Below are 144,179 nucleotides of genomic sequence, written 5' to 3'. Positions count from 1 at the left end.
TATATTACAAAGTACTGAGATGAAATTTTGTTTCTGACCAAATACTTATTTTCCACCATAATATGCAAATAAATTGTTAAAAAAACAGACAATGTGATTTTCTGGATTTTTTTTTCTCAGTTTGTCTCCCATAGTTGAGGTCTAGCTATGATGTAAATTACAGACGCCTCTCATCTTTTTAAGTGGTGGAACTTGCACTATTGCTGACTGACTAAATACTTTTTTGCCCCACTGTACATGTTTGTCATCTCCCTTATATATAGTATACACCTGTATGTCATCTCCTGTATATAGTATATACCTGTATGTCATCTCCCCTGTATATAGTATATACCTGCTGTGTGTCATCTCCCCTGTATATAGTATATACCTGTATGTCATCTCCTCCTATATATAGTATATACCTGTATGTCATCTCCTTCTATATATAGTATATACCTGTATGTCATCTCCTCCTATACATAGTATATACCTGTGTGTCATCTCCCCTGTATATAGTATATATCTGTGTGTCATCTCCTCCTGTATATAGTATATACCTGTATGTCATCTTCTATATATAGCATATACCTGTATGTCATCTCCTCCTGTATATAGTATATACCTGTAGGTCATCTGCTCCTGTATATAGTATATACCTGTGTGTCATCTCCTCCTGTATATAGTATATACCTGTATGTCATCTCAAATGAAGACAAAAAGAGAAATGATCCAGCTGGAGGTGGAGGCAGTTCAGACTTTGTGAGACTTTATTAGACAACTAAAGCGATAAAAAGTTCTTCAACAAGAAAAATCTTTACATAGCAAACACCTGGCACACCAGTGAGGAGGATCAACGCGTTTCAACTATGAAGTCTTACTCAGATCATGAGTAAGACTTCATAGTTGAAACGCGTTGATCCTCCTCACTGGTGTGCCAGGTGTTTGCTATGTAAAGATTTTTCTTGTTGAAGAACTTTTTATCGCTTTAGTTGTCTAATAAAGTCTCACAAAGTCTGAACTGCCTCCACCTCCAGCTGGATCATTTCTCTTTTTGTCTTCATTTGCTGTGGGCGCTCACCCAGAACCGTGCTGGGCGTTGGTAGGTCTGGGGATTTCGTCTAAGACCGGTAAGCTGACTACATTCCTTTTATCTTTTGTATGTCATCTCCTCCTGTATATAGTATGTACATGTATGTCATCTCCTCCTCTATATAGTATATACCTGTGTCATCTCTCCTGTATATAGAATATCTCTGTGTGTCATCTCCCCTGTATATAGTATATACCTGTGTGTCATCTCCTCCTGTATTAGACCTCGTTCACACGTTATTTGCTCAGTATTTTTACCTCAGTATTTGTAAGCTAAATTGCCAGCCTGATAAATCCCCAGCCAACAGGAAGCCCTCCCGCTGGCAGTATATATTAGCTCATACATACACATAATAGACAGGTCATGTGACTGACAGCTGCCGTATTTCCTATATGGTACATTTGTTGCTCTTGTAGTTTGTCTGCTTATTAATCAGATTTTTATTTTTGAAGGATAATACCAGACTTGTTTGTGTTTTAGGGCGAGTTTCGTTTGTCAAGTTGTGTGTGTTGAGTTCCCAATCACATCATTCATTTTCCCCCTCACATCTCTCATTTTCTCCCTCACACCTCTCATTTTCTCCCTCACTCCTCTCATTCCCCCCAAACACTTGCCATTTCAACCTCACATCTGTCATTTTCTGATCACTCCACTATTTTTCCTCACTCCTCTCATTTTGCACTCACACCTTTTCATTTTCACCTCATCACCTCAGTATATACATGTTTGTCATCTCCCTTATATATAGTATACATCTGTATGTCATCTCCTGTATATAGTATATACCTGTATGTCATCTCCCCTGTATATAGTATATACCTGCTGTGTGTCATCTCCCCTATATATAGTATATACCTGAATGTCATCTCCTTCTATATATAGTATATACCTGTATGTCATCTCCTCCTGTATATAGTATATACCTGTGTGTCATCTCTCCTGTATATAGTATATATCTGTGTGTCATCTCCTCCTGTATCTAGTATATACCTGCATGTCATCTTCTATATATATCATATACCTGTATGTCATCTCCTCCTGTATATAGTATATACCTGTAAGTCATCTGATCCTGTATATAGTATATACCTGTGTGTCATCTCCTCCTGTATATAGTATACACCTGTATGTCATCTCCTCCTGTATATATATGTACCTGTAAGTCATCTGCTCCTCTATATAGCATATACCTGTGTCATCTCTCCTGTATATACCTGTGTGTCATCTCTCCTGTATATAGTATATACCCGTGTGTCATCTCCTCCTGTATTAGACCTCGTTCACACGTTATTTGCTCAGTATTTTTACCTCAGTATTTGTAAGCTAAATTGGCAGCCTGATAAATCCCCAGCCAACAGGAAGCCCTCCCCTGGCAGTATATATTAGCTCACACATACACATAATAGACAGGTCATGTGACTGACAGCTGCCGTATTTCCTATATGGTACATTTGTTGTAGTTTGTCTGCTTAATAATCAGATTTTTATTTTTGAAGGATAATACCAGACTTGTGTGTGTTTTAGGGCGAGTTTCGTTTGTCAAGTTGTGTGTGTTGATTTGCGTGTGGCGACATGCATGTAGCGATTTTTGTGAGATGAGTTTTGTGTGGCAACATGCGTGTAGCAACTTTTTGTGTGTCGAGTTGCATGTGACAGGTTAGTGTAGCAAGTTGTGTGCAAGTTTTGCGCATGGCGAGTTTTGCGCGTGGCGAGTTTTATGTGTGGTGCCTTTTGAGTATGTGAAAGTTTTGTGTGAGGCAACTTTTGCATGTGTTGCAACTTTTGTGCATGTGGCAATTTTTCCGCGTGTGCAAGTTTTGCGTGTGGCGAGTTTTCCATGAGGTGAGTTTTGCACTTGTGGCGAGTTTTGCAAGAGCCTAGTTTTTGCATGTGGCGAGTTCTGCGCTTGGCGAATTTTGAGTGGCGACTTTTGTGTTTCGACTTTTATGTGGCGATGTTGGTGTATTTGTGGTGAAATGTGTGCTGACGGTAATATGTGTTCAAGCATGTGGTAGTGTGTGGCGCATTTTGTGTGTGTGTTTATATCCCCGTGTGTGGTGAGTATCCCATGTCGGGTCCCCACCTTAGCAACTGTACGGTATATACTCTTTGGCGCCATCGCTCTCATTCTTTAAGTCCCCCTTGTTCACATCTGGCAGCTGTCAATTTGCCTCCTACACTTTTCCTTTCATTTTTTCGCATTATGTTTAAAGGAGCAAAATTATTTGGTGAATTGGAAAGCGCGGGGTTAAAATTTCACCTCACAACATAGCCTATGACGCTCTCGGGGTCCAGACGTGTGACTGTGCAAAATTTTGTGGCTGTAGCTGTGACGCCTCCAACACTTTTCCTTTCACTTTTTCCCCATTATGTAGATAAGGGCAAAATTGTTTGGTGAATTGGAAAGCACGGGGTTAAAATTTCACCTCACAATATAGCTTATGACGCTCTCAGGGTCCAGACGTGTGACTGTGCAAAATTTTGTAGCTGTAGCTGCGACGCCTCCAACACTTTTCCTTTCACTTTTTTCCCCATTATGTAGATAGGGGCAAAATTGTTTGGTGAATTGGAACGCGTGGGGTTAAAATTTTGCCTCACAACATAGCCTATGACGCTCTCGGGGTCCAGACGTGTGACTGTGCAAAATTTTGTGGCTGTAGCTGCGACGGTGCAGATGCCAATCCCGGACATACATACACACACACACACACACATTCAGCTTTTTATATTAGACTAGCTATTGAACCCGTTCTACGCCCGGGTGGCGAGCATTTATATTGGTATATGGTCTCCATCCTGGTATGTGCTGCTCCATCCTGCGTCCCCATCCTGTCATGCGCTGCTCCATCCTGCGTCCCCATCCTGTCATGCGCTGCTCCATCCTGCGTCCCCATCCTGTCATGCGCTGCTCCATCCTGCGTCCCCATCCTGTCATGCGCTGCTCCATCCTGCGTCCCCATCCTGTCATGCGCTGCTTCATCCTGCGTCCCCATCCTGTCATGCGCTGCTCCATCCTGCGTCCCCATCCTGTCATGCGCTGCTCCCATCCTGCGTCCCCATCCTGTCATGCGCTGCTCCCATCCTGCGTCCCCATCCTGTCATGCGCTGCTCCCATCCTGCGTCCCCATCCTGTCATGCGCTGCTCCCATCCTGCGTCCCCATCCTTATGTGCTGCTCCATCCTGCGTCCCCATCCTTATGTGCTGCTCCATCCTGCGTCCCCATCCTTATGTGCTGCTCCATCCTGCGTCCCCATCCTTATATGCTGCTCCATCCTGCGTCCCCATCCTTATGTGCTGCTTCTTCCTGCGTCCCCATCCTTATGTGCTGCTCCTTCCTGCACCCCCATCCTTATGTGCTGCTCCATCCTGCGTCCCCATCCTTATGTGCTGCTCCATCCTGCGTCCCCATCCTTATGTGCTGCTCCATCCTGCGTCCCCATCCTTATGTGCTGCTCCATCCTGCGTCCCCATCCTTATGTGCCGCTCCATCCTGCGTCCCCATCCTTATGTGCCGCTGCATCCTGCGTCCCCATCCTTATGTGCCGCTGCATCCTGCGTCCCCATCCTTATGTGCCGCTCCATCCTGCGTCCCCATCCTTATGTGCTGCTCCCATCCTGCGTCCCCATCCTTATGTGCTGCTCCCATCCTGCGTCCCCATCCTTATGTGCTGCTCCATCCTGCGTCCCCATCCTTATGTGCTGCTGCATCCTGCGTCCCCATCCTTATGTGCTGCTGCATCCTGCGTCCCCATCCTTATGTGCTGCTCCATCCTGCGTCCCCATCCTTATGTGCTGCTCCATCCTGCGTCCCCATCCTTATGTGCTGCTCCATCCTGCGTCCCCAATCCTTATGTGCTGCTGCATCCTGCGTCCCCATCCTTATGTGCTGCTGCATCCTGCGTCCCCATCCTTATGTGCTGCTCCATCCTGCGTCCCCATCCTTATGTGCTGCTCCATCCTGCGTCCCCATCCTTATGTGCTGCTCCATCCTGCGTCCCCAATCCTTATGTGCTGCTGCATCCTGCGTCCCCATCCTTATGTGCTGCTCCATCCTGCGTCCCCATCCTTATGTGCTGCTCCATCCTGCGTCCCCATACTGCCTCTGACCCACTCGGCGCCGAGTGCTGGGGGGCCTGAGCAGGCGGGGACACCGGCGCACTGTGGGGGTCAGGTGCCGGTATCGCCGCCAGCTCAGGCCCCCCAGCACTTACTATACTCACCTGTCTGTTCCGTTCCAGCGCTGGGCGCCGCCATCTTCCCGGTCTCCTGGCCGTGACTGTTCAGTCAGAGGGCGGCGCCGGCGCGCATTAAGCGCGTCATCGCGCCCTCTGAACTGAAGGTCACAGGCCGAAGACCGGGAAGATGGCGGCGCTCAGCGGTGGAACGGGGACAGGTGAATATGGCCGATACTCACCCTCCTGGCGCGTCCACGGTCCCTGCTTCTCTGTTGGAGATCGCGGTGTGCGTTCAGTGTGAACGCACACCGCGATCTCCCGGGAGCGCCACTCTGTGAGGCCCAGACTGCGCCGGCGCTTGCGCCTGCGCAGTCTATAAAGGCTTCGGACAGAATGATGCTCCCAGCGTTATATTATAGATTTCAGTTGTTTCACACTTTTTTGTTAAGCATATAATTCCACATGTGTTAATTCATAGTTTTGATGCCTTCACTGTGAATGTACAATTTTCATAGTCATGAAAATACAGAAAAATCTTTAAATGAGAAGGTGTGTCCAAACTTTTGTACTGTACTGTATATTAGAAAAGCGATAAGATTATTACATCAATTAGATAGGCATTATCTTCCGGTCACCCCTGTAAGTGAAAATAGTAGTTACAATATTGTACTGCATACCTTTCCTAATGCAATTACGCATAATACTAGTTATTTTCAAAGAATCCTTGGAGAATCAAAAATTGTCATGACTATGGACTACTTTCTGAGATAGCATTTACAGGAATGTACCTAAAAATAACTCTTTTAACAGTAATTAGTAATAGCGAAACAATAACATGTGGGGGAAGAGAGACACCAACGAGAGACTATTTATGTCACTGGTAATAACAGCACTTACGATTACGATATGTAACTTGGCTGAAATGAAATGGAAACAAACTGTTGGTAATAAGGGGAAGTCATGGGGTTTTACTGTGAGACTGGGGAGCTTCTGGGGAATCCTTTATTATGTGCAAAACAAATTATTGTGGTCAATGATGAACTGAACAATGCTCTACATTCTATAGAGATGACAGTAAAAATTGCAATATTTAGAGAGCAGTGAGCTAACTATAAAAATGCAGTAAAGGATGTTCGCCAGTTATATAAGGTTGATTGGTTTAGGCATCTATCAGACACCTCTGATGCTGTTTTCTTTCTAAGTCACCAAAGAATTGGGCAGGTGAAAATTAAAACTATGCACTACCTTGTTTCCCAGAGAGATCATAGGTAAGAGCTGTAATACATGAGAATTGTCAATTAAATATAACGGTCAGACTGAAGTATGTACATATCTTGCATACTACTGTATATTAAATAATTCTATACATAATCCTTCTCTAGTTAGCACTTGTTGTATCCTCCAATTACGGAGAGAAGCTAGTTACATCATATCACACTGATATCACCATTGAATCACTTCTTTTATTAACTTAATGGTTAAAACATATTCTGAAGGCTCATGCACATGGCTGTATTATAGAATTTTCTGGTACTGAAATTTAAAGGGAACCTGTCAACTGCCCTATGCCCCCCCCCCCCCAAAAAAAAAAAAAAAAAAAAAAAAATCACCATGTCTCTACTGTACACTACACTGTTTTACATTCTAACCTGTTCCTTCTTATAACTTGCTTTATAATAGCAAAATCAAGTTTTAATTTGCACTAATGCTAAGTTGCTCTGTATGGCAACTCGGACTTACTGTTCCCTATCTAAAGGTAACACTAAAATACCACATCCGTGATATCACTGAATGAAATATTCCAGTTGCATATCTTTATATCTTTATTCATTACATAGTGGAATGCTTTGGAACAATAAAACATGACAATAATCAATGATAATCAAAATTAATATCTCATGGAGGTCTGGATTTGGAATAAAACTCAAAATCAAATTGGAAAATCAAATTACAGGCTAATTAAACTTCAGTGGAAATGCCTCAATACAAGGAAATAATGCTTAGTAGTATGTATGGCCTCCACATGCCTGTATGACCTTCTTACAATGATTGGGCATGGTCCTGATGAGGCAATGCATGTTATCCTGAGGGATCTCCTCCCAAACCTAGATTAAAGCATCAGTCAACTCCTGGACAGTCTGGGCTGCAACGTGGCATTGGTGGATGGAATGAGACATGATGTCCCAGATGTCTCGATTGAATTCAGGTCAGGGGAACGGGCATGCCAGTCCATTGCATCAATGCCTTCATCATGCAGGTACTGCTGACACACTTCAGCCACAAGAGGCCTAGCATCAGAAGGAACCCAGGGCCCAGTGCACCTACATATGGTCTCACAATGGGACTGAGGATCTCATACCAGTACCTAATGGCAGTCAGGGTACCTCTGGCTAGCACATGGAGGGCTGTGTGGCCCTCCAAAGAAATGCCTCCCCACACCATTACTGACCCACTGCCAAACCGGTCATGGTGGAGGATGATGCAGGTCTTTCCAGACTCTGACACGTCTTTCACATGTGCTCAGTGTGCACCTGCTCTCACCCTCAAAGAGCACAGGGCGCCAGTGTTAAATCTGCCAATCTTATTTAGTGTTCTGTGGCAAATGCCAATCGCTTTGCATGGTGTTGAGCTGTAAGCATTTGTGGATTTCGGGCACTCATACCACCCTCATGGAGTCTGCTTTTGACAGTTTGAGCAGACACATGGATGTTAGTGGCCTGCTGGAGGTCATTGTGGCCTGCTGGAGGTCATTTTGCAGGGCTCTGGCACTGCTAATCCTGTTCCTCCTTGCACAAAGGAGGAGGTAGCGGTCCTGCTGCTGAGTTGTTGCCCTCCTACGGCACCCTCCACATCTCTTGGTGTACTGGCCTGTCTTCTGGTAGCGCCTCCAGCCTCTGGCCACTACGCTGACACACAGCAAACCTTCTTGCCACAGCTCGCATTGATGTGCCATCCTGGATGAGCTGCACTAGCTGAGCAACTTTTATGGGTTGCTGTTGTATATCTCTAGGGGTGGGAGCAATGACAAAATGTAAAAGTGACCAAAATAACAGCCAAAAATATCAGAACAGAGAAATGGTCTGTGGTCACCACATGCAGAACCACTCCTTTATAGGGACTGTATTGATAATTGCCTATAATTTCTACTTGTTGTCTGTTCCATTTGCACAACAGCAATATAAATTGTTTGACGATCATTGTTGCTTCATAACTGGATAGGTTTATTTCACAGAAGTGTGATTGACTTGGAGTTACCTTGTGTGGTTTAAGTATTCCTTTTATTTTATTTTAGCAGTGTATATATATTGATGAATCCACCAGGGCTGTGGAGTCGGAGTCAGAGTCGTAGAGACGGAGTTGGAGCCTGTTGTGAATTCTGTGGCTGAGTTCACTTCTGTGGTCACAAGTGGTATTGCAGTCTCTGGGCTTCCTCCCTCAGGTGTTTTGGTGAGCTCGTTGGCTGCCTTGCTATTTAGCTCCACCTGAGTCTGTCTTCCTTGCTCCTTGTCAATGTTCCAGTGTTGGATCTGAGCTACTGCATCTTTCCTTGGGCCTGCTGCTCTGCTAGATAAGTGCTTCTAGTTTGTTTTCTGTTTTTTCTGTCCAGCTTGCTATTAACTTTTGCTGGAAGCTCTGAGAAGCAAAGGGGTGCACCGCCGTGCTGTTAGTTCGGCACGGTGGGTCTTTTTGCCCCTTTGCGTGGTTTTCGTTTTAGGGTTTTTTGTAGACTGCATAGTTCTCTTTGCTATCCTCGCTCTGTCTAGAATATCGGGCCTCACTTTGCTGAATCTATTTCATTCCTACGTTTGTCTTTTCATCTTGCTAACAGTCATTATATGTGGGGGGCTGCCTATTCCTTTGGGGTATTTCTCTGAGGTAAGTCAGGCTTGTATTTCTATCTTCAGGCTAGTCAGCTCCTCAGGCAGTGCCGAGTTGCATAGGTAGTTGATAGGCGCAATCCACTGCTGCTTATAGTTGTGTGAGGATAGATCAGGTACTGCAGTCTACAGAGATTCCACGTCTCAGAGCTCGTCCTATTGTTTTTGGTTATTGCCAGATCTCTGTATGTGCGCTGATTACTGCACGCTGTGTTGCCTGATTGCCAGCCATAACAGTACAAGGAGCCCTTCAATGATTTCCAATAGAGGGAAAAAAGAAATCCTGACATCATTTTTTTTTCTTAGCTCTGTCTTCAGTCTTTTTTTTCCCCTAGACATTAGAGTGCTTCAGGACACAGCTGTGGACATGGATATTCAGGCTCTGTGCTCCTCAATGGATAATCTCGTTGTAAATGTACAAAAGATTCAAGATACTATTGATCAGAAATCGATGCTAGAACCAAGAATTCCGATTCCTGATTTGTTTTTTGGTGACAGAACTAAGTTCCTGAGCTTCAGAAATAATTGTAAGCTATTTTTGGCCTTGAAACCTCATTCTTCTGGTAATCCTATTCAACAGGTTTTGATTATTATTTCTTTTTTGCGCGGCGACCCACAGGACTGGGCGTTTTCTCTTGCACCAGGAGATTCTGCATTGAGTAATGTTGATGCATTTTTCCAGGCGCTGGGATTGCTTTACGATGAGCCTAATTCAGTGGATCAAGCTGAGAAAAATCTGCTGGCTTTATGCCAGGGTCAGGATGATGTAGAAGTATATTGTCAGAAATTTAGGAAATGGTCAGTACTCACTCTGTGGAATGAATCTGCACTAGCGGCTTTGTTCAGAAAGGGTCTCTCTGAAGCTCTTAAGGATGTAATGGTGGGATTTCCTATGCCTGCTGGTTTGAATGAGTCTATGTCCTTGGCCATTCAGATCGGTCGTCGCTTGCGCGAGCGTAAATCTGTGCACCATCTGGCGGTATTGTCTGAGAGTAAGCCTGAGCCTATGCAGTGCGACAGGACTATGACTAAAGTAGAACGGCACGAACACAGACGTCTGAACAGACTGTGTTTCTATTGTGGTGATTCTACTCATGCTATTTCTAATTGTCCTAAACGCACTAGGCGGTTCGATAGCTCTGCCGTTATTGGTACTGTACAGTCCAAATTCCTTTTGTCCATTACCTTAATGTGCTCTTTGTCATCATATTCTGTCATGGCGTTTGTGGATTCAGGCGCTGCCCTGAATCTGATAGATTTGGATTATGCTAAACGTTGTGGATTTTTCTTGGAGCCTTTGCGGTGTCCTATTCCGTTGAGAGGAATTGATGCTACACCTTTGGCCAAGAATAAGCCTCAGTACTGGGCCCAGCTGACCATGTGCATGGCTCCTGCACATCAGGAAGTTATTCGCTTTTTGGTACTGCATAATTTGCATGATGTGGTCGTGTTGGGGTTGCCATGGCTACAAACCCATAATCCAGTATTGGATTGGAACTCTATGTCGGTAACCAGCTGGGGTTGTCAGGGAGTACATGGTGATGTTCCATTTTTGTCTATTTCGTCATCCATTCTTTCTGACATCCCAGAGTTCTTGTCGGACTTTCAGGATGTATTTGAAGAGTCCAAGTCTGATGCCCTACCTCCGCATAGGAATTGTGATTGTGCTATCGATTTGATTCCTGGTAGTAAATTCCCTAAGGGTCGTTTATTTAATTTGTCCGTACCTGAACACACCGCTATGCGCAGTTATGTGAAGGAGTCCCTGGAGAAGGGACATATTCGCCCATCGTCGTCACCATTGGGAGCAGGGTTCTTTTTTGTAGCCAAGAAGGATGGTTCGCTAAGACCGTGTATTGATTACCGCCTTCTTAATAAGATCACTGTTAAGTTTCAGTATCCCTTGCCATTGATTTCTGACTTGTTTGCTCGGATTAAGGGGGCTAGTTGGTTTACTAAGATTGATCTTCGTGGTGCGTATAATCTGGTGAGAATCAGGCAGGGAGATGAATGGAAAACGGCATTTAATACGCCCGAGGGTCATTTTGAGTATCTGGTGATGCCGTTCGGACTTGCCAATGCTCCATCTGTTTTTCAGTCTTTTATGCATGACATTTTCCGTGAGTATCTGGATAAATTCTTGATTGTTTACTTGGATGACATTTTGATCTTCTCAGATGATTGGGAGTCTCATGTGAAGCAAGTCAGAATGGTTTTCCAGGTACTGCGTGCTAATTCCTTGTTCGTGAAGGGATCAAAGTGTCTCTTCGGTGTGCAGAAAGTTTCATTTTTGGGGTTCATCTTTTCCCCTTCTACTATCGAGATGGATCCGGTTAAGGTTCAGGCCATCCAGGATTGGACTCAGCCGACATCTCTAAAAAGTCTGCAGAAATTCCTGGGCTTTGCTAATTTTTATCGTCGCTTCATCTGTAATTTTTCTAGCATTGCCAGACCATTGACCGATTTGACCAAGAAGGGTGCTGATTTGATTAATTGGTCTTCTGCTGCCGTGGAAGCTTTTCAGGAGTTGAAGCGTCGTTTTTGCTGTGCCCCTGTGTTGTGTCAACCTGATGTTTCTCTTCCGTTCCAGGTCGAGGTTGATGCTTCTGAGATTGGTGCAGGGGCGGTTTTGTCACAGAGAGGTTCTGGTTGCTCAGTGTTCAAACCATGTGCTTTCTTTTCCAGGAAATTTTCTGCTGCTGAGCGTAATTATGATGTGGGCAACCGAGAGTTGCTGGCCATGAAGTGGGCATTCGAGGAGTGGCGTCATTGGCTTGAGGGTGCTAAGCATCGCGTGGTGGTTTTGACTGATCATAAGAACCTTACTTATCTTGAGTCTGCCAAGCGCTTGAATCCTAGACAGGCCCGTTGGTCGTTATTTTTTGCTCGTTTTGATTTTGTGATTTCATACCTTCCGGGCTCTAAAAATGTGAAGGCGGATGCTCTGTCTAGGAGTTTTGTGCCCGACTCTCCGGGGTTATCTGAGCCGGCGAGTATCCTCAAGGAAGGAGTCATTGTGTCTGCCATCTCCCCTGATTTGCGGAGAGTGTTGCAGAAATTTCAGGCTAATAAACCTGATCGTTGTCCGGCCGAGAAACTGTTCGTCCCTGATAGGTGGACTAGTAAAGTTATCTCTGAACTTCATTGTTCGGTGCTGGCCGGTCATCCAGGAATCTTTGGTACCAGGGAGTTGGTTGCTAGATCCTTCTGGTGGCCATCTCTGTCACGGGATGTGCGTGCTTTTGTGCAGTCCTGTGGAATTTGTGCTAGGGCTAAGCCCTGCTGTTCACGTGCCAGTGGGTTGCTTTTGCCCTTGCCGGTCCCGAAGAGGCCTTGGACACATATTTCGATGGATTTCATTTCTGACCTTCCCGTTTCTCAAAAAATGTCGGTCATTTGGGTGGTCTGTGATCGCTTTTCTAAAATGGTCCATCTGGTGCCCTTGGTTAAATTGCCTTCCTCCTCTGATTTGGTGCCTTTGTTCTTCCAGCATGTGGTTCGTTTACATGGCATTCCTGAGAATATTGTTTCTGACAGAGGTTCCCAGTTTGTCTCGAGGTTCTGGCGAGCCTTTTGTGGTAGGATGGGCATTGACCTATCTTTTTCCTCGGCCTTCCATCCTCAGACTAATGGCCAGACCGAACGAACCAATCAGACCTTGGAAACATATCTGAGATGTTTTGTTTCCGCTGACCAGGATGATTGGGTGTCATTTTTGCCGTTGGCTGAGTTCGCCCTTAATAATCGGGCCAGCTCGGCTACCTTGGTCTCTCCATTTTTCTGCAATTCTGGGTTCCATCCTCGTTTCTCTTCAGGACAGGTTGAGTCTTCGGACTGTCCTGGTGTGGATTATGTGGTGGACAGGTTGCAGCAGATCTGGACTCAGGTAGTGGACAATTTGACCTTGTCCCAGGAGAAGGCTCAGCTTTTCGCTAATCGCAGACGCCGTGTGGGACCCCGACTTCGTGTTGGGGATCTGGTTTGGTTATCTTCTCGTCATATACCTATGAAGGTTTCCTCTCCTAAATTTAAACCTCGTTTTATTGGTCCGTATAGGATTTCTGAGATTCTCAATCCGGTGTCTTTTCGTCTGACCCTCCCAGACTCCTTTTCCATACATAATGTATTCCATAGGTCGTTGTTGAGGAGATACGTGGCACCTATGGTTCCATCTGTGGAGCCTCCTGCCCCTGTTTTGGTGGAGGGGGAATTGGAGTATATTGTGGAGAAGATTTTGGATTCTCGTGTCTCTAGACGGAAACTCCAGTATCTGGTCAAATGGAAGGGTTATGCTCAGGAAGATAATTCCTGGGTTTTTGCCTCTGATGTCCATGCCCCAGATCTTGTTCGTGCCTTTCATGTGGCTCATCCTGGTCGGCCTGGGGGTTCTGGTGAGGGTTCGGTGACCCCTCCTCAAGGGGGGGGTACTGTTGTGAATTCTGTGGCTGAGTTCACTTCTGTGGTCACAAGTGGTATTGCAGTCTCTGGGCTTCCTCCCTCAGGTGTTTTGGTGAGCTCGTTGGCTGCCTTGCTATTTAGCTCCACCTGAGTCTGTCTTCCTTGCTCCTTGTCAATGTTCCAGTGTTGGATCTGAGCTACTGCATCTTTCCTTGGGCCTGCTGCTCTGCTAGATAAGTGCTTCTAGTTTGTTTTCTGTTTTTTCTGTCCAGCTTGCTATTAACTTTTGCTGGAAGCTCTGAGAAGCAAAGGGGTGCACCGCCGTGCTGTTAGTTCGGCACGGTGGGTCTTTTTGCCCCTTTGCGTGGTTTTCGTTTTAGGGTTTTTTGTAGACTGCATAGTTCTCTTTGCTATCCTCGCTCTGTCTAGAATATCGGGCCTCACTTTGCTGAATCTATTTCATTCCTACGTTTGTCTTTTAATCTTGCTAACAGTCATTATATGTGGGGGGCTGCCTATTCCTTTGGGGTATTTCTCTGAGGTAAGTCAGGCTTGTATTTCTATCTTCAGGCTAGTCAGCTCCTCAGGCAGTGCCGAGTTGCATAGGTAGTTGATAGGCGCAATCCACTGCTGCTTATAGTTGTGTGAGGATAGATCAGGTACTGCAGTCTACAGAGATTCCACGTCTCAGAGCTCGTCCTATTGTTTTTGGTTATTGCCAGATCTCTGTATGTGCGCTGATTACTGCACGCTGTGTTGCCTGATTGCCAGCCATAACAGGAGCCCATTTTGGTGGAGTCTGAGTTGGAGTCGGTATAAAATGGACAGACTCAGACTCCTAAAATACATAATAAATTGGGTACAGTACTTCAATACAGTTTGTGGGGAATATTTTTTTCATAAGAATTTGGGAAAGTTATGAAATGTCCTATAGATATCTGTCGTATTCCTGATCTAAGGTCTAGACATTTAGCTGAGATGAATCTGTGCTGCAGTTTATGTTCATGATAAGTAGTGAAGCTCCTCCTTTACAGATAAGGGTAAAAATAAACACAAAGGGAAGGAAAGCCTACATTCATCTCAGAATTTCTGGAGTGAACAGGAAAGCAGGATTAAAGAAGGTACCGTATAAGCCGAGATTTTCAGCCCAAATTCTTGGGCTGAAAGTGCCCCTCTCGGCTTATACTCGAGTCACGGTAGCGGTGGGGTCGGTGGGTGAGGGGGGAGAGGGCGCTGAGGTATACTCACCTAGTCCCAGCGATCCTGACGCTCCCCCTGCCGTCCCACGGTCTTCTGTGCTGCAGCTTCTTCCCCTCTTCAGCGGTCACGTGGGACCGCTCATTAGAGAAATGAATAGGTGGCTCCACCTCCCATAGGGGTGGAGCCGCCTATTCATTTCTCTAATCAGCGGTGCCGGTGACCGCTGATAGAGGAAGAGGCTGCAGCACAGAAGATCGTGGGACGGCAGGGGGAGCGCCAGGATCGCTGGGACTAGGTAAGTATGTCATATTTACCTGTCCCCGTTCCAGTCGCCGGGCGCCGCTCCATCTCCCCGGTGTCGCTCCATCTTCCCGGCGTCTATCTGCGCCCTGACTGTGCTGGTCAGAGGGCGCGATGACGCATATAGTGTGCGCGGCACCCTCTGCCTGATCAGTCAGAGCGGAGAGACGCCGGGACCGGACGCCGGAACGAGACGCTGGGAGCTGCAATCAAGAGAGGTGAGTATGGCTTTTTTTTTTTTTATTGCAGCAGCATCAGCAGCGGCACAGATTTATGTGGAGCATCTATAGGGAAATATGAACGGTGCAGAGCACTGTATGGGGCACAGCTAGGGGACAAAAATGAACGGTGCAGAGCATATATGGGGCACAGATATGGGGCAATATGAACGGTGCAGAGCATATAGGGCACAGATATGGGGCAATATGAACGGTGCAGAGCATATAGGGCACAGATATGGGGCAATATGAACGGTGCAGAGCACTATATGGGGCACAGATATGGGGAAATAATGAACGGTGCAGAGCATATATGGGGCACAGATATGGGGCAATATGAACGGTGCAGAGCACTATATGGGGCACAGATATGGGGAAATAATGAACGGTGCAGAGCACTATATGGCACAGCTATGGGGAAATAATGAACGGTGCAGAGCACTATATGGCACAGCTATGGGGAAATATGAATGGTGCAGAGCACTATATGGCACAGCTATGGGGAAATATGAACGGTGCAGAGCACTATATGGCACAGCTATGGGGAAATAATGGTCTATTTTTATTTTTGAAATTCACCGGTAAATGCTGCATTTCCACCCTAGGCTTATACTCGAGTCAATAAGTTTTCCCAGTTTTTTGTGGCAAAATTAGGGGGGTCGGCTTATACTCGGGTCGGCTTATACTCAAGTATATGCGGTAAGTACTTCCTAAAGCATAGCTAAACTTTCAATAAACTGTGCATAAATCAATAGTCCAGTATATGTTGTCTCTGTTTGCTTGATGTTTTAGTTTGTTTTTCCTCTTAGCTCATATTTAGAGAAATTAGCTGCTCTGATGACTTATATACACTATACATAAAATATAAGGGGAGAAAATGTTTTCTAACATCTCAAATTTGGAAATACAGTAACAGGATCGATGAGGACATATATATATGTGTGTGTGTGTGTGTTCTGGAATGTGAATCAGCACAAACATGCTCCCTCCTCCCCTCTTCACAGACTGTGAAGAAATATGATGTGAAGCATTTAGTGAGCTGTACCCTGCTGTGACAAGCCTTGATATTGAAAGTTCAGAGTAAAGCTATTTAACAACACATTTTACAAACTTTATACTTATCATCTGTCCTATTGATTTATGCAAAGATTGTTTTATTTCTATCTCAATTTATACAGTGCATGATTCCCTATTCTTGCAAGAATTACAATATACTTTTTTTTTTTTTTAACAGGACAAAATTATTTTGAGAGCAAATTTACATAATTACAAAATGCCTAAAAAGCATCTTATGAAGTCAACTGTATTTGAGCATTTCACAGTGACTCAAGATAATAAACATTTTGTGTGTCAGTGTATAAGTGACCCAAATTAAAACGAATGCTGTGATGCCAAAATCAGTGCATTCTCAGGCAGTGGTAAAAATGCTCCTTCAAGTGCTTCCAATCTAAAAATACATTTACAGCGCTGCCCACCCAGAAGTTTACAATGCTGTGACTGAAAAAGATCACAGCAGCACCAAGAAACCAGCACTTCGCGCCAGGCAAAGGTGGAGGAAAGAGCGTCTCAAACGTCAGTTACAACATACAGTATGTTGTAACCAACTAATCCAAGAAAAAGATATAGGCCATAAAGAGGGGATCCTCTGACCCCTGATGAAGCCACCGTGAGTGGCGACACGCTTCGGGTTCTTCCTGCCCTTCCTGACTCTATGTGTGCTGAATATACTGGCGTTATGGTTGCTCCATGATATTTTTCAGGGCCACCTCCTTAGTAATATTCTTCATGGGCACCCCTTCAGCATTTGCTCTGACCTAACCATTTTTTTACACTCTATATGACTCCCCACTCAATCTCCTTTCTTTTTTGGGTCCTGATTCTGGGCCATTAAGGATCTCTTGCCTGGAGCTTGTATTTGCTAAGCTGCCTATTGTTCTTGCATTCAAGTTGGGTGGGTCCGTTTCAGTGAGGGTCATTATGTATGTGTCCTTTACATTTCTATTGTGTGGGGGATTAGCCATGTATCAGTGATGGTATGCAGTTTATTAACCTTTATATATATTTGCACACATTTGAAGTCTGGTTTAAGGTTTAAAGCTTTATTATGAGCTTATGTCATGTTCGGGTATGTCACATGTGTGACTATTTTAATTTTTTTGTGTGTGTCCTTTCGTATCCAATAAAATATCTATTTAATATCCATGCCTCGTGGTGATCCCCACTTTATGGCCTATATCTTTTTCTTGGATTAGTCAGTGTCACTATTATTATAGGCTGAGGTTGGATCCCATAAAGACTCTCCTGTGGTGCCCCCTCAATTTGTGTTAAGATATGTTGTAAGTTACTGTAACAAGGACAGCAGATGTGTTTAAAAGACAGCTCATCGAGCTTGTTGTGAAGGACTGTGTACCATTATCATTATTTGCACAACCAGCTTTTACAGCTCTTAATGGAGAAATGGCTTGCAAACTTGATGTTTCTCTGGAAAGAAAAAGTATTAGAAAATTAGTGATTGAAAAAGCCCTTAACCAAAAGGAAGGTCTCAAATAGACTTTCAAGAGACGCTTTGTATTTCTTAAAATGGATGACTGCACACGTCACAGAGTGAACTATTTTGCTATCAACGTTCGATATGTTTGTGACAACAAAAAAATTGATACTAAGACACTGGAAGTAAAATATATTAAAGCTTATCACAGCAGCCAGTTTCTCCAGACCGTAGTAGAAAAAGTTCTGCAAGATTATGAACTCAAAAAAGAACAGGTTCTTGCTATTGTAACTGATAATGCTTCAAACATGATAAGTACAATTAAACTGATGAATGAGAATAATGAAGGTGATCAGCAGCTAGAAGAACATTTCACATTCAGTATGTTGGAGATGGAAGGCCACAGTCCTGTTCCCATAATGGAGGAACAAACAGATATTACTACAGAAGAATAGCAAAATGATTCTTTACAATTGTTTGCTTCACACCTCTTTCCTATTCATCACATGCACTGTGTTGTGCACATGCTGCAGCTGGCAATAAGAAATAGTCTGCAAGAGGGACATGCTGGAACTCTGATTAGCAAAGTGAGGAAATTGTCAATTGCTGCCAGAACCCCTAACATTAATTCCATCTTGAAGAGACATGCTGGAAAAAAGCAATTGTGGATCAAGCCACTCGGTGGGGCAGCACCTATTTAATGAATGAGCGATTGCTTGAGCTGAAACCCTTCCTTGTAGATATGGCCAACCCTCAGGTAACACTGCATGAAGGTTAATGGACACAGGTGACTGAATTGAAGGAACTGCTTCATCACCCATTTACAGTGATTAATAAGTTACAAGCTGAGGATTTAACTCCTGGCATTTTTATAAATGAGTGGAAGAACTTGTTGTTTTGCCTGTCCCAAAGAGGAGGTTTAAAGGGAACCTGTCACCCCCCCCCCAGGCGTTTGTAACTAAAAGAGCCACCTTGTGCAGCACTAATGCTGCATTCGGACAAGGTGGCTCTTTTAGTTATGTTCCTTGCACATGCTGAAATAAACACTTATAAAATGTGCCCCCTCAGACTGTGAAATCGCCAGGGAGGCGGGTCTTTCCCCTATAATTAGATGCAGCACAGCCGTCATTCATATCCCCTTGGCGCCGGGTGCTGCCTCCTCAGCATTGTTTGAAACGGTCCCGGAGCCTGCGCTGTTATGTTATCCCTTGGGCATGCGCAGTTAGCGCTGCCCGTCTTCTGACATCATTTGATGTCAGGCTGACTGCGCCTGTGCCACCGCGCTGCCCAAGATCCCACCCCACAATGTCTTCTGATTTATTCAAACTGCGGGGCTGGGATTCATGGGCATGCGCAGTGCATATCTTCGCCTCTCATCTCCCTCCGCTTTCTTTAGACTGTGTGGCGTCAACTGATCCCTAATCCCTTCCCCTGGATTTTTGTAGCTAAAACTCCCAAAAACTATGAAGCATCATAACTTGCCAACGTTAGGTCATAGGGCATTGGATCTGGCGTCATCTAATCCAGCTAGGCCCCCATTGAGCTTGGAGACCAAACACAGCTTTGCTACCTGGCTTCTATTAGCTATTCTGCTCAGCTCCCCACACTGGGGTGATAGAATGGATCAAGACCTAGGAAGGAGTTCAGCCCATTCCCGAGATCTCAAAAATGGAACCGGTTTACAGCTAGGATGTATGCTAATTCCATATTCTCTTTAAATCTCCTTATGAAAGCCTACCCTACTGGATTAAGTAGTTACACAGGATGACCCCCTGTGGATACTAGCTAGGCTGGTGGAGTTGGTGAGGCTGGACCACCTGCTGAGAAAGGTGTCCTGTTACAGCTACACATACTGAAGGACTGTAGTATGATACAGTTGATGGGCAGGTCTTCAGCACCCGGAATGCTATCTCATAATCGTTTTTCCAATTGTATGTCGAGGGCACCTCCTATAGTACCCGGCAGTGCCCAGAAAAGACATCACCTGTTTCTTGGTCCTAGGGGTGGGCTAGCACATGATGGCATCCGCCTTCCCATGCTCCGGTTTCGGAACCCCCTCACCTACCTGGTAGCCCAGGTAGTGGACATCACTCGTGCCCAGCTGGCACTTTTTTTTGCTTAATGGTCAAGTCTGCTCAGAAAATCCACCCGAGCATCTGCAGCAGATGCTCTAGGTGATACTTTCAGGTGGGACTGAAGATGGCAATATCAACTAGGTACACAGCCGTGCACCCTTCAAGTCTCTTGAGCAGCCTGTTGACATCTGCTAAAAAGCAGCAGGGGCATTCTTCATGCCGAATGTCAACACTGTGGACTCGTACAGTCCGAATGGGGTGATAAAGATAGAGCACTACTGCTCCTCGCTAGTCTGGAAAATCTGCCAATATCCCTGGCTCAGATCGATGATGGTCACGTACTTGGCCCAGATCAACTGATGGAGCAAGTCACCAATGCATGGCATGGGGTGGTCATCAATGACCATGACAGCGTTGAGCCCCCGGTAGTCAAAGCAGAACTGGGTTGTCTGGTTCTTCTTTGGGATAAGGACTGCAGGGAAGGTCCAAGCGCTGCTGAAGATTTGGATGACCCCCAGCTTCAGCATCTAGTCAATTTCCTGGCGCATGTGCTGTTGCACCTCCAGGAATACCCAACATGCTGAATGCTAGATAGGGGGCGATCAGCGGTGTTTACTTATTGGATAGCAGACTCTGTCCTTCCAGACTTGTTGCTGAACAAATCTCAAAAGGGATGGAGGGTTGCTCACAGCTGGGACCATTGGTCCAACAAGAGCTGGTTGCAAACCTCCACATCCTAGATGGTCACACCCATGCTAACCTGGATGAGCATATCCGGAGGGTCTCCATCTCTTTTCTTCTGGCAGGTTGCATATGGGGAGGTTGCAGGCTTCCCACTCATGTGCCTACCTTATGTTTACGTGGAAGACCTTACGCCTTCCCCAGGTGTGCTCTAAGGTGACTAGGTACTGTACGGTTTGAGATGCTGGTGCACAAGGTATAGGTCTTCCCATGCTGTCTGAAGCTTGTCCTGGGGTACGGGAACCAGTACCCACGCCTTTTGACCCACCTGGTAGGTCCACTCACAAACATTCTGATCATACCATCACTTATAATAGCCTTGGGCTCGCACCATATTATTGTGCACCAGCTGTGCCAAAGACTACATCTTGTCACAGAAGTGCATAACATACTCAATGACTGACACTCAAGGGGTGACAAAGTCTTCTTCCCAGACCTTTTTCACCAGAGCCAAGGGTCCCTGCACATGTCGCCCGTACAAGAGCTCAAAAGGGAGAACCCAGTTGATGCCTGTGGAAAATAGGCAAATAGCAAGTGTAGGAAGTTCCGCTCCTAGTTACACCAGTGAGAGTCAACCAACATCTTAAGCATCTGCTTCAGGGTGCCATTGAAATGTTCACACAGGCTGTTAGTCTGTGGATCGTATGGGCTGGTCACCAGATGTAGCACCTGTATCTGCTTATAGAGGGACTTCATCAGCTGCGATATGAACTGGGTCCCACAGTCGGTGATCATTTCCTGGGGAAAACCCACTTGGGAGTAAATCTCCCGAAAGAAGGTGGCCACCTTGTTGGCCCGAGTGGACAACAAAGCTACCACTTCTGGCTGCCAGTTGGCTTACTCTACTACCATCAGTATGAAGTGTTTCCCACAGCTGCTGGGAGTGGACAGCAGTCCATCTAGATCCAAAGCCACCCTTCTGAAAGCCTCTTCAATAACTTGCAGAGTAACCAGTGGGGCTTTAGGGCTCCTCCCCACCTTTCCCCATCCTCTGACAGGTGTCGCACAAAAGGCAGTAGGTAGCCATATCAGCCCCCATTTTTGACCAGTAGAAATGCTGAACTAGCCTGGTCTTTGTCTTATTGATACCTAGATGTCTGGACCTCAGAATCTTGTGGGCAATAAGCAACAACTCTGCCCTGAATGGAGAGGGTACCACTAGGCCACGCCTCCATGAACCCTGCTGGACCATTACTGGTACAGCCGCCCTTGGTCTCAGATCACCCACTCAAGGTCTGAGTCCAAGAGAGGCTGTGCGACCTGCTCCTTGAGAGCTTTCAGGCTCTCTTTGGTTTCCAGCGCCGCCTGAAATACAGGCAAGATCAGTAAAACTTGTCAGTTCCCCGAGACCTGTCTCTTGGTCTCAGTCCGACCTGGCAGCCACTTGGTCGGAAGGGGGGAAGCCGCTTCAGTTGTGTAGGAACCCTGCAATGACTTTTCTGGGAGCCCTACATCTCCTGGGACAGTCCCCCTCTCAATTGCATGATCCCTCTACTCAGCTGTCTGCCCCATTTGACCCCTCTGTGAAAACCCCACCAAACTCTTCTAGCATGCCTGCTGGCCATGCGCTAAGGTATTATTACAGCTTGCTTGATGGATCTCCTCCCCCGAGGAGAGAGGGACACAGTACATCACCCATCCCCATCAGTTGGCATGTTAATCATATTGACATCAATAGGGGTGGACATTACATTGCTGTCTTCAGGGTCAGGTGTTGGGGGTTCAGAGGCCACATACTGGGACACTAGCCACCCCAAGTCTGTCACAAGCAAAACACTTATGGAAATATTTAAGGATACCCCAACCTCCATCACTCCCTTTGCACCAACTCAGTTCAAATGCACATTGGCGATAGGCAGCGCCGGTTTTACTCCTCCAATCTCAGAGACAGCAAAGGTTTTTCCGGGCACCAAATCCTAGGGGGACACCAGCTCAGGCCGCACAAGAATCATCTTAGCGCTGCTGGAAAATGTGAGCTCTGGTCCCGTGGTCCACTGATCAACTGTTCTCAGTAGGGCCCACATGTGATCGACCCAGAAGTAGGCAGGACCCCCCAGATAATCCAGAGCTTCTTCCGGTATGTCTCACAGTTCAAATTGTACTGCCAAAACAGATTGCCTGCTTGATGTTCTTATAGCTCCTGATTGTCTCGCTGGACAGGTAAGCAAAGATTTCCAGGGCATTACCCCTGAGGCGAGGGGTTAAGAACCGGACCCACTAATCCTCACGCAAATGGTACTGATGACACGTCTTTTTAAGGGCCAGCAAAAAAGTATCCAAGTCCCCTCCTTTGTCCAGCAGGGAGTACTCTACCCGTAACTTTGGGACCCAGGTCTCAGGGGACCGCCGCTGTCATGAGGGTCTTGTAGGAGGCCTTTTCTCCAGCCTCGACTCAGGCCAGGGCAGCTAGTAGGAGGGTATATGAGCCTTCCTGGCTGGGGGGACGGGCAGGTGGTGAGTGGCCAACTGCGGGAATGGCCGCTGGTGACTAGCTCCTTGACTGGACACCCTCTCGCATTGAACAACATTGCTTTCCACCTCCTCCCCATCATCCGTAGCATTGCCCATCTCCCAGGCTCTGCTTCTGCTGCCACTGGCCATCCTTGCAACCTTTGATCACTGACATAGGGCTGTGACCTGATGCACCCACACAACTTACAGTATTTGCACTCAGACTGTCTAGTGCTGACTGAGCTAACCTTAAGACCACAGCTGCTAAAAGCTACTGCTGGTAGTCTTTAGTGTCTGGGAGTATAAGTTCCACACTCACACACTATTATCTGGATCCCACCGTGCTGCCACATGTGATGAACCAGCACCTTGCCAACCTGCCTAACGTCACTATTATTTCAGAGGGATCATGCGGTACGGTTTTTCCACTTGAACTAATGTACTTTCCGCACCCCTTACGCTAAACACCCCTTGGCACAGTTTTACACAGTACTCACGGCCAAGGGAGGCATGGGGAATGAGAGAATGTGGCCCACGAAGCCGCTAATATGGCACAGCACTTGCTCACAACCTTGACAGGCTGTGAGGCCCCTTTCACTAGCACTAGTGAAAAAGAGCCATATAAACCCAGTGGAAGCGCCACCAGTTCCTTGTTAGATATAAGCCAGGTCCCTTAACAGAATTATATTGAACCAGAAATCAGCCTTGAAAGCATGTGAAGTTAAAACCTAAAGAACGGACATGTGGATTAGTGGATCAAGAGAAAAGAGCAGCCCAAGGTTAAATTACATATAAATCGCCTTAAGGGCACACTAGACAAAACACTATATACACGATGGCTATACATATACAATGGTCAGATATGCAAATACAGGTGGAGTACAAAAGATATAAGCAGATGAAACATGTCACTTACCGGTTTGATGTTCGACCATGTGGACTGGCTTGCCTTGGGGTATGGGGGTACAAGCTGTCCCCATTTCCTTCCAGCACGTTACATGAAGTGACCCCCCCATGATGTGAACAGCAAACATAACAAAGAGAGAACATGGCCTTACACAAGCCTTTAACCCCTTGGTTGGTCACACCCTGTTCCACCCCCAGGATGGTCTTTATCCCCTTTCCCTGGGTGTTTGCAGCTAAAATTCTCAAAACCTATGAGGGATCATAACTTCCCAACGGAAGGTCATAGGGCAATGGTTCTGGTGTCATTGGATCCGGCCGGGCCCACTGTTAAACTTAGAGACCAAACACAGCTTTGCTACCTAGCTTCCACTAGTCATTCTGCTTAGCTCCCAATACTGGGGTGCAAGAATGGATCAAGACCTTGGAAGGCGTTCGGCCCGCTCCTAAGATTTAAAAAATGTAAAAGGTGTACAGCTAGGATATACGATCATTCCATATTTTCCTTAAATCTACTTATGAAATCCTACCTGACTGGATGAAGCAGTTACACAGGATGACCCCTGTGGATACTAGCTAGGTTGGTGGAGGTGTGAGCTTTCACTGTGGAGCTGGTGAGGCTGGACTGCCTGATGAGATAGGTGTTTTGTTATAGCTACACATGCTGAAGGAAGACTATAGAATGATATGATACAGTTGATGGACATGCCTTAAGTCCACTATATTCTTTCCACATATACAGTTGTTTGAAAAAATGTTTGCCACTTACCGATTTCCAATTTTTTTGCATGTTGCAAGTAAACACAAAACACATTTTTAAATGAAAGTCTTTATTATTAAGGGAAAAAGAAATCCAAACCTACAGGGCCCTGTGTGAAAAAGTGATTGCCCCCTAAACCTAATAACTTGTTGGGGCACTTTTAGCAGCAACAACTTAAATCAAGCGTTTTTGATAACTGGCAATGAGTTTTTTACACCACTCTGGAGGAATTTCAGCCTACTCACCTTAACTGAGGCAAGTGAGGTCTGCAGTTTTTGGATATTGTTGTGGGGTCTTTTGTGGCCTCTTGGATGAGTCATCGCTATGCTCTTTTGGTACTTTTTATTGGCAGGCCACTCCTGGGAAGGTTCACCACTGTTCCATGTATTTGCCATTTGTGGATAATGGTTCTCACTGTGGTTTGCTGGAGTCCCAAAGCTTGAGAAGTGGCTTTATAACCTTCTCCACATTGATAGACATCAATGACTTTTCTTCTCATTTGTTCCAGAATTTCTTTGGATCGCGGCATGATGTCTAGGTTTTGTGAATCTTCTGCTCTACTTCACTTTGTCAGGGAGATCCTATTTAAGGGATTTCTTGATTGAGAATAGGTATGGCAGTAATCAGACCTGCATGTGGCTAGTGACTTTGAACTCACCTTCCCAAAGATGTGATAAACCACAGTTAATGTATGTTTTAATTGGGGGGAGGAATCACTTTTTCACACAGGGCCCTGTATGTTTGGATTTCTTTTTCCCTTAATAATAAAGATGTCATGATTCTTCTACTCAGAATGTCTGCTGGGACTCAGTGATGTACTGCTCTGTCACCCTATCCTGTCCTAGGATGTACTGAGATGTCAGTGTTTTGATTGACAGCTCAGTTGACCTATTTGAGGCTGGGAAGTGCAGAGATTTTTCCAGATGATCCCTGTTTTAGTAATTGCCCTGCTATTTAGGAGAGCTTATGCTCTCTGGCTCTCTTTGTTGTTGCTGTGAGTTCTGATCTGTTGCTGCCTGATCTTTGGACTGTGTCTGACTACCCGTTTGTTATTGCCCCTTTGCTTATCCACTATTTCTCTGATATTCTGACTCTGGACTGTGACCAGACTTATGCCTTCATCTTTTCCCTTAGTTTTCTACGTGCTGCCTTGGTACCGACCCCTGAATGTCTGACTTCTCTGCCTCATGATCTGCTAGTGAGTTGTGACTAGCATCACAGTTTGTCTGGCCTAATACTCTTTTTCCTCACCAATGGATCTAGTTCATAAACTCTGTGATCAGGTGGTGAATCTGACTCAGGTGGCTCATGATCTGGCCAGGGAACACCAAAGTCTAGAATCTTCACAGTCTGCAGGGTCAGTTTTATAGTACTATGGATGCTTCCCAAAGCTGTCTCCACTATTGACTGTAGCAATGACTCCTGTACCTTCTGATGTGCAGTTGATCTTCCTGAAACAACAGTGGCACTTCCTGAGAATTTTTTGGGGGGAGAATGATCAGTGTAGGGTATTCAGGGAGAGTTGCAGACTAATTTTTACCTTACATCCTTGGTTTTAAGGGGATGAGTCCCAGCAGGTGGGAATAATCATGTTCCTATTGCAAGTGGTTCCTTAGACTTGAAAAATATTTAGAATTGAGAGTCCTCAGTGGTTGATACCTGTTAATGGCTAACTGAAAAGATGGTAACAAATTGCAAGCTTTCAAGACTACACAGGTTAGCCATTAAAAGGTATCAACCACTGAGGGCTCGCAATTCTAAATATTTTTCTATCTACTGGCTAACACGGTACCAAGATATATATCTTTCCTGTCCTTAGACTTGGGCATTCTCTTTGTCCCCACCAGCCCCAGAACGGTCTTCCATTGAAGCCTTTTTTGATGCCTTAGGGATGATCTATGATGAACCTGACAGGGTCCAGGTTGCAGAAGCAAAGATCATGAATCTGATTTAGGGAGCCGTCCGGAAGAGGTTTATATTTATGAGTTCTGGCAATGGTCCTCTGAGGTTCTGTGTAATGATGCAGGTGTCAGTTTCACCGTGGCCTTTTGGATACTCTTAAGGACGCTCTGGCTCTGCATACTTCACCCTATTACCTGGAGGAGGCCATGACTCAGTCCATTTGAATGGATTGCAAAATTTGAGAGAGACATGATGAATGGCAGGGGGTTTCAGTTAACCTGCCCGAGTCTGTTCACTCTCCAGAGACAGAACCAATAGAGCTTGGAGCAACCCACTCTAGGATCATGGAGAAGACACATGATCTCAGACTCTGCCTCAAGACAGCAAGCTATAGAGAAACCGTATAAGTGTGGGTGACATTCGAGGAGGTCACCCAGACTTCCAGCTACCCTTTTACGCCTCAGATAAAGTACTGCTGAACCTGGAACTTTGTTTTCAGAACCTGTGGTTATCTATTCTTGCTTTCATTGATTGTGGATATGCTGCCAATTTAATTGATTCTGGACTGGTTCTTAAATAAGGATTAGGGACAGTTAGATTGGATAGACCCATTCAAATTGTTGCCACTGACAGGACATCGTTACTTCAGAACTTTGTCCAGAGGGGAACTCTTCACTCTGAGTCCATCTGCTGCTACTCTATGTGTTGGATTATTTATCTGCTGGGTTGTTGTTGGGATTTTCATGGCTGCGTATCCTGTTATTGATAGGTGTCGGAAGTATATTGTTAAATGGAGTTCCTACTGTCATAAGAAATGTCTTAGTTTTGTACAAATTTGCTCCGTTAGTCTGGAGGGTTTGTTGCCGTACCTGAAAGATGTATGGAGATGTATTCTTGGAGAAAGAGGCAAAGATACTACCTCCTCATTGTCCTTACATAAATTGTGCTATAAATCTTTTTCCTAATGCCAAATTGCCTAAAGCTTGTCTGTGTAATTTGTCGGGACCAGAATGGACCGCTATAAAAAATATGTAAATGAAAATTTATGGAAGGGTCATATCCGTCCTTCCTCAACTGTAGCTGCGGGGAAAGATGGTGGCCCCCGTCCTTGGCTCGATTTCTGTGAACTAAACAAAATTATGTTTAAGAATACATACCCGCTTTCACTCATCCACAACCTACATAATCAGCTTGGGGGTGCTAAACGTGACCTTAGAGAGGCTTATAAATTGATACTTATCTAGAAGGGATTATGAGTGGAAAATAGCATTTTTAACGTTGTAAGATTTATTTGAAAATCTTGTCATGCCTTTTGGGTTAAAAATGCACACCCTGCAGTGTTTTGGAACTTTATGAGTGACATTTTTTCTGATATTGTTTGAAGATTTATTGTCGTATACCTTGGTGCATTTCTAATTTTTTTGCTTGAACTGGATTCACACTACGAGTACATTTGGTTTATTTTCCAGAAACTCAGGGAAAATTCTATGTTTGTTAAATTGAAAAAATGTACTTTTCATGTTCAGGAAATATCGTTCCTGGGTTTCATTGTATCAGTTGAAGGGTTTAAGATGGACCCTGGAAGGTGCAGGCTATAATTGACTGGGTTCAACCTTCTGACTTGAAAGCATTGCTAAGATTTTAGGATTCGCTAATTACTATAAAAAAATTAAGGGTTTTTAATACATCAGTAAACCCCTTACCGACCTCACACGTAAGGGGGCGGATCTTAAGGATTTGTCGTTGGATGCTGTTGGCTCCTTTGATAAATTAAAGGAGTGCTTCATGTCCAATCCAGCTGCGATTCAAAACATTCATCGTAAAGGTTGGTCTCTCAGAGGTTTGGATAGGAAATGTAACCATGCAACCATGTGCCTTTTTCTCTAGGAAATTTTTGTCTGCTGAGATAAAGTATGATGTTGGGAATCTTGAGCTGCTTACTGTCAAATTAGCTTTTGAAGAATGGAGACATTTTTTGGAAGGAGCTATTCATCCAGTTACAGATCATAAAAATTTAGCTTATATTGAATCTTGCATCACCCCTACTCTGGAACTCTCTACCCCAACACATCAGACTCTCGCCTACCATCGAAACCTTCAAAAAGAACCTCTTCCAACAAGCCTACAACCTGCAGTAACCACCGATCGACCAAACCACTGCACGACCAGCTCTACCCTCACCTACTGTATTCTCACCCATCCCTTGTAGATTGTGAGCCATCGAGGGCAGGGTCCTCTCTCCTCCTGTACCAGTTGTGACTTGTATTGTTCAAGATTATTGTACTTGCTTTTATTATGTATACCCCTCCCCACATGTAAAGCGCCATGGAATAAATGGCGCTATAATAATAAATAATAACAATAATATTACATCGTTTAAACCCTGGACAGGCCAAATGGTCGTTAATTTTTTCTAGATTCAATTTCTCCTCCACAACCCTCATCTTCCATCCTTCTTCTAGGAATTGTGATTTCTATGTTATCCTCAGAATTGGAAGCTGAAATTCGTGAGGTCCAGTTCTTCAGCCCTATCCGCTTGTGAGATTTGCTAAAGTCTGTCATAACCAGCCGGCCGGGGCACTGTCTCTATTGCCTATTCCAGAAAGACCTTGGACTAATTTGTCCATGGATTTCATTACTGATTTGCCTTGTCTGGTAGAAAAACTGTTATTTGGGTGGTAGCTAACCGATTTAGTAAACAAGCTCACTTTGTTCGTTATCTGGGCTACCTAATGCTGAAACTTTCCAGGTTATTTATCAATCATGTGGTGATATTGCACGCCATTCCTTTGAACATTGTATCTGATAAGAGAGTGCAATGTTCCTCAGCTTACCAACCTGAACCCTATGGTCAGAGAGAAAGGACGCAACAATCGTTAAAATTTGTTCTAAGATGTTTTGTTGCGGCTCGGCAGGACTGGTCCTCATCTTTGCCTCTTGCTGAGTTCACCTTTAAGGGTATGTTTCCATGGTCGGGAAGCTCTGCGCTTTGGATGCGGCGGTTACCCAGCTCTGCCCAAAGCGCCGCCCCCTGTTGTATGCTCGGTGATTCCGCATGTGTTAAACACATGCCGAATCACCGCATTCTATAGATAGACTATGTTATTTATCTAGCGGAGGTGGAGCGTCTCCACAAGATAAATAGATATGCTGCGGTCTGGAAAGATGCGCCACATGTCCGTTTACGCAGGGCTGCTGGCTGTACGCAGCATCCAATCCGCAGCAAATCCTGAACGTTTCCTGACCGTGGAAACATAGCCTAACAGTCGGTTCAAGCAATCCACTGGAACTTCTCCTTTCTTTTGTAATTATGGTTTTCATCCTCATTTTGAAGCATTTTCTAGGATGAGTTCTGGATGTCGTAGAGGTGACCATTCAGACCACTGTTTGGAGTGAGGTTCAGAGGAATATTGGGGTGGCTCAGTTTCATCTAAAACGTAAGGCCAATAGGAAACGTTTGGCGGGTTCCACTTTCAAAGTTGGTGATAAAGTTTGGTTATTGTCCAAGAATATTAGGCTAAAAGTAATGTCGGCAAAGTTGGGTCCTAAATTTATTTGCCTATACGAGATTCTGGAGGTACTCAATCTAGTTGCCTTTGGATTAAAGCTTCCACACGCTTTTCATGTCCCTAATCTCTTCCACAGATGCCGATTAAGGAAGTTTGTCCCTTTGGTATTGTCTATCTCATCCCCGCCTCCTGCAGTCTCTGCTGATGGAGGTTTGGAGTACGAGGTAAAGAGGATCGTGGAATCTCGGAAAGTACAAAAATTCTCTCCAATATCTTGTTCATTGGAGAGAATTGATCCAGGGTTCCGGCTCGTTTGGCGAAAGCTGAGTGTTTGCAGGGAGCTTTTTTATCATATATTTCCTGGGAAACCTGGGGTACCAGTGGCCCACCCAGAAGAGAAGGTACTGTCATGATTCCTCCAGAGTGTCTGGGACTCAGTGATGGACAGTTTTGTCACCCTATCCTGTGCTGAGATGTCGGTGCTTTGATTGACAGCTCATTTGACCTACCTATGACTGGGAGTTGCAGAGATTTCTCCAGGTGCTCCTTGTCCTTAAAAATTGCCCTCCTTTTTAGGTGAGCTGTCTGGCCCAGATCACTGCCAGTCAAAAACTTATGCTCTCTTGTGTTTGCCTGATTCTTGTGCTATAAGTTCTAATCTCCTGCTGCCTGACATTTGAACTGTGTTGTAACTACCCGTTTGTTATTGCCTCTTTGCTTATCTGTTACCTCTCTGATATTTTGACCCTGGACTGTGACCTGACTTACACCTTTGTCTTTTCCCTTAGTTTTCTATGTGCTTTTTTGGTACTGACCCTGGAACGTCTGATTTCTCTACCTCACCGACTGTCAATGAGTTGTGACTAGTGTCACAAAAAGATGTTAATTTAAAAACGGTATTTTGTGTTTACTTGTGTTATCCTTGTCTAATATTTAAACATGTTTGGTGATCTGAAACATTTAAATGTGACAAACATGCAAAAGAATAGGAAATCAGGAAGGGGCAAACACTTTTTCACACAACTGTATATACATACATACATATATATTAAAGCGCTGCGGAATATGTTGGCGTTATATAAAGATTATTATTATTATTATATACAGTGCCTTGCAAAACTATTCGGCTCCCTGGAACTTTTCAACCTTTTCCTACATATCATGCTTCAAACATAAAGATGCCAAATGTAAATTTTTGGTGAAGAATCAACAAGTGGGGCACAATTGTGAAGTTGAATAAAATTTATTGGTTATTTTAAATTTTTGTGGAAGTTCAAAAACAGAAAAGTGGGGCGTGCAATATTATTCGGACCCTTTACTTTCAGTGCAGCAAACTCACTCCAAAAGTTCATTGTGGATCTCTGAATGATCCAATGTTGTCCTAAATGCCTAATGATGATAAATATTATCCACCTGTGTGTAATCAAGTCTCCGTATAAATGCACCTGCTCTATGATAGTCTCAGGGTTCTGTTTGAAGCACAGAGAGCATCATGAAGACCAAGGAACACAACAGGCAGGTCCGTGATACTGTTGTGGAGAAGTTTAAGGCTGGATTTGGATACAAAATGATTTCCAAAACTTTAAACATCCCAAGGAGCACTGTGTAAGCGATCATATTGAAATGGAAGGAGTATCATACCACTGCAAATCTACCAAGACCTGGCCGTCACTCTAAACTTTCATCTCAAACAAGGAGAAGACTGATCAGAGAGATGCAGCTAAGAGGCCCATGATCACTCTGGATGAACTGCAGAGATCTACAGCTGAGGTGGAACAGTCTGTCCATAGGACAAGAATCAGATCCAACATTATTGTGTAGAAGCAAAGGACGTACAAAATATAAAACCAATTAAAACTTGATCCATAAGGATCAAACACAAACACACCATTCCCCCCATGTGATGTTAAGCCAGAGAAAGGCAAAAAATGGATACTAGTACAATAACAATATATATATATATCAGTACAGAGAAGTTAAATACAATACAAGGTGTACATTTTAAGCCTAAGAAAAAATAAATATATATATAACTGGTATTTAACCGTGTATAAACGTACACCCACCAGGAGTGACAACAAACAGGGCGTCCCCAGAGTTGTCACAAATCAACCACACTAGACCCCGTGCTATTCAATAGTCACTGGATATAAGCCAAAATGAAAGCCCAATATACAGCAGCACTGGGGGTGTTTGCAGGGGTGAGATAGCAAATGGTATCAAGCCAAAGGCTGAATATACCCGCTGTGAGAACACAGCCTGATGGCAAGCTATTGCTAAAGAGGCCAAGCTAAATGTAGAGATAGAAATTCTCCCACACCGTCTCCTCCATCACCCACTTACCAGCAGGGTTTTTTTTCTTCCGGTGGCTGCGCTGATCCATTTCTCTGGATTTCCACTCTCTGTGAGCATATTCTACATTTAGCACGGGGTCTAGTGTGGTTGATTTGTGACAACTCTGGGGACGCCCTGTTTGTTGTCACTCCTGGTGGGTGTACGTTTATACATGGTTAAATACCAGTTATATATATTTTTTTTCTTAGGCTTAAAATGTACACCTTGTATTGTATTTAACTTCTCTGTACTGATATTTATATGGTTATTGTACTAGTATCCATTTTTTGCCTTTCTCTGGCTTAACATCACATGGGGGGAATGGTGTGTTTGTGTTTGATCCTTATGGATCAGGTTTTAATTGGTTTTATATTTTGTACATCCTTTGCTTCTACACAATAAAGTTGGATTTTATTATCTATATATTGCAGGTGTGCACGCATTTATGTAGTGTCTTTCTCTCCTTGTTCAGTATCTGCAGTTTCATGCATTGCGTAGCACCCTGATTTACATTGTGTCTAGATCTGGTAGTGCTCCCGACAATTCGTTTTTGATTTGTAGGACAAGAATCAGTCATACACTGCACAAATCTTGCCTTTACGCAAGAGTGGCAAGAAGAAAGCCATTTCTCAAAAATATCCATAAAAAGTGTTGTTTAAAGTTTGCAACAAGCCACCTAAGAGACACACCAAACATGTGGAAGAAGGTGCTCTGGTCAGATGAAACCAAAATCGAACTTTTTGGCAACAATGGCAAATGATATGTTTGGCGTAAAGGCAACACAGCTCATCATCCTGAAAACACCATCCCCACTGTCAAACATCGTGGTGGCAGCATCAGGGTTTGGGCCTGCTTTTCTTCAGCAGTGACAGGGAAGATGGTTAAAATTGATGGGAAGATGGATGAAGCCAAATACAGGACCATTCTTGAAGAAAACCTGTTTGAGTCTGAAAAAGACCTGAGACTGGGACGAAGATTTGTCTTCCCAAACATGAAGCAAAATCTACAATGGAATAGTTCACAAATAAACGTATCCAGGTGTTAGAATGGCCAAGTCAAAGTCCAGACCTCACTCCCATAGAGAATCTGTGGAAAGAGCTGAAAACTGCTGTTCACAAACGATCTCCATCACACCTCACTGAGCTCGAGCTGTTTGCCAAGGAAGAATGAGCAAGAATTTCAGTCTCTCGATGTACAAAACTGATAGAGACATGCCCCAAGCGACTTGCAGCTGTAATCGCAGCAAAAGGTGGCACAACAAAGTATTAAGTTAAAGGGGCCGAATAATATACATGCCCCCTCTTCAGTTTTTGAATTTCCACAAAAATTTAAAATAACCAATAAATTTCGTTCAACTTCACAATTGTGTTCCACTTGTTGTTGATTCTTCACCAAAAATTGACATTTGGTATCTTTATGTTTGAAGCATGATATATGGGAAAAGGTTGAAAAGTTCCAGGGAGCCAAATACTTTTGAAAGGCACTGATATATATATATATATATATATACACCGTATATACTCGAGCATAAGCCGACCTGAGTATAAGCCTAGACCCCTAATTTTGCCACAAAAAACTGGGAAAACTTAATGACTCGAGTATAAGCCTAAGGTGGGAAATGCAGCAGCTACTGTTAAATTTCAAAAATAAAAATAGATACCAATAAAAGTAAAATTAATTGAGAAATCAGTAGGTTGTGTTTTTGAATATCCATATTGAATCAGGAGTCCTATAAGATGCTCCATACAAAATACATCCCATATAATGCTCCATAAAATTTATGATAGGCCCCATAAGATGCTCCATACAAAAATATGCCCCATATAATGCTGCACAAAGGTTGATTCTGGCCTCATAAGATGCTCCATAGAAACATTTGCCCCATAAGGTAAAGGTTAATTATGGCCCCATAAGATGCTCCATAGAAAAATTTGCCCCATATAATGCTGCACAAAGGTTGATTATGGCCCCATAAGATGCTCCATAGAAACATTTTCCCCATACAATGCTCCATAAAGGTTGATTATGGCCCATAAGATGCTCCATAGAAACATTTGCCCCATATGCTGGTGCTGAGATTTAAAAAAAAAAAAAATGACATACTCACTTCTTGTCCTGAGCAGGCGGGGACACTGGCACTTGCTATATTCACCTATCCACGTTCCACCACTGTGCGCCACTCCGTCTTCTGGCTCTCTGCAGTGACTGTTCAGGCAGAGGGCGCGCACTAAACACGTCATCGTGCCAGCTGACCTGAACGTCACAGCCAGAGGCTGCGGAAGGCGGAGCAGCACGTGGTGGTGGAATAGGTGAATATCGCAATGCTCACCCTCCCCGTCATACTCACCCTCCTGGCGTGGTCTGCATGTCCCTGCTTCTCTGATGCGATCGTCTCTCCGGCACCAGCAGCTTGTTCCTGTGTTCAGCGGTCACTGGAACCACTCATTAAAGTAATGAATATGCGCTCTACCCCTATGAGAGTGGAGTCGCGTCCATATTCAAAGTTTGGACACACCTTCTCATTTCAAGATTTTTCTGTATTTTCATGACTATGAAAATTGTACATTCACACTGAAGGCATCAAAACTATCAATTAACACATGTGGAATTATATACTTAACAAAAAAGTGTGAAACAACTGAAATTATGTCCTATATTCTAGGTTCTTCAAAGTAGCCACCTTTTGCTTTGATGACTGCTTTGCACACTCTTGGCATTCTCTTGATGAGCTTCAAGAGGTAGTCACCGGGAATTCAACTCCCTCCAAAGGTTTTCTATAGGGTTGAGATCTGGAGACTGGCTAGGCCACTCCAGGACCTTGAAATGCTTCTTACGAAGCCACTCCTTCGTTGCCCTGGCGGTGTGCTTTGGATCATTGTCATGTTGAAAGACCCAGCCATGTTTCATCTTCAATGCCCTTGCTGATGGAAGGAGATTTGCACTCAAAATCTCACGATACATGGCCCCATTCATTCTTTCATGTACCCGGATCAGTCGTCCTGGCCCCTTTGCAGAGAAACAGCCCCAAAGCATGATGTTTCCACCACCATGCTTTACAGTAGGTATGGTGTTTGATGGATGCAACTCAGTATTCTTTTTCCTCCAAACACGACAAGTTGTGTTTCTACCAAACAGTTCCAGTTTGGTTTCATCAGACCATAGGACATTCTCCCAAAACTCCTCTGGATCATCCAAATGCTCTCTAGCAAACTTCAGACGTGCCCGGACATGTACTGGCTTAAGCAGTGGGACACGTCTGGCACTGCAGGATCTGAGTCCATGGTGGCATAGTGTGTTACTTATGGTAGGCCTTGTTACATTGGTCCCAGCTCTCTGCAGTTCATTCACTAGGTCCCCCCGCGTGGTTCTGGGATTTTTGCTCACCGTTCTTGTGATCATTCTGACCCCACGGGGTGGGATTTTGCGTGGAGCCCCAGATCGAGGGAGATTATCAGTGGTCTTGTATGTCTTCCATTTTCTAATTATTGCTCCCACTGTTGATTTCTTCACTCCAAGCTGGTTGGCTATTGCAGATTCAGTCTTCCCAGCCTGGTGCAGGGCTACAATTTTGTTTCTGGTGTCCTTTGACAGCTCTTTGGTCTTCACCATAGTGGAGTTTGGAGTCAGACTGTTTGAGGGTGTGCACAGGTGTCTTTTTATACTGATAACAAGTTTAAACAGGTGCCATTACTACAGGTAATGAGTGGAGGAAAGAGGAGACTCTTAAAGAAGAAGTTACAGGTCTGTGAGAGCCAGAAATCTTGATTGTTTGTTTCTGACCAAATACTTATTTTCCACCATAATATACAAATAAAATGATAAAAAAAACAGACAATGTGATTTTCTGGATTTTTTTTCTCAGTTTGTCTCCCATAGTTGAGGTCTACCTATGATGTAAATTACAGACGCCTCTCATCTTTTTAAGTGATGGAACTTGCACTATTGCTGACTGACTAAATACTTTTTTGCCCCACTGTATATACACATATATATATATATATATATATATATATATATATATATATATATAGTGGTGCAGTGACCAATGTTACAGCCAGGGAGTGCTGTGTGTGCGCTTCAGGATGCGCTTGGAGGCATAATTATCATGTGAATTGGGGACTGGCATTATAGTAAATGTCCGGTATGTGCCGCTGTAAGCTCAAAATGATATGGTTATGCTGGGACTCTAGTTCCACAAGAGTTTGATGTGTTTACTTATAAGGGGGGCTTATAGGGCTAGTTTGAAGAGCTGGGCGGGTCGAACTAGCCACACACACACACACACACCTCCCACCTATGGGAGTGGTTGCAACTATGTAATGTGATCAGGGTGTAGGTCACAGGGGTCAGAGTGAGAGTTCCTGTATAGCCTGTGTGTTGGAACGTCCTGGGATGGACTGGATTCCTGGAAGCAGCTGCTGAGGCTATGGACTGAACGATCAGTGTGTTGGAATGTTCTGGGATGGACTGGATTCCTGGAAGCACACGTGAGACCATGGACTGAAGGCCTGTGTGTTGGAAGTGCCTGGGACTGGACTTCCTGAAAAGCGCACAGAGAGGCTGTGTCTGCAGAGCCTGGGATGACTACTGTTTTGGGGAAGCTACATGTCACGATCCATGTTTGGATCTGTGGCAGATCTGGTTTCCTTCAGATTAAAACCTTTTTTCTTTTCAGGTCATCGGGTGTTAATGCAGTTTTTCCCCGGTGGCCGCTGGTGTAATTGCATTGCAGCTTGTTCTGCTGTTGTGGGTGGTGACCACTCCCACCTTCCTTTAAAAGGTCACCTGGTTCATCAGCTGACTGTTGGTTATACAGGTCCTTTGGATACCAACCTTGCTGGAATAGGAGCTTGCTTAGTGCTGTTGTTATACAGCTGAATACTCATTCCTGGTGCCTTACTCTGCTGTGCGGTGCATTGCAGCAGAGAAAGCTAAACGTGGTGTTACTGTTTCTTTGTCCCTTTGTTGTTTGTAACTTTCCCAGTGTTGTATTAGTGCAGCGGTGGGACCAGTGCTCTCACCTGCCAGTTCCCTATATAGGGATTAGAGCAGGGCAAGTGAGGGACTAGGTATCCTGGTCGGCGACGGGTTGAAAGAACCCGTATAGGGACGGGAGCAAGATCAGGGCACAGCCTCAGGTGAGTTCAGGAGGTGCCCATTCCCCTTTTCCCTACCGACAGGGCCCACCGTTGTTAAAGTGTCCCCGGTGTACCCTTGTGTGTTTCGTAGTTTTGTGACCGACCATCTGCCAGGTTGTGTCACACCAGGACAGTCACAGCGTGACACTACAGTTCCTACTGCGGTTCTGGAAAATCTGAGGTGCCCTGGTCACCAGGACGGTGACCCCAGTGAGGCAGCTTTTCCCTGAGAACCAGCTATGACAGGAGTAAGTGTGTGGAGCTGGAGCTCCTGTAAGGTAACTCCAGATAAAGGGGGTTACGGGCAGAGACGTTGATATATTCTGAACTGTCCGTGACACGGTTTGAGTCTTAATAAACTGGTAAGACTGTTTATGTGGAGAAATCGTGCCTGAGTGCTTTAATTCCCGTTGCCAAGCGAGTTTCCCCCGACCCACTCAGGTAGCGGTATCTCACAATATATATATTATTTTATATATACAGTTGAGCTCAAAAGTTCACATACCACAGCAGAATTTTTGCTTTCTTGGCCTTTTTTCAGAGAATATGAATGATAACACCAAAACTTTTTCTCCACTCATGGTTATTGGTTGGGTGAAGCTATTTATTGTCAAGCTACCGTGTTTTCTCTTTTTCTCTTTTTAAATCATAATGGCAACCCAAAACATACAAATGACCCTGATCAAAAGTTCACATACCTTGGTAACTTTGGCCTGATAACATGCACAGGAGTTGACACAAATGGGTTTGAATAGCTACTAAAGGTAACATCCTCACCTGGGACCTGTTTGCTTGTAATCAGTGTGTGTGCAAAAAAGCTGAGTGAGTTTCTGGGATCCAGACAGACTCTTGTGTCTTTCATCCAGCCACTTAGGTTTCTGGATTGTGAGTCATGGGGAAAGCAAAAGAATTGTCAACGGATCTATGGGAAAAGGTAATTGAACTGTATAAAACAGGATACAAAAAGAGTATCCTGCCTTAACCACCAGCAGCTCTCTATAGCAATTCCGAGCCTCACATTCTTTTCCATCCACACGTGGAGTGCCGGTGTTTATCTACGTCTTTTCAGGATACAAAAAGATATCCAAGGAATTGATAATGCCAGTCAGCAGGGTTCAAACTGTGAATAACAAATGGAAATAATGAACTCTGCAAAAACAAAACCACAGACAGGTAGACAAACAAAAATTTCATCCAAAACTGCCAGGAAAATTGTTTAGGATGCAAAGAAAAACCCACAAATAACATCAGATGAAATACTGGACTCTCTGAAAACTAGCGGTGTGGCTGTTTCAAGATGCACAATAAGGAGGCACTTGAAGAAAAATGGGCTGCATGGTTGAGTTCCCAGAAGAAAGCCATTACTGCACAAATACCAAAAAGTATCTTGCCTACAATACGCAAAACAGCACAGAGACAAGCCTCAAAACTTCTGGAACAAAGTAATTTGGAGTGATGAGACCAAAATTTTACTTTTCGGCCACAACCATAAACATTGTGGCCAACGTAGACATTCTTAAGAGTGCTTTTTACCAAGACAGTAGTGAGTCACACTGTGTGCATCGCATTTCTAGACTTCCAACCCCGGGAACATCATGGCATAAGCAGCAGCAGTGTAAGTGGAATAAGCAATTTCTGTGAGTCATTTTAACACATTTTTCAGACCAGCCCACGCACCAGCAGAACAAGTCTGACATGTTGTGAACGACTGGAGAGGATGGTGCAGGAGTATCTTGAGCTCAATAATAGTGCCATCAGGGCCGATTAGACCCTTTTGCATTTGGGTCTTCAAAAATGGAAGAGTGGCCAGAGCTCGCTTGTCACAACTTGGAGGTTTAGTCATGTCCAGCAGTCAGAATCTTCAGCGCTGCTGGTGGTGTCCTAACGGATAAGCGCATCCAGCTGTCCCCTGAAAGTGTAGACTGCCTAACTTTCATGAAAATGAACAAGTCATGGCTCTCCAATGACTTTTGCACCCCAGTCGCAGACTGGGCAAACTGGGATCATTTTTAGCGTCATGCATTGATCTTGTATTATTGCAGTCTGTGAAACCTTCATCATAGCTTCTGTGCCTGCTGTTACTATTGCTGCTGTTACAATTTTTTGAAATGTGTGGACTCCAAGTTGGATCAACATCTGGTGAGTTGCCTGTTGTGGAAGGGGTGTCAGAGTTCCATTATAATGTTTCTACTATGTGGAAATTGATGTCACTTTAGTGATGTATCCAATTTGGGGGTCTTTCATGTGTGTTGACTGTAGCAGTAGGCCAAAAAGAGACATCATGTTGTGTGGGGGATACTAGAGGGAATGTTCTGTAGGGGCTATGAGGACATCAAAATGTGTGTGGACAGTTGTGAGGCAATTTACAGTTTGGGGTCTGTAGGGGTATCATACTGATTGTATGTGTGGCATCATACTATGTGGGGGGAAGGAACTGTGGAGTTATCATACTGGGAATTCCAATTTCCTTGGGTGTACTGTACAAGGCAGCATACTGTGTGGGTGGCCCTGTGGTGGCATGTGCTGTTGGGGCATCATTTTATGGGGGCACTGTGGAGGCATCATGCTGTGTGTGTGTGAGGGTGGGACACTGTGCGTGCCATGAAAGGCTATTATGCCGAGTAGGAACACTAATTCTAATAATAATTTTATTGAAATATCGCCAACAATCTCGGCAGCACTTTACAATTAATAGGCTAGACTAAGAGATTTTTCTGTGTTGGCAGGTAAAGGACTAAATGAGGATAGGGAATTGAGTTAACAAAATAAAATCTGCACGCGCCACCATATTTGGCCCTCGTTTTTATCTTTCAAAGTTCGGCGTTATGGTGTTGTCTGCTCCAAACTATTGAGAAGCTTACAAAAGAGCATATTTTTCATACAAGGCCTTCAGGCATGAGTCTATATAGAATATCCTGCAATTTACAGATTTGTCACTGAATGCTTCCTCTCAGTTCTGAGCTCTGATACTGCCAATAACTTTATTTCTATAGCATCAACATATTCCGCAGCACTTTATGTTTTAGAGGGGTCTTGTACAGACAATAAGACATTACAGAATAACAATAATCACATAAATCAACAGATACCAAGAGGAATGAGGGCCCTGCTCACAAGCTTACAATCTATGAAAACCAATCATGCTTCCCCCAACCAGCCAGTTATTTGCGGTGCTCCCTCAACTATCACTGTGGCAGTACAGCTGGGATTCTCTGGCAGTAAAGCAAGGGTTACGTTATGCTGTATTTCCCTCTCAGGGAGGGGGTGTGGGATTTGCACAGCTTCAATTTCCACCGTGGTCCTCTCAAGCTGTGTGTGTGGGGGCTGTTTGACGTCAGTCTACGGCTGATGCTGTCCCACCCACTCACACGCCTGTAGTCCTGCCCTGTCAGCTCAGCAGTGACGCCAAGACATCCACACTTTCTTAATAACACCACCAAGAGGGCTGCAAAAGGAAATCTATCGGTGTGGTTTTTTTCCCTTGTGCAGCAACAGTCTGTAGGACATGTGCGGGTGTGAGAACTTAACATTTATGTATAGTGCAGTATTTTGTTTGCATGATGGTTCTTCCAGGACAATACAAGCCTGTTAAAATAGGTACAATCAATAATGTAACACATCTAATATATCTAATGGAGGAATACTGTTGAGTGAACAGAAGACCTAATCTGACCACATACACCTGAAAAATCTCATCCGTATCAACCACAGGTTAAAACCTGGTCAAGCACATAACTTGAGTATTTGGCCACAATCTTCCACCACCTCACGATAAACAGATATGTAGACATTATGCTATACAAATCACCAATGTCCTGCAACAAATAAGGTATACCTGTTTATATTTAGTGGTCCGGGGTGACTAGAATTACAGGAGCACCAGAGCGGGCTGAGCTAACCTGTTTCTGTTACACCTTCTCCTTTCTGACACTCCGTGGCCCATAGACTTGCATTGCTGATTTTAATCCAACCCTCCTGTCAGTGGTGCCATAAACTATCACAGGTACACAGAGGCGTATCTTGAGGGGCAGCTTGGGCATGTGCCCCGGGCTCTGTCAGAAGGGGCACATTCGGGCTGCCTAATGTGGCAGTCCAAAGTGTCTCCCCCGGCGGCTGCATTCTGCCTACCCCCGGACTGTGAGTCGCCGGTTCTCTGAGCAAGCTGTCAAGCTTACAGCCGGCTCCCAGTGATCAATTGTACTCACGTTTCTCGGACACGAGTACAATTGAAGCTCTGACTGCCGGGTCAGAGCGACATCAGGAGCGTGATCAGGTCATGCGATCACGCTCCTAACATCACTCGCCAGTGCGGAGAGCATTGGTGGTAAGTGCTCCACGTTAGTGGAGCTGAAGACACCGAAGATAGAAGGGGTTGCGGGGGAGTGAATACTGTGTGGTAGGTGTATTTACTGAGTTGGAGGATGTGTGAGGAGGTAGTATGGAAACTGAGAGGGTAAATGTATGAGAAGCAGGAAGGATATGTGTGAGGAGGAAGGGGAAAACGTGAGGATACAGTATGGGGGAAGAGAAGTGTGAGTGGGCACAGAATAGAGACTGAGTAGTGTGGGGGATAGCATGGGGGAACAGTGTAAGGGCACAGTATACCAAAGCGGAGTGTGGTGATGGGGCATAGTATAGAGACTGGGCCCTATAGAGAGGACACAGTGTAAAGAGGGGGCCCAGTATGGAAAGGAGGTGGGCAGTGTGGAGGACATGTACCATAAGAGGGTCATATTTTGGGCAGGGAACATAGTGAGGGGCAATTATTTATTCATGGGCTCAGCATAGGGCAGATATTTTTTATTCAGGAGCATTATAATGGCACTGCTAACTTTAAGGGCATCGTGTGGGGAGGTGCTGCAGAAGACGGTAGAAAATGGAAGTCTGCAGAGACGAGCTGTGGATGAGAAAAGTCTTCATGGAGTCTGAATAAGATGAAGAAGGAAACAAAAGAGAATGACTCATCAATAATCTATCAGGTACCTAGATGTAAAAAATTTTTGTGATACTGACCAATTCTCATATTTTTATTTATATTAGGAGCATTAAAGGGGTTGTCCAAGTTTGTTCTGAGTGTGCAACCATTTTATGTGACTGCATGCTTCTGAATTCTCACAGCGGGCACTGCATGCATTCAGGATTCCCCCGTGCTGGCGATTTGCATACATATAGTCATGTGCTAACTAGACATGTGTGGCCTGACTCATTGAAAATGAATTGAACGAGGCCGGACATGTCTAGTCAGAATGTGGCCAGAAGTGTACAAATCCCATACTTGTGCCAGGGAGAATCCTAAAAGTGAGCAGTGCATGTGCTGTAAGAAAACACAAGCCTGCAGCCACCTATAGTGACTGCAGACTATCATCTCAAACTTGGACGAGCCCTTTAAATGGAACCTGCCACCCCCCCAGGCATTTTTAACTAAAAGAGCCAACTTGTGCAGCACTAATGCTGCATTCTGTCAAGGTGGTTCTTTTAGTTGGGGTCCCTGCCAATCATGATCATGATTAAGGGTGCTTAGTCACCGGAAACGCGTTGACCTTGGTTTTATAATATTTTTTTGTATGCTGATGTTTTGTCCTTTCACTATATTTCAAGTGAAATAAACTATGGATTTTTCACTATTTCGTTGAGCTGGATCTCCTTCTCTTCCCTGCCAACGCTGAACTATTCATTTTTATAATTTGCCCCTCATACCTGTAGTTTGTCCGGGAGTCATGTCTTTTCCTCCCAGACACAAACGCCTCCCAGCCATCACTCAGGCCCTCCGCATGCCGGGCGCCGCCTCCACTTCCTTCATTAACGTCTCCGGCACCTGTGCTGTAAGTTCCTTTTTCGGGCATGCACAGTTTGTGCTGCCCTTAGACTCCCATCACATGATGGGAACTTACAGCGCAGGTGTCGGGGACGTTAATGAACGAAGTGGAGGCAGCGTCCGGCACGCGGAGGGCCCGAGTGATGGCTGGGAGGCGTTTGTGTCCAGGGGGAAAAAGACATGCCCCCCTGACAAACTTCAGGTATGAGGGGAAAATTATAAAAACAAATAGTTCAGCATTGGAAGGGACCCCAACTAAAAGAGCCACCTTGACAGAATGCAGCATTAGTGCTGCACAAGGTGGCTTTTAGTTAAAAACGCCGGGGGAGGGGGAGGTGACAGGTTCCCTTTAATTGTAAAATGAAGCCCTGTAGCAAACCAATCCTAACAGCCTGTAATATACTCACTCTCAGGATTCAGCTCTGCAGGTTCCAGCAGTCATCACATGGCCACTTCGCTCATATGCGATTTTCGGACTTACAGTCACGTGACAATGATTTTCTCTTCCTGCTTCTCTCAGTTTTTCACTGAACATTGAATGAGGGTGAGCAGGTAGTTGGCACGTGACTAAGTGTGCAAATCGCATATGTGCTTAGGGTGAGGTGAGTGGGGCGCCAAGCTGAATTCTTGCCTTGGGTGCCAGAAAACCTAGATACACCTCTGCAGGTATGAGTATCCATGTAAACCTAGGATAGTACTTGTATGTGAAAATTGGACATCTGAATGAGTCCTAAGTGGGAATTGCAAAAACAACATGGCACAGTAAGTCATATTTATGCTAGGACTCATTCAGACATCAGTTTTTCTTGTATAAGTTTTATCCTTCGTTTTTACAGATAGAACTCATAACTATCACAATATATGGAGATATTCACATCTGATTATTCTTGAGGATTGAGAGGGCTACACAAAAACATGGGGCACAACCAATTATGAACAAAGTCTCAAGCCAAAATCGTCAATGCAAGTCTATAAGTTCCTAAAAGAAAAAAAAAATTGGACAGGACTTGGATGTCATTTGCCTGCTGTACATTTTCCACAGACTGTTTGATAAGAGAAGCTGGAGAAACCCCCCAACATTTTGTTTTTCAGCTGAAAAAAAAAATTGATTAAACTCTGAATGTAATAACTGACACAATAACAAAAGTCTGATCAAATACACTGATGAAACTTGGACCCTACAAGAAAAATCACTGACGTCTGAATGAAACCTTAGGCAAAACAGCATAGCACTGCCCACTCAGGCTCTTTCTGTAATCCTGGAAATCCTGTCAGCCGCATTCAGACAGGTATAAGCCATGAATGGGAATACTGACGTCAGCGATGCCTGCCTCTCTCCATTCATATATACTGTGCTGACGACTAACTACGCGCATCAGCAGCCTACCACTAGCACATACCCCACTGGAGAGAAGCACTAACCTCAACGTCACGGCAGTATCACTTGCCATGACAACTACGAGCATCTTACTAAAGAAAAAATCTCCTGGCTAAATATAGGTGTCCAGTCCTGATATTGTATCTGAAGGGATTTTAAAGGGCAAATGCATTACTGTCAAGCGTACCCTGATGTTACACTGGTGACAACTTATACCAAAAAGCTTTAACCCCTTCATGGCCTTTGACGTATGTTTACATCAAAAGTCATCTCCCTGCCTTCGGAAGGGAGCCCACATCTTTCCCCGCACAGGACGAATGATTTAATCAACCATCATGTGCCTTTCACAGCCGCAAGTGGAGCGGTGCTCTACCCGCAGCTTTTAACCAGTTAAATCCTGCTGCCAACTTGTCCCGGTAAAAGCTACGAGTTGTCAGAAAGCTCAGGTACACAGTTGTTGTTTTTATAAGACAATTTGAGAGCTGCAGCGTTTTTGAAGTCTGCAGTATGCCCATTCTTTCAGAGTTTTTGCAGCATTTTGTAGAATTTTTCACCCATCGAAAACAATGAGAAAGTGGAAAAAATGCTGCGTATGAAGATAGCCTTATAGGGAGATTGTCAGTCACCTGGTAGGCCCTCTCACTTGATTCTTAAGGTACCTTCACACTCAGCGACGCTGCAGCGATACCGACAACGATGTCGATCGCTGCAGCGTCGCTGTTTGGTCGCTGGAGAGCTGTCACACAGACAGCTCTCCAGCGACCAACGATCCCGAGGTCCCCGGTAACCAGGGTAAACATCGGGTTACTAAGCGCAGGGCCGCGCTTAGTAACCCGATGTTTACCATGGTTACCAGCGTAAACGTTAAAAAAACAAACACTAAATACTTACCTTCAGCTGTCTGTCCTCCGGCGCTCTGCTTTCCTCTGCACGGTCAGCGCCGGTCAGCCGGAAAGCAGAGCGGTGACGTCACCGCTGTGCTTTCCGGCTGGCCGGCACTGACACAGGATGCAGGAGGAGTGCAGAGAAGCACAGCGCCGGGGACAGACAGCTGAAGGTAAGTATGTAGTGTTTGTTTTTTTAACGTTTACGCTGAAAACCAGGGTAAACATCGGGTTACTAAGCGCGGCCCTGCGCTTAGTAACCCGATGTTTACCCTGGTTACCAGTGAAGACATCGCTGGATCGGCGTCACACACGCCGATCCAGCGGTGTCAGCGGAAGATCCAGCGACGAAATAAAGTGCTGGACGTTCCTCAGCGACCAACGATCTCCCAGCAGGGGCCTGATCGTTGGTCGCTGTCACACATAACGATTTCCTTAACGATATCGTTGCTACGTCACAAAAAGCAACAATATCGTTAACGATATCGTTATGTGTGACGGTACCTTTAGGGTATTTGCACACGTTGCAGATTTGCCTATGGATCCGCAGCAGTTTCCCATCCGGTTTACAGTACCATGTAAACCTATGGAAAACAAAATCCACAGTGCACATGCTGCGGAAAATTCCACGCGGAAACTTTTCCACAGCATGTCACTTCTTTGTGCGGATTCCGCAGCATTTTACACCTGCTCCTCAATAGGAATCCGCAGATGTTAAAACGCAGGTGAAATCCGCACAAAAAACGCTGGAAATCCATGGTAAATCCGTGGGTAATCTGCAGGTAAAACTGACCGGAAAAATCTGCACAGAAATCCGCAACGTGGGCACATACCCTTAGAAGTCCAATTTTAACCCCTCAGTGACAGAGCCAATTTTGTACTTTATAACCAAGCCAATTTTTACAATTCTGACCACTGTCCCTTTATTATTATTATTTATTGTTATAGCGCCATTTCATCCATAGCACTTTACATGTGAGAAGGGGTATATATAATAAAAAACAAGTACAATAATCTTAATCAATACAAGTCACGACTGGGACAAGAGGACAGAGGACCCTGCCCGCGAGGGCTCACAATCTACAAGGGATGGGTGAGGACACAGTATGGGGTAACTCTGGAACGCTTCAACGGATCCCACAGATTCTGAGACTGTTTTTTTCATGACCTAAAGTACTTCATGTCAGTCATAAAATTTCTTCAATATGACTTGCATTTATTTATGAAAAAAAAACAGAAGTTTGGCAAAAATGTTGAAAATTTTGCAATTTTAAAACTTTTAATTTTTGTGCCCTTAAATCGGAGAGTCATATCGCACAAACTAGTTAATAAATAACATTTCCCACATGTTTACTTTACATCAGCACAAATTTGGAAACAATTTTTTCTGTTAGGACGTTATAAGGGTTAGGCTGCCGTCACACTAGCAGTATTTGGTCAGTATTTTACATCAGTAAGCCAAAACGAGGATTCGAACAAATAGAGGAAAAGTATAAGGCCGGCCTCACACTAGCGTGTTTTATGGACGTAAGAGAGGTGCTGAAAATACAGATTGCATACGGTACAATGCTTCTCTATGCCCCAGCTCCTATCAGCCGTATTTTACTGATCCGTATTATACGGTCTTCTACGGTCGTAGAAAAACGCAGCATGCTGCGTTTGTCACCGTATTGCGCAAAAAATACGCCAATAAAAGTCTATGGGGGACAGAAAAATACGGATTACACACGGACCAGCAGTGTGACTTGTGAGAAATACACAGCGGTGTTCTACAGAAAAGTCGGCAATTCAGTGCGGTGTACAGTAAAATCACACTGACAGGTTAGAATAGAATAGCTAAGATAAATGTCTACACATAGTATAGGGGTATATATATATATATATATATATATATCTCAGTGAGACACATATATGTATATATATTAATATTTCATACAGCGCTAGATAGCTTAAAAGCCGGTAATTCAATTGCCGGCTTTTGCCATCTCCTTCCCAAACCCGACATGATATGAGACATGGTTTACATACAGTAACCCATCTCGTATCCCTTTTTTTTTGCATATTCCACACTGTTAGTAGTGTGTATGTGCAAAATTTGGGCGCTCTAGCTATTAAATTAAAGTGTTAAATTGCGGAAAAAAATGGCGTGGGCTCCCGCGCAATTTTTTCCGCCAGAATGGTAAAGCCAGTGACTGAGGGCAGATATTAATAGCCTGGAGAGGGTCCATGGTTATTGGCCCCCCCTGGCTGAAAACATCTGCCCCCAGCCACCCCAGAAAAGGCACATCTGGAAGATGCGCCTATTCTGGCACTTGGCCACTCTTTTCTCATTCCCATGTAGCGGTGGGATATGGGGTAATGAAGGGTTAATGTCACCTTGCTATTGTAAGGTGACATTAACCCCTTTCTGCCATTGGACGTAATATTCCGTCCATGTGGGGTGGGCCTTAATTCCCAAGGACGGAATATTACGTCCAGCGCGATCGGCCGCGCTCACGGGGGGAGCGCCGCCGATCGCGGCCGGGTGTCAGCTGCTTATCGCAGCTGACATCCGGCACTATGTGCCAGGAGCGGTCACGGACCACCCCCGGCACATTAACCCCCGGCACACCGCGATCAAAGATGATCGCTGTGTGCCAGCGGTGCAGGGAAGCACCGCGCAGGGAGGGGGCTCCCTGCGGGCTTCCCTGAGACCCCCGCAGCAACGCGATGTGATCGCGTTGCTCCGGGGGTCTCCTACCTCCCTCCCTGCAGTAAGTCCCGGATCCAAGATGGCCGCGGATCCGGGTCCTGCAGGGAGGGAGGTGGCTTACCAAGTGCCTGCTCAGAGCAGGCACTTGGTAACGCTGCACTGCTCTCAGACAGATCGGTGATCTGTCAGAGTGCTGTGCAAACTGGCAGATCACCGATCTGTATTGTCCCCCCCCTGGGACAAAGTAAATAAGTAAAAAAAAAAATTTCCAAGTGTGTAAAAAAAAAAAAAAAAAAAATCCTAAATAATGAAAAAAAAAAAAAATATTATTCCCATAAATACATTTCTTGATCTAAATAATAAAAAAAAAACAATAAAAGTACACATATTTAGTATCGCCGCGTCCGTAACGACCCGACCTATAAAACTGGCCCACTAGTTAACCCCTTCAGTAAACACCGTAAGGAAAAAAAAAAAAAAAACGAGGCAAAAAACAACGCTTTATTATCATACCGCCAAACAAAAAGTGGAATAACACGCGATCAAAAAGACGGATATAAATAACTATGGTACCGCTGAAAGCGTCACCTTGTCCCGCAAAAAATGAGCCGCCATACAGCAACATCAGCAAAAAAATAAAAAAGTTATAGTCCTCAGAATAAAGCGATGCAAAAATAATTATTTTTTCTATAAAATAGTTTTTATCGTATAAAAGCGCCAAAACATAAAAAAAATGATATAAATGAGGTGTCGCTGTAATCGTACTGAACCGAAGAATAAAACTGCTTTATCAATTTTACCAAACGCGGAACGGTATAAACGCCTCCCCCAAAAGAAATTCATGAATAGCTGGTTTTTGGTCATTCTGCCTCACAAAAATCGGAATAAAAAGCGATCAAAAAATGTCACGTGCCCAAAAATGTTACCAATAAAAACGTCAACTCGTCCTGCAAAAAACAAGACCTCACATGACTCTGTGGACTCAAATATGGAAAAATTATAGCTCTCAAAATGTGGTAACGCAAAAAATATTTTTTGCAATAAAAAGCGTCTTTCAGTGTGTGACGGCTGCCAATCATAAAAATCCGCTAAAAAACCCGCTATAAAAGTAAATGAAAAAAATGTATTTATTTCCATTTTCCCATTAGGGTTAGGGCTAGGGTTAGGGCTAGGGTTGGGACTAGGGTTGGGACTAGGGTTAGGGTTAGGGCTAGGGTTAGGGTTAGGGCTAGGGTTGGGGTTAGGGCTAGGGTTAGGGCTAGGGTTAGGGTTAAGGCTACAGTTAGGGTTGGGGCTAAAGTTAGGGTTAGGGTTTGGATTACATTTACGGTTGGGAATAGGGTTGGGATTAGGGTTAGGGGTGTGTCAGGGTTAGAGGTGTGGTTAGGGTTACCGTTGGGATTAGGGTTAGGGGTGTGTTTGGATTAGGGTTTCAGTTATAATTGGGGGGTTTCCACTGTTTAGGCACATCAGGGGGATCTCCAAACGCGACATGGCGACCGATCTCAATTCCATCCAATTCTGCATTGAAAAAGTAAAACAGTGCTCCTTCCCTTCCGAGCTCTCCCGTGTGCCCAAATAGGAGTTTACCCCAACATATGGGGTATCAGCGTACTCAGGACAAATTGGGCAACAACTTTTGGGGTCCAATTTCTCCTGTTACCCTTGGGAAAATACAAAACTGGGGGCTAAAAAATAATTTTGAGGGGAAATTTTTTTTTAATTTTTCACGGCTCTGCGTTATAAACTGTAGTGAAATACTTGGGGGCTCAAAGTTCTCACAACACATCTAGATAAGTTCCTTGGGGGGTCTAGTTTCCAATATGGGGTCACTTGTGGGGGGTTTCTACTGTTTAGGTACATTAGGGGCTCTGCAAACACAACGTGACGCCTGCAGACCATTCCATCTAAGTCTGTATTCCAAATGGCACTCCTTCCCTTCCGAGCCCTCCCATGCGCCCAAACGCTGGTTCTCCCCCACATATAGGGTATCAGCGCACTCAGGACAAATTGCACAACAACTTTTGGGGTCCAATTTCTCCTGTTACCCTCAGGAAAATATAAAACTGGGGGCTAAAAAATTATTTTTGTGGGAAAAAATTTTTGTTTTATTTTTATGGCTCTGCATTATAAACTTCTGTGAAGCACTTAGTGGGTCAAAGTGCTCACCACACCTCTAGATAAGTTCCTTAGGGGGTCTACTTTCCAAAATGGTGTCACTTGTGGGGGGTTTTAATGTTTAGGCACATCAGTGGCTCTTCAAACGCAACATGGCGTCCCATTTCAATTCCTGTCAATTTTGCATTGAAAGGTCAAACGGCGCTCCTTCCCTTCCGAGCTCTCCCATGCGCCCAAACAATGGTTTACCCCCACATATGGGGTATCAGAGTACTCAGGACAAATTGTGCCACAACTTTTGTGGTCCAATTTCTTCTCTTACCATTGAAAAAATAAAAAATTGGGGGCGAAAAGATAATTTTTGTGAAAAAAAATGATTTTTTATTTTTACAGTTCTGCATTATAAACTTCTGTGAAGCACTTGGTGGGTCAAAGTGCTCACCACACCTCTAGATAAGTTCCTTAGGGGGTCTACTTTCCAAAATGGTGTCACTTGTGGGGGGTTTCAATGTTTAGGCACATCAGTGGCTCTCCAAACGCAACATGGCGTCCCATCTCAATTCCAGTCAATTTTGCATTGAAAAGTCATATGGCGCTCCTTCCCTTCCGAGCTCTGCCATGCGCCCAAACTGTGGTTAACCCCCACATATGGGGTATCAGCGTACTCAGGACAAATTGTACAACAACGTTTGGGGTCCATTTTCTCCTGTAACCCTTGGTAAAATAAAACAAATTGGAGCTGAAGTAAATTTTTTGTGAAAAAAGTTAAATGTTAATTTTTATTTAAACATTCCAAAAATTCCTGTGAAGCACCTGAAGGGTTAATAAACTTCTTGAATGTGGTTTTGAGAACCTTGAGGGGTGCAGTTTTTAGAATGGTGTCACACTTGGGTATTTTCTATCATATAGACCCCTCAAAATGACTTCAAATGAGATGTGGTCCCTAAAATAAAATGGTGTTGTAAAAATGAGAAATTGCTGGTCAAATTTAACCCTTATAACTCCCTAACAAAAAAAAATTTTGGTTCCAAAATTGTGCTGATGTAAAGTAGACATGTGGGAAATGTTACTTATTAAGTATTTTGTGTGACATATCTCTGTGATTTAATTGCATAAAAATTCAAAGTTGGAAAATTGCGAAATTTTCAAAATTTTCGCCAAATTTCCGTTTTTTTTCACAAATAAACGCAGGTAATGTCAAAGAAATTTTATCACTATCATGAAGTACAATATGTCACGAGAAAACAATGTCAGAATCACCGGGATCCGTTGAAGCGTTCCAGAGTTATAACCTCATAAAGGGACAGTGGTCAGAATTGTAAAAATTGGCCCGGTCCATAACGTGCAAACCACCTTTGGGGGTAAAGGGGTTAAGCCAGGTTAATAATGGAGAGGCGTCAATTATGACACCTCTCCATTTTTAACTCAATAGTATGAAATGGTTAAAAAACACACACACATTATTACAAGTATTTAAATGAAATAAATACACAGGTTTTTGTAATATTTGATTATACTGGTAATCCACCTGAAGACCCTCGTTCTGTAAAAAAGGTAAAATAAAAAAACAACAATATCCCATACCTTCCGTCGTTCTGTCACATCCCACGATGTAAAGCAAAGCAGTCATCAAAGCAAAAGGTGGCTACTTTGAAGAACCTAGAATATAGGACATAATTTCAGTTGTTTCACATTTTTTTGTTAAGTATATAATGCCACATGTGTTGATTCATAGTTTTGATGCCTTCAGTGTGAATGTACAATTTTCATAGTCATGAAAATACAGAAAAATCTTGAAATGAGAAGGTGTGTCCAAACTTTTGGTCTGTACTATATATATATATATTATATATATATATATACACAGTGGGGCAAAAAAATATTTAGTCAGTCAGCAATAGTGCAAGTTCCACCACTTAAAAAGATGAGAGGCGTCTGTAATTTACATCATAGGTAGACCTCAACTATGGGAGACAAACTGAGAAAAAAAAATCCAGAAAATCACAGTGTTTTTTTAACATTTTATTTGCATATTATGGTGGAAAATAAGTAACATAGTAACATAGTAACATAGTTAGTAAGGCCGAAAAAAGACATTTGTCCATCCAGTTCAGCCTATATTCCATTATAATAAATACCCAGATCTACGTCCTTCTACAGAACCTAATAATTGTATGATACAATATTGTTCTGCTCCAGGAAGACATCCAGGCCTCTCTTGAACCCCTCGACTGAGTTCGCCATCACCACCTCCTCAGGCAAGCAATTCCAGATTCTCACTGCCCTAACAGTAAAGAATCCTCTTCTATGTTGGTGGAAAAACCTTCTCTCCTCCAGACGCAAAGAATGCCCCCTTGTGCCCGTCACCTTCCTTGGTATAAACAGATCCTCAGCGAGATATTTGTATTGTCCCCTTATATACTTATACATGGTTATTAGATCGCCCCTCAGTCGTCTTTTTTCTAGACTAAATAATCCTAATTTCGCTAATCTATCTGGGTATTGTAGTTCTCCCATCCCCTTTATTAATTTTGTTGCCCTCCTTTGTACTCTCTCTAGTTCCATTATATCCTTCCTGAGCACCGGTGCCCAAAACTGGACACAGTACTCCATGTGCGGTCTAACTAGGGATTTGTACAGAGGCAGTATAATGCTCTCATCATGTGTATCCAGACCTCTTTTAATGCACCCCATGATCCTGTTTGCCTTGGCAGCTGCTGCCTGGCACTGGCTGCTCCAGGTAAGTTTATCATTAACTAGGATCCCCAAGTCCTTCTCCCTGTCAGATTTACCCAGTGGTTTCCCGTTCAGTGTGTAATGGTGATATTGATTCCCTCTTCCCATGTGTATAACCTTACATTTATCATTGTTAAACCTCATCTGCCACCTTTCAGCCCAAGTTTCCAACTTATCCAGATCCATCTGTAGCAGAATACTATCTTCTCTTGTATTAACTGCTTTACATAGTTTTGTATCATCTGCAAATATCGATATTTTACTGTGTAAACCTTCTACCAGATCATTAATGAATATGTTGAAGAGAACAGGTCCCAATACTGACCCCTGCGGTACCCCACTGGTCACAGCGACCCAGTTAGAGACTATACCATTTATAACCACCCTCTGCTTTCTATCACTAAGCCAGTTACTAACCCATTTACACACATTTTCCCCCAGACCAAGCATTCTCATTTTGTGTACCAACCTCTTGTGCGGCACGGTATCAAACGCTTTGGAAAAATCGAGATATACCATGTCCAATGACTCACCGTGGTCCAGCCTATAGCTTACCTCTTCATAAAAACTGATTAGATTGGTTTGACAGGAGCGATTTCTCATAAACCCATGCTGATATGGAGTTAAACAGTTATTCTCATTGAGATAATCCAGAATAACATCCCTCAGAAACCCTTCAAATATTTTACCAACAATAGAGGTTAGACTTACTGGCCTATAATTTCCAGGTTCACTTTTAGAGCCCTTTTTGAATATTGGCACCACATTTGCTATGCGCCAGTCCTGCGGAACAGACCCTGTCGCTATAGAGTCACTAAAAATAAGAAATAATGGTTTATCTATTACATTACTTAGTTCTCTTAGTACTCGTGGGTGTATGCCATCCGGACCCGGAGATTTATCTATTTTAATCTTATTTAGCCGGTTTCGCACCTCTTCTTGGGTTAGATTGGTGACCCTTAATATAGGGTTTTCATTGTTTCTTGGGATTTCACCTAGCATTTCATTTTCCACTGTGAATACCGTGGAGAAGAAGGTGTTTAATATGTTAGCTTTTTCCTCGTCATCTACAACCATTCTTTCCTCACTATTTTTTTAAGGGGCCTACATTTTCAGTTTTTATTCTTTTACTATTGATATAGTTGAAGAACAGTTTGGGATTAGTTTTACTCTCCTTAGCAATGTGCTTCTCTGTTTCCTTTTTGGCAGCTTTAATTAGTTTTTTAGATAAAGTATTTTTCTCCCTATAGTTTTTTAGAGCTTCAATGGTGCCATCCTGCTTTAGTAGTGCAAATGCTTTCTTTTTACTGTTAATTGCCTGTCTTACTTCTTTGTTTAGCCACATTGGGTTTTTCCTATTTCTAGTCCTTTTATTCCCACAAGGTATAAACCGCTTACACTGCCTATTTAGGATGTTCTTAAACATTTCCCATTTATTATCTGTATTCTCATTTCTGAGGATATTGTCCCAGTCTACCAGATTAAGGGCATCTCTAAGCTGTTCAAACTTTGCCTTCCTAAAGTTCAATGTTTTTGTGACTCCCTGACAAGTCCCCCTAGTGAAAGACAGGTGAAACTGCACAATATTGTGGTCGCTATTTCCTAAATGCCCAACCACCTGCAGATTTGTTATTCTGTCAGGTCTATTAGATAGTATTAGGTCTAAAAGTGCTGCTCCTCTGGTTGGATTCTGCACCAATTGTGAAAGATAATTTGTCTTGGTTATTAGCTTAGTTATTGTCAGAAACAAAATTTCATCTCAATACTTTGTAATATATCCTTTGTTGGCAATGACAGAGGTCAAACGTTTTCTGTAAGTCTTCACAAGGTTGCCACACACTGTTGTTGGTATGTTGGCCCATTCCTCCATGCAGATCTCCTCTAGAGCAGTGATATTTTTGGCTTTTCGCTTGGCAACACGGACTTTCAACTCCCTCCAAAGGTTTTCCATAGGGTTGAGATCTGGAGACTGGCTAGGCCACTCCAGGACCTTGAAATGCTTCTTACGAAGCCACTCCTTTGTTGCCCTGGCGGTGTGCTTTGGATCATTGTCATGTTAAAAGACCCAGCTACGTTTCATCTTCAATGCCCTTGCTGATGGAAGGAGGTTTGCACTCAAAATCTCACGATACATGGCCCCATTCATTCTTTCATGTACCCGGATCAGTCTTCCTGGCCCCTTTGCAGAGAAACAGCCCCAAAGCATGATGTTTCCACCACCATCCTTTACAGTAGGTATGGTGTTTGATGGATGCAACTCAGTATTCTTTTTCCTCCAAACACGACAAGTTGTGTTTCTACCAAACAGTTCCAGTTTGGTCTCATCAGACCATAGGACATTCTCCCAAAACTCCTCTGGATCATCCAAATGCTCTCTAGCAAACTTCAGACGGGCCCGGACATGTACTGGCTTAAGCAGTGGGACACGTCTGGCACTGCAGGATCTGAGTCCATGGTGGCGTAGTGTGTTACTTGTGGTAGGCCTTGTTACATTGGTCCCAGCTCTCTGCAGTTCATTCACTAGGTCCCCCCGCGTGGTTCTGGGATTTTTGCTCACTGTTCTTGTGATCATTCTGACCCCACGGGGTGGGATTTTGCGTGGAGCCTCAGATCGAAGGAGATTATCAGTGGTCTTGTATGTCTTCCATTTTCTAATTATTGCTCCCACTGTTGATTTCTTCACTCCAAGCTGGTTCGCTATTGCAGATTCAGTCTTCCCAGCCTGGTGCAGGGCTACAATTTTGTTTCTGGTGTCCATTGACAGCTCTTTGGTCTTCACCATAGTGGAGTTTGGAGTCAGACTGTTTGAGGGTGTGCACAGGTCTCTTTTTATACTGATAACAAGTTTAAACAGGTGCCATTACTACAGGTAATGAGTGGAGGAAAGAGGAGACTCTTAAAGAAGAAGTTACAGGTCTGTGAGAGCCAGAAATCTTGATTGTTTGTTTCTGACCAAATACTTATTTTCCACCATAATATGCAAAAAAAATGATAAAAAAACAGACAATGTGATTTTCTGGATTTTTTTTTCTCAGTTTGTCTCCCATAGTTGAGGTCTACCTATGATGTAAATTACAGACGCCTCTCATCTTATTAAGTGGTGGAACTTGCACTATTGCTGACTGACTAAATACTTTTTTGCCCCACTGTATATATATGTGTGTGTCTCACTGCCATGCGCAAAATACGCTGACCCACCCTGCCTACGGAGTACTTACGGATCACCATTTTTTGAATTTTGTGGCGTATTACGACCGTAAAATACGGACCGTATTTTTTTACGCTGAGTGTGAGGCCGGCCTAATAGAAACATATGCACCACTTCTGGATTTATCACCCACTCCTGGTATTGGCTTACAAATACTGAGGTAAAATACTGACCAAATACTGCTAGTGTGACGGCAGCCTTAAACGTTTACCATCGATTTCTCACTTTTACAACAAAATTTACAAAACCTTTTTCTTATGGACCACCTCACATTTGAAGTGAGTTTGGGGGGTCAATATAACAGAAAATATCCAAAAGTGACATCATTCTAAAAACTGCACCCCTCAAGGTCCGCAAAACCACATTCAAGAAGTTTATTAACCCTTCAGGTGCTTCACAAGAACTAAAGCAATGTTGAAGGAAAAAAAAACTTTTTTTTCATAAAAAATTTACTTTGGAACTAAAGTTTTCACGAGTTTATCAGAAGAAAATAGACCACACAATATGTTGTATGACAATACCCCATATGTGGGGGAAAGCCACTGTTTGAGCGCATGGCAGGGCTCAGGAGGGAGCACCATTTGACTTTTTGAATGCAAAATTGGATGGAATCAATGTCGGGCGCCTTGTCGCGCTTGGAGATCCCCTGATATACCTAAACAGTGTAAACCCCCCAATTTTAACTCCAACCCTAACACAGCCCTAAGCACAACTCTAACCCTAGCTCTAACCCCAACCCGAATGGAAAAAATGAAAATAAATATTTTTTTATTTTTACCTAAGGGGGTGATAAATGGGGGTTTATTTACTATTTTTTTTACTTTAATCACTGTGATAGGGTCTATCACAGTGATCCAAATGAACCAGTATGAGAAATTTCCTATTTTTGCCAGGTGCCAGTCGACAGATCTTCTTCTTCCCGGAAGAAGATGTCGAGGGCCAGGGCACATCACAGGGAGATGCAGGAGATGCCAGTGGGGTGCGGGGGACCCAATTTCTCTGTTCTCTGATGTGCTTGATCATATCAGAAAAGAGAGAAATAAAAAGGAAATCTGACTTTTTTCTGCAGTCACTGTTATTCTGTGAATAACAGTGATCACAACACTGGGGACGGCAAAAAACGGCACAAAACCCCAGTAGCTGAGAACCTGGAGAATTTCTGATGCTGGGAGCATTATAACATTATTTCTTAGTGACGTTAAAAAGCGGCACTGCGGAATGGAATAAGTACCCTTAACTGCCGCAATTAAAAGGTGTATCGGCGGTCGTTAAAGGGTTAAGATACATTTAGCAAATATGCCTCAATTTCACTATTACTTATATATCTATATACAGTGTATCCGTAAAGTCATGGTGCACTTTTGATCAGTCACTGGAAAGCAACAAAAAACAATGGAAATGTGAAATCTGCCCCAAATAAAAGAAAAACTCTCCCAGTTTTATACCTATTCAGTGCAGTTCGATGTGGGCTCCATTTGCTGCCCTACACACATCGAAACGATAGTACAGTATAAGCTTGTGGTTGCATGATGTAACAGAACTGGCAGTGTATTAATCAGAGTTCAGTTTATCAGGGGTTAATCTGACTGGGGGCTCAGCAACAGCTTACATTTTTTCCTCTTTTTGTGGTTTTTGAGGTTAGAGTAGGACTGGCAAGTGTGGGGGCCGTTGACGTGGATTGCCAGCTTACGTATTGTGGCCATAATATTAACTAATAACTTACATATTTTGATATGTTTTTGTGCACTTTTTTTTTAACTTTTTGAGGTGCAGTTGTGCCCAGATGGCTTTGTGGACTGTGGCCTCTGTTCACATGGGACGCATTACAGTTAGCACTGGTCAGCCCACCGCAGGGCGTTATTAATAGGCTATGATCCAGGTGCTTTGCATTCTTTGTGTGAACACTGCTGTCGATTATTTGTTTGCACTGGTGTGCCAAACGGCCAATCCCTGATTGTAGGCTGGCTGTCTCATTGGTATTACTGCACCTGTGTAGTTGCCATCTTTTCTTGGGCCCACTGCACCATGATAGTGCATTTGATTCAAGGCCTAGACAGGTAAGCACATTTGCCTGTTTTTGTATTTTTTCTAGAATAGTGGAGGTTTTTCCTATTTTTCCTCCTTTTATGGTTTAAGCTTAAAGGAATTTGTGTTGTTTGATTGGTTCTTGTTATCTCTCCTCATGAACAGGTCTGATAGGATTGGGCCAGAGAAAGGGCTGTAAAAGTGCACCATGACTTTACAGACAGACTGTATATAAAAGTGCGTGTGTGTGTGTCTGTGTGTGTGTCGGCAACCAATTACTAAGCATCTTTCGAGAAGCTGAGCTGTGATTGGTTGCTATGAGCAACAGTTATCCTTGTAGACAATTGTGGTAACTGAGCCCTATTATTCTTATCATTTCTATGGTGTTACCATCCTTCTGTAAAGCTGGAAATAACAATTTATTACTGTGCTGACACAGACCACCCTCTGCCACAGACTGCAGGGGGAGCGCAGTATCACACATGATAGGATTAGATACACAGCTCAGCAGACCGTTTCGCACAGGACTGGAGTAGATACACAGCTCAGCAGTCAGTAACACAGGATAGGATTAGATACACGGCTCAGCACACAATATCACACAGGAGAGGATTAGATACACAGCTCAGCAAACAGTAACACACAGGATAGGATTAGATACACAACCCAGTATCACGCAGGATAGGATTAGATACACAGCTCAGCAAACAGTATCACACAGGATAGGATTAGATACACAGCTCAGCAGACAGTATCACACTAGACAGGATTAGATACACGGCTCAGCAGACTGTATCACACAGGATAGTATTAGAAACACAGATCAGCAGACTGTATCACACAGGATAGGATTTGATACATGGCTCAGCACACAATATCACACAGGAGAGGATTAGATACACAGCTCAGCAGACAGCATCACACAGGATAGGATTAGATACGCGGCTCAGCAAACAGTTTCACACAGGAGAGGATTAGATACACGGCTCAGCAGACAGCATCACACAGGATAGGATTAGATACACAGTTTAGCAGGCAGTAACACACAGGATAGGATTAGATACACGGCTCAGCAGACAGTATCACACAGGATAGGATTAGATACACAGCACAGCAGACAGTATCACACAGGACAGAATTACATACACAGCTCAGCAGATGGTATCACACGGGATAGGATTAGATACACAGCACAGCAAGAGGATGTGCCAAAGGACAGGACCTTTTCATTCCAAATATTCCACTCCTTCCATCTGATTTGCCTTTTGATTTTAAACACCACCAGTTTCCACTTTGACTGGCTTTTGCAATGTCCATTAACAATGCTCAGGGATAGTCCTTGAAAATAGTAGGGATCGATTTGCAATCTCCATGCTTTTCTCATGGTCAACTTTACATGGCTTGTTAAAGAGTTGGAACTGCCAAAAGCCTGTTCATCTTTGCACCAGAAGGAAAAACCAAAAATGTTGTTTATCAAAAGGCTCTTGATTGAGTTGAAAATAAAATACTTTGAATATTTAGGTAATCATTTAGTTAATTTGTGTTGCAAATCTGTAGTGTTGCATATATGATGTGAAACTTTTTTTATGTGCAATATAATTATTATAATTTGTTATAACCACAGTTAGTTACTATGCCCGGGCAACGCCGGGCTCTTTAGCTAGTATATATTACTAGATGGTGGCCCGATTCTAACACATCGGGTATTCTAGAATATGTATTTATGTATGTATATAGCAGCCACATAGTATATAGCACAGGCCACGTAGTATATAGGAGCCATGTAGTATATAGCAGACAAATACTACGTGGCCTGTTCTATATACTATGTGGCAGCTATAAACATACATATTGTAGAATACCCAATGCGTTAATACAGGCTACGAAACATATAACAGTGGCCACGCAGTATATAACACAGCCACGTACTATATAACACAGCCCACGCAGTATATAGCAGCCACGCAGTATATAACACAGGGGACGTAGTATATAACACAGGCCACGCAATATATAACACTGGCCACGTAATATATAGCACAGCCCACGCAGTATATAGCAGCCACGTAGTATATAACACTGCCCACGCAGTATATAGCAGCCACGTAGTATATAACACTGCCCACACAGTATATAACAGTGGCCACGTAGTATATAGCACGCAGTATAGAACATAGCCCACGTAGTATATAGCACAGCCACGTAGTATATAACACAGCCCACATAGTATATAACACTGCCCACATAGTATATAACACTGCCTATGTAGTATATAGCAGCCACGCGGTATATAACAGCCCACGTAGTCAGGGCCGCCATCAGGGCACTACAGCCGTGACTGGCGTATGGGGCCCGGTGAGCAGAGGGGGCCCGCATCGGGCCTGCTCACCGGGCCCCTACCGGCAGCCGCAGGCTGAACCGGGCCCTTAGCGGCGGCCGGCGCTACAGCTGTACGCTATTGACGTGCGGGCCCGAACCCGCACGTCAATAGTTAACAGCCGCCAGCCGCAGCGTGCAGGTAAGGAGCGCGGCAGGTAAGTAGAACTTTTCTGTTTTTTTGACAGCTGCGTTGCGGGGGGCCAGGGCAGTAAAGCTGGACACAGGGTGGGGGCCGGGGGCAGTAAAGCTGGACACAGGGTGGGGGCCGGGGGGGCAGTAAAGCTGGACACAGGGTGGGGGCCCGGGGGCAGTAAAGCTGGACACAGGGTGGGGGCCGGGGGGCAGTAAAGCTTGACACAGGGTGGGGGCCCGGGGGCAGTAAAGCTGGACACAGGGTGGGGGCCGGGGGGCAGTAAAGCTGGACACAGGGTGGGGGCCGGGGGGCAGTAAAGCTGGACACAGGGTGGGGGCCCGGGGGCAGTAAAGCTGGACACAGGGTGGGGGCCCGGGGGCAGTAAAGCTGGACACAGGGTGGGGGCCGGGGGGCAGTAAAGCTGGACACAGGGTGGGGGCCGGGGGGCAGTAAAGCTGGACACAGGGTGGGGGCCCAGGGCAGTAAAGCTGGATACAGGGTGGGGGCCGGGGGGCAGTAAAGCTGGACACAGGGTGGGGGCCGGGGGGCAGTAAAGCTGGACACAGGGTGGGGGCCCGGGGGCAGTAAAGCTGGACACAGGGTGGGGGCCGGGGGGCAGTAAGGCTGGACACAGGGTGGGGGCCCGGGGGCAGTAAAGCTGGACACAGGGTGGGGGCCGGGGGGCAGTAAAGTTGGACACAGGGTGGGGGCCCACCAGGGCAGTAAAGCTGGACACAGGGTGGGGGCCGGGGGGCAGTAAAGCTGGACACAGGGTGGGGGCTGGGGGGCAGTAAAGCTGGACACAGGGTGGGGGCCCAGGGCAGTAAAGCTGGATACAGGGTGGGGGCCGGGGGGCAGTAAAGCTGGACACAGGGTGGGGGCCCGGGGGCAGTAAAGCTGGACACAGGGTGGGGGCCCGGGGGCAGTAAAGCTGGACACAGGGTGGGGGCCGGGGGGCAGTAAAGCTGGACATGGGGGGGCAGAGTGCTGGGCAGAGTGCTGGACAGAGATGGGGCAGAGTGCTGGACAGAGATGGGGCAGAGTGCTGGACAGAGATGGGGCAGAGTGCTGGACAGAGATGGGGCAGAGTGCTGGGCAGAGATGGGGCAGAGTGCTGGGCAGAGATGGGGCAGAGTGCTGGGCAGAGATGGGGCAGAGTGCTGGGCAGAGATGGGGCAGAGTGCTGGGCAGAGATGGGGCAGAGTGCTGGGCAGAGATAGGGCAGAGATGGGGCAGAGTGCTGGGCAGAGATGGGGCAGAGATGGGGCAGAGTGCTGGACAGAGATGGGGCAGAGTGCTGGACAGAGATGGGGCAGAGTGCTGGACAGAGATGGGGCAGAGTGCTGGACAGAGATGGGGCAGAGTGCAGGACAGAGATGGGGCAGAGTGCTGGACAGAGATGGGGCAGAGTGCTGGACAGAGATGAGGTAGGATTGGAAACAGATGGGGCAGAGTGCTGGACACAGATGGGGCAGAGTGCAGGACAGAGATGGGGCAGAGTGCTGGACGGAGATGGGGCAGAGTGCTGGACAGAGATGAGGCAGGATTGGAAATAGATGGGGCAGAGTGCTGGACACAGATGGGGTAGGATTGCACACAGACTGGGCAGAGTGCTGGACACAGATGGGGCAGGATTGGACACAGATGGGGCAGGATTGGACACAGATGGGGCAGGATTGGAAACAGATGGGGCAGGATTGGAAACAGATGGGGCAGGATTGGAAACAGATGGGGCAGAATGGAGACAGATGGGGCAGGATGGATACGATGGAGACAGATGGGGCAGGATGGGGAGATCATATGGGGCAGAATGGATACCCATGAGGGCAGGATGGGAGAACATATGGCTGGAGCCTGGAATGAGACACACGGGGGCTAGGATGGCGAATATTACCATAGGGGCTAATTAAGGGATATTATTATTGCAGTGATGTATTTATTTTATTTTTTGAGTATACTGTTTTAAATGGGGGGAGGTCCTGGTACTGTGTAGAGTGATACTATGTTGCCTTCTTCATGTGGTGTAATGTAGAAGTTAGGAAAATTAAGTAATGTGTTCTACAAGCGGAACTCGAGATAACTGTTTTATTTCCTGCAGAGACGAGTCCTGGCTGAATGAAGTGATGGCGGTCTGTGCTGGATGAAAGATGAAGGACTTCACCTAGAGACGTCACTGGTGAGTGTTACCTATACACTGACACTATACACTGTATACTATATACAGAGGTCCTGTGTACAATGTCACCAGTGATCACTCTATTACCTATACATTATATACAGAGCTCCTGTGTATAATGTCACCGGTGATCACTGTATTACCTGTACACAGACACTGCATACTAATTACAGATCTCCTGTGTATAATGGCACTGCTGGTGATAGTATTGTGGTTTTTTTAAATTACTGATCAGTATTGTAGTATTCAGTCATTTGTGGTTATATGCGATCTGGTCATGGTGTAGCGGTATTTGTTCCTTGTATTTTATATTATTCGATCACTGTGGTGGTAATATGTCATCTGGTCATAGTGCGGTGGTATTTGTTCCTTGTATGTAGTATTATAGGTCATTTTAAAAATTGAAAAATAAATAAAAATATACCTAAATTGTATTGCATATTTTAACAAATATTTAGTAGGTTACAGTAGAGTAGGGCCCGGCCAAAAGTGTTTACCGTGTTATGGTGGCGGCTTAAAAAATCTTTTGGCCAAAACAAAAGCTGCCGGCTATATGTGTGATCTGGTGATGGGAACTGTCAATGTGTGATGGGTGAGAAGTGGAGATTTTCCAAGAGAGAGCGGTGGGACTGTGGACAGTTCGAGGGGTGGAGCCTGGAAGCGGGGCTGGGGTGAAGCCTGGGCGGAGTTTCAAGGGGGCCCCGAAAATGTTGCCAGTATGGGGCCCCGAAATTTCTAGTGGCAGCCCTGCACATAGTATACAGCAGTGTGGGCACCATATTCCTGTTAAAAAATAATTAAAATAAAAAATAGTTATATACTTACCCCTGGGATCCAGCAAAGCTCCGGTGATTCGCGCACAGCTGCCGCCATCTTCCGTTCACAGGATGCATTGCGAAATTACCCAGATGACTTAGGGGTCTCGCGAGACTGCTAAGTCTTCTGGGTAATTTAACAATGCATCGCCGGAAACGGAAGGTGGCGGCAGGCGCGTGTGGCTCGGCAGACTACGGAGGGTGAGAATAGCAGGTTTTTTGCTTTTTTATTTTTAACATTATATTTTTTTACTATTGATGTCGCATAGGCAGCATCAATAGTAAAAAGTTGGAGACACACAGGGTTAATAGCAGCGGTTACGGAGTGCGTTACCCGTGGCATAACGCGGTCCGTTAACACCGGCATTAAACCTGTGTGAGCGGTGAATGGAGGGGAGTATGCAGGCGCCGGGCACTGTCTGCGGGGAGGAAGGAGCGGCCATTTTCTTAGCTTGGATTTCAGCGACTTGAATATCCATGACAGACAGACAGGACAGACGGAAGTGACCCTTAGACAATTATATAGTAGAAGTTTGGACACAACCGTTTGTGCACTGGTTTTCCTTGTTCTTTTTGGAATGTGCACCAGTTTCAGGCTGAAGGCACCATATCTATGAAGGTATATAGAAACAAATAGTCAAGACATACAAGTGAATCACATAGGAATATGTATTAAAGGCAAGAATTCTGGCTCTCGCATACCTGTTAGTTTTTTCTTTAAGAAGCCCTCCTACTCTGCACTCATTGCCTCTATTAATTGCACCTGTTTGAACTTGTTACCTGTATAAAAAAATACCTGTCCACACACTCAATCAAAAACAATCCAAACTCGCCACCATGCCAAGACCAAAAAGCTGTCTGAGGACACCATGGACAAAATTGTAGACCTGCACAAGGCTGGGATGGGCTACACGATAATAAGCAAACAGCTTGGTGAGAAGACAACTGCTGTCACAATTATTAACAAACTAGCTGAAGAGCCCGGCGTTGCCTGGGCATAGTAAATATCTGTGGTTAGTTATAGCACCTCACTTCTCTTATTTTCCCATCACATCTTTCATTTTCCCTCTCACATCTCTCATTTTCTCCCTCACACCTCTCATTTTCCCCCTCACTTCTCTCATTCCCCCTAACACTTGTCATTTCGACCTCACATCTGTCATTTTCCGATCACTCCACTATTTTCCCTCACTCCTCTCATTTTGCACTCACACCTTTTCATTTTCACCTCACACCTCTCATTTTCACCTCAGTATATACGTTTGTCATCTCCCTTATATATAGTATACACCTGTATGTCATCTCCTGTATATAGTATATACCTGTATGTTATCTCCCCTGTATATAGTATATACCTGCTGTGTCTCATCTCCCCTGTATATATATCTGTGTCATCTCCTCCTATATATAGTATATACCTGTATGTCATCTCCTCCTGGATATAGTACATACCTGTCATCTCCCCTGTATATAGTATATATCTGTGTGTCATCTCCTCCTGTATATAGTATATACCTGTATGTCATCTCCTCCAATATATAGAGCATATACCTGTATGTCATCTCCTCCTGCATATAGTATATACCTGTAGGTCATCTGCTCCTGTATATAGTATATACCTGTGTGTCATCTCCTCCTGTATATAGTATATACTTGTATGTCATCTCCCCTGTATATAGTATGTACCTGTATGTCATCTCCTCCTCTATATAGTATATACCGGTGTGTCATCTCTCCTGTATATAGTATATACCTGTGTGTTATCTCCCCTGTACATAGTATATATCTGTATGTCATCTCCTCCTGTATTAGACCTCGTTCACACGTTACTTGGTCAGTATTTTTACCTCAGTATTTGTAAGCTAAATTGGCAGCCTGACAAATCCTCAGCCAACAGGAAGCCCTCCCCCTGGCAGAATATATTAGCTCACACATACACATAATAGACAGGTCATGTGACTGACAGCTGCCGTATTTCCTATATGGTACATTTGTTGCTCTTGCAGTTTGTCTGCTTATTAATCAGAATTTTATTTTTGAAGGATAATACCAGACTTGTGTGTGTTTTAGGTCGAGTTTCGTGTGTCAAGTTGTGTGCGTTGAGTTGCGTGTGGCGACATGCATATAGTGACTTTTGTGAGATGAGTTTTGTGTGGCTACATGCGTGTAGCAACTTTTTGTGTGTCGAGTTGCATGTGACAGGTTAGTGTAGCAAGTTGTGTGCAGCAAGTTTTACGCATGGTGAGTTTTGTGCGTGGCGAGTTTTATGTGTGGTGTTGTGAATTCTGTGGCCAAGCTCACTCCTGTGGTCGTGAGTGGTACTTCGGCTGGTTCTGTCTATGAGCTTCCTTTGGTGGATGAGAGTGGTACTGCGGCTTCTGAGTTTCCTTCCTCAGGTGATGAGGTTAAGTCGTTAGGTGCTGCTCTATTTAACTCCACCTAGTGCTTTGATCCTGGCCTCCAGTCAATGTTCTAGTATTGGTCTTGCTTTCTCCTGGATCGTTCCTGTGGCCTGTCTATCCTGCATAAGCTAAGTTTTGCTTGTGTTATTTTTTGTTTGCTATTTTTTCTGTCCAGCTTGCTATATTGGTTTTTCTTGCTTGCTGGAAGCTCTGGGACGCAGAGGGAGCACCTCCGTACCGTTAGTCGGTGCGGAAGGTCTTTTTGCCCCTCTGCGTGGTTGTTTGTAGGGTTTTGTGTTGACCGCAAAGCAATCTTTCCTATCTTCGGTCTGTTCAGTAAGTTGGGCCTCACTTTGCTAAATCTATTTCATCTCTGCGTTTGTATTTTCATCTCAACTCACGGTCATTATATGTGGGGAGCTGCCTTTTCCTTTGGGGTATTTCTCTGAGGCAAGGTAGGCTTATTTTTCTTTCTTAGGGCTAGCTGGTTTCTTAGGCTGTGCTCGAGGCGCATAGGACTGGTCAGGAGCGCTCCACGGCTACCTCCAGTGTGGTTGGATAGGATTAGGGATTGCGGTCAGCAGAGTTCCCACGTCTCAGAGCTCGTCCTATGTTTTTGGTAATTGTCAGGTCACTTTGTGTGCTCTGAACTTCAAGGTCCATTGTGGTTCTGAATCACCTGTTCATAACAGTACTGGAGGCCCAAAGTACTAATGCTTCTCAATAGAGGGAAAAGAGAAGTTCTGAGACCATTTTTTTTTCTTTGCACTGTGTTCTGTCTTTCTTTTCCCCTTTACATCAGGGTGGTTCAGAACACAGGTGTGGACATGGACATTCAGGGTCTGTTCTCTTTGATGGATAATCTCGCTATAAATGTACAGAATATTCAAGATTTAGTGGTTCAGAATCCTATGTTAGAACCTAAAATTCCTATTCCTGAGTTATTTTCTGGAGATAGAGCTAAGTTTTTGAATTTTAAAAATAATTGTAAACTATTTCTGGCTTTGAAACCCCGCTCCTCTGGTGACCCAGTTCAACAAGTTAAGATCATTATTTCTTTATTACGTGGCGACCCTCAAGACTGGGCATTTTCCCTTGCGCCAGGAGATCCTGCATTATGTAATATTGATGCGTTTTTTCTGGCGCTCGGATTGCTGTACGATGAACCTAATTCAGTGGATCAGGCAGAGAAAAATTTGCTGGCTCTGTGTCAGGGTCAGGATGAGATAGAGATTTATTGTCAGAAGTTTAGAAAGTGGTCCGTGCTCACTCAATGGAATGAATGTGCGCTGGCAGCTATTTTCAGAAAGGGTCTCTCTGAAGCCCTTAAGGATGTCATGGTGGGATTTCCTATGCCTGCTGGTCTGAATGAGTCTATGTCTTTGGCCATTCAGATCGGTCGACGCTTGCGTGAGCGTAAATCTGTGCACCATTTGGCGGTATTATCTGAGCATAAACCTGAGCCTATGCAGTGCGATAGGACTTTGACCAGAGCTGAAAGGCAAGAACACAGATGTCAGAATGGGCTGTGTTTCTACTGTGGTGATTCCACTCATGCTATCTCCGATTGTCCTAAGCGCACTAAGCGATTCGCTAGGTCTGTCACCATTGGTACGGTACAGTCGAAATTTCTTTTGTCCGTTACTTTGATCTGCTCTTTGTCTTCCTATTCTGTCATGGCATTTGTGGATTCAGGCGCTGCCCTGAATTTGATGGACTTGGAGTTTGCTAGGCGCTGTGGGTTTGTCTTGGAGCCCTTGCAGTGTCCTATTCCATTGAGAGGAATTGATGCTACGCCTTTGGCCAAGAATAAGCCTCAGTATTGGACCCAGCTGACCATGTGCATGGCTCCTGCGCACCAGGAGGATATTCGCTTTCTGGTGTTGCATAATCTACATGATGTGGTCGTGTTGGGGTTGCCATGGCTACAAGTCCATAACCCAGTATTAGATTGGAAATCAATGTCTGTGTCCAGCTGGGGTTGTCAGGGGGTACATGGTGATGTTCCATTTCTGTCTATTTCATCATCCACCCCTTCTGAGCTCCCAGAGTTCTTGTCTGATTACCGGGATGTATTCGATGAGCCCAAGTCCAATGCCCTACCTCCGCATAGGGATTGTGATTGTGCTATCGATTTGATTCCTGGTAGTAAGTTTCCTAAGGGTCGACTGTTTAATTTATCTGTACCTGAGCACGCCGCTATGCGGAGTTACGTGAAGGAGTCTTTGGAGAAGGGTCATATTCGCCCGTCATCGTCGCCATTGGGAGCGGGGTTCTTTTTTGTGGCCAAGAAGGATGGTTCACTGAGACCTTGTATTGATTACCGCCTTCTAAATAAAATTACGGTCAAATTTCAGTACCCCTTGCCGCTGCTGTCTGATTTGTTTGCTCGGATTAAGGGGGCTAGTTGGTTCACCAAGATAGATCTTCGTGGTGCATATAATCTTGTGCGTATTAAACGGGGCGATGAATGGAAAACAGCATTTAATACGCCCGAAGGCCATTTTGAGTACCTGGTTATGCCATTCGGGCTTTCTAATGCTCTATCAGTGTTTCAGTCCTTTATACATGACATCTTCCGAGAGTACCTGGATAAATTCCTGATTGTATACTTGGATGATATTTTGGTCTTCTCGGATGATTGGGAGTCTCATGTGAAGCAGGTCAGAATGGTGTTCCAGGTCCTGCGTGCTAATTCTTTGTTTGTGAAGGGGTCAAAGTGTCTCTTTGGTGTTCAGAAGGTTTCATTTTTGGGGTTCATTTTTTCTCCTTCTACTATCGAGATGGACCCTGTTAAAGTTCAGGCCATTTATGATTGGACTCAGCCAACATCTCTGAAGAGTCTGCAGAAGTTCCTGGGCTTTGCTAATTTTTATCGTCGCTTCATCAATAATTTTTCTAGTATTGCTAAACCGTTGACTGATTTAACCAAGAAGGGTGCTGATGTGGTCAATTGGTCTTCTGCTGCTGTGGAAGCTTTTCAGGAGTTGAAGCGTCGTTTTTCTTCTGCCCCTGTGCTGTGCCAACCAGATGTTTCACTTCCATTCCAGGTCGAGGTTGATGCTTCTGAAATTGGAGCAGGGGTTGTTTTGTCGCAGAGAAGTTCTGATTGCTTGGTGATGAAACCATGCGCCTTCTTTTCCAGGAAATTTTCGCCTGCTGAGCGAAATTATGATGTTGGCAATCGAGAGTTGCTAGCCATGAAGTGGGCATTCGAGGAGTGGCGTCATTGGCTTGAAGGAGCTAAGCATCGCGTGGTGGTCTTGACTGATCACAAGAACTTGACTTATCTCGAGTCTGCCAAACGGTTGAATCCTAGACAGGCTCGTTGGTCGCTGTTTTCTCCCGTTTTGACGTTGTGGTTTCGTACCTTCCGGGCTCTAAAAATGTGAAGGCGGATGCCCTGTCTAGGAGTTTTGTGCCCGATTCTCCGGGTTTGCCTGAGCCGGTGGGTATTCTCAAAGAGGGGGTAATTTTGTCTGCCATCTCCCCTGATTTGCGGCGGGTGCTGCAAAAATTTCAGGCTAATAGACCTGACCGTTGCCCAGCGGAGAAACTGTTTGTCCCTGATAAATGGATGAGTAGAGTTATCTCTGAGGTTCATTGTTCGGTGTTGGCTGGTCATCCTGGAATCTTTGGTACCAGAGATTTAGTGGCTAGATCCTTTTGGTGGCCATCTCTGTCGCGGGATGTGCGTTCTTTTGTGCAGTCCTGTGGGATTTGTGCTCGGGCTAAGCCCTGCTGTTCTCGTGCCAGTGGGTTGCTTTTGCCCTTGCCGGTCCCGAAGAGGCCTTGGACACATATCTCTATGGATATTATTTCGGATCTCCCCGTCTCTCAAAGAATGTCGGTCATTTGGGTGGTTTGTGATCGCTTCTCTAAGATGGTCCATTTGGTGCCCTTGTCTAAATTGCCTTCCTCCTCTGATTTGGTGCCATTGTTTTTCCAGAATGTGGTTCGTTTACATGGCATTCCAGAGAACATCGTTTCTGACAGAGGTTCCCAGTTTGTTTCGAGGTTTTGGCGAGCCTTTTGTGCTAGGATGGGCATTGATTTGTCTTTTTCCTCGGCTTTCCATCCTCAGACAAATGGCCAGACTGAACGAACCAATCAGACCTTGGAAACATATCTGAGATGTTTTGTTTCTGCTGATCAGGATGATTGGGTGTCCTTTTTGCCTTTGGCTGAGTTCACCCTTAATAATCGGGCCAGCTCGGCTACTTTGGTTTCGCCGTTTTTCTGCAATTCTGGGTTCCACCCTCGTTTCTCTTCAGGGCAGGTTGAGTCTTCGGACTGTCCTGGTGTGGATACTGTGGTGGATAGGTTGCAGCAGATTTGGACTCATGTAATGGACAATTTGACTTTGTCCCAGGAGAAGGCTCAACGTTTCGCTAACCACAGGCGCTGTGTGGGTCCCCAACTTCGTGTTGGGGATTTGGTTTGGTTGTCATCTTGTTATATTCCTATGAAGGTTTCCTCTCCTAAGTTTAAGCCTCGTTTCATTGGTCCATATAGGATTTCTGAGGTTCTTAATCCTGTGTCTTTTCGTTTGACTCTTCCTGCTTCTTTTTCCATCCATAACGTGTTCCATAGGTCATTGTTGCGGAGATACGTGGCACCTGTGGTTCCATCTATTGATCCTCCTGCTCCGGTTTTGGTTGAAGGGTAGTTGGAGTATATAGTGGAGAAGATTTTGGATTCTCGTGTTTCGAGACGGAAACTCCAGTATCTGGTTAAGTGGAAAGGTTATGGTCAGGAAGATAATTCCTGGGTCTTTGCCTCTGATGTCCATGCTGCCGATCTGGTTCATGCCTTTCATGTGGCTCATCCTGGTCAGCCTGGGGGCTCTGGTGAGGGTTCGGTGACCCCTCCTCAAGGGGGGGGTTACTGTTGTGAATTCTGTGGCCAAGCTCCCTCCTGTGGTCGTGAGTGGTACTTCGGCTGGTTCTGTCTATGAGCTTCCTTTGGTGGATGAGAGTGGTACTGCGGCTTCTGAGTTTCCTTCCTCAGGTGATGAGGTTAAGTCGTTAGGTGCTGCTCTATTTAACTCCACCTAGTGCTTTGATCCTGGCCTCCAGTCAATGTTCTAGTATTGGTCTTGCTTTCTCCTGGATCGTTCCTGTGGCCTGACTATCCTGCATAAGCTAAGTTTTGCTTGTGTTATTTTTTTGTTTGCTATTTTTTCTGTCCAGCTTGCTATATTGGTTTTTCTTGCTTGCTGGAAGCTCTGGGACGCAGAGGGAGCACCTCCATACCGTTAGTCGGTGCGGAGGGTCTTTTTGCCCCTCTGCGTGGTTGTTTGTAGGGTTTTGTGTTGACCGCAAAGCAATCTTTCCTATCTTCGGTCTGTTCAGTAAGTTGGGCCTCACTTTGCTAAATCTATTTAATCTCTGCGTTTGTATTTTCATCTCAACTCACGGTCATTATATGTGGGGGGCTGCCTTTTCCTTTGGGGTATTTCTCTGAGGCAACGTAGGCTTATTTTTCTTTCTTAGGGCTAGCTGGTTTCTTAGGCTGTGCTCGAGGCGCATAGGACTGGTCAGGAGCGCTCCACGGCTACCTCTAGTGTGGTTGGATAGGATTAGGGATTGCGGTCAGCAGAGTTCCCACGTCTCAGAGCTCGTCCTATGTTTTTGGTAATTGTCAGGTCACTTTGTGTGCTCTGAACTTCAAGGTCCATTGTGGTTCTGAATCACCTGTTCATAACAGTGTGGTGCCTTTTGAGTATGTGCAAGTTTTGTGTGAGGCAACTTTTGCATGTGTTGCAACTTTTGTGCATGTGGCAATTTTTCCACGGGTGAAAGTTTTGCGTGTGGCGAGTTTTCCCATGAGTTTTGCACGTGTGGCGAGTTATGCGTGAGCCTAGTTTTGCATGTGGCGAGTATTACGCGTGGCGAGTTTTGAGCGGCGACTTTTGTGTTTCGACTTTTATGTGGTGAGGTTCGTGTGTGTGAGGTGAAATGTGTGCTGAGGGTGGTATATGTGTTCAAGCACATGGCAGTGTGTGGCGCATTTTGTGTGCATGTTTATATCCCCGTATGTGGTGAGTATCCCATGTCGGGGCCCCACCTTAGCAACTGTACGGTATATACTCTTTGGCGCCATCGCTCTCACTCTTTAAGTCCCCCTTGTTCACATCTGGCAGCTGTCAATTTGCCCCCAACACTTTTCCTTTCACTTTTCCCCTATCAACATGATAGGGGCAAAATTGTTTGGTGAATTGGAAAGCGCGGGGTTAAAATTTCACCTCACAACATAGCCTATGACGCTCTCTGGGTCCAGACGTGTGACTGTGCAAAATTTTGTGGCTGTAGCTGCGACGGTGCAGATGCCAATCCCGGACATACACACACACACACACACACACACACATTCAGCTTTATATTTTAGATGGAAGAAACACAAGATGACTGTCAATCTTCCTCGATCTGGGGCTCCATGCAAGATCTCACCTCATGGGGGAAGGATGATTCTAAAAAAGGTTAGGAATGAGCCCATAACTACAAGGGAGGGCCTGGTCAATGGCCTGAATTGAGCTGGGACCACAGTCTCAAGCATTACTGTTAGTAACACACTAAACCGTCATGGATTGAAATCCTGCAGTGTGTGCAAGGTCCCACTGGTCACGTTTGCACATTACCAGACCTGTTTGAAGTTAGCCAATTACAATCTGGATGATCCCGAGGAGGCATGGGTGAAGGTCATGTGGTCAGATGAGAACAAAACACCAAGGTTACTTACTGGTAGCTGGTTTTTCCGGAGCCCATGACAGCACACCTGAGAGAGGGATCCACCAGTCGGGACAGGAAACCTACTGAAATAAAAGGGCAGTACCTCTCCCTCGCTTCAGTTGGTTTTCAGAGCATGAGAGGCCCCATTGGTTAGTACACATGGCAATCTACCACATCATAATAATAACAAAAAACACCCAGCTAAAAAGTGCGCACCCATGGGTGAAAAAAGAAGGGAGGGAAAATACAGGTGCTGTCATGGGCTCTGGAAAAACCGGCTACCGGTAAGTAACCTTGGTGTTTTCCCGTCTCCCATGACAGCACACCTGAGAGATTTTTGGAGAAAGAAACACCTTAGAGAGGGCCCACCGCTTGTAGCATCCTTCTACCAAAGGTAAGGTCAGTTGAAGAGGATAGATCTAGTCGGTAGTGTCTAAAGAAGGTAGAGGGTGAGGACCAGGTAGCGGCCTTACAAATTTGATCAATCGATACCTCTGCCTTTTCTGCCCAGGAAGTAGCCACAGCTCTGGTGGAGTGAGCCTTGATGCCTTCAGGGATCGGGGGACCACGAGAAGCATAGGATAAGGAAATGGCCTCCCTAATCCACCTAGCAATAGTACCCTTGGACACCCCATATCCCTTCCTGCTACCCTGGAAGGCTACAAATAGGGACTGATCCTTCCTCCTCTGACTGGTTAAAGATATGTACTGCAAAATAGCTCTTCTTACATCCAGTGTATGAAATTTCTCTTCCCCTGGGTTTTTGGGATTATCACAAAAAGAGGGTAATACAATTTCTTGACTTCTATGGAACTTAAGTACTACTTTCGGCAGATATGCCGGATCTGGTATGAGTACTACCCTGTCATCAAATATTTGTGTGTAAGGAGGGGAGATAGACAGGGCTTGTAAGTCACTCACCCTACGGGCTGATGTCAATGCTACCAGAAGCACTGTTTTAAGAGTGAGTATTTTTACCAATGATTCTTGCAAAGGTTCAAATGGACTTCTAGTTGGAGCCTCTTACACCAGATTCAAATCCCACGGAGGAACCCTCTGAATTACCACTGGTCTAGACCTACTACAAGATTTTATAAAGCGGGACACCCACCTATCGGAGGCCAGATTACAATTATACAAGGCTCCTAATGCCGACACTTGTACTTTGAGCGTATTAGTTGCCAAACCTAGTTGTAAACCCGCTTGTAAAAACTCTAAAATAGTACCTACAGGAGCCTTGTCCCCCAAGGGTTGCCCTGAAAAATCCAGAAACTTTTTCCATGGTCTACCATATATTCTCGATGTGACTGGTTTTCTACTTTTCAACAAGGTGGAGATTAACCCTGGTGAAACCCCTGCCTACTCAGTAATGCCCTCTCAAATTCCAGGCTGCAAGATGGAAGCCCCTCACCTGAGAGTGACATATTGGACCCTGGGTAAGCAGGTCCGGATTTTCTGGCAGAATCCATGGATCGGTTATTGACATCTGTCTTAGGAGGGAAAACCAAGGTCTTTTTGGCCAAAATGGAGCGATCAAAATTACTCTCGCCTGCTCCATTCTGATCTTTCTTACCACTGCCGGAATCATCGCTATCGGTGGAAAAATATAAGCAAGACTGAATTTCCACTGAATTTGAAGAGCATCCACCGCGAAGGGTTTCTCTCTCGGGTCTAATGAACAGAAACTCTCTACTTTCCTGTTGTTTAGAGTGACAAATAAATCTATTACCGGTATGCCCCAAGCCTGCACTATCTGTTGAAAGACCTGGGGATTCAACAACCACTCTCCTTGTCTCAGTGTCTTGCGACTTGGGTAGTCCGCTTTTGTATTCTCAACTCCCTTTATGTGGAGAGAAGAGAGGGATAGTAGGTGGCGCTCTGCTAGTTGAAGGAGGACAGACGCTGACTTCATAAGGGAAGGGGATCTCGTCCCCCCTTGGTGGTTGATATACGCAACCACTGCGTGATTGTCTGACATGACTCTGGTATGGTGACCCTGAAGGATAGGAAGGAAATGTTTTATAGCTCTCTCTACAGCCCATAACTCTCTTAAATTTGATGCCTGCTATGATTCCAGTCGGGACATGGTAGTAGGCGTCCTTTAAGTCTATAGCTGCCATGAAGCAATCTGGGAACAAGAGTTTTATTCACAGACTCCATTTTGAAGGAGCAGTTTACTACCGACTGATTGAGGTTTTTTTAAATTGACAATAGTAATTAGGGACCCGTCCGGTTTTCGTATCAAAAAAGAGGGGAATAAAAACCTTTTCCCTCCTCTTCCCCCGGGACTTCTACCAGAACTCGTTTTGATACCAGCTCCAATACCTCTGCTTCCAAGGCTAGCTGCTCTTCCGGGGTTTTTCTTTGGGGTGTTAAAACAAAAGTCTGTCGCGGTGGATAAACAAAATCTATTATTAGGCCGTCTTTGACAACCTTCAGAGTCCAATGACTGGGGGAGATGTTTACCCAGGCTGGGAAAAAGGAGGAAAGCCTTCCCCCCACCTCTGGCCTGGCGTCATTGGGAGGGCTTTTTTGCTGATGTTGACGGACCTTTAAACATATATCCAGATCCTTTTCTGTCTCTGGAGTCCCATCTCCCGGGGGGCGGCCCCTACTAAATTTGCCCCTGCGAAAATAGGGTCTTCTAATGTCTACTGGAAAGTGAGTAAAACCCTTTTTCCTATCCCCTGCTTTCTCCAAAATGTCTTCTAGTTTTTGACCAAAGAGAAAATGGCCGTTACACGGTATGGAACAAAGTCTATTCTTCGAAGGTAAGTCGCCCGGGCAGCCCTTCAACCAGAGCGCACGTCTAGCCGCATTGGACAAACTTGCTGCTCTAGCCGCCAGCCTCACGGAGTCTGCCGAAGAGTCTGCTATAAAGGCTGCTGCTCCTTTAGCCATAGTTACATTGGTTAAAATCTCTTCCCTTGGAGCTTTAGATTTCAATTGCTCCTCTATCTGCTGTAGCCAGACAATAAGGGAGCGCGCGACACAAGTCCCCGCAATTGCCGGTTTTAAACCCCCTGCGGTCGCTTCCCAGGTGTGTCTTAGGAACCCATCCGCTTTTTTTTTTATCTAGCTACCGCACCATCGATTTTTGTAACCTTATCCCAGGTCTCCGAATCTATCTCCTCAAATGGGCAACGTCTTTTAGAAGCCGAGGGTAGATTACCCGATTTCTCCGGCTTCTTCCATTCCTTCTCTATAAGCGCTTTTACTTTGGAGTTAACTGGAAAAGTACGCTTTCTCTTTTCCTCTAAACCCCCAAACATAAAGTCCTCCAGGGATTTGGCCGCTTTTTCATCTTTTAGGCCCATTGAAGCTCTGACAGTTTTTACTAGCTTATCCGTGTTCTCAGTAAAGGTACCGTCACACATAACGATATCGTTAATGATATCATTGCTTTTTGTGACGTAGCAACGATATCGTTAAGGAAATCGTTGTGTGTGACAGCGACCAACGATCAGGCCCCTGCTGGGAGATCGTTGGTCGCTGAATAAAGTCCAGAACTTTATTTCGTCGCTGGACTCCTGCTGACATCGCTGGATCGGCGTGTGTGACACCGATCCAGCGATGTCTTCACTGGTAACCAGGGTAAACATCGGGTAACTAAGCGCAGGGCCGCGCTTAGTAACCCGATGTTTACCCTGGTTACCAGCGTAAACGTTAAAAAAACAAACATTACATACTTACCTTCAGCTGTCTGTCCCCGGCGCTCTGCTTCTTTGCACTCCTCCTGCATCCTGTGTCAGTGCCAGCCAGCCGGAAAGCACAGCGGTGACGTCACCGCTCTGCTTTCCGGCTGACCGGCGCTGACAGTGCAGAGGAAAGCAGAGCGCCGGCGGACAGACAGTGGAATGTAAGTATGTAGTGTTTGTTTTTTTAACGTTTACGCTGGTAACCAGGGTAAACATCGGGTTACTAAGAGCGGCCCTGCGCTTAGTAACCCGATGTTTACCCTGGTTACCGGGGACCTCGGGATTGTTGGTCGCTGGAGAGCTGTCTGTGTGACAGCTCTCCAGCGACCAAACAGCGACGCTGCAGCGATCGACATCGTTGTCGGTATCGCTGCAGCGTCGCTTAGTGTGACGGTACCTTTAGAAAGCAAGGACAGCCCCCAACATCGCTATCTGAAGAGGAACCAGAGGACCTAGAAGAGGAGGAGCAGGGAGATAATGGTTCCTCCTGATATTCCTCATCAGAATGAGAAAACTCAGAAACAGAAACCGGTTCTGGGTTTTTACTACCCTTTTTCTTAAAGGCTGCTTTTACAGAGCCTTCTACTTCTGCTCTGATTATTGCCCTAAGACTAGAGGCAAAGTCAGGGGTCTCTTCCTGGATAGTCTTTGGGATGCAATCTACACAAAGACTCTTCTGCCACTGGACTGCCAACGGAGCTCTACAGAGGGCACATTCCTTATGCTTTGACTTGGAGCTAGCCTTCCTCGGCGCCTGCCAAGTAAACAGAAAATGTAGCTCATTACCACCAGGGTGACATTCACGTAGATCACTCACCACCCGCTGACCATAAAGGGTACCGGATTCTGAAGCTGACTAGGAGCATGGGAAACGTTCCTCCTGGAGGCTGAAGAGTCCTGTGACGTCCTAGGATGATTGCCGCTCCTTCCACTCGAGCGGCTATTTTTCTTAGCACGTTGGTGAGCTGGTGCATCACCTGATAAGGGCTCTTGCTGCTGCAATGGCTGCTGCTGCTCCATACGATCCTCCATCTCTGGAAAGCTGTATGGAAGTGAGCGACGCTCTGTGCAATTCCACCCTTAATAAAGGGTAATCCGCAGTGCTCCCCACCTCTTCCGGTATCCGTTGTGCTCCTCTCCCCCTCCTGTATACCGCCGGGAAGCCTGTTTTGTCTTCGGCGTTCGTTCCATGGGCGCTGCCATCTTGGATCCGGCGCGCCGCTCTGATGTCACGCAGGCACGTTGCGCGCAACGTCAGCCGCGCGCCCGGAAGTCGCCCAAAGGGGGAGAGAACGGCGTGGCAGACACAGAATGGCCCCAAGAGTCCGGACTGTGCTGGTCCGACGCCCGCACGTGCGTAAGAGCCCGCAGGATCTGCGAACGGCGCTACCATCTCCTGAAGGCCGACATACAGGTGCCCTGCCTGCGCTTCCAGTGCCGGGACAGGAGTGGGTAAGTGGAAATCTTCAATTAAAATACCGCCGTGATTCAGCACAAGGGTTCCCATCAGGACAGGAAACCCAACTGAAGAGAGGGAGAGGTACCGCCCTATTATTTCAGTAGGTTTCCTGTCCCGACTGGGCGGATCCCTCTCTCAGGTGTGCTGTCATGGGAGACGGGAAAATAGACCTTTTTGGTATTAACCCCTTTCTGACCTCGGACGGGATAGTACGTCCGAGGTCAGAAGGCCCGCTTTGATACGGGCTCCGGCGGTGACATGTGCCCGTAATAGGCGCGGGCAGAATCGCGATCTGCCCGCGCCTATTAACTAGTTAAATGCCGCTGTCAAACGCAGACAGCGGCATTTAACTACCGCTTCCGGGCGGGCGGCCAGAAATGATCGCATCGCGGACCCCCGTCAAATGATCAGAGGTCGGCGATGCTTCTGAATAGTAACCATAGAGGTCCTTGAGACCTCTATGGTTACTGATCGCCGGTAGCTGTGAGCGCCACCCGGTGGTCGGCGCTCACAGCACACCTGCATTTCTGATACATAGCAGCGAACATCAGATCCCTGCTATGTAGCAGAGGCGATCGCGTTGTGCCTGCTTCTAGCCTCCCATGGAGGCTATTGAAGCATGGCAAAAGTAAAAAAAAAAGTAAAAAAAAATGTGAAAAAAATAAAAAAAAATAAAAGTTTAAATCACCCCCCTTTCGCCACATTCAAAATAAATCAATAAAAAAAAACAAAAAAAAACAAAACAAAATAGAACCTACACATATTTGGTATCGCCGCGTTCAGAATCGCCCGATCAATAAAAAAAAGCATTAACCTGATCGCTATACAGCGTAGCAAGAAAAAAATTCGAAACGCCAGAATTACGTTTTTTTTGTCGCCGCGACATTGAATTAAAATGAAATATCGGGAGATCAAAAGAACGCATCTGCACCAAAATGCTATTAATAAAAACGCCAGCTCGGCACGCAAAAAATAAGCCCTCACCCGACACCTAATCACGAAAAATGGAGACGCTACGAGTATCGGAAAATGGCACAATTTTTTTTTTTATTTTTTAGCAATGTTTGGGATTTTTTTTCACCACTTAGATAAAAAATAACCTAGTCATGTTAGGTGTCTATGAACTTGTAATGACATGGAGAATCATAATGGCAGGTCAGTTTTAGCATTTAGTGAACCTAGCAAAAAAGCCAAGCAAAAAACAAGTGTGGGATTGCACTTTTTTTGCAATTTCACCGCACTTGGATTTTTTTTCTTGTTTTCTAGTACAGGACATGGTAAAATCAATGATGTCTTTCAAAAGTACAACTCGTCCCGCAAAAAATAAGCCCTCACATGGCCAAATTGACAGAAAAATAAAAAAGTTATGGCTCTGGGAAGGAGGGGAGCGAAAAACGAACACGGAAAAACGGAAAATCCCAAGGTCATGAAGGGGTTAACGCCACTCACTGTTTTTCGGGCAAGAAGGATGAGTACAACCCCAACACCACCACCCCAACAGTAAAGCATGGTAGGGGAAACAGCATACTTTGGGGGTGTTTTTCTGAAAAAGGGACAGGTCGACTGCACCATACTGTGCATGGATGGGGTCATGAATAGCAAGATTTTGGCCAACAACCTCCTTCCCTCATTAAGAGCATTGAAGATGGGTTATAGCTGGTGTTACACCCAGTCTGGTCCCTGTACCTTCGCGGGGTCCCCGTCGGGACTCCCACTCTGTCCCGGCTCCAGGCTGTCCTGACAGGGCCTCTGCTTCCCCTCCCTCCTCTGCTTTCTGGCATGCAGCCAGCAGGTCCTCCGGCTGTGTGCTTAGGTCATGCGCGCTTGCTCCCGGTCTCTTAAAGAGATAGCATGCATTTTCCAAAAGGTGCTTCTGACCAATGGCATGTTAATGAATACTATTTCTAGCCCTTCCACCATAGGGAGGGTGCCGGAGCAACAAGTATCCTCAGTTGCTAACTTCCGGTTCCTGCTAGCATGTGCTTGTGTTTCGAAAGTCTGTCAGTGCCCCGCTTACACCGTTTGTCTCCACAGACTGCTACCCGTTACCTGGCTTTCCTGGATGATCTTCAACCTGCCTACTCCTTTTCCATCTCATCCCGCCATTCGGTCACCTGAACCTCAGGACGTCAGTACCGCTGGAACCAGCTTCTACCCATACCCCGGTACCAACCGGTTAGCTCTACGTCACCTGCTAACCCTGCTTGTCCATCTGTCCCGCTGGGTCAGCTACCACTAGTCTGGGGTCTAACTGGAGGTAGCACCCGTGTCCCCCAGGCATCCCATTCTGACCCTGTTCGAGGGGTCTTACCACGTGTGTCTGGGGCTCACGTAGTCACGCCCCCTTCGGAGCTCCCCGGACCGTGGTCCAGAGGTTCCACGTTTAATTACAATAAAAACGAATGTGAACTTCACCATCTGTGCCTCCGTTTCCTTTCGTTACAGCTGGGTCTTCCAGCATTACAATGACCTGAACCACACAGCCAGGGCAACTAAGGAGTGACCTCGTAAGAAGCATTTCAAGGTCCTGAAGTGGCCTAGCCAGTCTCAATAGAAAATCTTTGGAGGGAGCTGAAACTCAATGATGCCCAGCAACAGCCACAAAGGTTCCTGTAACAAATATTAAGTTCTGTTTTTCAATTCTTTAAAATACTTATTTCATTAAATAAAACGCAAATTAATTATGTAAAAATCATACAATGTGATTTTCTGGAATTTTTTTAAGATTCTGTCTCTCACAGTTGAATTGTACCTACGATAAAAATTATAGACCTCTCCATTCTCTTTGTAGGTGGGAAAACTTGCAAAATCGGCAGTGTATCAAATACTTTCCCCCCCACTGTATAAATTATATATTTTAATATAATAAAGCATTGTAGATATAAAATAACAACTCCACTTCTTAGAAATAGAAACTGCGTCAGTAATTTCTTCTGAACAGTTTTTTAATTTGGAATATTACATAACTGGAACATCCAAATACCTCAGCAAAAAACCACACTAGTGGTTCCATGTATTGATATTTCTGTCAGTTTCTTGTAATAACCAAAAGTAAAGCAAGTAAAATGTACACTACACGGCCACCACAATGTTCTGTTTTGCAAAAGAAAAACCATGTGGTGAGCTCATAAGTGTCATGGGCAACAGTGGAGGTGGAGGGCTCTTCACAGCGCAGAATAACAATCGTGACATTTTAGATACAAGTGTATCTAATGTTTAGTACTATGTGCTACGATGAGTCATTTGTCAATCTCACAGCTGCTGTTAGGAGGTAGCTGGAACGTCTTCTTTTGCGTTAGGGAAATTTAGCTGTTGCCTTTCAAGGAAATCAATGCAGAGAACTAATATGATATCACCAGATATGCTGTGGTCAATGTGCAATGGTAACTTGACATTGAAACAGCTTTAGACGATAAGAACACAATGTCCAATAGAATATACTATAGAATGGAAATATTTTGAGGTTGAGTTGAGCTACCTCTATAGGCATGGAGGGATTTAAAAATTCCCTTGCAGTATGTGAAAAATAAAAAGTCTGTTATTAAGGTGCTGTTAATGTACTATATCTTAGATCAATCAATTCACAGTCACATTGAGTGACTATATAGGCACAAAACTTTCCGATATATCCCTTGCATCTATAGATTAGTATTAGCACACCCATTATTCAGCACTGAAGTAACACAACACAATTAGATTGATTAGACCTTATATTCCTGTATGGATTGAGCTGTGGGTTCTATTGTTATGCTGGAAAAGTAAAAAATGGCACTGCTTGGCCAGCCCCCATGTTTTTTATTACAGTAGTTGTAATAGTGCACTCTGAGTGTTTAGGCTACACTACGAAATCTGAAAATTGCAGGGCGTTATGGTGAAGTTTACGAGGTCGCATCTGATGTCATTAGCCCGTTCTCTACGTCTTCAGCAGTGCATGAAATGGGGCAGATAATTTTTTTGGTGATCCTCGCAAATTGAATCACAAAGTGTTCGAAATCAAGAGGACCTGCAAATTTCAGGTAATTTGACTATATGGGCTCATTCCCACTTGCAATCCATTTGGATGAGTGCAATCTTGATAAAAAAAAAATCGGATTACACTCGCCCCAATGTTCCTCTATGGAGCAGCTCACATCTGCGGTTATTTTCTCATGCTGCTGCTTGTACGTGCGAATGCACCCGAGAATCGGATCGCACGCACCCATATAAGTCTATGGGTGTGTGTGAAACATTGCACTGCACTTGGATATCACCCAAGTGTAGTACGATTCCTGCTGACACCAGCAGCAGAGGAGATGGAGAAATTACTTTCTCTGTCTCCTCAGTAGCTGATCTCCAATCCTCTCATGCGAGAGCACCAGAGCACAGACCACCGACACTTTGCTCCCAATCGCAGCAGAGCAGGAGCCGAGTGTCATTAGCACATTGCATCCGATGCCCTCACATGTGAGAGACACATCGGATGCCATAGGCTAATGGGAACCCAGCCTAAGTCTATCCTCCACAGATTGATCAGCGCATCTCTTCTGGTCACACCAAGTATTGATTTTAGATTTCTCTTTTGCTCATTCTCTTTGCATTATGTTAATTGATAAATAGAATCTATTACCCCTGCTATTTTTTTTAAGCCTTCTTACTTTGCAACATTTTTCCACATCTGCATAAAAGTTTTACACAGCCCTGTATATAAATTTAAAAAAAAAATTAAATATACCGTATATACTCGAGTATAAGCCGACCCGAGTATAAGCCGACCCCCCTAATTTTGCCACAAAAAACTGGGAAAACTTATTTACTCGAGTATAAGCCTAGGGTAGGAAATGCAGCAGCTACCGGTGAATTTCAAAAATAAAAATAGATGCTCCATACCGTTCATTATTGCCCCATAAGATGCTCCATATAAAGCTGTGCCCCATATAATTCTCCATATCGTTCATTGTTGCCCCATAGATGCTCCATATAAAGCTGTGCCACATATAATGCTCTGCACCGTTCATTTTTGCCCCATAAGATGCTCCATATAAAGCTGTGCCACATATAATGCTCTGCACCGTTCATTATGGCCCCATAGATGCTCCATATAAAGATGTGCCACATTTAATGCTCTGCACCGTTCATTATGGCCCCATAGATGCTCCATAGAAAGCTGTGCCATATACAGTCATGGCCAAAAGTATTAACACCCCTGCAATTCTGTCAGATAATACTCAGTTTCTTCCTGAAAATGATTGCAATCACAAATTCTTTAGTATTATTATCTTCATTTAATTTGTCTTAAATGAAAAAACACAAAAATAATTGTCCTAAAGCCAAATTGGATATAATTCCACACCAAACATAAAAAGGGGTGGACAAAAGTATTGGCACTGTTCGAAAAATCATGTGATGCTTCTCTAATTTGAGTAATTAACAGCACCTGTAACTTACCTGTGGCACCTAACAGGTGTTGGCAATAACTAAATCACACTTCCAGCCAGTTGACATGGATTAAAGTTGACTCAACCTCTGTCCTGTATCCTTGTGTGTACCACATTGAGCATGGAGAAAAGAAAGAAGACCAAAGAACTGTCTGACGACTTGAGCAACCAAATTGTGAGCAAGCATGAGCAATCTCAAGGCTACAAGTCTATCTCCAAGGACCTGAATGTGCCTGTGTCTACCGTGCGCAGTGTCATCAAGAAGTTTAACGCCCATGGCACTGTGGCTAACCTCCCTAGATGTGGATGGAAAAGAAAAATTGACAAGAGATTTCAACGCAAGATTGTGCGGATGTTGGATAAAGAACCTCGACTAACATCCAAACAAGTTCAAGCTGCCCTGCAGTCCGAGGGTACAACAGTGTCAACCCGTACTATCCGTCGGCGTCTGAATGAAAAGGGACTGTATGGTAGGAGACCCAGGAAGACCCCACTTCTTACCCCGAGACATAAAAAATCCAGGCTGGAGTTTGCCAAAACTTACCTTAAAAAGCCTAAAACGTTTTGGAAGAATGTTCTCTGGTCAGATGAGACAAAAGTAGAGCTTTTTAGGCAAACGCATCAACATACAGTTTACAGGAGAAAAAAAGAGGCATTCAAAGAAAAGAACACGGTCCCTACAGTCAAACATGGCAGAGGTTCCCTGATGTTTTGGGGTTGCTTTGCTGCCTCTGGCACTGGACTGCTTGACTGTGTGCATGGCATTATGAAGTCTGAAGACTACCAACAAATTTTGCAGCATAATGTAGGGCCCAGTATGAGAAAGCTGGGTCTCCCTCAGAGGTTATGGGTCTTCCAGCAGGACAATGACCCAAAACACACTTCAAAAAGCACTAGAAAATGGTTTGAGAGAAAGCACTGGAGACTTCTAAGGTGGCCAGCAATGAGTCCAGACCTGAATCCCATAGAACACCTGTGGAGAGATCTAAAAATGGCAGTTTGGAGAAGGCAACCTTCAAATATCAGGGACCTGGAGCAGTTTGCCAAAGAAAAATGGTCTAAAATTCCAGCAGAGCATTGTAAGAAACTCATTGATGGTTACCGGAAGCGGTTGGTTGCTGTTATTTTGGCTAAAGGTTGTGCAACCAAGTATTAGGCTGTGGGTGCCAATAATTTTGTCTGGCCCATTTTTGGAGTTTTGTGTGAAATGATCAATGTTTTGCCTTTTGCTTCATTCTCTTTTGTGTTTTTTCATTTAAGACACATTAAATGAGGATAATAATACCAAAGAATTTGTGTTTGCAATCATTTTCAGGAAGAAAATGAGTATTATCTGACAGAATTTCAGGGGTGTCAATACTTTTGGCCATGACTGTATAATGCTCTGCACCATTGATTATGGCCCCATAGATGCTCCATAGAAAGCTGTCCCCCATATAGAATGCTCTGCACCATTCATTATTGCCCCATGGATGCGCCATAGAAAGCTGCGCCCCATATATATTGCTCTGCACCGTTGATTATGGCTCCATAGATGCTCCTTATAAAGCTGTGCCCCATATATATTGCTCTGCACCGTTGATTATGGCCCTATGGATGCTCCTTATAAAGCTGTGCCATATATAATGCTGCTGCTGCAATAAAAAAAAAAAATCACATACTCACCTCTTCGCTCAGGACGCCGGCGCTTTCAATATTTACCTGCTCCTCGTGCGGCTCCGTCTCCAGCACTGACGCTCAGCAGAGGGCGCGCACTGACTACGTCACCGGACCGAGGAGCAGGTAAATATCATGCAGCGCTGCGCTCCCCGTATACTTACCTGCTCCCGGCACGGTCCCTGCAGTCCCTGGCTTCCCCGGCGCTGCATCTTCTTCCTGTATTGAGCGGTCAGTTACCGCTCATTTACAGCAATGAATATGCAGCTCCACCCCTATGGGAGGTGGAGCCGCATATTCATTTCTGTAATGAGCGGTGCCATGTGACCACTCAGTACAGGGAGAATCTGCAGCACCGGGGAAGCCAGGGACTGCAGGGACCGTGCCGGGAGCAGGTAAGTATAATTATACAGCCCCCGCTCCCCCTCCCCTGCTGACCTCCCGGTATATGACTCGAGTATAAGCCGAGAGGGGGACTTTCAGCCCCAAAAAATGGGCTGAAAATCTCGGCTTATACTCGAGTATATACGGTATACTAAAAAATATACAAACATTTCAAAAAACAACCTTTTCCCCCTTTAAAAATAAAGAAATAAAAAAACCTTTTTGATATGGGCACATCCAAAAACGTCTTCACTATAAAATTAATTATCCCATATGGTGAAAGCTGCAAAGACCAAAAAACAAAGCTTAAAACGTCAGTATTGACTTTTTTATTTCATTTGCCTGAACTTTGTCAAAATATATGTATTAAAAGGGTTGTCCACTACAAGGCAAAACCTTTTCAATCTGAATGTTTTCACCTGTTAAAATAAAATCATTTATACTCACCTCACGTGCTGTGTTCCAGCAGTGTCGACACTCGCGAACCAAGGGGTTCATGTGAGGTCTGCGCCCAATCAGCACCGGCTTCACAGTCCCCACCTTCGGACATAGAAATAGTGATGGGCAAATCCGAACAGTAAAGTTCAGCATCCGTACCGAACACCTACTGTTTGGGCATGGACACCGAACACGGACTTCACCAGAAAGTCTATGTTACTGTTCGGCCCCCCTAAACACCGGGTGTTTGTCGCGCTGTCATGTACAAGCACTGCTTCTGATTGGCGGCAAAATCATCACTGCCGGTTGGAGAGCAGCAGTTCCCATGCCTTCAAATCAGCTATGATTGGAGGTATAAAGTTCACCTCTGGTCATTGGTGTCGACCGATGGGACTATTGCTCCCATCAGACGACGCCTGCTGCTGCTAATAACAGTGAGAGTAGTGCACTGTAAATAAATATATATTTTTTAAAAAATGGCATGTGTTCCCCTGTATTTTTGATAACTAGCCAGACAAAACTAATAGCTTGGGCTGAACCTTCAGCTTCAGCAAAGCTGGTTATCAAGAATAGAGGTGTCCCCACTGTTTAAACTATTTAAATAATTTTAAAAAACCAAGTAATGCCAAGCTAATGCAGACAGCTGGAGCCTTGTACTGTATTCTCAGGCTGGTAAGGGGCCATGGATATTGCCCCGTACCCAGCCTAAAAAAGGCAGCCACTCAGAAAAGGCACAAATGTACTGCGGTGACCTCCCTCTGATGAGATCACCGCTAGCAAAGTGAGAACAAGTCTCATGGTGCAGAGGTGAGTTCACCGCAGTGAAATTTTCCCAGTGAACTGCGATGAACTCACCTTTGTACCGTGTGACTTTCTCACTGTGTGAGCAGTGATCTCACTGACGTCACTGCAGTTCCGTTGCCCACCTGGGAAAAAAAATAGATGTTCGCACCCCCATAAAAGTGAAAGGGGTCCGGGTACTGTTCTGGTACCCGAACCCAAACTTTTTGTAAATGTTCGGTCGAATCCACCGCACCCGAACATCCAGATGTCCGCCCATCTCTCCATATAAGTTATCAGGAGGAAACGAAAGTCGCAGCTCTCCGACTTCTTCTTGATTACTTATACGTCCAAAGGTGGGGACAGTAACACCAGTTCTGATTGAGAGCAGGACTCTAGTGGCATGTCAACCTCACGTAAACTCTTGGAACGCGAGTGCCATCACCGCTGGAACGACGCTGGCACAGGAGGTGAGTAAAGATGTTTTTAGTTTAATGGGGGCAAACATTCAGATTGAGAAGGGGTTGTCCTAGGAGTAGACACTTCCTTTAAAATATGGTCAAAACATTCAAGCTACCCCAAAATGGTACCAAAAATATTTCAGTTTGTCATGCTGACAACCAACTTTGACACAGTTCCGTCAACTGATAAATGAAAAAGGGTCTCATAAAATGGCAACAAAAACCAAATTTTTACTTTGTAATAGTATATACAGTATTATCCAGTCATTGGTGTCGGCGGATAGAACTACCGTTCCCATCAGCCGACCCTTTAATAACAGCGAGAGCAGGAGTGGCTGATGGGAGTATTCAGCATTTTTCTCACCGAGGTCATTGCAGTTGAGCCCGGCATGGAACGCAGCCTCAGTGACTGGAGGTAACTTTGATGAGGTCACCGCTAGTCAATGAAGCTGCGCTCGAAGCAGTTCAGTCACTGGTGGTTCTCAGCCTGGATGATTGCATCTTGGCACCGTCCAGGTTGAAAACTGTTTCTTCACCAGACATGGATTCTGGTGTGGGACGGAACAATGGACAGCTGAAAGCTATTACTACAGAATATCAAGGATTCAATAGAATTAGGCATTAGGTGAGTATAACTGTGTTTGTATTTTTAAATAGAAAAGTAAAAGTGTGTTTTGTTTTATTTCTAATAAAGTACTTTATTCTGGCTGTCTTTATTTACCATGTAACTATAGGATTAGTAAAGAAGAGGTGTCTTATAGACATCTCTCCATAACTAAGCCATGGACTTAATGTCACCTGACAATGCAAAGGTGACATCAACATCGCAAATATGAAGAGCCAGGCAAAGCACAAGAATTGGTCGATCTAATAGATGCACCTTTTATGGGTGGCTATGGGCTGCTACTTTTAGGCTGGGGGGGGGGCAATATCCATGGCCCATTACCTGCCTGAGAATACCAGCCCCCCTGCTGTTTCCTTGAGCAAGGATGTTTGTCAAAAATGGGTGTGACCTCATGCCATTTTTTATTTATTTATTTAAATAATTGAAAAATATGAAGTGGGGACTCCTCCATTCTTGATAATCAGCCTTGCTGAAGCTGACAGCTGAGGGTTGCAGCTCCCAGCTGTGGGTTTTGCCTGGCTGGTTATCAAAAATACAGAGGAACCCACGTCTTTTTTTATTATTATTTATTTACAGAGTAAGAGCTGGCTGATGAATACTCCCACCAACCGCTCCTCCTCTCGCTGTTATTAGTGGCAGCAGGAGTCGGCTGATGGGAGCGGTAATCCTATCAGCCAACACCAGTGTCAGGAGGTGAACTTTATATCCCCGATCACAGCTGCTGGCTAAAGCTGTTTTTTGACAGTGTGGGAACCACGGCTCTCTGACCGATCAGAAGCGGTGTTTTACAGGTTGGGGGCGGGGTACTGTTCTGGTACCCGAACTTTTTTTTTTTTTTTTTTAACTTTGGCCGAACCCGCCGGACTTGAACATCCAGGTGTTTGCCCATCGCTAATATACATTCTACCATTTTTTTAAAATTGCAAAAAGAAAAAGGGATGATGCACAAGTTTAGGCACCCTTGGAGATCTGTGTGCTCAGAAGTGATGTGAGTGGGATTGTTTGTTAGGCAATCCCCAAATGTGTTGCGGCTGTCAACCAGCCAGGAAACATGCAGCCACGGTGACTCGAACATATTAATCGAGCATGCCCAAGATAATCAGATAACACCCAACCATGCTCAGATTACACAATATCCGAGTGCTCTCGCTCATCAATAGTGCTCAGATAACTTTGACCAAGGTTTCAGACCTTAACCCCTCTGTGACCTTAGACGTACTATCCCGTCGAGGTGCCCTGGGCTTATCTGACCCTGGACGGGATAGTACGTCATAGCCGATCGGCCGCGCTCACGGGGGGAGCGCGGCCGATCGCGGCCGGGTGTCAGCTGCTTATCGCAGCTGACATCCGGCACTATGTGCCAGGAGCGGTCACGGACCGCCCCCGGCACATTAACCCCTGGCACACCGCGATCAAAGATGATCGCGATGTGCCGGCGGTGCAGGGAAGCACCGCGCAGGGAGGGGGCTCCCTGCGGGCTTCCCTGAGACCCCCGGAGCAACGCGATGTGATCGCGTTGCTGCGAGGGTCTCACCTCCCTCCCTGCTCCCTCCAGCCCCGGATCCAAGATGGCCGCAGATCCGGGTCCTGCAGGGAGGGAGGTGGCTTCACAGAGCCTGCTCAGAGCAGGCACTGTGAAGCCTGCAGCGCTGCATGTCAGATCAGTGATCTGACAGAGTGCTGTGCAAACTGTCAGATCACTGATCTGTGATGTCCCCCCCGGGACAAAGTAAAAAAGTTAAAAAAAAATTTTCCAAATGTGTAAAAAAAATAAAAAAAAATATTCCAAAATAATGAAAAAAAAAAAAATATATTATTCCCATAAATACATTTCTTCATCTAAATAAAAAAAAACAAACAATAAAAGTACACATATTTAGTATCGCCGCGTCCGTAACGACCCGACCTATAAAACTGTCCCACTAGTTAACCCCTTCAGTAAACACCGTAAGAAAAAAAAAAAAAAACGAGGCAAAAAACAACGCTTTATTATCATACCGCCGAACAAAAAGTGGAATAACACGCGATCAAAAGGACAGATATAAATAACCATGGTACCGCTGAAAGCGTCATATTGTCCCGCAAAAAAAGAGCCGCCATACAGCATCATCAGCAAAAAAATAAAAAAGTTATAGTCCTGAGAATAAAGCGATGCAAAAATAATTATTTTTTCTGTAAAATAGTTTTTATCGTATAAAAGCGCCAAACCATAAAAAAATGATATAAATGAGGTATCGCTGTAATCGTACTGACCCGAAGAATAAAACTGATTTATCAATTTTACCAACCGCGGAACGGTATAAACGCCTCCCCCAATAGAAATTCATGAATAGCTGGCTTTTGGTCATTCTTCCTCACAAAAATCGGAATAAAAAGCGATCAAAAAATGTCACGTACCCAAAAATGTTTTCAATAAAAACGTCAACTCGTCCCGCAAAAAACAAGACCTCACATGACTCTGTGGACCAAAATATGGAAAAATTATAGCTCTCAAAATGTGGTATTGCAAAAAATATTTTTTGCAATAAAAAGGGTCTTTCAGTGTGTGACGGCTGCCAATCATAAAAATCCGCTAAAAAACTCGCTATAAAAGTAAATCAAACCCCCCTTCATCACCCCCTTAGTTAGGGAAAAATAAAAAAAAATGTATTTATTTCCATTTTCCCATTAGGGCTAGGGTTAGGGCTAGGGTTAGGGCTAGGGTTAGGGCTAGGGCTAGGGTTAGGGTTAGGGCTAGGGTTAGGGCTAGGGTTAGGGTTAGGGCTAGGGTTAGGGTTAGGGTTAGGGCTAGGGTTAGGGCTAGGGTTAGGGCTAGGGTTAGGGTTAGGGCTAGGGTTAGGGCTACAGTTAGGGTTGGGGCTAAAGTTAGGGTTAGGGTTTAGATTACATTTACAGTTGGGAATAGGGTTGGGATTAGGGTTAGGGGTGTGTCAGGGTTAGAGGTGTGGTTAGGGTTACCGTTGGAATTAGGGTTAGGGGTGTGTTTTGATTAGGGTTTCAGTTATAATTGGGGGGTTTCCACTGTTTCGGCACATCAGGGGCTCTCCAAACACGACATGGCGTCCGATCTCAATTCCAGCCAATTCTGCGTTGAAAAAGTAAAACAGTGCTCCTTCCCTTCCGAGCTCTCCTGTGTGCCCAAACAGGGGTTTACCCCAACATATGGGGTATCAGCGTACTCAGGACAAATTGGACAACAACTTTTGTGGACCAATTTCTCCTGTTACCCTTGGGAAAATACAAAACTGGGGGCTAAAAAATAATTTTTGTGGGAAAACAAAAAGATTTTTTATTTTCACGGCTCTGCGTTATAAACTGTAGTGAAACACTTGGGGGTTCAAAGTTCTCACAACACATCTAGATAAGTTCATTGAGGGGTCTAGTTTCCAATATGGGGTCACTTGTGGGGGGTTTCTACTGTTTAGGTACATTAGGGGCTCTGCAAACGCAATGTGACGCCTGCAGACCAATCCATCTAAGTCTGCATTCCAAATGATGCTCCTTCCCTTCCGAGCCCTCCCTTGCGCCCAAACGGTGGTTCCCCCCCCACATATCGGGTATCAGCGTACTCAGGACAAATTGGACAACAACATTTAGGGTCCAATTTCTCCTGCTAACCTTGGAAAAATACAAAACTGGGGGCTAAAATATAATTTTTGTGGAAAAAAATATTTTTTATTTGCATGGCTCTGCGTTATAAACTGTAGTGAAATACTTGGGGGTTCAAAGCTCTCACAACACATCAAGATGAGTTCCTTAGGGGGTCTACTTTCCAAAATGGTGTCACTTGTGGGGGGTTTCTACTGTTTAGGTACATTAGGGGCTCTGCAAACGCAATGTGACGCCTGCAGACCATTCCATCTAAGTCTGCATTCCAAATGGCGCTCCTTCCCTTCCGAGCCCTCCCATGCGCCCAAACGGTGGTTCCTCCCCACATATGGGGTATCAGCGTACTCAGGACAAATTGGACAACAACTTTTGGGGTCCAATTTCTCCTGTTACCCTAGGGAAAATACAAAACTGGGGGCTAAAAAATAATTTTTGTGGGAAAAAAATTTTGTTTTATTTTTATGGCTCTGCATTATAAACTTCTGTGAAGCCCTTGGTGGGTCAAAGTGCTCATCACACATCCAGATAAGTTCCTTAGGGGGTCTACTTTCCAAAATGGTGTCACTTGTGGGGGGTTTCAATGTTTAGGCACATCAGTGGCTCTCCAAACGCAACATGGCGTCCCATCTCAATTCCTGTCAATTTTGCATTGAAAAGTCAAACGGCGCTCCTTCCCTTCCGAGCTCTCCCATGCGCCCAAACAGTGGTTTACTGCCACATATGGGGTATCAGCGTACTCGGGACAAATTGGACAACAACTTTTGAGGTCCAATTTCTTCTCTTACCCTTGGAAAAATAAAAAATTGGGGGCAAAAATATAATTTTTGTGAAAAAATATGATTTTTTATTTTTACGGTTCTGCATTATAAACTTCTGTGAAGCACTTGGTGGGTCAAAGTGCTCACCACACATCCAGATAAGTTCCTTAGGGGGTCTACTTTCCAAAATGGTGTCACTTGTGGGGGGTTTCAATGTTTAGGCACATCAGTGGCTCTCCAAACGCAACATGGCGTCCCATCTCAATTCCTGTCAATTTTGCATTGAAAAGTCAAATAGCGCTCCTTCCCTTCCGAGCTCTCCCATGCGCCCAAACAGTGGTTTACTGCCACATATGGGGTATCAGCGTACTCAGGACAAATTGGACAACAACTTTTTGGGTCCAATTTCTCCTGTTACCCTTGGTAAAATAAAACAAATTGGAGCTGAAGTAAATTTTTTGTGTAAAAAAGTTAAATGTTCATTTTTATTTAAACATTCCAAAAATTCCTATTAAACACCTGAAGGGTTAATAAACTTCTTGAATGTGGTTTTGAGCACCTTGAGGGGTGCAGTTTTTAGAATGGTGTCACACTTGGGCATTTTCTATCATATAGACCCCTCAAAATGACTTCAAATGAGACGTGGTCCCTAAAAAAAAATGGTGTTGTAAAAATGAGAAATTGCTGGTCAACTTTTAACCCTTATAACTCCCTAACAAAAAAAAAATTGGTTCCAAAATTATGCTGATGTAAAGGAGACATGTGGGAAATGTTACTTATTAAGTATTTTGTGTGACATATCTCTGTGATTTAATTGCATAAAAATTCAAAGTTTGAAAATTGCGAAATTTTCAAAATTTTCGCCAAATTTCCGTTTTTTTCACAAATAAACGCAGGTACTATCAAAGAAATTTTACCACTATCATGAAGTACAATATGTCACGAGAAAACAATGTTAGAATCACCAGGATCCGTTGAAGCGTTTCGGAGTTATAACCTCATAAAGGGACAGTGGTCAGAATTGTAAAAATTGGCCTGGTCATTGACGTGCAAACCACCCTTGGGGGTAAAGGGGTTAATTAGCCTGTGAGGGTTATGGCTTGTTTACAGTCATCATAAGGATAAGGCCAGGTGATGCAAAAATCTCAGCTTTATAAAAACCCAGCCTCCTCTAACCTTGTGCCAAAAAACAGCAGATATGGGTTATTCAAAGCAGGTGCCTGGCACTCTGAAAATTAAAATGGTGAAGGCCCACAAAGCAGAAGAAGGCTATAAGAAGATTTCAAAGGGTTTTCAAGTTAAACTTTCCTCAGTTTGAAATGTAATTAAGAAATAGCAGTTAAAGGGAACCTGTCACCCCCAAAATCGATGGTGAGGTAAGCTCACCATCATCAGGGGCTTATCTACAGCATTCTGTAATGCTGTAGATAAGCCCCAGATGTAACCTGAAAGAGGAGAAAAAGACGTTATATTATACTCACCCAGGGGCGGTCCTGCTGCGGTCCGGTCAAATGGGTGTCTCAGGTCCGCTCCGGTGCCTCCTATCTTCATTCCATGACGTCCTCTTCTGGTCTTCACGCCGCGGCTCCGGCGTACTTTGTCTGCCGTGTTGAGGGCAGAGCAAAGTACTGCAGTGGGAAGAAGCCAAGAAAGGTCAGAGAGGCCCAGCGACTGCACACTGCAGTATTTTGCTCTGCTCTCAAAAGGGCTCAGAGCAGGAGCCGGGAAGCCTCCCCGAGTGCACGTCAGATCACTGATCTGACACAGTGCACAGCAAAGTTTCCACTGTTTAGGCACATCAGGGGCTCTACAAACGCGACATGGCGTCAGATCTCAATTCCAGCCAATTCTGCGTTGAAAAAGTAAAACAGTGCTCCTTCCCATCCAAGCTCTCCCGTGTGCCCAAACAGGGGTTTACCCCAACATATGGGGTATCAGCGTACTCAGGACACATTGGACAACAACTTTTGGGGTCCAATTTCTCCTGTTACCCTAGGGAAAATACAAAACTGGGGGCTAAAAAATAATTTTTGTGGGAAAAAAATTTTGTTTTATTTTTATGGCTCTGCATTATAAACTTCTGTGAAGCCCTTGGTGGGTCAAAGTGCTCATCACACATCCAGATAAGTTCCTTAGGGGGTCTACTTTCCAAAATGGTGTCACTTGTGGGGGGTTTCAATGTTTAGGCACATCAGTGGCTCTCCAAACGCAACATGGCGTCCCATCTCAATTCCTGTCAATTTTGCATTGAAAAGTCAAACGGCGCTCCTTCCCTTCCGAGCTCTCCCATGCGCCCAAACAGTGGTTTACTGCCACATATGGGGTATCAGCGTACTCGGGACAAATTGGACAACAACTTTTGAGGTCCAATTTCTTCTCTTACCCTTGGAAAAATAAAAAATTGGGGGCAAAAATATAATTTTTGTGAAAAAATATGATTTTTTATTTTTACGGTTCTGCATTATAAACTTCTGTGAAGCACTTGGTGGGTCAAAGTGCTCACCACACCTCTAGATAAGTTCCTTAGGGGGTCTACTTTCCAAAATGGTGTCACTTGTGGGGGGTTTCAATGTTTAGGCACATCAGTGGCTCTCCAAACGCAACATGGCGTCCCATCTCAATTTCTGTCAATTTTGCATTGAAAAGTCAAACTGCGCTCCTTCCCTTCCGAGCTCTCCCATGCGCCCAAACAGTGGTTTACTGCCACATATGGGGTATCAGCGTACTCAGGACAAATTGGACAACAACTTTTGAGGTCCAATTTCTTCTCTTACCCTTGGAAAAATAAAAAATTGGGGGCAAAAATATAATTTTTGTGAAAAAATATGATTTTTTATTTTTACGGTTCTGCATTATAAACTTCTGTGAAGCACTTGGTGGGTCAAAGTGCTCACCACACATCCAGATAAGTTCCTTAGGGGGTCTACTTTCCAAAATGGTGTCACTTGTGGGGGGTTTCAATGTTTAGGCACATCATTGGCTCTCCAAACGCAACATGGCGTCCCATCTCAATTCCTGTCAATTTTGCATTGAAAAGTCAAATAGCGCTCCTTCCCTTCCGAGCTCTCCCATGCGCCCAAACAGTGGTTTACTGCCACATATGGGGTATCAGCGTACTCAGGACAAATTGGACAACAACTTTTTGGGTCCAATTTCTCCTGTTACCCTTGGTAAAATAAAACAAATTGGAGCTGAAGTAAATTTTTTGTGTAAAAAAGTTAAATGTTAATTTTTATTTAAACATTCCAAAAATTCCTATTAAACACCTGAAGGGTTAATAAACTTCTTGAATGTGGTTTTGAGCACCTTGAGGGGTGTAGTTTTTAGAATGGTGTCACACTTGGGCATTTTCTATCATATAGACCCCTCAAAATGACTTCAAATGAGACGTGGTCCCTAAAAAAAAATGGTGTTGTAAAAATGAGAAATTGCTGGTCAACTTTTAACCCTTATAACTCCCTAACAAAAAAAAACATTGGTTCCAAAATTATGCTGATGTAAAGGAGACATGTGGGAAATGTTACTTATTAAGTATTTTGTGTGACATATCTCTGTGATTTAATTGCATAAAAATTCAAAGTTTGAAAATTGCAAAATTTTCAAAATTTTCGCCAAATTTCCGTTTTTTTCACAAATAAACGCAGGTACTATCAAAGAAATTTTAACACTATCATGAAGTACAATATGTCACGAGAAAACAATGTCAGAATCACCAGGATCCGTTGAAGCGTTTCGGAGTTATAACCTCATAAAGGGACAGTGGTCAGAATTGTAAAAATTGGCCTGGTCATTGACGTGCAAACCACCCTTGGGGGTAAAGGGGTTAATTAGCCTGTGAGGGTTATGGCTTGTTTACAGTCATCATAAGGATAAGGCCAGGTGATGCAAAAATCTCAGCTTTATAAAAACCCAGCCTCCTCTAACCTTGTGCCAAAAAACAGCAGATATGGGTTATTCAAAGCAGGTGCCTGGCACTCTGAAAATTAAAATGGTGAAGGCCCACAAAGCAGAAGAAGGCTATAAGAAGATTTCAAAGGGTTTTCAAGTTAAACTTTCCTCAGTTTGAAATGTAATTAAGAAATAGCAGTTAAAGGGAACCTGTCACCCCCAAAATCGATGGTGAGGTAAGCTCACCATCATCAGGGGCTTATCTACAGCATTCTGTAATGCTGTAGATAAGCCCCAGATGTAACCTGAAAGAGGAGAAAAAGACGTTATATTATACTCACCCAGGGGCGGTCCTGCTGCGGTCCGGTCAAATGGGTGTCTCAGGTCCGCTCCGGTGCCTCCTATCTTCATTCCATGACGTCCTCTTCTGGTCTTCACGCCGCGGCTCCGGCGTACTTTGTCTGCCGTGTTGAGGGCAGAGCAAAGTACTGCAGTGGGCAGAAGCCAAGAAAGGTCAGAGAGGCCCAGCGACTGCACACTGCAGTATTTTGCTCTGCTCTCAAAAGGGCTCAGAGCAGGAGCCGGGAAGCCTCCCCGAGTGCACGTCAGATCACTGATCTGACACAGTGCACAGCAAAGTTTCCACTGTTTAGGCACATCAGGGGCTCTACAAACGCGACATGGCGTCAGATCTCAATTCCAGCCAATTCTGCGTTGAAAAAGTAAAACAGTGCTCCTTCCCATCCAAGCTCTCCCGTGTGCCCAAACAGGGGTTTACCCCAACATATGGGGTATCAGCGTACTCAGGACACATTGGACAACAACTTTTGGGGTCCAATTTCTCCTGTTACCCTTGGGAAAATACAAAACTGGGGGCTAAAAATATAATTTTTGTGGGAAAAAAAAGATTTTTTATTTTCACGGCTCTGCGCTATAAACTGTAGTGAAACACTTGGGGGTTCAAAGTTCTCACAACACATCTAGATAAGTTCCTTAGGTGGTCTAGTTTCCAATATGGGGTCACTTGTGGGGGGTTTCTACTGTTTAGGTACATTAGGGGCTCTGCAAACGCAATGTGACGCCTGCAGACCATTCCATCTAAGTCTGCATTCCAAATGGCGCTCCTTCCCTTCCGAGCCCTCCCATGCGCCCAAACGGTGGTCCCCCCCACATATGGGGTATCAGCGTACTCAGGACAAATGGGACAACAACTTTTGGGGTCCAATTTCTCCTGCAACCCTTGGGAAAATATAAAACTGGGGGCTAAAAAACAATTTTTGTGGAAACAAAAATAATTTTTATTTTCATGGCTCTGCGTTATAAACTGTAGTGAAACACTTGGGGGTTCAAAGCTCTCACAACACATCTAGATGAGTTCCTTAGGGGCTCTACTTTCCAAAATGGTGTCACTTGTGGGGGTTTCAATGTTTAGGCACATCAGTGGCTCTCCAAACGCAACATGGCGTCCCATCTCAATTCCTGTCAATTTAGCATCGAAAAGTCAAACGGCGCTCCTTCCCTTCCGAGCTCTTCCATCCGCCCAAACAGTGGTTTACCCCCACATATTGGGTATCAGCGTACTCAGGACAAATTGTACAACAACTTTTGGGGTCCAATTTCTTCCCTTACCCTTGGAAAAATAAAAAATTGGGGGCGAAAAGATCATTTTTGTGAAAAAATATGATTTTTTATTTTTACGGCTCTGCATTATAAACTTCTGTAAAGCACTTGGTGGGTCAAAGTGCTCACCACACATCTAGATAAGTTCCTACTTATCTTTCCAAAATGGTGTCACTTGTGGGGGGTTTCGATGTTTAGGAACATCAGTGGCTCTCCAAACGCAACATGGCGTCCCATCTCAATTCCTGTCAAATTTGCATTGAAAAGTCACATGGCACTCCTTCCCTTCCGAGCTCTCCCATGCGCCCAAACAGTGGTTTACCCCTACATATGGGGTATCAGCGTACTCAGGACAAATTGTACAACAACTTTTGGGGTCCAATTTCTTCTCTTACCCTTGGGAAAATAAAAAATTGGGAACGAAAAGATCATTTTTGTGAAAAAATATGATTTTTTATTTTTACGGCTCTGCATTATAAACTGCTGTGAATCACTTAATGGGTCAAAGTGCTCACCACACATCTAGATAAGTTCCTTAGGGGGTCTACTTTCCAAAATGGTGTCACTTGTGAGGGATTTCAATGTTTAGGCACATCAGGGTCTCTCCAAACGCAACATGGCGCCCCATCTCGATTCCAGTCAATTTTGCATTGAAAAGTCAAATGGCGCTCCTTCGCTTCTGAGCTCTGCCATGTGCCCAAACAGTGGTTTATCCCCACATATGGGGTATCGGCGTACTCAGGACAAATTGTACAACTTTTGCAGTCCATTTTCTCCTGTTACCCTTGGTAAAATAAAACAAATTGGAGCTGAAGTAAATATTTTGTGAAAAAAAGTTAAATGTTCATTTTTATTTAAACATTCCAAAAATTCCTGTGAAACACCTGAAGGGTTAATAAACTTCTTGAATGTGGTTTTGAGAACCTTGAGGGGTGCAGTTTTTAGAATGGTGTCACACTTGGTTATTGTCTATCATATAGACCCCTCAAAATGACTTCAAATGAGATGTGGTCCCTAAAAACAAATGGTGTTGTAAAAATGAGAAATTGTCAACTTTTAACCCTTATAACTCCCTAACAAAAAAAAAATTTGGTTCCAAAATTGTGCTGATGTAAAGTAGACATGTGGGAAATGTTACTTATTAAGTATTTTGTCTGACATATTTTCAAAATTTTCACCAAATTTCCGCTTTTTTTCACAAATAAACGCAGGTAATATCAAAGAAATGTTACCAGTAACATGAAGTACAATATGTCACGAGAAAACAATGTCAGAATCACCAGGATCCGTTGAAGCGTTCCAAAGTTATAACCTCATAAAGGGACAGTGGTCAGAATTGTAAAAATTGGCCCGGTCATTAACGTGCAAACCACCCTTTGGGTAAAGGGGTTAAATCTAAAAGATGAAACTATGTATACATATTTTTGCGTAAAATACAAAGAAAAATGTGTCATCTTTAACTTTAGGCCTTTTAAAGTTAATTCCATCTTCAACTTGTTCAACTGTTCACAATAACAGTAACTTTGACCAGCGGTGTCCAAACCTTTACATGCCACCGTGTATATATATATATATACTTTGCCTTCCTTCTGCAGGCAGTAAGCAGTCAGCTCTGTGTAAGTGTGGCCTAGGGGATTCACTGAGATTAGTCTGGACAGGAAACTGCCTGTCTGTCATTCCCATGTGTTTTACCACTTATTAGTAAAGAGTTAGGTTGACAGGGCTAAATTGCGAGTCATGCATGCTCCAACTCGCTTCATAAACCTATCCTAGAAAGAACCCTCCCTGCTTATGAAATAACCACCTTCTAGTACTGTCATGTAGTAGTATAATATTCTCCTATTAGCACTAGATCGTAGAAATTGGCTTTGAATTTCCCTAAGATGTGCAAAGGTATTGAAGTTGTGTGAAGCATGGCATTGATGGTTTTAACATAAGATGGTAGCATGCTCACCTACCAGCATCCCCACAGATCCAACGCAGGCAACTCTAGAGGTCTACACGAACACCGAAAGTGATACCTGCACTGTTCGGAAGCCAAAAGACCCCTGAACGCTGACATATTTTGGAAAGGTCAAGTGACTAGAAAAGCAATCATCGGATATTTCTCTTACATGCTCTTCTAGTTATGTGACTGCTGAAGCCAAACACAGGTTACAACAGTACTCTGACTTCTGAAAGGAGCAGGCATCGTTAGCGGAAGAGGTGCATTGCAATGGAGCAACCTGTGTTTGATCTGCAGGGATGCTGCAAGGTGAGAATGCTGTGCTTTTTAATTTTAAAGGGAATCTGTCACCCCCCGGAGACACTTTTCAGCTATTACTATGGGCATACAGGTAATAGAAATGTTAATCTAGTCTTACCTGTATGTCGAGCGAGTGCAGGGCGCATGTGCGGGATTCCGGAGCCACAATTACACGCCACAGGTCAGTGTGACGTTAGTGGGAGGGGGGGTGATAGTATAATGAATAGCGGAGGCAGGGATTTCTTCCAAGCACCACATGCCCACCTGGAAGAAATCATTAGCATAATGAAATAAAAGTCAATTTCTGAACATCTAGACAGCATCTATGAGACATACAGGTAAGACTAGATTAACATTTCTATTACCTATGCTCATAGTGATAGCTGAAAAGTGTCCCGGCCAGACAAACCGTAAAGAGAGGGTAAGGGCGTCTGCTATAGAAATATCTGAATTGCAAGAATTTAGTGAAGGTCCACAGATCCTCAATGACTTCCCTACACTGACTTTCTGGCTTAAAACTGAAAACTGCCTGCATGAGTTGGAGCCCACTGATCTGATGTCTATGGCCCATGCTAAGGATGACTTTAAAAACTTACTGTCGATCTTATTCTCATTGGGTCTTCTGAAACTCTCTACTGATCAGTCTCCCTCTAATCAAACTTTTTCTTCTTCAATCTGTCCTGAATGTGGCAGTCAGAGTTGTATTTTTGTCCAGGCGCTTCAATGATGCCTCCACCTTATGCATTGCCATGCATTACAACTGCAGTCAGAGTGCTGAAAGTGAAAATCCCATAGTGATACTAAGTCAAGAAGTCAAAAGGAATTGGTAAAATCTATATTAACCCCCCACACACACACAAAATAGATTTTATCTATCTATCTATCTATCTATCTATCTATCTATATATACACACACACAATGTACCCATAAATATCTTTATGAAAAAAAAACCAAGAGCACATTTAATATTGCAGCATCCATAATGAGCCGCCCTATAACAAAGTCCCACTAGTTAACCCCATCAGTGAACACTGTAAAAAAAAAAAAACACGAGGCAAACAACGATGTTCCATCATCAAACTGGAGAACAAAAAGCGCAAATAAAGCGTGAGCAAAAAGACAAAGGAAAATAAAAATAATATAGTTGAAAATGTCATGTCATCTTGTCCTGCAAAAAAACAAGCTGCCATAAAGCTCCATCTGTGAAAAAATAAAAAAGTGATAGCTCTCAGAATAAAGCGATGCAAAAATAATTATTTTTTCTATAAACCAATAGGCTGAAATTAATTTAGCTCAATATTAATATAATATAAAAAAAATTAATAATAATTGTATGACTGAATATTGAGCAGAATTAAATATGCTGACATCTCCTATATACAGTATGATCCAACACATAGCCCCCTACTTACAATACGAGCCTGCACACAGCCCCCTCAATCAACAACCAAAGCAATAAACCCATGGGCGCCTCCTACATGTAAACCATAAAAAAAAACCTCAAAAAATTATCTTTATTTACTTTTAAAACCCAATACATAAAGACATAAAAGCACTCACATTTGCACAGAAAAAACTGTGATTTAAAAAAAAGAAAAGAATTGAGGGGAAAGAGTCTAGTATTTCCCTTCATAATACCCTTCCTGACAGCGGAGGTTGGCACCTTAAGTTGAAATGGTATGACACCTCCGCTCCACGTTGACTGCCCCTATGTACCACTCCTCTGACTAGGCATACTCAATAGGTGATAAGATAATATGTAATGAACATATATAAATACTGTATTTTCTGGCGTATAAGACTACTTTTTAACCCCTGAAAATCTTCTCAAAAGTCGGATATCGTCTTATACGCCAGGTGTCGTCTTATAGGGCAGGTGCGGAGTAATCTGCGGTCGCCGCATATTGTGGGGGGAGCGACCCCAATGACGAGGTGAGGGGGCGCCTCACCGGGAAGGTATAAGTGAAGCAGAGAAGGAGATAATAGGATACAAGGGTGAGCCAGATTAGTGAAAGAGGAGTGTTTTTCTAGGCACAGCACCGCTCTCTCTCTTTTTTGCATAACCCTGGCATCCCAGACGCTGACAGTTTGCTTCACTTACACCTTCCTGGTGAGGAGCTCCCTCACCTCGTCATCAGGACTACTCCCCCCCCACTATATACGTCGACTGCAGATTGCTCCGCACTCACCTTATTAGACAACACCCAGCATATAAGACAACCCCCGACTTTTGAGAAGATTTTATATTTTAACTGGAAAAGTTGGGGGTCATCTTATACGCCCAGTCGTGTTATATGCCGGAAAATACGGTATATACATTATAGATACTATTTTTCAACAATCTGACCAGAAAAGAAAAACCTAACAATGTCCAAGAGGAAACATATATGATGTCCTTTTCAAACAAATAATAAACCTTCAGATGATAAATGGACAGTCAAGTGGCAGTGCAATTAAAACCACAAAACATCCATATACCTCATTATCATGACTTGGATGTCGGGTGACTCGGGACCAGGGGCTCCTTACCTGTCCCCAGTGCTAGGGGGCACCCTAGCTTGCCCTGTTCTCCGGGTTACTTTTGAAGGTGAAGATGCCGGGGTTACATACCTTACCTTATCTCCTGAATCTGCCGTCTGTTCCCTTCCCCCACCCAGGGAAGAAGGACCAGCCGTGCACCGTAGTTCACCAACCAGACGAACAAGGCAACACAAACAGGGGCAACGGAAAAATACCAAGCATACAAATAGTCACATAAAACAGAGGAATGCACTGGGGAGTGGAAGATGGGGAAAAAAAACAAAGTAGGTGCAGGAAAGGTAATAATCACATATACAAACCCAAGCAACAGTCACAGATAAATTCACTAAACTCCTTCTCATACAACTATCCTCCCAGCCATGCAGCATAAGCTAGCTCTGAGGATGTGTTTCAGTCAGAACCCATGGTATATAGGGGATAGGAGTGGCTAACCATGCTCAGCTGAGAGCCTAGACTCCCAGAGCTCCCAACATGGCCAATTAACACATGTACTGCCAAAAGAAATTTACACCATTAAAAAGAAGCACTTCTTTTCAGAGCAGGAGTAGGAGCAAACATACAATGTGGTCTTCTGGCTCCTCTCTGTCGTGGTAGCCCCGTGACACTCAGTGGACATGGACTATCCTACAGAAATTATATATATATATATATACATATATACAGTTAGGGCCAGAAATATTTGGACAGTGACACAAGTTTTGTTATTTTAGCTGTTTACAAAAACATGTTCAGAAATACAATTATATATATAATATGGGCTGAAAGTGCACACTCCCAGCTGCAATATGATAGTTTCCACATCCAAATCGGAGAAAGGGTTTAGGAATCATAGCTCTGTAATGCATAGCGTCCTCTTTTTCAAGGGACCAAAAGTAATTGGACAATGGACTCTAAGGGCTGCAATTAACTCTGAAGGCGTCTCCCTCGTTAACCTGTAATCAATGAAGTAGTTAAAAGGTCAGGGGTGGATTCCAGGTGTGTGGTTTTGCATTTGGAAGCTGTTGCTGTGAGCAGACAACATGCGGTCAAAGGAACTCTCAATTGAGGTGAAGCAGAACATCCTGAGGCTGAAAAAAAAGAAAAAATCCATCAGAGAGATAGCAGACATGCTTGGAGTAGCAAAATCAACAGTTGGGTACATTCTGAGAAAAAAGGAATTGACTGATGAGCTTGGGAACTCAAAAAGGCCTGGGCGTCCACGGATGACAACAGTGGTGGATGATCGCCGCATACTTAATTTGGTGAAGAAGAACCCGTTCACAACATCAACTGAAGTCCAGAACACTCTCAGTGAAGTAGGTGTATCTGTCTCTAAGTCAACAGTAAAGAGAAGACTCCATGACAGTAAATACAAAGGGTTCACATCTAGATGCAAACCATTCATCAATACCAAAAATAGACAGGCCAGAGTTAAATTTGCAGAAAAACACCTCAAGAAGCCAGCTCAGTTCTGGAAAAGTATTCTATGGACAGATGAGACAAAGATCAACCTGTACCAGAATGATGGGAAGAAAAAAGATTGGAGAAGGGAACGGCCCATGATCCAAGGCACACCACATCCTCTGTAAAACATGGTGGAGGCAACGTGATGGCATGGGCATGCATGGCTTTCAATGGCACTGGGTCACTTGTGTTTATTGATGACATAAGAGCAGACAAGAGTAGCCGGATGAATTCTGAAGTGTACCGGGATATACTTTCAGCCCAGATTCAGCCAAATGTTGCAAAGTTGATTGGACGGCGCTTCATAGTACAGATGGACAATAACCCCAAGCATACAGCCAAAGCTACCCAGGAGTTCATGAGTGCCAAAAAGTGGAACATTCTGCAATGGCCAAGTCAATCTCCAGATCTAAACCCAATTGAGCATGCATTTCACTTGCTGAAATCCAGACTTAAGACGGAAAGACCCACAAACAAGCAAGACCTGAAGTCTGCGGCTGTAAAGGCCTGGCAAAGCATTAAGGAGGAAACCCAGCGTTTGGTGATGTCCATGGGTTCCAGACTTAAGGCAGTGATTGCCTCCAAAGGATTTGCAACAAAATATTGAAAATAAAAATATTTTGTTTGGGTTATGTTTATTTGTCCAATTACTTTTGACCTCCTAAAATGTGGAGTGTTTGTAAAGAAATGTGTACAATTCCTACATTTTCTATCAGATATTTTTGTTCAACCCTTCAAATTAAACTTTACAATCTGCACTTGAATTCTGTTGTAGAGGTTTCATTTCAAATCCAATGTGGTGGCATGCAGAGCCCAACTCGCGAAAATTGTGTCACTGTCCAAATATTTCTGGCCCTAACTGTATATATATATACATATATATATACACTGCTCAAAAACTAAAGGGAACACTTAAACAACAGAATATAACTCCAAGTAAATCAAACTTCTGTGAAATCAAACTGTCCGCTTAGGAAGCAACACTGTTTGACAATCAATTTCACATGCTGTTGTGCAAATGGAATAGACAACAGATGGAAATCATTGGCAATTATCAAGACACACTCAATAAAGGAGTGGTTCTGCAGGTGGGGACCACAGACCACATCTCAGTACCGATGCTTTCTGGCTGATGTTTTGGTCACTTTCGAATGTTAGTTGTACTTTCACACTCGTAGTAGCATGAGACGGACTCTACAACCCACACAAGTGGCTCAGGTAGTGCAGCTCATCAATGCGAGCTGTGACAAGGTTTGTTGTGTCTAACAGCATAGTCTCCAGAGGCTGGAATTGCTACCAGGAGACAGACCAGTACACCCGGAGATGTGGAGGGGGCTGTAGGAGGGCAACAACCCAGCAGCAGGACCGCTACCTAAGCCTTTGTTCAAGGAGGAACAGGAGGAGCACTGCCAGAGCCCTGCAAACTTACCTCCAGCAGGCCACAAATGTGCATGTGTCTGCACAAACAGTTAGAAACCGACTCCATGAGGATGGTCTGAGTGCCCGACGTCCACAGATGGGGTTGTGCTCACAGCCAAACACTGTGCAGGACGCTTAGCATTTGCCACAGAACACCAGGATTGGCAAGTTCGCCACTGGCGCCCTGTGCTCTTCACAGACAAAAACAGGTTCACACTGAGCACATGTGATAGACATGACAGAGTCTGGAGATGCCATGGAGAGCGATCTGCTGCCTGCAACATCCTTCAGCATGACCAGTTTGGCAGTGGGTCAGTAATGGCGTGGGGATGGCATTTTTTTGGAGGGCCGCACAGCCCTCCATGTCCTCGCCAGAGGTAGCCTGACTGCCATTAGGTACCGAGATGAGATCTTCAGACCCCTTGTGAGACCATATGCTGGTGTGGTTGGCCCTGGGTTCCTCCTAATGCAGGAAAATGCTAGACCTCATGTGGCTGTAGTGTGTCAGCAGTTCCTGCAAGATGAAGGCATTGAAGCTATGGACTGGCCCGCCCGTTCCCCAGACCTGAATCCGATGGAACACATCTGGGACATCATGTCTCGCACCACCCACTGTCATGTTGCACCACAGACTGTCCAGGAGTTGGCAGATGCTTTACTCCAGGTCTGAGAGGAGATCCCTCTAGAGACAATCCGCTGCCTCATCAAGAGCATGCCCAGGCATTGTAGGGAGGTCATACAGGCACTTGGTGGCCACACACACTACTGAGCATCATTTCCTTGTCTTGAGGTATTTCCAGTGAAGTCGGACCAACCTTTAATTTGATTTTCCACTTTGATTTTTAGTATCAATCCAAATTCAGACCTCCATGGGATATTAATTTTGAGTTACATTGATCATTTTTATGTTTTATTCTTCTCAACGCATTCCACTATGTAATGAATTTGCAACTGGAATTTAATTCAGTGATATCTAGGATGTGGGATTTCAGTATTCCCTTTATTTTTTTGAGCAATATATATATACAGTTGTGTACTTAACTTAATGGCATCTTTTTGGGATGCGTTTCTCCCCTCTTTTGGTCATTCAGGGGTTCATTAGCGAATTCCTTCAATCATGACAAGAAAAGGAGAACATTAAGCCGTACTGCAATGAAGATCATGACAAGCAAAGGAGACCATAAGCCGTACTGCAATGAAGATAACAGCTCAAGGGCTCAGACATTATGCCACCACATGGCCCTCTACATACAATATGAGCCCCCACATAGCCACATACATACAGTATGAGCGCCTACACAGCCACCTACATGCAGCATGAATCCACACACAGCCCTCAACATATAGTATGAGCCCCCACGTAGCTACCTATACACAGTATAAGGAGCACATAGCTCCCTATATACAGTATGAGCCTCCATATAGCCTCCTATATACAGTATGAGCCCCTGTAGACTCCTATATACAGTAGGGGCCCTTTATACAGTATGAGCCTGCACGTAACCTTCTATATACAGTATGAGCCCCATAAAGCCTTCTATATACAGTATGAACCCCTACATAGCCTACTATATACAATATGAGCCTGCACATAGGATCCTATATACAGTATAAGCCCCAAATAACCTCCTATATACAGGTTGAGCCCCCTCAGCCTCCTATATACAGTGTGACCCCCTATACACAGTGTGAGCCTGCACATGACCTCCTATACAGTATGAGCACCCACAAAGCCTCCTATTTACAGTATGAGCCCCTATATAGAGTGAGCCTGCACATAGCCACCTATATACAGTACAAACCTCCCATCCAATGCACATATTTAAAAAAAAAAAAACATGCATACTCACCTCGCTCCAGTTCCCCTGGCGCTCTGCTCTGGTCCCCAAAGCTCCACTTCTACTGGCCAGTGTGTACATGCTGGCACAATGAAGTCTTTTACTGAACAGCATGTACATACTAGTATGATGACATTGTGCCAGCGCAAGCTGATGACCTCATCGCGATTGGTACATCACAGCAGAGGCGACAGGAGCTCACCTGTCGCTGCGCTGCCATTCTGTATTGTCAACAGCCCCAGGAAAGCTCCCTTGCGGGATATGTGTGCCACATATGGCAGCACACAAAACATGAGGGCAATCTGGCGATGGGCTCCCTGCAGCCTCGGGTGGTAGCCCAGATTGCCCTCATTATAATCTGCCTATGATAGTGATTAAAAAAAATATTGACGTATGAACATAACCTTAGGCTGAATTGAGTTGTCCATATGGTATGGTCACAGTATGGACTGCAATGTCAGGCCCAGCCACGAGGCTCCTGGCTCAAACTCAACAGTCTCATAGGTATATATCCATGTGTTCTCCAATTTTCTTGTATATTTTTTCTTTTTTTAAACTTTCATTAATTGAATACACCACCCAGAAAAATTGTAGCTAAACATTTTTTAATAATTTTACTAATACATCAAGATAAAAAAATCACTGAAAAAAGACTTATAGAAGGGGGAGGACAATACACAAAGGGAATTTCACAGTGAAATGTATAGAGTGGGTACAATAAAATTGCAGAACTCCATTCTGCTCAATGAAAAACAATTATCCAATAGCCATAAAGTGCAAATCCGATAAAAATGGATGTCTCCTTTTTTATTTCCAGACCGATGGCATATGAACCCGCCCAGAGACTATAATGGATTAGTGTTCTATCCATGAAAAACACATCTGCGTGAGTCCAAAATAAATTGCCAGATGGGGGCATATCATAGATAACACATCTACACGAGTCCTAAAGAAATAGCAAGGGGGGAGTCGTACACAGCTCCCAAGAGTGGAGAGGGAAAAACCACCTAGGGTTTCAGGAAGGCTAGAGGGAACTGTCTATAGAAGAGAAGGGAGCGCAGACACAAAGAGGAAATAAGTGGAAGACAGAAGCTGTTTTAAGAAATGTAAGCAAGTGAAGAAGTGTGCAAAAGTGAGTACACCCCCCAAATTTTTCTACATATTTTATTATATCTTTTCATGGGACAACACTGAAGATATGACATTTTGAAACAAAGTCTGCATACAGCTCGTATAACAGTGTAAATTCGGAGTGCCCTCTAAATAACGCAACAGTGAGCACACCCTTAAATGAAAATGGATAAATTGTGACAAAATAGCCATTTTCCCTACCCAGTATCATGTGACTCATTAGTGTTACAAGGTCTCAGGTGTCAATGGGGAACTGGTGTCCGAAATTTGGTGTTATACCTCTCACACTCTCATACTGGTCACTAGAAGTTCAACATGTCGACTCATGGAAAAGAACACTCTGACGATCTGAAAAGAAGAATTGGTGCTCTACATAAAAATGGCCTAGGCTATAAGAAAATTGACAAACACCCTAAAACTGAGCAGCAGCACTGTGGCTAAGACCATACAACGGTCTAACAAGACAGGTTCCATTCTGATCTGGCTTCGCCATGGTCGACCAAAGAAGTTGAGTGCACGTGGTCAGCGTCATATCCAGAGATTGTCTTTTCAAAATAGGCGTATGAGTGCTGCCAGCCTTGCTACAGAGTTTAACCCCTTCATGACCCAGCCTATTTTGACCTTAAAGACCTTGCCGTTTTCTGCAATTCTGACCAGTGTCCCTTTATGAGGTAATAACTCAGGAACGCTTCAATGGATCCTAGCGGTTCTGAGATTGTTTTTTCGTGACATATTGGGCTTCATGTTAGTGGTAAATTTAGGTCAATAAATTCTGTGTTTATTTGTGATAAAAACGGAAATTTGGCGAAAATTTTGAAAATTTCGCAATTTTCACATTTTGAATTTTTATTCTGTTAAACCAGAGAGGTATGTGACACAAAATAGTTAATAAATAACATTTCCCACACGTCTACTTTACATCAGCACAATTTTGGAAACAAAATTTTTTTTTTGCTAGGAAGTTATAAGGGTTAAAATTTGACCAGCGATTTCTCATTTTTACAACGAAATTTACAAAACCATTTTTTTAGGGACCACCTCACATTTGAAGTCAGTTTGAGGGGTCTATATGGCTGAAAATACCCAAAAGTGACACCATTCTAAAAACTGCACTCCTCAAGGTGCACAAAACCACATTCCAGAAGTTTATTAACCCTTCAGGTGCTTCACAGCAGCAGAAGCAACATGGAAGGAAAAAATGAACATTTAACTTTTTAGTCACAAAAATGATTTTTCAGCAACAATTTTTGTATTTTCCCAATGGTAAAAGGAGAAACTGAACAACGAAAGTTGTTTTCCAATTTGTCCTGAGTACGCTGATACCTCATATGTGGGGGTAAACCACTGTTTGGGCGCACGGCAGGGCTTGGAAGGGAAGGAGCGCCATTTGACTTTTTGAATGAAAAATTGGCTGCACTCTTTAGCGGACACCATGTCAAGTTTGGAGAGCCCCCGTGTGCCTAAAAATTGGAGCTCCCCCACAAGTGACCCCATTTCGGAAACTAGTGCCCCAAGGAACTTATCTAGATGCATAGTGAGCCCTTTAAACCCCCAGGTGCTTCACAAATTGATCCGTAAAAATGAAAAAGTACTATTTTTTCACAAAAAAAATTCTTTTAGCCTCAATTTTTTCATTTTCACATGGACAACAGGATAAAATGGATCCTAAAATTTGTTTGGCAATTTCTCCTGAGTACACCGATACCTCACATGTGGGGGTAAACCACTGTTTGGGCACATGGTAAGGCTCGGAAGGGAAGGAGCGCCATTTGACTTTTTGAATGAAAAATTATCTCCATTGTTAGCGGACACCATGTCGCGTTTGGAGAGACCCTGTGTGCTTAAACATTGGAGCTCCCCCACAAGTGACCCCATTTTGGAAACTGGACCACCCAAGGAACTTATCTAGATGCCTAGTGAGCACTTTAATCCCTCAGGTGCTTCACAAATTGATCCGTAAAAATGAAAAAGTACTTTTTTTTCACAAAAAATTTCTTTTCGCCTCAATTTTTTCATTTTCACATGGGCAATAGGATAAAATGGATCCTAAAATGTGTTGAGCAATTTCTCCCGAGTACGCTGATACCTCATATGTGGGGGTAAACCACTGTTTGGGCACACGGCAGGGCTCGGAAGGGAAGGCGCGCCTTTTGACTTTTTGAATGGAAAATTAGCTCCAATTGTTAGCGGACACCATGTCGCATTTGGAGAGCCCCTGTGTGCCTATGCAATGGAGCTCCCCCACAAGTGACCCCATTTTGGAAACTAGACCCCCCAAGGAACTTATCTAGATGCATACTGAGCACTTTAAACCCCCAGGTGCTTCACAGAAGTTTATAATGCAGGGCCATGAAAATAAAAAATAATTTTTCTTTTCTCAAAAATGATTTTTTAGCCTGGAATTTCCTATTTTGCCAATGGTAATAGGAGAAATTGGACCACAAATGTTGTTGTCCAGTTTGTCCTGAGTACGCAGATACCCCATATGTGGGGGTAAACCACTGTTTGGGCACACGGCAGGGCTCAGAAGGGAAGGCACGCCATTTGGCTTTTTAAATGGAAAATTAGCTCCAATCATTAGCGGACACCATGTCGCGTTTGGAGAGACCCTGTGTGCCTAGACATTGGAGATCCCCCACAAATGACCCCATTTTGGAAACTAGACCCCCAAAGGAACTAATCTAGATGTGTGGTGAGCACTTTGAACCCTCAAGTGCTTCACAGAAGTTTATAACGCAGAGCCATGAAAAAAAAATAAAAATTCTTTTCTCAAAAATGATTTTTTAGCCCGCAATTTTTTATTTTCCCAAGGGTAACAGGAGAAATTTGACCCCAAAAGTTGTTGTCCAGTTTCTCCTGAGTACGCTGATACCCAATATGTGGGGGTAAACCACTGTTTAGGCACATGCTGGGGCTCGGAAGTGAAGTAGTGACGTTTTGAAATGCAGACTTTGATGGAATGCTCTGCGGGCGTCACGTTGCGTTTGCAGAGCCCCTGATGTGGCTAAACAGTAGAAACCCCCCACAAGTGACCCCATTTTGGAAACTAGACCCCGAAAGGAACTTATCTAGATGTGAGGTGAGCACTTTGAACCCCCAAGTGCTTCATAGAAGTTTATAACACAGAGCAGTGAAAATCATAAATACGTTTTCTTTCCTCAAAAATAATTTTTTAGCCCAGAATTTTTTATTTTCCCAAGGGTTACAGGAGAAATTGGACCACAAAAGTTGTTGTCCAGTTTCTCCTGAGTAAGCTGATACCCCATGTGTGGGGGTAAACCACTGTTTGGGAACACGTGGGGGCTCAGAAGGGAAGTAGTGACTTTTGAAATGCAGACTTTGATGGAATGGTCTGCGGGCGTCACGTTGCGTTTGCAGAGCCCCTGGTGTGCCTAAACAGTAGAAACCCCCCACAAGTGACCTCATTTTGGAAACTAGACCCCCCAAGTAACTTATCTAGATATGTGGTGAGCACTTTGAACCCCCAAGTGCTTCACAGACGTTTACAACGCAGAGCCGTGAAAATAAAAAATCATTTTTCTTTCCTCAAAAATGATGTTTTAGCAAGCAATTTTTTATTTTCTCAAGGGTAACAGGAGAAATTGGACCCCAGTAATTGTTGCGCAGTTTGTCCTGAGTATGCTGGTACCCCATATGTGGGGGTAAACCACTGTTTGGGCACACGTCGGGGCTCGGAAGTGAGGGAGCACCATTTGACTTTTTGAATACAAGATTGGCTGGAATCAATGGTGGCGCCATGTTGCGTTTGGAGACCCCCTGATGTGCCTAAACAGTGGAAACCCCTCAATTATAACTCCAACACACCCCTAACCCTTATCCCAACTGTAGCCGTAACCCTAATCACAACCCTAACCCCAACACACCCGTAACCCCAACACACCCCTAACCACAACCCTAATTCCAACCCAACCCTAACCCTAAGGCTATGTGCCAACGTTGCGGATTCGTATGAGATTTTTCAGCACCATTTTTGAAAAATCCGCGGCTAAAAGGCACTGCGTTTTACCTGCGGATTTACCGCGGATTGCCAGTGTTTTTTGTGCGGATTTCACCTGCGGATTCCTATTGAGGAACAGGTGTAAAACGCTGCGGAATCCGCACAAAGAATTGACATGCTGCGGAAAATACAACGCAGTGTTCCCGCGCGGTATTTTCCGCACCATGGGCACAGCGGATTTGGCTTTCCATATGTTTACATGGTACTGTAAACCTGATGGAACACTGCTGCGAATCCGCAGCGGCCAATCCGCTGCGGATCCGCAGCCAAATCCGCACCGTGTGCACATAGCCTAATTCTAAAGGTATGTGCACACGCTGCGGAAAAAGCTGCGGATCCGCAGCAGTTTCCCATGAGTTTACAGTTCAATGTAAACCTATGGGAAACAAAAATCGCTGTACACATGCTGCGGAAAAACTGCACGGAAACGCAGCCGTTTACATTCCGCAGCATGTCACTTCTTTCTGCGGATTCCGCAGCGGTTTTACAACTGCTCCAATAGAAAATCGCAGTTGTAAAACCGCAGTGAAATGCACAGAAAAAACATGGTAAATCCGCCATAAATCCGCAGCGGTTTAGCACTGCGGATTTATCAAATCCTCTGCGGAAAAATCCGCATAGGACCAGAATACGTGTGCACATCCCGAACCCTAACCCTACCCCTAACCCTACCCCTGCCCCTACCCCTAACCCTAACCCTACCCCTAACCCTACCCCTAGTTCTTACCCCAACCTTAGTGGAAAAAAAAAAATATATATTTTTTTTATTGTCCCTACCTATGGGGGTGACAAAGGGGGGGGGGGGGTCATTTACTTTTTTTTTATTTTGATCACTGAGATAGGTTATATCTCAGTGATCAAAATTAACTCTGAAACGAATCTGCCGGCCGGCAGATTCGGCGGGCGCACTGCACATGCACCCGCCATTTTGGAAGATGGCGGCGCCCAGGACAGAAGACGGACGGACCCCGGCAGGCCAGGTAAGTATAAGGGGGGGAGATCAGGGCACGGGGGGGGCGTCGGAGCACGGGGGGGGGTGGATCGGAGCATGGGGTGGTGGATCGGAACATGGGGGGGTGGATTGGAGCACGGAGTGGGGGATCGCTGTGCGGGCGGGTGGATCGGAGCACGGGGGGGGATCACTGTGCAGGGGGGGGGGATCGCTGTGCGGGGGGGGATCGCTGTGCGGGGGGGATCGGAGCGCGGGGGGGTTTGATTGGAGCACGGGGGGTGTGATTGGAGCACGGGGGGAGCGGACAGGAGGACGGGGGAGCGGAGCACAGGACGGAGGGGAGCGGACCACAGATCGGGGGGCTGGGGGGGCGATCGGTGGGGTGGGGTGGGTGCACATTAGTGTTTCCAGCCATGGCCGATGATATTGCAGCATCGGCCATGGCTGGATTGTAATATTTCACCATTTTTTTAGGTGAAATATTACAAATCGCTCTGATTGGCAGTTTCACTTTCAACAGCCAATCAGAGCGATCGTAGCCACGGGGGGGGTGAAGCCACCCCACCTGGGCTAAACTACCACTCCCCCTGTCCCTGCAGATCGGGTGAAATGGGAGTTAACCCTTTCACCCGATCTGCAGGGAAGCGATCTTTCCATGACGCATATGCTGCGTCATGGGTCGGAATGGCACCGACTTTCATGACGCAGCGTATGCGTCAAAGGTCGGGAAGGGGTTAAAGGGGTTGGGGTCAGCCTGTCAGCGCTCAGACCATACACTGTACACTACATCAAATTGGTGTGTAACTGAAGAAATGCATAAGGCTTCCTATCACAGAAGGAAGCCTCTTCCAAAGTTGATGCATAAAAAAGCCTGCAAACACTTTGCTGAAGACAAGCAGACTGATGACATGGATTACTGGAAACATGTCTTGTCGTCTGAAGAGACAAACATATTTGGTTCAGATGGTGTCAAGTGTGTTGAGGAGGTCAAAGACAAGTGTGTCTTGCCTACAGTCAAGAATGGTGGTGGGAGTGTCATGGTTTGGGGATGCATGAGCGCTGCCGATTGTGGGGAGCTACAGTTCACTGAGGGAACCATGAATGCCAACATTCACTGTGACATACAGAAGCACAGCATGATCCCCTCCATTCAGAAATTGTGCCGCAGGGCAGTATTCCACCATGATAACGACCCCAAACACACCTCCAAGACGACCACTAACTTGCTAAAGAAACTAAAGATAAAGGTGCTGGACTGGCCAAGCATGTCTCCAGATCTAAACAGAAGATGGAGGAGAGCAAGGTCTCTAACATCCACCAACTTCGTGATGTCGTCATAGAGGAGTGGAAGTGGATTTCAGTGGCAATCTGTGAAGCTCTAGTGAACTTCATGCCCAAGTAAGTTAAGGCAGTGCTTGAAAATAATGGTGGCTGGCTACACAAAATATTGACACTTTGGACACAATTTGGCCATTTTCACTTAGGTGTACTCGCTTTTGCTGCCACATTAATGGCTTTGTGTTCAGTTATTTATAGGGTACACCAAATTTATGCTGTTACGCAAGCTGTAGTCCGACTACCTTACATTTTATTGAAGTGTCATGTCTTCAGTATTGTCCCATGAAAAGATATACCCGTAATAAAATATTTACAAAAATGTGAGCTGTGTATTCACGTTTTGTGAGGTACTGTACTGTACATCCAACCTTTATTACTGGGAGAGGCACTTCCACACTGATAAAATGTGAAATTTGGGTCATTATGCTAACTGCAAATGAGGGAGTCTGAAAAAAATGAAGAAATGAAGATCGTAAACTGAAAAATTACATTGATTAAAGGTAACCACTAAAACGTAAAATTATGTTTTTCCATATCAGATATGTCACTAGCCTTTGAGCATAGAAGGAATATTGTTTGCTTGTAACATATGAATTGAAAATGATTTCTTTGTCTCTTTAGAATATTTTCATATAAAACTAATGATAGTGTGGGCACGTTAACTGTGACACACCTTCAGCCGAACAAGAAACAAATAATCACTCACAGACAAACAGTGATTAAATGGTTCTCAACAAAATAGGGGACTAAAATGTCTTTGATGTTTCATACTTATATATTTTGCTAAAGATAATGTATACTGATTAGTAAATGGAAATCAAGAACTGTGACTTTAAGATTTCTTCACAATTCCTTTGAATGTACATTTGTTTTTCCAGCTGACTCTCTTTTAAGGCTGCTGACAGGGCCAGGAATATAAAACCTAAATCTGTTTTATGAGCAGAAGATGGGTGGGACTACTTCAAAGATACTAATAAAGCAGTACTTAGATTTGGTTCTCCAACCCATCCCACTGCATTGAGGACACTATTTATCATGCCATTTAGCTTAGAAATTGTTTATTTTTAATTAAAAAAAAAAACATTAAGTACAACATAGTTTTTAGGTGATACAATTTGTAGTTTGAAGCACTTGACATATATGATCATAAGAGTCTGACCAATGCGAGACTCTCAACTCTTTAGATTAAAAGTCTCATTCCTCCAAGATACAAATAAGTGGGAACGAGAAAAACGCTGTTAAGCACGTACAGTCAGTCCATGCTTAAAGTGTGGCACACACAGACACACAATGCAAAAATTGAGTCAACTTCTCCCCTTTTTATCTAGTTTCAGTTGTGATTCATCATTTTGCCCACACCTGTTACTTGCTACAGGTGAGTTTGACTGAGCATCACATGCTTGAAACAAAGATGTAAATTAGTTGGACACAAGTCAGGGCATATTAGATACTGCCTGTAGTATGAACTGTGCATGTTCTATAGACACCTTTATGGTAGAATCTGCATTTAAAGTTCTTATGTGCTGCGCTGGTACATGGTATACTCATGTCTCATCTCTGACTACCAATCCCATTGAAATTATGAGTGTACCACTAAAGCTAAGTTCACACAAGGTGTTTTTGCAGTTTTTTTTAATGCTTTTTTTAATGTAAATTTTCAGCTGCGTTTTAAAGTATTGGGAAAGTCTGTGAGATTTCAGAAATCTCATGACACAGCTTAGGTTTTTTGTCATCAGGATTTTGTGCTTTGCAAGTTTTTTTGCACAATGGAGTATGTCACTTCCTTCAGCGTTTTTTACCCATTGAAATGAATGGTGGTGAAAAAACACTGAAAAAACACAACAAAATTTTGATGCCTTTTTTGTGCCACAACCTCATTTTATTGAATAGAATAAATACACTAAACTTTATCAGCATGCACAAGAGACTAATCGAGCATGTCAAAATTGCAGCAAAAAAAAAAATTTCAACAAAAAAAACGCAAGAAAAGCATGCTTTTTTTCTGCAGTTTCTTCCTTGCCAAGAGATCAGGTTTCGCTGCAGAAAAAAAAGCTGAAAAGACGCCTAGGGTCAACTTACCCTAAAAGTAACATGATGCTTTTTTTCACACCTGCGCTATCCTAGGAGTCAGTGAAAAGTTTAGCTCTCCTTTCTCAATGTTATAGGCCTGACTACTCATGAACAATGATTGAGTCCCCAATATTTCTTTCTTCTAAAACCTCTCTCTCCTATTTTTCATGGCCTCCTTTTTGATCTTATCTCCCGCACCCGCACTTCCATTACTTAACCTTAAAGAGGTTGTCCACTACTTTGTCATTGATGACCTACAGTACAGACATAAAGTTTGGACACACCTTCTCATTTCAAGATTTTTCTGTATTTTCATGACTATGAAAATTGTACATTCACACTGAAGGCATCAAAACTGTGAATTAACACATGTGGAATTATATACTTAACAAAAAAGTGTGAAACAACTGAAATTATGTCTTATATTCTAGGTTCTTCAAAGTAGCCACCTTTTGCTTTGATGACTGCTTTGCACACTCTTGGCATTCTCTTGATGAGCTTCAAAAGGTAATCACCCGGAATGGTCTTCGAACAATCTTGAAGGAGTTCCCAGAGATGCTTAGCACTTGTTGGCCCTTTTGCCTTCACTCTGCTGTCCAGCTCATCCCAAACCATCTCAATTGGGATCAGGTCTGGTAACTGGAGGCCAGGTCATCTGGCGTAGCACCCTATCACTCTCCTTCTTGGTCAAATAGCCCTTACACAGCCTGGAGGTGTGCTTGGGGTCATTGTCCTGTTGAAAAATAAATGATGGTCCAACTAAAAACAAACTGGATGGAATAGCATGCCGCTGCAAGATGCTGTGGCAGCCATGCTGGTTCAGTATGCCTTCAATTTTGAGTAAATCCTCAACAGTGTCACCAGCAAAGCACCCCCACACATTAAACCTCCTCCTCCATGCTTCACGGTGGGAACCAGGCATGTAGAGTCCATCCGTTCACCTTTTCTGCGTCGCACAAAGACACGGTGGTTGGAACCAAAGATCTCAAATTTGGACTCATCAGACCAAAGCACAGATTTCCACTGGTCTAATGTCCATTTCTTGTGTTGTTTAGCCCAAACAAGTCTCTTCTGCTTGTTGCCTGTCCTTAGCAGTGGTTTCCTAGCAGCTATTTTACCATGAAGGCCTGCTGCACAAAGTCTTCTCTTAACAGTTGTTGTAGAGATGTGTCTGCTGCTAGAACTCTGTGTGGAATTGACCTGTTCTCTCTAATCTGAGCTGCTGTTAACCTGTGATTTCTGAGGCTGGTAACTTGGATAAACTTATCCTCAGAAGCAGAGGTGACTCTTGGTCTTCCTTTCCTGGGGCGGTCCTCATGTGAGCCAGTTTCTTTGTAGCGCTTGATGGTTTTTGCCACTGCACTTGGGGACACTTTCAAAGTTTTCCCAATTTTTCGGACTGACTGACCTAAATCTTAAAGTAATAATGGCCACTCATTTTTCTTTACTTAGGTGCTTTTTTCTTGCCATAATACAAATTCTAACAGTATTCAGTAGGACGATCAGCTGTGTATCCACCAGACTTCTGCACAACACAACTGATGGTCCCAACACAATTTATAAGGCAAGAAATCTCACTTATTAAACCTGACAGGGCACCCCTGTGAAGTGAAAACCATTCCCGGGGACTACCTCTTGAAGCTCATCAAGAGAATGCCAAGAGAGTGCAAAGCAGTCATCAAAGCAAAAGGTGGCTACTTTCAAGAACCTAGTATATAAGACATAATTTAAGTTGTTTCACACATTTTTGTTAAGTATATAATTCCACATGTGTTAATTCATAGTTTTGATGCCTTCAGTGTGAATGTACAATTTTCATAGTCATGAAAATACAGAAAAATCTTGAAATGAGAAGGTGTGTCCAAACTTTTGGTCTGTACTGTATGTGCAGTACCAATCCTCAGACCCCAGCTGATCAGCCACTTATTACCATAGGTTATCATTGAAAAAGTAGTGTACAACCTCTCTAATGTGATATTTCAATTTGTTGATGGTAACCATTTTTTATTCTACTGTTACATCCCTGAAGGTTCTCCCCAGGAAAAACATGCGCAGCAGGGTGCTATACTTTCTTAATAATATCCGAATACTCAGGCATTGAGACATCCTTAAAAAGCCTATGATGATGACTTCATTGATGCTTGCACAGTAACTTGGTGTGATCTAGCACAGATTGAACCGGTTAAAGAGGAAAAGAACACGGTCATCGCAGGCAAGTAACTGTATCGGTGACAAGGATGTAGCTGAATACTATGGTGGAGCAGGAAGCCATCAGCAATGTGTCACCTACTCTGAAGTGGTGGATGCATAAGTGAGAGAATCAATCTGTCAACCTTGAACAATGACGACATACAGTGGATCTGAAAAGACCCAGGTGAAATAGCAGAGGTAAGACTGCTGTGGCTCAAGAAATGAAAGCTATCAAGAAGGGCAGAGACAGACTGCCATATTTCTCGTGCGAGAATTGCATGGTAAACCTCGTACTGGCTGTCGGCTCTCCTGACCTGAGCATGACAGCTGCATAGTAATCCATCATGCTGTCTTGCTCAGGTCAGGAGAGGTGCCAGGCCAGTCCGTCAGTGCAATTAGATTCTCACACGAGAAATACGGCAATCTGACTCTGCCCTAAGGCAAGAGATTGAATTCTCTAAGGCCCTGGTTCTATCCAGACATGGGTCCTATGACAAAGTCAAGCAACAGACAAAAAAGGGACAATCTATTCTCAAAGCCAGAGAGCCACTCATCAGGATTAAAGCTTACAACTTGAACAACAGGACATACAACCACTTGCTATTTTTGCCAGTCTAGCCCTAGTAATAGAGTTTGTTGGCATTGTGAAAAACTTAACAGGCACAAAAAGAAAGGTTAAAGGGAACCTGTCACCCCCCACCCCGCCGTTTGTAACTAAAAGAGCTATCTTGTGCAGCACTAATGCTGCATTCTGACAAGGTGGCTCTTTTAGTTCTTGTTCCTGGCACTGCTGTAATAATCGTTTGTGAAATTTGTCTCTCATAACTTGAAATCGCCAGGGAAGCAGGTCTTTCCCCCCTAATACAGACGCCCCACAACCGTCACTTAGGGCCTCTGCGCGTCAGGCGCTGCCTCCTCTTCCTTCATTAGCGTCCCCGGCCCCTGCGCTGTAAGATTTTTTGGGGCATGTGCAGTTGTGCTGCCCTTCGAACTTACAGCGCAGGCGCCGGGGACGCTAATGTAGGAAGAAAAGGCGGCACCCGGCGTGCAGAGGCCATGAGTGACAGCTGTTGTTCGTCTGGAGTAGGGGGGAAAGACCTGCTTCCCTGGCAATTTCACGGTATGAGGGACAAATTTCATAAACGATTATTGCAGCAGTGGCAGGAACAAGACCTAAAAGAGCCACCTTGTCAGAATGCAGCATTAGTGCTGCATAAGATGGCTCTTTTAGTTACAAACGCCTGGGGGGTGGCAGGTTCCCTTTAAGCTCCCTTTGACCATACAACTTAGTTTTCTGTACAAATCCATTTTGTGTTCAGTGGGATTGGAATCCAGGACATCAGTGCTGCAAAGCCACAGTACTATCAACTGCGTAATCATGCTGCTCTCAAGCAAATAAAGCCCATCGCATAGACTTGCAGGATGCCTTTACAAACATTTGTGATAGACCAAGTCGTTCTAAAGAGTTAACTGACATTAAGCATGGCACTTTAATAGGATGCTACCGTTGTGATGAGTTTGTGACATTTTTCCCTTCTAAATATTCAACAACTTTGAGTGGTGTTTTTGAAAAATAGAAGCATTTACGAACTTCAGATCACGTAAAATTATATAACGGGATCACTGAGTGACGAGTCACCACTGTTTTGCTGCCTCAATAACTGCAGTTGCAAACCTCCTCTGTCTTTCACATCAGTACCAGGGATTCTATGGCTGATCAGCTCACTGCCAGCCGTATATCACCAAGCACAATGCCAAGCAACATCTGGAGTGGTGTACAGAGCACCCCCACTGAACTCAGAAGATGTGGAAATGTGTTCTGTGGAGTGATGAATGATGCGTCTCTATTTGGAAGTCTGATACACAAGTCTGAATTTGGCTCATCAGGAAAAAAAAAAACCTGCCTGACTTCATTGTGCCAACTGTAAAGATTGATGGAGGAGGGATACTGATATGGCGTTGTTTTTCTGAGGTTGGCTTTGGCTCCAGAGTTCCAGAAAGGGAAATCTCAATGCTTCATAATACCAAGACATTTTAGACACTACTACCATTTTGTGGGAATAGTTTGGGGAAGGCGGTTTTCTGATAAAACATTACTATTCCCCATTGCACAAAGCAAGGTCCAAAAATACATGGTTGATTGAATTTAAGGTGGAAGAACTTGACTGGCCCATACAGTGCCCTGACTTCACTCTATGGAACACCATTAGGATAAAACTACACTGTAGATTAAGAGTTAAGCCCTCTCACCCAACATCAGTGTCTGAACCAGATTTACTTTTAGCTTAACTGCTTCACCACCTTGGGTTTTTCTGTTTTTGAGTTTTCATTTTTTGCTCTCCTTCTTCCCAGAGCCATACCTTTTGTATTTTTCCGTCAATATGGCCACGTGAAGGCTTGTTTTTTGCTGGATGAGTTGTACTTTTGAACGACATTGGTTTTACCATATAGTGTATTTGAAAACAGGGAAAAAAAATCAAAGTGTGGTGGAATTGCAAAAAAAAGTGCAATTCCACAATTTTTTATTTTTACCATGTTCACTAAAGGCTAAAACTGACCTCCCATTATGATTCTCCAGGTCATAATGAGTTCATAGCTACTAAACATACATAGGTTCTTTTTTATTTACGTGGTGAAAAAAAGTAAAGTTGGTAAAAAAATAAAAAGTCACCATTTTCGGAGACCCATAGAGTTTCCATTTCTCGCGATCTTGGGCTGAGTGAGGACTTATTTTTTGAGTGCCGGGCTGACGTTTTTATTGATACCATCTTGGTGTAGATACGATCTTTTGATTGCTGGATATTGCATTTTAATGCAATGTTCCGGCGACCAAAAAAACCTTGTAATTTTGGCATTATCTTTTTCTTGTTATGCCGTTTATCTTTCAGATTATTTTTTATATTGATAGATCAGGCGATTCTGAACTCGGCAATACCAAATATGTGGTTTTTTTTATTGTTTTATTTTGAATGAAGCAAATGGATGGCGATTTAAACTTTACTTTTTTGGGCGATAAAAATCACAGGGGTCTCCTGCAGACCCCGGGTTGTCCTTCCAACACATTAGTAACCCACAGTTATGCGACACGGGCGCCGATGGGTGGGCTTTGTAATGCACTTCCGGCGCGATCATGTTAAATGCTGCTGTCAGAGATGGACAGTGGCACTTAACATGTTAACAGATGCGGATTGCAATTCCACCATTAGCTCTTAGAGGCACATGTGAACTGATGGAATCATTTGATATTTGCCTGAAAAATGATCATTACTTACCAGTAATCGGATTTTCCAGAACCCATGACAGCACCATGGAGAGAGAGGATCTGCCGTCAAGGACAGGAAACCCTACAGCTTTAATAGGTAGCGCCCTCTAGTTCACTTCAGTGGTTTACAGAGCATGAGAGGAACTCCATTTGGTCAGTTTAGTAGACATACGTATATACAAGTTTGGTAATACATGTTATTCCAGTGGTATTATGTCATACCCTGGACATGACTACATCAGTAAGGCCAGGTTCACATTAGCATTTGGGGGCTTTGCGGAGGGCTGCAAAATCCCTTCGCTAATCCCCGCCTACTTCTGCATACTTCTGCATGCGTCCTGCGTACCTATCTTTAACATTGGGTACGCAGGACATCATCTTTCCCATTCCCCACAACAGTACCATGGAGAAAGATTTTAAAGAAAACTCCTAGGCAGGGACCACCGCTTGTAAGACTTTCCTTCCGAAAGCAAGATCCCCGTAACCTAAATCCAACTTGTAGTGCTTGAAAAAAAAGTCTAGGGTGAAGACCACATGGCAGTCCTGCAGATTTGCTCCAGAGAAGCGTTGGCCCTCTCACAGGATGTAGAAACAGCCCTTGTGGATTGTGCCTTTATATTATTGGGAGGGAGGGCAGGGTTGGGGAGGTGTAGGCTAGGGCAATCCCCGTCCTGACCTATCTGGCTATGGACCCAATGGACCCAGCCTAGCCTTCCCTGGTACACTGAAAGAGAACAAACAGGGAGGAATATTTCCTGAATTCCATGGTTGACTGTAAATATTGTAACATGCATCTCCTAACATACAGGGTGTGAAAGTTTTCCACCTCATTTTCAGGGTTATCAAAGAAAGATAGTTTTACCATCTCCTGTGATCTGTGAAAGGTTAACACTTTGGGGAGAAAGGGTTAAACTTATCCCTGACCCAGCCTATCTGGAAGAACCGAGTAATGTTTTAATTGACTGATAGAAGGGTGGGGGAGCTGCAGGCGCTATCTGATGTAAGGGCCACCAAAAGAGCCATATTCAGAGTCAAAATCGTAATCAAGCAATCTAATAGGGGCTCAAATGAAGTTTTGACTAAAGCTTTATAAAAAATAGGTTTAGGTCCCAAGGGGTGGCTTGGAGCTCTGGGGTTATCCCAGAGTGAGTGACTACAAAAAATGTAATTATTAAGGGGTGATCAGCAATTTTTTGGTCAAAGAGGGCCTCCTTGACAGGTGCATAAATATGGGAACCACTTTGCTTCTTCCCTTTGGAATGCGAGTTAGAGTCCCTTTCTCCAAGAGTGGCCTTATTTCCTCTTACAGGGGGTTTTAATGTACCCCTAAACACTGATCTTTGTGACCACATATCTTTCTGGGGGACGAGAGAGAAATTCTTTTGGTCAAAGAGGGCCTCCAGTGCTGCAGTGTGAACTTTAAGGGTACTCTTTTTCAACTCCATTACCCTTACTTTTTGTAAAGATTCTACAGTAGGAATCCAGGGGACTGGGCTAATGAGTCTACCCCTGAAAAGCTTAGGAACTTTCCCGATATTCTAGAACAGATATCCAACGTAATTATTTTTCTGGACTTCATAAGGGTGGAGATTAAACCTTCTGAGCATTCTCTACCTGCAAGAAGCTTCCGCTTAAGCACCATGCCGTTAAGTGAAGACCCCCTCACATTGGAATGTAAAAAAAAGGCCGTTGACTCCGTAGGGAAGAATATGGGACTGCAGAACCCCTTTGCTTCTTCCCTTTGGAATGCGAGTTAGAGTCCCTTTCTCCAAGAGTGGCCTTATTTCCTCCTACAGGGTGTTTTAATGTACCCCTAAACACTGATCTTTGTGACCACATATCTTTCTGGGGGACGAGAGAGAAATTCTAATTTCAGCCCATAAGCGCTAGTCTGGGGAAACCCTTTCCTAGGACTAGGATCTCATCCAGTGATGATCCAAAGAGATATGCCCCTTCAAAGGGGATACCTCAGAGTCTGGATTAAGTACCAAGTCCAATTTTTTCACCAGAGGGCCAAGAACAGGTCTGCACGGTTATTCGGACAGCATCAGCCGAGGCATCTGCCAGAAAATCTGCTGCCTTTGTTATGTTCGGTAAACTAGCAAGTAGCTGATCTCTAGGGCATTTATTTCTAATTTGCTCTTGCAGCTTGCCATGCCACACGCTTAGGGATCTCGCCGTACTTGTGGCTGCAATATTTGGTTTAAAAGCTGCAGTCCATGATTGCTAGGCTTTTTTCAGAAAGCTCTCTGCTTTCCTATCATGTGGGTCCTTAAGAGGTCCTGCATCGTTGAACGGAAGCGACGTATTGCGGGACACATTACACAGTGCCACATCAATCTTGGGCACTTTATCCCATATTTCCAAATTCCCCGTTTCAAAAGGGGTATATTCTCTTAATCTGCTTCAGAATGAAAGTTTTCCTGTCAAGTTTCTTCCACTCCTTCTTAATCAGTGAGGCTATGTTTTTATGTACAGGGAAACATCTATGCTTCCTGACCTCTAGCTACCCGAACATCAGATCTTGGTTCCCTAATTTTCTCTATTTTCATGGCTGCTCTGAAAGCCTTCACTAACTTACTTGTATCTTCTGGCGGGAAACAAGATGGGTTCCTTCCGATGTCAGTCAAGGATGATGATGATGAGGTGTTTGAATAATAGCCCCAAATTCTCCATTTTCTACAGTTATCTAATAACAGTTGGACACAGTAAGGTTCATTGTACTAACAGAAAATGTGCAATCTGCATTCAAACAAAATTTGACAGGTGCATAAATATGGGCACCCTTATTTTCTTGTTTTAAATACTCCTACCTACTTTTCACTGACTTACTAAAGCACTTTTTTTGGTTTTCTAACCTCATTGACCTTCGAACTTCATAGTCAGGTGTATGCAATCATGAGAAAAGCTACTTAAAGTGGCCACTTGCAAGTTGTTCTCCTGTTTGAATCTCCTCTGAAGAGTGGCATCATGGGCTCCTCAAAACAACTGTCTAATGATTTGAAAACAAAGATTATTCAACATAGTTGTTCAGGGAAAGGATGCAAAAAGCTGTCTCAGAGATTTAACCTGTCAATTTCCACTGTGAGGAACATAGTAAGGAAATGGAAGAACACAGGTACAGTTCTTGTTAAGGCCAGTAGTGGCAGGCCAAGAAAAACATCAGAAAGGCAGAGAAGAAGAATGGTGAGATCAGCCAAGGACAATCCTCAGACCACCTCCAGAGAGCTGCAGCATCAACTTGCTGCAGATGGTGTCACTGTGCATCAGTCAACTATACAACGCACTTTGCACAAGGAGAAGATGTATGGGAGAGTGATGCAAAAGAAGCCGTTTCTGAAAGCACGCCACAAACCGAGTCGGCTGAGGTATGCAAAAGCACATTTGGAGAAGCCAATTTCTTTTTGGAAGAAGGTCCTGTGGACTGATGAAACCAAGATTGAGTTGTTTGGTCATACAAAAAGGCGTTAAGCATGGCGGCCAAAAAACACAGCATTCCAAGAAAAACACTTGCTACCCACAGTAAGATTTGGTGGAGGTTCCATCATGCTCTGGGGCTGTGTGGCCAATGCTGGCACTGGGAATCTTGTTAAAGTTGAGGGATGCATGTTCATGAATCAGTGACAAAGTTGAAGTTACACAGGGGATGGATCTTTCAGCAAGACAATGATCCAAAACACCGCTCCAAATCTACTCAGGCATTCATGCAGAGGAACAATTACACTGTTCTGGAATGGCCATCCCAGTCCCCAGACCTGAATATCATTGAACATCTGTGGGATCATTTGAAGAGGGCTGTCCATGCTCGGCGACCATCAAACTTAACTGAACTGGAATTGTTTTGTAAAGAGGAATGGTCAAAAATACCTTCATCCAGGATCCAGGAACTCATTAAAAGCTACAGGAAGCGACTAGAGGCTGTTATTTTTGCAAAAGGAGGATCTACTAAATATTAATGTCACTTTTCTGGTGGGGTGCCCATACTTATGTACCTGTCAAATTTTGTTTGAATGCAGAATGCACATTTTCTGTTAGTACAATAAACCTCATTTCAAGGCAGAAACATTACTGTGCCCAACAGTTATTAGATATATGAAACTGAAATAGCTGTTGCAAAAAAAAACTATTTTTATAAACCATTAAGCTTAAGATTAATATGGGTGCCCAAACTTTTTCATATAACTGTATCTCCTCCTCTGAACTGGAGTTTGCGTTAGCTTCTCTTGTTGAAGTGCATGCCTTAATTCCTTTCAGAGTTTTCTTAATCTCAACCCTAACCAGGTCTCATACTATCCACGAAGGAAGGAGATTCTTCGGTCAGGGTTTTCTCAATACACTCTTTACGCAGCCTTTTAGTGTAGGTAGCCACTAATCTATTCCTGCATAGTTCACATTCCTTGTGTTTGGTTTTACATTGCGCTTTCCTAGGCCTGTCCTATTAAACATATAGGCAGAAGAAAAATACAGGCATTTAGAAAGGTTTTTCTCCAGGGATTCAACACTGACTCGCCCCATCTGACACAGGACTACCGAGGTAAGAGGTGCTGCTTCCGTAGGTTCTCCAGGCTGGTTGATGCCTTTTATCTGGAGTACCTCACACAGCATGGTTCAGAGGTGGGGGGAGGGTTTTATCCTGTATATCTCCTAGGTACGCCCCTGGATCAAGCCAGAAGTAGGAATTGGTCCTATCCATGGATGTATCACTGCTGCAGTTTGTTGCTGAGGATGCACTATGCTACTTTAGGCCGTGCCCCCCAGAAAATGCTCAGCTCCATTCCGGGGACCCACCACGCCATAACAGGCCGTGCCTCCGGAACTGACAACAGTCCACTTCCGCCGGCTCCCAGGGATGCACCGCGTCTTATCCGGCCATGCTCCATGAACATCGACTGCTCCACCCGCCAGGTACTCCGCGCTGCAGGAGACTTCAGTCCAGGTAGAATATTCACTCCTCCGGCAGCACTGGGGAGCCGTAGGGTCTCCCTCAAGTACAGGAAATCACTAAAGCATATTAGAGTGCGCCATCTTTTAAATCTGTAGGTTTTCATGTCCTTGAGAGCGAATCCTCGCTCTCCATGGTGCGGTCATAGGGAATGGGAAAAGTTGAGGGCTCACTGCCAAAGCCAGCATCAAACAGGGGGAGACAACCTTGGACCTACCTATACATTCAAGGTCATAAGGGAGTTTTAATAGACCAAAACTTCCACAGGCACACTCCAAAATCTTGTAGAAAGCCTTTCTATAAGAGCAGAAGCAGTGCTATCTGCATATTGAGAGTGGGGGCAAACCCACATTAATGCCCATGGATTTATGAAGGTATGTAATGAAAGATCTTATAGGTGTAAAGGTTTGTTCAGACGAGCGTATAATATGAACATGTGCTTTCCGAGTGAATATTAGACAGCTTACTGTCCCATGTAACTCAATAGCACTATCCGAATTATAGATTTTTCAAATGGACTGAGTGAGAACCATATGAAAAAAAATCACATGCATTTTATTCTCTTCCAAGTCTTGCTTGAGAGTTGGCCATTCAAATCTATGGGTCCACAAAAAAAATGATCCCATACAGAACATCCATTTGGCATCCGATTTTTACAAATACATTGCCAGTAATAACATAGGAAACTGTTTTTGAACATGGACATTTTTCAAGGTATGAAAAAGGGTGCCACAAGAATTTCACACGGATTATAAAACAGAAATACAGATTACAATATGGATGAAAATGGAATCAAAATCATCCAAGTTTTCTGGGTCAAATGGAGACGATTTTTCAGATGCTCATCTGATCCCAGCCTAATGTATAGGTGTCCCAATACTTTTGTCCATAGTGTATTTCCAAATGCTAATAAGCCACGATTCACTTTGTGTCACCTGTAAATAGCACCTGGCTGAATCAACAGGTGCGCTATAAACTGGCATAGTTATTGGCAAACATGTCTCTTAAGAGTAACCCTTCCCTGGCAAGTGGGTGTGCCCCATCATAGCTTAAATAGGGTGTGACAATACTATTTAGGGGTACATAACTTGAAGACTCCATAGTAACTTGTTTTTCACCTGGAGATGCTTCAATTCTTACAATAGTATCGTTAGATATTCAAATGTAGTATGCAAAACAAATGGCATATGGACGGCACAAAGACCAATGCATGTCTAGACCAATGCTAGTCCACATGAATGTTTTTACACGTGGACCAATAGTCCTAGTGTGAAAAATCTCAGCGCGCACTACTGTGATCTGTATGAATCATATTTGGTTTACCATCTGTCATGCGTTTTTCACAGATTCATTACAATTATAAAGATAGAAACTATATTTAACCTTTATTTAAAACACTGTTCATGTAAAAACCAGATGCCATACAGATATATAGAAAACGGACAAACTGATGGCACAGAGATGTAAAAAAACAGACCTACTGATGGCATAGAGATGGCAAAACGGATTAAATATTGTCAGATGTTTCTGGACATATAATGGACAATTTTGCAATCGTTCAACCCAGTCTAATGGAGGAACGGACTGGCCATGTAATGTATTGCTGGACTTGCTTTTGAAACAGCTAAATGTGCATATAAATAGCTTGGGGTGTGAAACACTGCTGACAGATTTTCTTTAACCCCTTAATGACCGAGCCAATTTTTACAATTCTGATCACTGTCACTTTATGAGGTTATAACTCTGGAACGCTTTAACGGATCCCGCTGATTCAGAGATTGTTTTTTTGGTGACAAATTGTACTTCATGTTAGTGGTAACATTTCTTCGATATTACTTGCGATTATTTATGAAAAAAACAAAAATATGGCAAAAAATTTTAAAATTCTGCAATTTTCAAACTTTGTATTTTTATGCCCTTAAATCACAGAGATATGTTACGAAAAATAGTTAATAAATAACATTTCCCACATGTCTACTTTACATCAGCACAATTTTGGAAACAATTTTTTTTTTTGTTAGGGAGTTATAAGGGTTAAAAGTTGACCAGCAATTTCTCATTTTTACAACACCATTTTTTTTTAGGGACCACATCTCATTTGAAGTCATTTTGAGGGGTCTATATGATAGAAAATAACGAAGTGTGACACCATTCTAAAAACTACACCCCTCAAGGTGCTCAAAACCACATTCAAGAAGTTTATTAACCCTTTACGTGCTTCACAGGAACTGAAACAATGTGGAAAGAAAAAATGAACATTTAACTTTTTTTTGCAAACATTTTAAATCAGAACCATTTTTTTTTATTTTCACAAGTGTAAAAACAGAAATTTAACCATAAATTTTGTTGTGCAATTTCTCCTGAATACGCCGATACCCATATGTGGGGGTAAACCACTGTTTTCGCGCACCGCAGAGCTTGGAAGAGAAGGAGCGCCATTTTACTTTTTCAATGCAGAATTGGCTGGAATTGAGATCGGACGCCATGTCGCGTTTGGAGAGCCCCTGATGTGCCTAAACAGTAGAAACCCCCCACAAGTGACACTATTTTGGAAACTAGACCCCTTAAGGAACTTATCTAGATGTGTGGTGAGCACTTTAAACCCCCAAGTGCTTCACAGATTTTTATAAAGTAGAGCCGTGAAAATAAAAAAAATCCTTTTTTTTTTCCTCAAAAATGATTTTTTAGCCTGCAATTTTTTATTTTCTCAAGGGTAACAGGAGACATTGGACCCCAAAATCTGTTGACCAGTTTGTCCTGAGTATGCTGATACCCCATATGTGGGGGGCACTGTTTGGGCACCCATCGGGGCTCGGAAGGGAAGGAGCGCCGTTTGGAATGCAGACTTTGATGGGATGGTCTGCGGGCGTCATGTTGCTTTTGCAGAGCTCCTGATGTACCTAAACAGTAGAAACCCTCCACAAGTGACCCCATTTTGGAAACTAGACCCCCCAAAGAGCTTATCTAGATGTGTGGTGAGTAGGGTTGAGCGAAACGGGTCGGCCACTTTCAGAAGTCGCCGACTTTTAGCAAAGCCGGGTTTCATGAAACCCGACCCCTGTGTGGGGTCGGCCATGAAGTCGGCGATCTTCTGAATGTGGTATCGGAATTCCGATCCCGATTTCCGATATGTTTGCAATATCGGAAATCGGTATCGGAATCCATATTTAATGTAAAATAAAGAATTAAAATAAAAAATATCGCTATACTCACCCTCTGACGCGCCCTGGTACTAACCGGGAACCTTCCTTCCTTCGAATCAGCGCTTCCAGGACTTTGCGGTGACGTCGCGGCTTGTGATTGGTCGCACGGCCGCCCATGTGACCGCTCGCGCGACCAATCACAAGCCGCGACGTCACGCAAGGTCCTGCAAGCGCTGATTCTTAGGAAGGAAGGCTGCCGGAAAGAAGCAGGGCGCGTCCGAGGGTGAGTATATACCTAATAGGAATACCTAATAGGAATATACTCACCCTCGGACGCGCCCTGCTTCTTTCCGGCAGCCTTCCTTCCTAAGAATCAGCGCTTGCAGGACCTTGCTTGACGTCGCGGTGACGTCGCGGCTTGTGATTGGTCGCGCGAGCGGTCACATGGGCGGCCGCGCGACCAATCATAAGCCGCGACGTCACCGCAAGGTCCTGGAAGCGCTGATTCGAAGGAAGGAAGGTTCCCGGTTAGTACCAGGGCGCGTCAGAGGGTGAGTATAGCGATATTTTTTATTTTAATTCTTTATTTTACATTAAATATGGATCCCAGGGCCTGAAGGAGAGTTTCCGCTCCTTCAGACCCTGGGAACCATTGGAAACCCAATGCACTGCATTGGGTTTCGAGTTTCGGCCGACCCCGACCCCGACTTTTTTATAGGATCGGCCGATTTCACTCGACCCGACTTTTGAAAAAGTCGGGTTTCGTGAAACCCGACCCGATCCTATAAAAGTAAAGGTCGCTCAACCCTAGTGGTGAGCACTATGAATCCCCAACTGCTTCACAGAAGTTTATAATGTAGAGCCATGAAAATAAAAAAAATCATATTTTTTCCACAAAAATGATCTTTTCACCTCCAAATTTTTAATTTCACAAGGGTAACAGGAGAAATTGAACCCCAAAATTTATTGTGCAATTTATGCTGAGTAGGCTGATACCCATTATGTGGGGGGACCCACTGTTTGGGCGCATGGCAGAGCTCGGAAGGGAAGGAGGGCCGTTTTGGAATGCAGACTTTGATAGAATGGTCTGCGGGCGTTATGTTGCATTGATGTACCTAAACAGTAAAAAAACCCTACAAGTGACCCCATTTTGGAAACTAGACCCCCGAAGGAACTTATCTAGATGTGTGGTGAGAACTTTGAATACCCAAGTGCTTCACAGAAGTTTATAATGCAGAGTCGTGAAAATAAAAAATATTTTTTCTTTCCACAAAAAAGATTTTTTAGCCTCCAAGTTTTTATTTTCACAGGGGTAACAAGAGAAATTGGACCCCAAAAGATGTTGGCCAATTTGTCCTGAGTATTCTGGTACCCCATGTGTGGGGGGGGGAACACTGTTTGGGCGCACGGCAGAGCTCGGAAGGGAAGGAGAGCTGTTTTGGAATGCAGACTTTGATAGAATGGTCTGCGGGCGTTATATTGCGTTTGCAGAGCCCCTGATGTATTTAAACAGTAGAAACCCCCCACAAGTGACCCCATTTTGGAAACTAGACACCCCAAGGAACTTATCTAGATGTGTGGTGAGAACTTTGAATGCCCAAGTGCTTCACAGAAGTTTATAATGCAGTCGTGAAAATAAAAAATATTTTTTTCCACAAAAAAAAGATTTTTTAGCTCCCAAGTTTTTATTTTTACAAGGATAACAGGAGAAATTGGACCCCAAAAGTTGTTGTCCAATTTATCCTGAGTATGCTGATGCCCCACATGTGGGGGTAAACCACTGTTTGGGCGCACAGAGAGGAAGGGAGCACCATTTGACTTTTTGAGCGCAAAATTGGCTGTCGTGTTTGGAGACCCCCTGATGTACCTAAACAGTGGAACCCCCAAATTCTAACTCCAACCCTAATCCCAACACACCCCTAACCCTAATCACAACCCTAACGATAATCACAACCCTAACCCCAAAACAACCCTAATCTCAACCCTAATCAAAACTCTAAATCCAACACACCCCTAATCCTAATCTCAACCCTAACCTCAAACCTAACCCTAATCCCAATACACCCCTAACCCTAATCCCAACCCTAACCTTAACCCTAATCCCAAACCTAACCCTAATCCCAAACGTAACCATAATGCCAACCCTAACCCTAATACCAACCCTAATCCAAACCCTAACCCTAATCCCAACTCTAACCCTAACTTTAGCGGCAGCCCTAGCCCTAACTTTAGCCCCAACCCTAACCCTAGCCCTAACTTTAGCCCCAATCCTAACCCTAGCCGTAAGGCTGCTTTCACACTTGCGTTGTGTAGCATTCGTTGCAATCCGTCGTTTTGGACAAAAAAAACAGATCCTGCAAATGTGCCCGCAGGATGCGTTTTTTGCCAATAGACTTGTATTGCCTATGGATCGCGATGAATGGCCACATGTTGCGTCAGTCGTACACTGGTTCTGTTGTGTTTTGGCGGACCGTCGTCACAAAAAAAGTTCAATGTAACTTTTTTTTTTGTACGTCGTGTCTGCCATTTCCGACCGCACATGCGTGGCTATAACTCCGCCCCCTCCTCCTTAGGACATAGACTGGGCAGCAGAAGCGTTGAAAAACTGCATCAAACTGCACAATTTTCACAACGTGCATCGGTACGTCGGGCCGACGCATTGCGACAGCCCCGTACCGACGCAAGTGTGAAAGAAGCCCAACCCTAGCCCTAACACAAAATTTAGCCCCAATCCTAACCCTAACCCTAAATTTAGCCCCAACCCTAACCCTAAATTTAGCCCCAAACCCTAAATTTAGCCCCAACCTTAACCCTAAATTTAGCCCCAACCCTAATCCTAAATTTAGCCCCAACTGAAGAAGCCGGCGGGCAGGAGAGGACGCAGGAGGACCCACGGACACCGGTAAGTATGATAGGGTCCCCGAATCCCCCTATTTCTCTGTCCTCTGATGTGCGATCACATCAGAGGACAGAGAATTACATCGCTTTTTTTTTTGCGGTCGCCGGTAAACAGTTAATTACCGGCGATCGCAACCTGGGGGTCGGTAAAAAAACCCCGAATCATGTTCTCTGGGGTCTCGGCTACCCCCGTCAACCGAGACCCCAGAGAAAATCCGACTCTGGGGGGCGCTATTCACTTTTTCCACAGCTCCGTTAATTAACGGCGCTGTGGTTTAAGTACCCTTAACCGCTGCCGTTAAAAGGCGTATGTATCAACGGTCGTTAAGGGGTTAAAATATCAAATCAGATAAATTTAGCGCCAATGATCTCTGTTAATTGACATACAGTTGTGCTCAAACTTTTACATACCCCGGCAGAATTTTTGCTTTCATGGCTTTTTTTCAGAGAATATGAATGATAACACCAAAACTTTTTCTCCACTCATGGTTAGTGGTTGGGTGAAGCCTTTCTGTGTGGCTGTTTCAAGATGCACAATAAGGAGGCACTTGGAGAAAAATGGGCTGTATGGTCGAGTCACCAGAAAAAAGCCATTATTGCGCAAATGCCACAAAGTATCTCGCCTACAATACACAAAACAGCACAGAGACAAGCCTCAAAACTTCTGGAACAAGGTAATTTGGAGTGATGAGACCAAAATGTAACTTTTTGGCCACAACCATAAACGTTACATTTGTAGAGAGGTCATCAAGGCCTATGATGAAAGGAACATCTTTCCTACTGTAAAGCATGGATGTAGATCGCTGATGTTTTGGGGATGTGCTACAAAGGCACAGGAAAGTTGGTCAAAGTTGAAGGAAAGATTAATGCAGCATGTTGCACTCATCAGCCCAGAAGCATTAAATGGGATGTTCCAACATGACAACAATCCAAAACACAAGGCCAAGTCGACCTATCATTGGCTACAGCAGAACAAAGTGAAGGTTCTGGAGTGGCCATCTCAGTGTCCTGACCTCAATATCATTGAGCCACTCTGGGGAGATCTCAAGCACGGAGTTCATGCTAGACAGCCCAGGAATTGACAGGAACTGGAGTTTTTTTGCCAAGAAGAGTGGGCAGCTTTACCATCTGAGAAAATAAAGAACCTAATCCACAACTTTTAACAAAAGACTTCAATCTGTCATTGATGTTAGAGGAGGCAATACACAGTATTAAGAAATGGGGCATGTGAACTTTTCATCAGGGTCATTTGGATATTTTGGGTTGTCAGTTTGACGATAAATGGCTTCACCTAACCACTATCCATGAGTGGAGAAAATGTTTTTGGTTTTATTTATATTCTCTGAAAAAAAGGCCAAGAAAGCAAAACTGTTGCAGGGATATGTAAACTTTTGAGCACAACTGTACATTGAAGATGTTCTGACTACCCTCAGGCAGTCAATCATTTTCCTCAGCAGTGACAGAAATAAGCACGGTTTACATTTTGACCGTTGAGGCCAGTAATTTACTAAGAAAGTCATCTGATTGTAGTCAGACATCCCAGCTACAGGCCAGCTAATAAACACGGGCTAGTAAGGCAGAAGAGCGGACCTGATTAGTTTTATTAGTCTATTTCTTATTTTAATAAATCTTTCTTCTTTTAGGTAATTAAAAAAAATATTTCTTGTGAAACGCCTTCAAATTAGTGAAAGTGGTTATCCAGGACCTTTATAGAACTGGGCAGCGGTCCTAGCCCCCTAAATTGCCACCATGTATGTATAACAATATTTTCCTGTATTCTAGCAAGCCCCTTTATGTTGCTTATCTATTACTGAATTAATATAAGATCAACTTTGAAGCTCTATGACGGTATGCAGATTAGTGGTTGACTACTTGGGGACAGTGGGGAGTTGATTTCCATGGACTAATCCTCCCTCTGTAAGTCGGTGCGATATGATTTACTAGAGCAGCGTCACAGCCGGCGCTTTGAAAATATTGCGCACGCATGCAAATTTCTCCCTCCCTAGGAATGTGCAATGCTGTGATGTGCACCATTCCCAGCTTCATGGGCGCACTGCGATGCTCAAGGACTCTGACAGTTGGGAAGGAGCTCCAAATTTATCATCCAACAACATAGGGTCTGTCTTACAGCCCCCATATGCCACCAATGAAACACACAAACAACCAATGATAACTTTATACTCTTGGCAAGTGCAGTATGGCAACGTGGCTGCTGATGTACACCCAGCTTCCCTGTGTGCTCCCAGGAAGGGAGAACCTCCCATGCATGCGGGATATTTGCTTGGAAACTGCAGTGACATCGCTGTTGCAAATCATGCCGCTCATGCCCACAGAGTTGTGCGTACAGATAAAGGATTAATTTGAAGTAGTATTTGCCAAAGCCAGCAGACAATTCTCTATACTCCTTCTAGACCTGTCCTCTGCCTTCGACACAGTTGACCATTGCCTCCCACTACAGATCCTCTTTTCCTTTGGTGTCAAAGACCTGCCCTATCCTGGATCTCCTCATACCTCACCAACCGCACATTTAGTGTCTCCTACTCCCATACTACCTCTTCATCTCGCCCCCTGTCTGTGGGTGTCCCTCAAGGCTCTGTCCTAGGACCTCTTCTCTTCAATCTATACCCTTCGCCTGGGACAACTCAAAGTCCAATGGCTTCCAGTACCATCTATATGCCGATGACACTCAGATCTACCTCTTTGGCCCAGATGTCACCTCCCTGCTCTCCAGAATCCCAGAATGTCTATCAGCCATATCCTCCTTCTTCTCCTCCCGCTTCCTCAAACTCAATGTGGACAAAACCGAACTAATTATCTTTCCTCCATCTCACATATCTTCCCTACCTGATCTATCACAATAAATGAATTCACACTTTCCCCCCGTCCTGGTAATCCTCTACCTTGTAACCCTTGACTTTGCCCTGTCCTTTAAACCGCACATCCAAGCTCTCGCCACGTCCTGTCACCTCCAGCTCAAAAAAATTTCCAGAATCCATCCTTTCCTTAACCTTCACTCTACCAAAATGCTTGTGCATGCCCTAATCATCTCCCACCTCGACAACTGCAACATCCTCTTTTGTGGCCTACCCTCTAACACTCTTGCACCCCTCCAGTCTCTTAACTCTGCTGCCCAACTAAACTTTTGTATCTATGTAACTTGATTGTATTACTTATCAGTAATGATATTTGTATTTTGATGTAACCCCATCTCATGTACAGTACCATGGAATTAATGGTGCTATATAAATAAGTATTCAAAAGGCCCCCCTCTCCAGAACTAGTCAACCACTAACCTGCATTGCACGATTGCTGTTTGAAAAGGTGATTATCTATTACTTCAGCAGTCAAATAGCCACATAACAGGCCTTGTTAAAATGCAGAAAAACGTTGCTCTACATATATAGTGGCAGTTTAAGGGGGCCAGGGATGCTGACAGATTCCCTTTAACAATTGATGACCTATCCATATGTTACCACAGCACCCCCTCGATCAATGAAATTTTTCTGCAGCAGCAAAATATAGGATGTACAGGGTGGAACATAGTTGCCCCTTACATCTCCAAGTTCTGTCCACTACCAGAGCAGTTTTCAGGTGATCAATTGGAGTGGCGAGTTAGACCCCCACTGATTTTAGACTGATGACCCTCATGCGATGATCACATCGCACTGCACGGACTGGCCTGGCCCCTCTCCTGACCTGATCATGACAATGTGATGTTTTTTATGCAGCTGTCAAGCTCAGGTCAGAAGAGCAGACAGCCAGTACAAGCATACGATGCTATCCTCGCACAAGATATACGGCAGTCTTTTTCTATCCTTAAAGTGGGTGTTCCCTTTCAGCAAATGTTGGTCCCTGGCTGCAGGTTACTACACTGCTCAAAAAAATAAAGGGAACACTAAAATCCCACATCCTACATATTACTGAATGAAATATTCCAGTTGTAAATCTTTATTCATTACATAGTGGAATGTGTTGAGAACAATTAAACCTAAAAGTGATCAATGTAAATCACAACTAATATCCCATGGAGGTCTGGAGTTGGAATGATGCTCAAAATCAAAGTGGAAAATGAAGTTACAGGCTGATCCAACTTCAGTGGAAATGACTCAAGACAAGGAAATGATGCTAAGTAGTGTGTGTGGCCTCCATATGCCTGTATGACCTCCCTACAACACCTGGGCATGCTCCTGATGAGGCGGTGGATGGTCTCCTGAGGGATCTCCTCCCAGACCTGGACTAAAGCATCCGCCAACTCCTGGACAGTCTGTGGTGCAACGTGACGTTGGTGGGTGGTGCGAGACATGATGTCCCAGATGTGTTCAATTGGATTCAGGTTTGGAGAACGGGCGGGCCAGTCCATAGCTTCAATGCCTTCATCTTGCAGGAACTGCTGACACACTCCAGCCACATGAGGTCTGGCATTGTCCTGCATTAGGAGGAACCCAGTGCCAACCGCACCAGCAAATGGTCTAACAAGGGGTCTGAGGATCTTATCTCAGTACCTAATGGCAGTCAGGCTACTTCTGGCGAGCACATGGAGGTCTGTGCGGCCTTCCAAAGAAATGCCACGCCACACCATTACTGACCCACTGCCAAACCGGTCATGCTGAAGGATGTTGCAGGCAGATCACTCTCCACGGCGTCTCCAGACTCTGTCACGTCTGTCACATGTGCTCAGTGTGAACCTGCTTTCATCTGTGAAGAGCACAGGGCGCCAGTGGCGAATTTACCAATCAATCCTGGTGTTCTGTGGCAAATGCCAAGCGTCCTGCATGGTGTTGGGCTGTGAGCACAACCCCCATCTGTGGACGTTGGACACTCAGACCATCCTCATGGAGTTGGTTTCTAACCGTTTGTGCAGACACATGCACATTTGTGGCCTGCTGGAGGTCATTTTGCAGGGCTCTGCCAGTGCTCCTCCTGATCCTCCTTGCACAAAGGCTGAGGTAGCGGTCCTGCTGCTGGGTTGTTGCCCTCCTATAGCCCCCTCCACATCTCCTGGTGTACTGGCCTGTCTGCTGGTAGCGCCTCCAACCTCTGGACACTACGCTGACAGACACAGCAAACCTTCTTGCCACAGCTCGCATTGATGTGCCATCCTGGATGAGCTGAACTACCTGAGCCACTTATGTGGGTTGTATAGTCTGTCTCATGCTACCATGAGTGTGAAAGCACAACCAACATTCAAAAGTGACCAAAATATCAGCCAGAAAGCATTGGTACTGAGATGTGGTCTGTGGTCACCATCTGCACAACCACTCCTTTATTGAGTGTGTCTTGATAATTGCCAATAATTTCCATCTGTTGTCTATTCCATTTGCACAACAGCATGTGAAATTGATTGTCAAACAGTGTTGCTTCCTAAGCGGACAGTTTGATTTACTTGGAGTTATATTCTGTTAAGTGTTCCCTTTATTTTTTTTGAGCAGTGTATAAAAAAGCAAACCGGCTGTAATCGCCTTCCCTGGGTCCACCAGCGAGACTCCTCCAATGCTTAGCTGTGGCACTGATGCCACGTTGACAGTGCAGCCAATCATTGCCCTCAGTGGCTATGCCAGTGTAGAGGGAATGCTCCCATCAGAGCCACAGAGCTCACTAGAGGGTGCTTTCACATTGTGTTGTGTCCCTGTTGGGGAACACACCCAAAGTCTCCCACAAAACGGAGTCCGGACGCCAGGCCATAGACTGTAATGGTGACGGCAGAGTGAACGTGAGCTCTGCCGTGCACTTTTTTCAGAGTGTACACCTACAGGAGGCAGACACAGGAATGCAGTCTGCTACGGCTGAGTGTCTGCCTCCTGTACGTTTACACTCTGAAAAAAGTGCACGGCAGAGCTCACGTTCACTCTGCCGTCACTATTACTCTATGGCCCCGTTGGTGCATGTGTCCAGACCCCATTTGGCAGGGGATTTCAGACATCTGCCTCGACGGGGACACAAAACGCAATGTGACAGCACCAGAACTGGTTCTCCGCTGTTACTGTCAGCACCACAACCAATCCCGGACACCGAGAGCGCACCTTTACCTGCAGCCAAGGACCAGCAGTTACTGAAAGGGAACAACGCTGTTACATAATGGTAACCTCTCCTACATTCATTTACTTAAAGGGGTTGTCAGGAGAAAGAAACCATTACCTGGGTGAGTCTATGTAAAAAAATCACATTCACCTACTGACACCCACTAGGACCCAGCGCAGGCCGCACACAGACAGGAAGTGATGTCACTGTTCCAGCAGACTGTGATCGGCTGCAGCGGTCAGGTGATTTTAGCAGTGTGACCGCTACAGCCAATTACTGGCCACAGCTTCCTTGTAAAGGCCTGGAGAATTGGAAGAGAACGGAACTTCTATCACTGCCCATGACAATGGCGACTTGCTAGCACTGGCATAAGAAGGCTGCCTGAGGAGAACAGCGGCGTCTTCCCTCTATATAAGTCCATACACAAAGGAAGCCACTCACTTGTCCCCGCTCTGACGAGCGCCACTCCCTGTCCACGTGTCTAAAAATAACCTGTGACGTCTCCGGGCTCAGGGAGCTCTAGTGAAGCGCAGACGTCGGCGACACGTGACGTGAAGACGACTTCGTATTGGACGAGCGGAGCTCTCAGCGGATAATTAGTTAACCAATGACATCAGCCCAGTGTGCATCACTACACGCTTCAGCCCGCCCACAGTCTCGACCAGGGAACGGCTAACGTCATATCGGGCCAATCAGAAGGCAGCTAAGTGACATAATGTCCGCGGGAACATTATATAAGGAAGTGCGGGCGGCGGCGCCGCGGCTAATGATCGCTCGCTAGTTGCTGCACCTCTCAGCATTACTACGGAAGTATCGCTACGAGGGGACGACGGGCTGCAGGGATCGCCCACTCCTAAAGTTACCCGGTCATCCTGGCAGGGCTGATCTGTGGACACCGCCTGCCCACCTAGAAGAGACTTTGGCAGAGCCGATCTGTGAGCACAGAGTGTTCCCTGGTGCAGCCTGGCAGAGCTGATCTCTGGGCACCTCCTGCCCCTGGTGCCACCTGGAAAAGACTTTGGCAGAGCCGATCTGTGAGCACACAGTGTTCCCTGGTGCAGCCTGGCAGAGCTGATCTCTGGGCACCTCCTGTCACGTGGTGCCACCTGGAAAAGACTTTGTCAGAGCTGATCTGTGGGCATCTGCTGTCCCTTGGTGCCACCTGGTAAAGGACCTGGCAGAGCTGATCTCTTGGCACCTCATATCCTGTGGTGCCACTTGGAAAAGACTGGCAGACCTGATCTGTGGGCACTTCCTGTCCCGTGGTGTCACCTGGTAAAGGACCTGGCAGAGCTGATCTGTGGGCATCTCCTGTCGCTTCCTGGTAAAGACCCCATTACAGCTGATCTGTGGGCACCGCCTGTCCTGCGGTGCCGCCTAGTAAAGGACCTGGCAGAACTGATCTGTGGACACCGCCTGTCCCGTGGTGTAGACAAAAGCTGACTGCCTCTTAAAGGGGAACTAACACTCCAAGAACAAAGGAGCCAATTCCCAAGTAACTTCCACTTGGAGTTCAAGGCACGCCTACTGAAGACCCTTTTTTGCTTTAAGCTTGTACCAACACAGGTCGGATGGGGTGTAAGTAGCTGAACCCACACTCTTCCTAATACTGTCCTATGGTATAATGGAAATACCCTTCTACCATGATGAGGTGTTGAATTTGCATCAGTTTTCCAGCTTCTACACTGCAGCCACCATGATGAAGAAAGACCTGAACCTCAACCTGACTGAGCAGGTAGCAAACAGCCTGAAGCCTCTACGTGATTCCGATGGCCTGCTGACCTCCCCTGATCTGGGACTCTTGAAGCTAGCTTCTCCAGAACTTGAAAGGCTCATCATTCAGTCCAATGGCCTGGTCACTACCACACCAACCACCAGCCAATTCATCTACCCAAAGGTGGCCAGCGAAGAGCAGGAGTTTGCCGAAGGATTTGTGAAAGCACTGGAAGATCTTCACAAACAAAACCAAGTTGGGGTGCCAAATGCAGTGGATTTGAGCTCTGTACCTGCTGTTGCCAATCTCCAGCCTCCCCTACCCGGTGATGCCCCTGTGTATGCCAATCTCAGTAGCTACTCAAGTGGATCAATGGGCACCACTGTAAACTACAGCACGGAAACTGTTCCATTTCCACCTCCACCATCAAGCTTGTCACAGCAGTCTGTGGCACCACCAACTAGATTACACATTCTGAAGGATGAACCTCAAATTGTGCCAGAGGTAGCAAGTTTTGGAGACAGTCCACCAATGTCTCCAATTGATATGGACAATCAGGAAAGAATAAAGGCCGAGAGAAAGAGGCTAAGAAACAGAATAGCAGCTTCTAAATGCAGGAAGAGGAAATTAGAGAGGATCTCCAGACTGGAGGAGAAAGTAAAAAGCCTTAAAACTCAAAACACAGAGTTGGCATCTACTGCGAACCTGCTGAGGGAACAGGTGGCCCAGCTGAAGCAGAAGGTCATGAGTCATGTTAACAGTGGTTGCCAGCTTCTTCCTCAGCAAGTCCAGGCTTATTAAAGCTTGGCTTATGTCCAGTTTCTCTTTTTATGCCTACTGATAAACTTAATTCCAGAAGAGGAATCATGGGCCCAACCAAAGACCATTGTCTTGTTTGTTGTGACACCATTGATAGCCATTGTCCTAGAGGCAGTGACATTGTGAAGCTGGGGCCTTTCTGGAGGCAAAGCTCAGATACTGTCAGTGGTTAAAAAATGCTTCAGTTTACATTGTAGGAAAGGACTTATTTTTAGGAGATCATTTGTAGTTTTATACCTGCAGGATAGATATGGATCCGGAGTGCCTGAGCGAAGCAGGGTTAATTCTGTAGGGCATAGTCATGGGGGCATTTTCCCCTCCTCCAGGACCCACGTTTACACCACATAGAAGTTTATTCATAAAACATGTTCTAGACAAACTTGGTTTCCTCTGAATATACCAAGTGCAATTAGTGCTGGTTGCATATTTACTGCCTTAAATGTTTACAAGGTCTTGAGCAGGGAGAAGAGGGGGCATTCCTCTGTGTTTCGTTTAACCTCTTTCTTGCCAGTGGGTTTCTGATATTGCAGGCTACTCCATTGGAGTAGTGCCTAGGTGTGTCACGCCTGCACACCAGATTGTAAAATAATGTAAATGTAACATTTTACGGATATTGTTTTGTTTGAAGTGTTTGATTCTACTTGCTATATTTATGTTATACTGGGAACAATGTTTTTAACCTTTTTTTGTACTACACATTCCAGTATATCCAGTACTTTAGTGTTCTTATGTACAATAAAGTATGGTGTAAATGATAGTTTGGTTAATTTTTTTGTATGGTTTTGATGGAAGGGCAATTGTATGTTCAGCATGAAACTTGCTTTTGTTTTGTTTTTGTGTTTTCTAGTTTTGGTCTACATTACTGTGGTGTCTGTGTGTATATATCACATGCTGCTTTGTATAGTTTGTATTTTTTCTATGCGCTGTGTGTGTTCGGACATATATCTATTGTATAGTGTGTGGTGACGTGTTTTCTTTGGAGTGACTGTAATTATCTCTAAACTCATAAACATGAAACCTATAATTAGGTTTGAAGCCTAAAATAATAGAAACTCAATCTTCACTTACTCTGCCCAAGCAAAAATTAAGCACATTAGAGCAAAGTACAGGTAAAAATCCCTGATTAGATGATGGTTTCCAGACTGTGGAACGTGCAGGAACATGTTTCTCTATTAAATGCATGTGAAGCTAATGTAGACAGAAAAACAACTGCTATATTGTGATTTTAGGAAACAAGCTAGTGATTCTTTGTCCTCTGGGAAGATCTGTGTGTCTATTGTAATTACATATGGGACACACAATTGAGGCTTAACCTTATATGATACTACTCTGCATGTGGCATTAACTTTATGTTCACTGTTGTCTAAACTGTATCCAGAAAGAAAATGCACAATGGTTCTCCAAGAATAAAACTATCCCTCTAGTGCCACCTCTAGGCAACTACAGTGTAATGCAAGTCCAGCCCTAGAGCTGTAAAACATACCCTCCTAAAGACAGCACAGTTTTATGGTGATTGCCCCTCATCAGTACAGAATATCGGGGCTATGGTGGTCTGTGAGATGCGTGTGAAGTGGCGCGTGGAAGGTACAAATTTTCCCTGCAGGAATTTAGCTGTCACATGTATGTAAAAACATTATTTGACACGTGTTTCGCCCAAACTTGATGCTCTGAGTGTTGGTAGAAAGATTTGTTACGTATACATTCTACTATAAGAAGGTAAAGTGCTAAGGGTTTTTTTTCCAAAATCCAAATTTATTCCTATTCAAATAGGTGATAAGTTACTGATTGCAGGAGGTTCCGCCTGTGTAACCTCCACTGATCCAAAGACCGAGGATCTGTATAAGGCCGGGGTCACACTAGACCGTAATACGGACGAGTGCAATGCGATAAAAAAATCGCATAGCACTCGCCCCAATGTTAATCAATGGGGCAGCTCCCATCATCCGATATTTTCTCGGCCGTATTCAGGATCCGAGTGAAATCGCCGCATGCTGCGATTGTCAGCGTATCTCGGCCGAGACTCGCCAATGAAAGTCTATGGGGGTGAGAAAAAATAGCACAGAACACGGACCATCAGTGTGACTTGCGAGAAATTCTCAGGCATTGGGCAGGTGACAGGAAAGGCTCAGCCATTATTTGCTCATTTTGCAAGTGTGTGAGAAAATCTCGCCATACGGATGCCACATGGATGTCACACGGATCATTTGATGCGAGAAAATCGCATTCTCGCACTGCACACGGATCACTGTTTTGGTAACATTTGTGCGATTCTCGTCTGTCAAAAACGGACCGTTTTTTAATACGTTGTGTGTGTCCCCGGCCTAACCCCTTTAATGGAGTAAAGTTCCCAATACTCTGCCTCCTTTTAGTCA

At 44.4% G+C, this 144,179-nt stretch overlaps 1 protein-coding gene and 1 long non-coding RNA gene across 2 annotated transcripts; one reads left to right on the top strand and one right to left on the bottom strand.

Annotated features, from left to right (window-relative positions):
• Positions 1-40,505: 40,505 nt before the first annotated feature.
• On the bottom strand, positions 40,506-100,334 carry LOC138651102 (uncharacterized). The gene is made up of 3 exons (XR_011315435.1): positions 100,189-100,334; positions 52,015-52,089; positions 40,506-42,468 (listed from the first exon to the last, which is right to left on the bottom strand). It is a non-coding gene; the product is annotated as an uncharacterized lncRNA (long non-coding RNA).
• A 39,647-nt stretch (positions 100,335-139,981) lies between these two features.
• Positions 139,982-142,564, top strand: JUND (JunD proto-oncogene, AP-1 transcription factor subunit). Its single transcript, XM_069741086.1, has one exon. The coding sequence runs from the start codon at positions 140,899-140,901 to the stop codon at positions 141,787-141,789; it is 891 nt and encodes a 296-aa protein (XP_069597187.1). The 5' UTR covers positions 139,982-140,898; the 3' UTR covers positions 141,790-142,564.
• Positions 142,565-144,179: the final 1,615 nt, after the last annotated feature.

The sequence above is a fragment of the Ranitomeya imitator genome, chromosome 1 (genome assembly GCF_032444005.1).
Source record: "Ranitomeya imitator isolate aRanImi1 chromosome 1, aRanImi1.pri, whole genome shotgun sequence".
In the NCBI taxonomy this organism is placed as follows: Eukaryota; Metazoa; Chordata; class Amphibia; order Anura; family Dendrobatidae; genus Ranitomeya; species Ranitomeya imitator.
This window is presented reverse-complemented; position numbering and strand designations above follow the sequence as displayed.

Excerpts from the sequence above, each read along its gene's own strand:
- JUND (XM_069741086.1), top strand. The coding sequence starts at position 140,899 with ATGGAAATACCCTTCTACCATGATGAGGTGTTGAATTTGCATCAGTTT.